This window comes from Triticum urartu, chromosome 4A (genome assembly GCF_056163025.1).
Source record: "Triticum urartu cultivar PI428250 chromosome 4A, HENAU_Tu73, whole genome shotgun sequence".
Classification (NCBI taxonomy): Eukaryota; Viridiplantae; Streptophyta; class Magnoliopsida; order Poales; family Poaceae; genus Triticum; species Triticum urartu.
In genome coordinates, this window is record NC_141876.1 from 168,356,341 (window position 1) to 168,500,519 (window position 144,179).

A 144,179-nucleotide genomic window follows, 5' to 3' on the forward strand; every position below is an offset into this window, starting at 1 on the left:
TTTATTGGCACGTGTTGTCAAAGCAGAGATCGTGTTCCCTTATCACGGGATTCTCATCAATACGGGTGTGGGTAACCCAATCGTGCTCGTTAGTACGACTCCTCGATTTTAGGCAAGTTCCAAACGGCCACGTGGAGGACGCTTGATATTCGCCCTCTTTATAAAGGGGCCAAAGCATGTCCTTTTCTTCTCGCGCTCAATCCCTCCCTTCCCCCACCCCGAGTTCCAACACATGAGGCTCAGGTGAAGCGCTTTGGACCTTCAATCATGTCCGAATCCAACCTTTAGGGCCGGTGGATGGCTTCCTCTGTCACAGAGGAGGACATCAAGAAGCTAAGGGAGGCCAGGTATCTAACCGCCAAAATCTCGCACAGGCTGCCTGCCCGAGGACAGGCCATCCCTACTCCCGAACCCAACGAGAGTGTCGTATTTGTTTCCCACTTCCTCCGAGGGCTAGGCTTTAGCCTTGATCCCTTCGTCAGAGGGCTCATGTTCTATTATGGGCGCGACTTCCACGATCTAGCTCCGGATTCCATTCTTCACATCTCGTTGTTTATCGTCGTATGTGAGGCCTTCCTCCGCATCACCCCACACTTCGGCTTATGGCTCAAGACCTTCAATGTGAAGCCGAAGATGATCGACGGGCGACACGCAGAATGCGGAGGTGCCACAATAAGCAAAGGCGTTGATGCCCCATGGCCAAAGGGTTCCTTCCTGGAGATATCCAACTTATGGCAGCGGGAGTGGTTTTACGTCACAGCTCCCCGAAGTACTAAGTGGGTGGCTGCCCCCTCCTTCTGTTCGGGCCCCCACCACAACTGGCGTCATGGGTCAACAAGGGGCTAGACTGGGGGCCGGTTAATGATGTGCCGACATTGCAAAGTCGCATCCGAGATCTCCTCAAGAGGGATGTCGGTCTCGTCAAAGTAATGCAAGTTATGCTAGTTCGTTGGGTCCTGCCATGCCAACGTAGATCTCTCCGTATGTGGGAGTTCAACCCGGAAGGACCGCGAACTATTCAGCAGTTCTTCAGCGTAACGCTCAAAGATATGTATGGATTGTTCTTCGGATCACGAATAAAGTGTCCGGACACCACCGAGGATGTGGGTCTCAACTGTAATCGTCCAGATACCCAGGTAAGTATTTCCATGACCGAACACACTATCTTTTCATTTGCCATAACATAATTCTGAAAGAATTGCTCCTGGCCAGGACTAGGTAAGAAAGGCAAAGATGATCAGGTGTTCAGCCCCCCTTCCCGAGGGCTCGCCGGATCCTGTACTAGCCAGGATGCTGGAGTACGCACCTTATCAAGTGCACTCAGGGGAAGATAAAGGGAGAGACGAAGAAGCCGAAAGCGAGCCTCATGCATTACTCGTCCAAACCGGGGGAATTAGTACCTCCACGAAGGAGGATAATCGGGGAGAAGAATCTGAAATGCCCTCTCTCCTAGGAAGGAAAAGGACTGCTCTTGAAGACTTGGAAACAAGGGTTTCCAAACGAGATAAGAAACCCTCGCCAGCGGGCCCTGACCTGGAGGGTGTTCCTTCCGCACAGTGCCCGCAAGGGGACCAGCCCTCCACCGAGCTGTAAGTGAACAAAAGTACTTTTGGTAAATGCATTTTTCTTTATCTCCGCGGACAATAACCGAGACGTATGTCTTGCAGTCCGGATCGTAGCTCTTCCCGACAGAGTTCGTCTTCAGGGGATCTTCTTCCGGAGATGATGGAGAGCGAAACGCCTCCCCTTGTCTCCCCGCCTCCTGGGGCGGATGACCCTGACGTGTCATCACGGAGGATTTCTCCTGGTCCGCCAAGACCAGAATGTAACCCTTCGGCCACCCGAACTCCAGAGTATTCAGCTCCCAAGGGGAGTAACAGAAAGAGTCCGGGATTGTCTGGTGCGCAACCGGACGTGCTGACGGGTCTTTTGGAGCGAGCGGCTATCTCGAAGGAGCATCGTACTTTAATGGGTATAGTGGTTGAGAGGATCTCATCCGCCAAAAGTGGGCTGCATGAAGCTTTTACGAGCCTGCTAAGAGGCTTTGAGGTACGCAAAAAAATTGATGGTACCGCACATGCTAGGTGTGCTCTAAACAGATAGTAGCCCCTGAGACTCTGGTTGCGGTCCCGAGGCGGCAAACAGAGGATCATAGTCCCAGGTAATGATTGCGTTGCTTTCATGTGCAGGCAGCGGATGGTCCGGTGGCTGGCCGGACTACTGAGTTGGACGGACTAAGCCGACAACTGGACGCGGCAGATGCCGACATTGCGCTTGTGAACAAGCGGCTTGACGAGGCACAGGGTATGTATTTTCAGGTGGTCAGCAAGTATTAAGAGGAGCATGATGCTAGTATCTATAATAGGTTTTGACTGCAGATGGAGCTGCCGCCGTGGAGACCCTTCGGGCGGAACTTGCCCGATTGAAGGAACAAGCCAGGAGAAGTGATGCGGCTGCCCTAAAGGCGTCCGAAGACTTAAGAGCAAAACAGGCTGCTCATCGCAAGAGCGAAGATGAAATAGCCAAGATGACTGTTGAGCTGAAACATGCCGCCGGCTGATATGAGCTTCTTGAAAAGGAAAGCCAAGTGAGAGCGGCTGACCTGAAGAGAGCCGTGGAGGCAGCCAAGGAAACCCGTTCTAAAATTAGAGCGGCAGAGGAGGAGCTCCGTCAAGCCAGAGATACCATGGCTGGGAAGCCCTTTTTGTTGCGGACGAAGTTCTGAGATCTGAAGTATGCCCCTCTGGATCGATTATGGAGTGCTGTAGACGCGTATGCGGACTTGGCAATGAGTGATGCTGATGCGACTGTGTTTTTCAAAGATCAAGAAGATCACGAAGTAGAGAAGTTGTTCTGGTCGCAGTTCAGTGCTCCGACACGTCCGCTGCTGTTAAATGAGCAAATTGGCGAGCGGGCTGAGCTCCATAGGTTGTCCGGGCTTTCCATGAGGTCTGTCGTGGATCATCTTTGGCCGGAAGGACCAAAGCCGAATAGTTATTTTGGTTTAGTGCAACGATTCCTTGGTGCTGTGCAGCATATCGATGCCGTAAAGAGGTCGGCGTGCATAGAGGGTGCGCAGATGGCGCTTGCCCGTGTTAAGACATACTGGGCAGAGATGGATGCCACCGCTATTGCAACCCAAGGTCCGGCCGTAGGCAAGGTCTTGGCCAAGCACTATTTAGAAGAAGTCCTAAAAGGCGCTCGTTTAATAGAGGCTCAGTGCTCGAAGAGTATCATGTTCGAGTGACATGTATCCCCATTGTAAAAATAGTATTATTTGAATTATACAGGCTATTTTTATTGCCTGGAGGTATTATGATGCCTCATGTGCGGCCGTTTATGTAAGTATATAACCTGAAAGTTTGCAGTCGTCGGCTTCAGCCCCCACGCACATAATGCGGGGGTGTTCGGAAAAGCACGTATTCACACTTGATCCAACGTCTTGGTCCATGAAGGAGGTGATAGCGCGGCGAACAAGGCAATCGGACTATATTGCTTTAACACTTTCACTTAGCCATAGGAGTTTGACAGTGGGGCTACTATATAGCCCCTGGTACTTCCGCGCTTATCCGAATATGGTGCACGTACATACATGACCGGGAAACCGGTCTTTCGTTAATGCGGAGGAATCGCGAAGATTCCACTGAGTCCTTGAGTGGTTGACCAGTCTCGCGCTTTTTGATGACAGTCAGTTTTTGGCTTTCTCTATTGAGGTTCTCATCCAGATGAACCAGGGCATAATCACAGTAGTTCTCCCGGTGCCACCTTAGCCGATAGAGCGGAACGTAAGGTAGAAAAACACGGGAGCTGAGCAAACCTAACATTTGACCAAAGACATGATTCGGAGTTGATGCATATAAGGCCAAACTCGCGACGCCGAACACTCCCTAAGGTATTCGGAATTTACAACATATACCGGGCGGAGCAAAGCCCTTGATAATGAACCCTGAATTTCCAGGTACGTGCATCAGTCTGATGTGGCGAAAATGCCAATAACGTCAGCATCCCTCTCGGTTGTGCTAAGCATCTAGAGGGCGTGAAGCAACAAGAGACAGTGAGGAAGGTTTACACAGGGTCTTAGTCTAAAAAGAAACCTTTGAGCGGGGCCCTGCTGCACGTCTGCGCCTGTATCTCCATTGTGTCGTGTCCTGGAAGGGTGTATCACGATTGTCATCTGCAAGAGAGAAAAAACCCAGGTGAAAGTCTATGTGCAGAAAATTGGTTATTATTAATAGACCATGGAAATTCAATCTAAGTAAGGTCAAACCGAACTATAGTCCTTTTATGCGGGAAGCCCCTAGCGCCACCTATAGGGGTATATCCATCGACCCAATCTCTAGTTTATCTGAACTGTTATAGCGAGGGGTGTGCCGGACTCGTCTAGCCGTGTCCGCGGTCTTGACGACCGGTCATTTATTTTGGTTGGAGGGGTCGTTCAGTGTTCGACTGCGAAAGCCGCCGTACTTTCCTCCGCATGTAAGGAATGCTCTGAGTTTCCGCTAACTATGATGATGCCACATGGACCGGGCATCTTAAGCTTAAGATAAGCGTAATGCGTTATTGCATTAAAACGAGCAAAGGTTGTTCTTCCGAGTAGTGCTTGATAGCCGCTTCGGAATGGAGCGATGTCGAAGGTTAATTCTTCGCTTCGGATGTTGTCGGGAGAACCAAATACAACCTCTAGTACTATAGAGCCCGTGCAGCGGGCCTCTGGGCCTGGTACTACTCCTTTAAAGGTAGTATTGCTTTGGCTGATTCTTGTTGGGTCTATCCCCATTTTGCGGACTGTGTCTTGATATATCAGATTAAGACTACTGCTGCCGTCCATAAGGACTCGGGTGAGATGGTATCCGTCAATTATTGGGTCTAGTACCAAGGCAGCTGATCCTCCGTGTCAGATACTAGTCGGGTGATCCCTGCGATCAAAAGTGATTGGGCAGGCCGGCCAAGGGTTGAACTTGGGGGTAACGGGCTCTACGGTGTATACGTCTCGGAGTGCGCGTGTGCTCCTCCTGTTCGTTACGTGAATCATGTTCACTGTTTTGACTTCTGGTGGGAATTTTTTCTGTCCCCCAGTGTTTTGTTGGTGAGGCTCATCCTCGTCTTCACTTGGTGTCTCCCTCCCCTTGTGTTCGGCGTTTAGCTTGCCGGCCTGCTTAAAGACCCAGCATTCTCTGTTGGTGTGATTTGTAGGTTTATCAGAGGTGCCGTGAATCTGACATAATCTGTCCAGAATCTTGCTTAGGCTGGACGGTCCATCTTTGCTGGCTTTGAATGGCTTTTTCCGTTAACCGGGTCGAGAGCCCCTAAATCCGGCGTTTACCGCCGTGTTGTCTAGGCTGTCTTCGTTGCTTCGATGCTTGCTTTTATTGTGTCGTGGTTTTCCATTGCCATCCCTGACTTCAGATGTGCTTGGGTCATTGGTGCCACTGCGGGCCAGCCAACTATCCTCGCCCGCGCAAAAGCGGGTCATGAGGCTTGTTAGGGCTGCCATTGTCCTTGGTTTTTCTTGGCCGAGGTGTCTGGCAAGCCATTTGTCCCGGACACTATGTTTGAAAGCCGCTAAGGCTTCGGCGTCCGGGCAATCGACAATTTGATTCTTCTTAGTGAGGAATCTGTTCCAAAGCTTTCGGGCTGACTCTTCGGGTTGTTGAATTATGTGACTCAAATCGTCTGCATCCGGAGGTCGGACATAGGTCCCTTGAAAATTAGCCCTGAAAGCATCCTCGTGCTCTTCCCAACTTCTAATTGAGTTTTCGGGGAGGCTTTTCAACCAGTGTCTAGATGGTCCTTTCAACTTTAAGGGCAAGTATTTGATGGTGTGGAGATCATCACCACGAGCCATGTGGATGTGAAGGATAAAGTCCTCAATCCAGATCCCAGGGTCTGTTGTTCCGTCATATGACTCTATGTTCATGGGTTTGAATCCTTCTGGGAATTCATGATCCAATACCTTGTCGGTGAAGCATAGGGGGTGCGCGGCACCCCAGTATTTGGGTGTGTCTGATGGTTGTAGTGTTCGGTTTTGATTCCAAACTATTATTCTGTCAGTATAGTTATTTGGGCGGTGATGATTCTGTGCCGGAACACGCTTCCTAGGTCCGTAAATTGACCTGGTCAAACTGGCTTTTTTGTGTAGGTCGTCACGTAGGTCGTGTGCTGACTTGTGTGTGTCATCGTTAGCCACCCTGTCACGGCCACGGGGTGGCCGGTCCAGTTGATCGGCCATTTTATTTTCCGGCTAAGTGGGCTCTAAGGCCTCATCGTCGAATTCAGGCAACAGCTTTCGCTTTGGATAGCTTTTTATGTGGCGATTACCACCGTACTTTTCTTCCGTGTCAAGCACTTTATTCCATCTGCTGTTGAGCATATTCTGCACGGTCTTAAGCCTTTGCTTCTGCTTCTTCAGGCTCCGCGTGGTTTTAATGAGCCTTTTATGAAGGTTCTCTTGTTCCAAGTGTCTTTCAGGGATGATGTGTGCATCGCCGTCCGGACTATTCATGTCTCCGGGGATAGGTTGATGAGTTTTACCCTCGGGGTCGTCATGACCGGACAGCGGCTCTGTACTATGTTCGCCGTCCGCTGGTTCACCCTGCTCCACCGCTGGGTTCATGTGGTCGTTGTCTCCTTTGGGGGCGACCGGGGTGTTACTCTTTCTTGCACTGTTATCATTGTTTTTGCCGGGGCGGGATTCGGAGCGGCGCTTACGCCGTCGCTTTGGTTGCTTCTCGAGGGAATTGTCCTTCGCTGCTTCCTCCCATTCCTCGTCATCATTTTCTTTGGGTGTATCCACCATGTATATATCATGTGATGAAGTGGCAGTCCGGCGCCCTGCGGGCGGTGGTTCCTGTTCGTCTCCCCCATCGTCGTCCATACCGTCGATGTCTTCGGAGCCGAAATCAAGCATGTCGGTTAAGTCATCGACAGTGGCTATTAAGTGGGTGGTGGGTGGAAACGAATTTCTTCGTCGTCCGGTTCCCACTCGAGCCGGACATAGTTCGGCCAAGGGCCTCCTGACAAGGAGAGAAACCTTAATGAATTTAGCACATCACCCAAGGGCGAGTGCTGAAAGATATCCGCGGAGGAAAACTCCGTGATCGGCGCCCAATTAGATTTGATAGGTACGGACGTAGGCGGTTCGGAGACCGTGGCCGGGGACGAATCCAAAGGTCCGTCAACACAGGTCTTGTAAGAGGTGAAGTCAGTATTCGGCTCTATCGCCGCTGAGTGTGCGGCCTCTGGGGCGGGGTCCATCCACCCGTCCTCGGATGGCGCAATCTGCTCCGGACAAGGGCTGGAGTCGCCACAGGTGTGATCTCCCGAACACTGTCTTGCGGTAGAGCTAAGTCATGCCCGTCGTGACTGTGCGGCACACCTGACGCGGGCTCGAATCCGTCGAAGATCAAGTCTTCGCGGATGTAGGCAGTATAGTTCAAACTTCCAAACCTGACCTGATGGCCAGGAGTGTAGCTTTCGATCTGCTCCAGATGGCCAAGCGAGTTGGCCCGCAGTGCGAAGCCGCCGAATACGAAGATCTGTCTGGGAAGAAAAACCTCACCCTGGATCGCATCATTGCCGATGATCGAAGGAGCCATCAAGCCTTATGGTGACGACATAGTGGAACTCTCAATGAAAGCACCAATGTCGGTGTCAAAACTGGCGGATCTTAGGTAGGGGGTCCCGAACTGTGCGTCTAAGGCGGATGGTACCATGAGGCGGGGGACACAATGTTTACCCAGGTTCGGGCCCTCTCGATGGAGGTAATACCCTACTTCCAACTTGATTGATCTTGATGATATGAGTATTACAAGAGTTGATCTACCACGAGATCGGAGAGGCTAAACCCTAGAAGCTAGCCTATGGTATGATTGTTGTTGTTCTACGGACTAAAACCCTCCGGTTAATACAGATACCGGATGGGGCTAGGGTTACACAGAGTCAGTTACAAGGAAGGAGATCTACATATCCGAATCGCCAAGCTTGCCTTCCACGCAAAGGAGAGTCCCATCTGGACACGGGACGAAGTCTTCAATCTTGTATCTTCATAGTCCAACAGTCCGGCTAAGGGATATAGTCCGGCTGTCCGAGGACCCCCTAATCTAGGACTCCCTCAACCGTCACCAGGCCGTCATGCTGATGAAACTCTCCCTCGACCCTCTGCTGGATAAAGAGTTCGAGGGACGTCATCGAGCTGAACGTGTGGTGAACTTGGAGGTGTCGTATGTTCGGTACTTGATCGGTTGGATCGCGAAGACGTTTGACTACATCAACTGTGTTAACCCAACACTTCCACTTTCGGTCTACGAGGGTACGTGGACACACTCTCCCCTCTCGTTGCTATGCATCTCCTAGATAGATCTTGCGTGATCATAGGAATTTTTTTGAAATTGCATGCTACGTTCCCCAACAGATGTGTGGAGTAATAGTAGTAGATGTAGAATCGTTTCGGTCTACTTGACACGGACGTGATGCCTATATTCCTGATCATTGCCTTAGATATCGTCATAACTTTGCGCTTTTCTATCAATTTATCGGTAGTAATTTGTTCACCCATCGTATTAATTTCTATTTAGAGAGAAGCCTCTAGTGAAACCTATGGCTCCCGGGTCTATTTTCCATCATATAAGTTTCCGATCTACAATTCTAGTTTCCTATTTACTTTCTTCGCAATCTTTTACTTTATGATCTATAAACCAAAAATACCAAAAATATTACTTTACCGTTTATCCATCTATATTAGATCTCACTTTGCAAATAATCGTGAAGGGATTGACAACCCCTTATCGCATTGGGTGCTAGTTGGTGTTTGTCTGTGCAGGTATTCGGTGGCTTGTCGCATTGTCTCCTACTGGATTGATACCTTGGTTCTCAAAACTGAAGGAAATACTTACTCTATTTTGCTGCATCACCCTTTCCTCTTCAAGGGAAAAACCAACGCAAGCTCAAGACGTAGCAGAGGGGACAGACCAGCCCACAAGGGGGCTGGTGCGCCCCCTCCCTTGTTTGGCCAGCCGTAGGGAAGGAAAAGGGGGAGGGCTAGCCCCTCCTTCCTTTCCCTCTCATGGGAGAAAGGAAAGGGAGGGCGCGGCTTGGGAGGGACCCCAAGTAGGATCCTTCCTACTTGGGCGCCTCCTTTGGCTGCTCCTCCCTCCCTCCCACCTATATATATGTGGGAGAGGGCGCCTAGCACACAAGAGACAATTTCCTAGCCGTGTGCAGCGCCCCCTCCACTGTTTACACCCCCGGTCATATTTTCATAGTGCTTAGGTGAAGCCCTATGGAGATCACTTCACCATCACCGTCACCACACCATTGTGTTGTCGAAACTCATCTACTACCTCGTTGTCTTGCTCGATCAAGAAGGCGGAGGATGTCACCGAGCTGAACGTGTGCAGAACGCGGAAGTGCCGTATGCTCGGTACTTGGTCAGCTAGAGCGTGAAGAAGTTCAACTACATCAACCGCCTTGTTAAATGCTCCGCTTACATTATATGAGGGTACATAGACACACTCTCCTCCTCTCGTTGCTATGCATCTCCATGGATAGATCTTGCATGTGCGTAGAATTTTTTATTTTCCATGCAACGTTTCCCAACAATTGCAGCTAAGTTGCGGTGCAGGAAGCCACCTTTCTAACAGATAATCTGATCCTGACTAAAACTGCAGCTCTAAAGAATATCAATGCTCCCCCTGTGCATTGGGATATCACGAAACACCTTGCGACATTCCACTCTAATTGCTACAACTATAGTGTAGGGATCTTTCACATTTCAAGAGACCTCAACTATGTTTGCACATGATTATGCTCATCAAGTGTTGAATATCAGCTCGCATGTCTTTGCATGCCTCAAACTAGCCCATTGGAATCAAGGTTTCCTTACATTAATACACTTCTTCATCTTGATGTACAGGATTTCAAATCCATGTTGTATACTCTATTTGAGCTATCACTTGTACATTTCAGTGCTATACAAACGGTTTTTAACCCCTTTCCGTGATGGCATTTGGAACCGTCGCCTAGTGAGTGACGGCAATAGGGGGTCCTTCCCACACGACCTGGAAACCGTCGGGGATATGCCCTCCTGGCACACACGCTCGGCAAAATGAGGTCGTGTGCGACTGACGAGCGCTCAAATATGGTAATACGTACAGTATAGCTAAAAATACAATTATACAGGCGAAATTGTTTTCAGTCGCAAGTACATCCCACACAGCCAGTCCCCGCTAAACGTTTCCGTTCGTATGTACATCCCACACAGTCGCTCCAAGGAAAACGTTTCCGTTCACAGGTACATCACACACAATTTTCCCTATTAAATCGTTTGTGATAGCGTTGCCATTGCACACGATATTAACAATTTTATCGTTTGCGTTATTGAATGCATCACACACGGTGCGTAGAAGAAACTGTGTGGCAAAGGCTGTCCATCACACACAGTTTTTATGTGGTAAATGTTTACGCAAGGTGGCCTAACGCAAACAGTTTTCAAGAGAAGGTCGTGTGTGATTGTTCATTGATCCAACACAGTTTAATCCCAGAAACTGTGTGTTGCCTAAGGTCATCGCCCACAGTATTTTCTGAATATCCATTTGCAATAGCAAAACCCAATTAGCAGGCTAATTCTCCATATATGCTTTTAGGTCAAAAGGGTTGAACAGTGGGCCAGAACCTCTAACAGCAAGACCTACATGCGCAAGACCAGATTGTTAAAAACCTAAATATTAGAATGCTTCCTGCAATTGCACAATGATGTGCTATTAGACAACGAACTTTGCACGTGCTAACCTCGATTGTAAACCTCAGTGCTTCCCATTGTTTCCCTACAACACATATAAGGTAGTTAGTCATCAGATTAAGTAAGGGTTCGCATGGTATTAGTAAAATATATTGATGAAAAATAAGCACATTGCAGATTCATCAAATTAATTCAAGCCACATGGAAAACCCATTTATCCAAACCAAGCATGATTAAGAACTAGGAAATATAGCACTTGTATATGTTTCTCATGTATTAACTGCAGCCAAATTCAATTTATTCCTCACATGCACAATAATACAAAATTCTACCAATGACAATTGGACATCGCATTGCAGAATTGAACCAAGCAGTTAACTAAACACCACAACAAATGAACCAAATATTAACTGAGCATCACATTGCACAATATAGCATACTGCTAATAGAAGATCAGACATTTAACCAAACCAAGGATGCTTAACAACCTGGAAATATAGCGATTGTATTTGTTTCTCATGTATTTACTACATCCAAATTCAAGTTATTCCTCACATGGTATACAATAACAGAATGCACCCACAACTATTGAACATCACATTGCATAATTGAACCAAACAGTTAACTAAACACCACAGCACAACAAATGAACCAAACGTTAACTGAGCACCACATTGCACAATGTATAACCAAACCAAGCATGCTTTACAACTTGGAGATATAATAATTGTATTCGTTTCTCATGTATTTTGTAAAGATAACTTTGATTTGTTTCTCACATGGAAGACAATACAAAATTGCAGCCTGAAGAATTGAACATCACATTTGCAGAATTGAACCAAACAGTTAACTAAAGATGACAACTAATTAACTCAAAAGTTAATAAGTGAGCACCATACTGCACAACATATAGAACATATACACTAGAGCAACAGATTGCATGGTAAAAGTACATAGCACAATTCACTAGAATTTGTGAAGGAAAGGCAAGAGCGGCACATGCAATGGGTAAACCGAGCATGCTTAACCGGCATAGCTAGCAAATGGCAAGGTGCTCCTCCTAGATCTGGGAGTCAGCACGAATGGCAGCCAACGCGACCTTATCCGCGCGTGCGGCCGCAATTTGCTTCTCCGCTGCCAAATGCTCCTTGAGATCATGGCTATACTACGCGCAACATGGCTTAGGGCAATGCTTATTTGGTGGAGGGGTCGGTGATTTGGGTGGAAGGTGTCGTGCTGGCAGTCGGGGTATGTGGGATGTGGAAGGAGGAGGATGGGGGTCAGATGTGGATTACCTTCCTGGATAGATGAGGCCGAGCAGCGTGAAGGAGGGTCGCCGGCGAGGAGGTGGCGCTGCAAGCAAGGAGTGAAGGTTTCAACTTGGAAAGGAAGGCGGAAACTGGGGAAATGTGGCTTTTGGTAAGGGGGAGGGGCGGGGAGGTAGATATTTCCATGAAAGACGAAAATTTGGAATCGCTTCAACGAAAAAATAGGCGCACAAAGTGTCATCAGACACGGTCCCTTACTCAGAACTGTGTACGATATGTGAACATCACAAACGATTCATATAGCTTAACCCGTGTGTGATGAGTTTGAACGTCAAAAATTTTGGTTCGAATTTCCCTGGTTACAGTGGTCATCCACGTCATTGCATAATTTGGGAACACAAAGGAGACTACAGCATGCCCACACTTCTTAATCGAGCAAGTTCAGCAATTAAACAGAGCTAGCAGACCTAAATATTACTCTAAAAAATTAAAGACCGACACTCTTAATTAAACAAAACAAAGAGTACTACTATGGCTGGTGCTCGTCGATCTCCGCCACCGCCTCCATGTCCAGCTCACGCTCGACGGTCTCCTGGGCAAGGGGCTCCATGGAATCCACCGCACCATACTCAGCAAGCATCTCGCAATCTGCGTCCGCCATATCTTTAGAAAAGGCCGCCACGAGATGGGTGTGGGCATCCGCGACAAGGCTTGGACGGGCTCCGTTGTCGCAAGGTATGCGGTGGAGGAACGGACGGCTGCTTGAACACTCTGGACGATTGCCAACTCTTCGGCCGTGGGTTGTCGATCGTTGTCGGAGAAGCTTCATTCGATTTTTGCAGTGACTTCCATGAGCTGGATGTGGGCGGCCTCGACATGGTCATGGGCGGCCTCCATCAGGGCTAAGGCCACCGTTGCGGAACGAACAGTTGATGAGCTACTCTTGCCAGTTGCTATCCCCGAAGCAGATGTTGCTGCTGCCACCTGAGAAGCAACAGCGGCCTTTTGGGCTGCCTTGGTCGCGCTCATGCACCTTGTTAGCACGCGCATGGTGGCTGTGGCCGCGCTCTCACCGGAGTGGGCCGCCAAAGTTGCCCTCACGACATGGGTCCACGTGCCCATCTTTCACCGGCGACGATTGAACTGTGAAATGATATTTGGGGAGTGAGCTAGTGTGCTTGAGACGCCGGCTGTGGACTGTAGCCGATGCACCTTCTCGCGTAAGCCATAGGTGTACAATACACCGATGGTGCTCCAACATATTTTGTGTTGCATCTCACACAGTTGGTGATAATAAGCTGTGTGGGATCTACTTGATTTTTCATCTTGATTTGAATTACATAATGGGGTCACGGCGGCAATGGACGGTGTTTGAATTGTTAAACCTTTTATCTGCAGTGAACATGCAACTATATGTGTGTCGTAAAAGAATTGGAATTATTCGGGGTTCGTTTGAACATTTTACACATTAAATTCTAGTAAATCCAAAGCTCATCTCAAATTCATGAAACTTGGCATGCTGTCATGGAGCGGCATCAACATGCCGTGGTAATTTTTTGTCCCATTTGGGGCAGGTTCTGGGATATGCTTCTCACAAACTTGAGCTTCTCACAACAAGCCTGATGGTTTCGGTAGAGAACGTTTCACCTTTCTAGACAGAACGATATCCATCGCCTCTTCTTGATTCAATTTTTTCCTAGTGTCAACATAGAACAATAGGAGTGTTGTGTCAATTTTTGGGATTTTTCGGGGTTCGTTTGGACATTTTTATGCATTAATTGAGTTTTCAATGCATTTATGTGCATAATTCAAATTTGAACTACATGCACATGCTCTAATGCATATAAATTGGTTGAAAATTCAATTATGTGTCCTTGGTTGCATACTTAGGTCCATGCAAGAAATGGGAATGAATGTCAAACACCCTGCCACCGTCACTCGGCCGCAAACATTGAGATACCTGGTTTTTTAATTCTAGTAAATCCAAAACTCGTCTGGAATTCATGAAACTTGGCATGCTATCATGGAGCGTCATCAACATGCCATGGTAAATTTCTTGTCCCATTTGGGGCAGGTTTGGGTATATGCTTCTCACAAACCAGAGCTTCTCACAACAAGCATGATGGTTTCGGTAGGGAATGTCCCATCTTTGGGGACGAAATGATATCCGTTGCCTCTTATTGCTTTCAACAATTTCCTCGTGCCAACGTAGAACAACATTTGTGTTGTGTCAATTTTTGTGTTTTTTCGGGGTTCGTTTGGACATTTTTATGCATTAACTGAGTTTTCAATGCATTCATGTGCATAATTCAAATTTGAACTACATGCACATGCTCTAATGCATATAAATTGGTTGAAAATTCAAAATTGTGTTCTTGGTTGCATGCTTAGGTCCCACGCAAGAAATTGGAGTGAATGTCAAACACCCTGCCACCGTCACTCGGCCGCAAACATTGAGATACCTTGTTTTTAAATTCTAGTAAATCCAAAGCTAATCTAAAATTCATGAAACTTGGCATGCTGTCATGGAGCGGCATCAACATGTCGTGGTAAATTTTTTGTTACATTTGGGGCAGGTTTGGGGATATGCTTTTCACAAACCAGAGCTTCTGACAACAAGCCTGATGGTTTCGGTAGGGAACGTTTCACCTTTCTGGATGAAACAATACCGATTGCCTCTTCTCGATTTCAATTTTTTTCCTAGTGTCTACATAGAACAACATGAGTGTTGTGTCAATTTTTGGGATTTTTCGGGGTTCATTTGGACATTTTTATGCATTAATTGAGTTTTCAATGCATTTATGTGCATAATTCAAAATTCAATTACATGCACATGCTCTAATGCATATAAATTAGTTGAAAATTCAATTATGTGTCCTTGGTTGCATGCTTAGGTCCCATGCAAGAAATGGGAATGAATGTCAAACACCATGCCACTGTCACTCGACCGCAAACATTGAGATACCTTGTTTTTAAATTCTAGTAAATCCAAAACTCGTCTGAAATTCATGAAACTTCACATGCTATCATGTACCGGCATCAACATGCCGTGGTAATTTTTTTATCCCATTTGGGACAGGTTTGGGTATATGCTTTTCACAAACCAGAGCTTCTCACAACAAGCGTGATGGTTTCGGTGGGGAACGTTTCACCTTTCTGGACGAAATGATATCCATTGCCTGTTCTCGATTCCAATTTTTTTCCTAGTGTCAACATAGAAGGAGTGTTGTGTCAATTTTTGGGATTTTTCGGGGTTCGTTTGGACATTTTTATGCATTAATTGAGTTTTCAATGCATTTATGTGCATAATTCAAATTTGAATTACATGCACATGCTCTAATGCATATAAATTGGTTTAAAATTCAAATCTGTGTCCTTGGTTGCATGCTTAGGTCGCATGCAAGAAATGGGAACGAATGTCAAACACCCTGCCACCGTCACTCGGCCGCGAACATTGAGATACCTTGTTTTTAAATTCAGTAAATCCAAAACTCGTCTGAAATTCATGAAACTTGGCATGCTATCATGGAGCGGCATCAACATGTCGTGGTAAATTTTTTGTCCCATTTGGGGCAGGTTTGGGTATATGCTTCTCACAAACCAGAGCTTCTCACAACAAGCATGATGGGTTCGGTAGGGAACGTCCCACCTTTGGGGTCGAAACAATATCCATTGCCTCTTATTTCTTTCAAAAAAATTCTTGTGTCAACATAGAACAACAGGAGTGTTGTGTCAATTGATTTTTCGGGGTTCGTTTGGACATTTTTATGCATTAACTGAGTTTTCAATGCATTTATGTGCATAATTCAAATTTGAAATACATGCACATGCTCTAGTGCATATAAATTGGTTGAAAAATCAAATCTTTGTCATTGGGTGCATGCTTAAGTCCAATGCAAGAAATGGGAATGAATTTCAAACACCAGGGCACCGTTGATTGCCGGCAAAATGTTGAGATACTTTGTTTTTAAATTCTACTAGATCCAAAACTCGTCTGAAATTCATGAAACTTGGCATGCTATCATGGAATGGCACCGGACATGTTGTGGTTTTTTTCGTGTCCATTTTGAGAGAATGCGCACTCGAATAACAACCAACAAATATATTTTGAAAAAATAGCTACCACTTTAGTATCTCAAATGTTTGTATAATTCAAACCGTGTGCGTTATGTTAACCATTCACATGACGCCACGTATCTCGGCTTTAATGGCTATAGGAGGTGCCGTGCGGACAACTGCTTGACCTTGACTGAACGGGAGGCGTGCGAGCACAGTCCGATGCGCAGGCTGACCGAGAGTCATGCAAGCTGTCCTCCAATGCGCAGGCTTACCGAGAAGCGTGCGAGATGTACACTGTGCAGGCTCATTGGGAAGCGAGCCCTTTGACTTCCATAGCCGCCCGCCTTCCTCTCCATTAATAGCGCCCGAGCCGCTGCTTAATACGGGTGGCCTTACTATTCGCCTCCCATTCTCCTCCCTCCCGCAGACCTCCACCAATGCCATGGCGCAGAAGGATCATCTGCCACTAGTCTTTAAGTTTGGTGAAGTCAACTCTGAGCCGGAGGAGATAGAAAATAAGGAGGAATGGGGCCTCATGGACATGGCCCAGAATGAGCTGGCCGCGGCGGTTGCTGCCCCCTCTCCCGTCCCAGCTCCCATCCTCGTGCCCGCACCAGCTACCATCCCCGTAGCATTGACGGGCTGGTCGCCGAGCACTATCAGAGAGCTGGAAGCCGCGGGTGTCAGTGAGGTCTCCATGGAGCCGCGCGAGCTCGTGTACATGCCAGCGCCAGCGCCCGTGCCCGTGCCTGTGCGCGCCCCGCCACCCACTGCGGTGCCAATCCCCATGCTTTTGGCTGCACCCGCCGCGCCCGTGCCTGTGCGCGCGCCCCTCGGCGGCTTGGGACGCCATAGTCAACCGCTACCTCTCAGCGCCGCCAGTTGCCGTCCTCCCGCGCCCCGCCCGTCGATCGCGCGATGACAAGATGTTTGATTTACAAGTGAAGAACATTATGTGCTGCATTGAAGACTTTAACAACGGCGTCCTGGAGGATGACAACGACAACGACGGTGCGACACGCCGCCTCCGCCGCTACCAGAAATAGTTTTTTCTTGGGTTTAATAATGTATCTCGATCATATGAATATAAATTTGCAGTATGGCTGAATGAAAGATATGGTTTGAGCGAACTTGTGTTTTTCTCTCTTAATGTACAGACTTATCAAACGATTTTATTTTGAAAAAAAATGTCAATGGTTTTTAAATATAAAACACTCATCGCAAATGTTTTAGTTAGAACACCCATATGCAAACCGACAGCTTCCCTAGGAAGCCAAGGGAAAATGTGCCGAGCAAGATTTGTGCAGCACTTCATCACAAACGTTTTAGATAGAACACCCATATGCCAAGTGAGAGCAGGATTTGTACATCTCTTCAACGCAAACGACTCTTTTGGATGACCCGTGTGCAACAACTTACAAACAATTTGGGTATGTTGCCATTTGTCAAACTGGAAAGATTGACATTTGTTGACCTAGTAACATTGCCATTTGTCAACCTTGTAACACTGCGATTTTTCAAAATATGAAGCTAAAAATCACTAGCAGTATCTAATTTTTGCAACTAAGATTCGGTAATTAAGCGTAGATTTCATTCATAGATTAAGCAATCGTTCTTAATTTATACAAACAGTTCAACTCGACAGCTGAACTGACCAAAGTTTTCCCCAATTGTTGCCAACCACATACTAAAATAGCTAGTTCAACTATATATAGTACCTAATTTTAAGTCCGTTGTACAGTTCCACCACATCTATAGTTAGATGAACTGAACAAAATAGCCCCTAAATACTACTACTACGGAGGGGCTTTGTACTACTTCCGGCTGCCTCTCCTTTGCCGAGCGCGCTCAGTAAGAGGTAGAGGAGGAGGAGCCTACCGACGAGCTGGACAACTGCAATACGGTGCCTGCCGCTGCTGCAGCTTCAACGACGCTCACCTCGAATGCCCTTTGCCGCTCCAGACGACCCCTCTCGAAGCGGTGGTTCTCCTTGTAGATCTCCTGATTCCTCGCCTCTGAGGCGGTGTGTGTCGCGGTCACGGTGGCAGTAAGGCTCTTTGCGTTCTCGACGAGGCGCTCCTCCTCCTCCCGCAGGAACTTGGTGTAGCACGCAAGGTTGCTGACGCACATGCGGGCATCAACCTCCGCCTCCCGCCTTCAGGCGGCGGTGACGGAGTGGGTGATGACCCCGGTGGTCGACGGTGGGCTTGCGGCCGATGATGGGGTGGAGGCCACGACCACCACCTCCCGCCTTCGGGCCGCGGTGGCAGAGCGGATGATGGCCACGGTGGCCGGCAGTGGCCGCCACCTCCCGCCTTCGGACCGTAGCGGCAGAGCGGGCTATGGCCCTGGCTTTCGATGGTATGGTGTGGCGGCAACGGCGGCCGGCAACAGCTACCGACGGGCAGCGGCGGCGGAGCGTCTGGTGGGTGTTCCGCACACACCCAACAGGGACGCCACACGCACTACACTACGCCGAGGAATGCGCCGCCGCCGTGGTGTAGCCTCCCAGCTGGAGCTGTCCTCTTATGACAACAGAGTGGCTGAGCGACAACGATGGACCGGTGCCATTGGCAATTGTGGGAGAAGTAGACAAGATAAGCTACAGGGAGGGAGGGGAAAATGTGATGCAGGACTCGCAGGCCGTGAGGGTTTATATAGCAAGCCAGTAAGCATTGGGATATTGGGGGATTTCCCCGAGTCGGGTAGGAAGCTTTCATGGGAACCTACGAAGTTGCGTGGGAACGGGCTCATCGACGATTCATTGGCGCCACTGTTTGGCCAAAATAACGCTCCCGCGCGCTGCGCAAGCTTCCGCTGTAAGCCGTCTGCGGTGGCGGGGTGACAAGACGTGCGAGAGGAGGACGAAAGGCCATGTACACATACGGTTAATAAAAAACGTTTGCGATTTAATTACCTACTATACCCCCGTCCTGGTTTATAACTAGAATTTAACTAATAAAATACGAATGCATGTCGCCAAAGATTATATAGTTGGATTCGTATTTGAACATAGTTTCCAATTATATAATTTTCATAACATGCATTAACATTTTGTTGGTTAAATTTAAGGGCAAAGTATGGCACAGAATATAAAGGGGATTATAGACCAGGACGGAGGTAGTAGCACAGGGCCGCTCTCTATGCAGTGACGCACCTGTCGGCCGACTTGTAGGTGACGATTTCCTACGTGTTCAACGGCTCTATGCATGTGCTTGCTTGTGGTTGAGGCGGCCGCGACGCACTCTACTCGCGTCTCGCCGCGCGCGTGAAGGAAATATGCCCTAGAGGCAATAATAAAGTTGTTATTTATATTTCCTTATATAATGATAAATGTTTATTATTCATGCAAGAATTGTATTAACCGGAAACTTAGTACATGTGTGTGAATACATAGACAAACAGAGTGTCCCTGGTATGCCTCTACTTGACTAGCTCGTTAATCAAAGATGGTTAAGTTTCCTAGCCATGGACATGTGTTGTCATTTGATGAATGGGATCACATCATTAGAGAATGATGTCATGGACTAGACCCATCCGTTAGCTTAGCACTATGATCGTTTAGCTTATTTCTATTGCTTTCTTCATGACTTATACATGTTCCTATGACTATGAGATTATGCGACTCCTGAATACCAGAGGAACACTTAGTGTGCTATCAAACGTCACAACATAACTGGGTGATTATAAAGATGCTCTACAGGTGTCTCCGATGGTGTTTGTTGAGTTGGCATAGATCGAGATTAGGGTTGTCACTCCGAATGCCGGAGAGGTATCTCTGGGCCCTCTCGGTAATGCACATCACTATAAGACTTGCAAGCAATGTGACTAATAAGTTAGTTGCGGGATGTTGCATTACGGAATGAGTAAAGAGACTTGCCTGTAACGAGATTGAACTAGGTATGATGATACCGACAATCGAATCTCGGGCAAGTAACATACCGATGACAAAGGGAACAATGTATGTTGTTATGCGGTTTGATCGATAAAGATCTTCGTAGAATATGTAGGAACCAATATGAGCATCCAGGTCCCGCTGTTGGTTACTGACCGGAGATGAGTCTCGGTCATGTCTACATAGTTCTTGAACCCGTAGGGTCCACACGCTTAACGTTCGATGACGATCGGTATTATGAGTTTATGTGATTTGATGTACCGAAGGTTGTTTGGAGTCCCGAATGTGATCATGGACGTGACGAGGAGTCTTCAAATGGTTGAGGCATAAATATTGATATATTGGATGACTATATTCGGACACCGGAATAGTTTCGAGGGTCATCGGATATATATCGGAGTGCCAGAAGGGTTATCAGAACCACCGGAGAAGTAATGGCCTTATTGGGCCTAGGGGAGAGAGAGGGGGGCAGCCAAGGGCTGGTCGCGCCCACCCCATGGGCCTAGTCCGAATTGGAATAGGGGGAGGGGCGGATCCCCCTCCTTCCTTCTCTTACCCCTCTCCTTCCTTCTTCTCCTAGTACTACAAGGAAAGGGGGATCCAACTCCTACTTGGAGTAGGATTGCCCCCCTTGGGCGCGCCCTATGAGGGCCGGCCGGCCTCCCCCTTGCTCCTTTATATACGGGGGCATGGGGGCACCCTAGAACACACAAGTTGACAATTGTTTTAACTATGTGCGGTGCGCCCCTCCACAGAAACACACCTTGGTCATATTGTCGTAGTGCTTCGGCGAAGCCTTGCGTCGGTAACGTCATCATCACTGTCAACACGCCGTCATGCTGACGAAACTCTCCCTCGGTCTCAGCTAGATCTAGAGTTCGAGGGACGTCACCGAGCTGAACGTGTGCAGATCGCGGAGGTGTCGTGCGTTCGGTACTTGATCGGTTGGATCACGAAGACGTTCGACTACATCAACCGCGTTGCTCAACGCTTCCGCTTTCGGTCTACAAGGGTACGTGGACACACTCTCCCCTCTCATTGCTATGCATCCCTAGATAGATCTTGCGTGATTGTAGGAATTTTTTTGAAATACTGCATTCCCCAACAGTGGCATCCAAGCCAGTTCTATGCGTAGATGTTATATGCACGAGTAGAACACAAAGGAGTTGTGGGCGTGGGTATATACATATTGCTTGTTGTCACTAGTTGTTTCTTGATTCGGCGGTATTGTTGGATGAAGCGGCCCAGACCGACATTACATGACCGCGTTCATGAGACTGGTTCTACCAACGTGCTTTGCACACAGGTGGCTGGCGGGTGTCAGTTTCTCCAACTTTAGTTGAATCGGATTCAATGAACGGGGTTCTTTCTGAAGATCAAAAAGCAATCACTATACTGCATTGTGGTTTTTGATGTGTAGGTAAGAACGGTTCTTGCTAAGCCCATATCAGTCACGTAAAACTTGCAACAACAAAGTAGAGGACGTCTAACTTGATTTTGCAGGGCATGTTGTGATGTGATATGGTCAAGACGTGATTATATAAATTGTTGTATGAGATGATCATGTTTTGTAACACGGTTATTGGCAACTGGCAGGAGCCATATGGTTGTCGCTTTATTGTATGAAATGCAATCGCCATGTAATTGCTTTACTTTATCACTAAGCGACAGTGATAGTCATGGAAGCAATAGTTGGCGAGACGACAATGATGCTACGATGAAGATCAAGGTGTCAAGCCAGTGACGATAGTGATCATGACGGTGCTTCGGGGATGGAGATCAAAGGCACAAGATGATGATGGCCATATCATATCACTTACATTGATTGCATGTGATGTTTATCCTTTATGCATCTTATTTTCCTTAGTACGGCGGTAGCATTATAAGATGATCTCTCATTAAATTTCAAGGTATAAGTGTTCTCCCTGAGTATGCACCGTTGCTATAGTTCATCATGCCGACACACCATGTGATGATCGGGTGTGATAAGCTCTACGTTCACATTCAACGGGTGCAAGCCAGTTTTGGATAAGCAGAATACTCGGGTTAAACTTGACAAGCCTAGCATATGCAGTTATGGCCTCGGAACACTGATACCGAAAGGTCGGGCGTGAATCCTATAGTAGATATGATCAACATAGTGATGTTCACCATTGAAAACTACCCCATCTCATGTGATGATTGTACATGGTTTAGTTGATATGGATCATGTGATCACTTAGATGATTAGAGGGATGTCTATCTAAGTGGGAGTTCTTAAGTAATATGATTAATTGAACTTAAATTTATCACGAACTTAGTCCTGATAGTATTTGCATATCTATGTTGTATATCAATTGCTCGCGTATAGCTTCCCCATTTTATTTATGATATGTTCCTAGAGAAAACTATGTTGAAAGATGTTAGTAGCAATGATGCGGACTAGCTCTGTGATCTGAGGATTATCCTCATTGCTGCACAGAAGATTATGTCCTCGATGCACCGCTAGGTGATGGACCTTTTGCAGGAGCAGATGCAGACGTTATGAATGTTTGGCAAGCTCGGTATGATGACTACTTGATAGTTTAGTATGACATGCTTTACGGCTTAGAACCAGGACTTCAAAAATGATTTGAAGGCCATGGAGCATATAAGATGTTCTAAGAGGTGAAATTGGTATTTCAGATTCATGCCCGAGTCGAGAGGTATGAGACCTCTGACAAGTACTTTGCCTACAAGATGGTGGAGAATAGCTCAACCAGTGAGCATGTGCTCAGAATGTCTGAGTACTACAATCGCTTGAATCAAGTGGGAGTTAATCTTCCAAATAAGATAGTGATTGACAGAGTTCTCTAGTCACTATCGCCAAGTTACTGGAACTTCGTGATGAACCATAATATGCAAGGGATGACGAAAATGATTCCCGAGCTCTTCGTGATGCTAAAATCAACGAAGGTAGAAATCAAGAAAAGCATGAAATGTCGATGGTTGACAAGACCACTAGTTTCAAGTAAAAGGGCAAGGGAAAGAAAGGGAACTTCAAGAAGAATGGAAATCAAGTTGTCACTCCCATGAAGAAGCCCAAATCTAGACCCAGGCCTGAAACTGAGTGCTTCTACTTCAAAGGAAATGGTCACTAGAAGCGGAACTGCCCCAAATACTTAGCGGATAAGAAAGATGGCAAAGTGAATAAAAGTATATATGATATACATGTTATTCATGTGTACTTTACTGGTATTCATAGTAGCCCTTGGGTATTTGATACAATTGCTATGATTAGTAACTCGAAATAGGAGTTACAAAATGAACAAAGACTAGTTGAGGGCGAGGTGAGGATGTGTGTTGGAAATGATTCCAAAGGTTGATAAGATCACCATCGCACGCTCCCTTTACCTTCGGGATTAGTGTTGAACCTAAAATATATGTTATTTGGTGTTTGCGTTGAGCATAATATGATTGGATCATGTTTATTGCAATACGGTTATTCATTTAAGTCAAAGAACAATTGATATTCTATTTACATGAATAAAACCTTCTGTGGTCATACACCCAAGGTGAATGGTTTATTGAATCTCGATCGTAGTGATACACATATTCATGATAGTGCAAAATACTAGTGGCACTGTCGTTTAGGTCATATTAGTGTAAAGCGCATGAAGAAACTCCATGCTGATGGGCTTTTGGAATCACTTGATTATGAATCACTTGATGCTTGCGAACCATGCCTCATGGGCAAGATGACTAAGACTCCGTTCTCTGGAACAATGGAGCGAGCAACAGACTTATTAGAAATAATACATATTGATGTATGTGATCCAATGAGTGTTGAGGCTCGCGGCGGGTATCGTTATTTTCTGACCTTCACAGCTGATTTGAGCAGATATGAGTATATCTACTTAATGAAACACAAGTCTGAAACATTTAAAAAGTTCAAAGAATTTCATAGTGAAGTGGAGGATCGTCGTAATAAGAAAATAAAGTTTCTATGATCTGATCGCGGAGACGAAATATTTGTGTTACGAGTTTGGCCTTCAGTTGAAACAATGTCGAATAGTTTCGCAACTCACGCCACCTGGAACACCACAGTGTTATGGTGTGTCTGAACATCGTAACCGTACTTTATTAGATATGGTGCAATCTATGATGTCTCTTACCGATTTACCACTATTGTTTTGGGGTTATGCATTAGAGACAGTTGCATTCACATTAAATAGGGCACCGTCTAAAAATCCATTGAGATGACACCGTATGAACTGTGGTTTAGCAAGAAGCCTAAGCTATCGTTTCTTAAAGTTTGGGGTTGTGATGCTTATGTGAAAAAGTTTCAGCCTAATAAGCTCAAACCCAAATCGGAGAAGTATGTCTTCATAGGATACCCAAAAGAAACTGTTGGGTACACCTTCTATCGCAGATCCAAAGGCAAGATCTTTGTTCCTAAGAGTGGATCCTTTCTAGAGAAGGAGTTCCTCTCGAAAGAAGTGAGTGGGAGGAAAGTAGAACTTGATGAGGTAATTGTACCTTCTCCTGAATTGGAAAGTAGTTCATCACAGAAATTAGTTGCAGTGATGCCTACACCAATTAGTGAGGAAGTTAATGATGATGATCATGAAACTTCAGATCAAGTTACTACCGAACCTTGTAGGTCTACCAGAGTACGTTCTGCACCAGAGTGGTACGGTAATCTTGTTCTGGAAGTCATGTTACTAGACCATGACGAACCTACGAACTATGAGGAAGAGACGATGAGCCCAGATTCCACGAAATGGCTTAAGGCCATGAAATCTGAGATGGGATCCATGTATGAGAACAAAGTATGGACTTTGATTGACTTGCCCAATGATCGATGAGCCATTCAGAATAAATTGATCTTCAAGAGGAAGACGGATGCTGATAGTAGTGTTACTATCTACAAAGCTCGAATTGTCGCAAAAAAGGTTTTCGACAAGTTCAAGGTGTTGACTACGATGAGATTTTCTCACTCGTATTGATGCTTAAAAGTCTGTGTGAATCATATTAGTAGTTGCCGCATTTTATGAAATCTGGCAAATGGATATCAAAACTACATTCTTTAATGGATTTATTAAAGAAGAGTTGTATATGATGCAACCAAAAGATTTTGTCAATCCTAAAGGTGCTAACAAAGTGTGCAAGCTCCGACGATCCATCTATGGACTGGTGCAAGCATCTCGGAGTTGGAATATATGCTTTGATGAGTTGATCAAAGCATATAGTTTTATACAGACTTTTGGAGAAGCCTGTATTTACCAGAAAGTGAGTGGGAGCTCTGTAGCATTTCTGATATTATATGTGGACGACATATTGTTGATCAGAAATGATACTGAATTTCTGGATAGCATAAAAGGATACTTGAATAAGAATTTTTCAATGAAAGACCTCGGAGAAGCTACTTACATATTGGGCATCAAGATCTATAGAGATAGATCAAGACACTTGATAAGATTTTTCAATGAGTAGATACCTTGAAAATATTTTGAAGTAGTTCAAAATGGAACAGACAAACAAGGAGTTCTTGCCTGTATTGCAAGGTGTGAAGTTGAGTAAAGACTCAAAACCCGACCATGGTAGAAAATAGAAAGAGAATGAAAAGTCATTCCCTATGCCTCAGTCATAGGTTCTATGAAGTATGCTATACTGTGTACCAGACCTATTGTATACCTTAGCATGATTTTGGCAAGGGAGTGCAATAGTGATCTAGCAGTAGATCACTTGACAGCAAATTATCCTTAGAGGACTAAGGAAATATTTCTCGGTTATGGAGGTGATAAAAGAGTTCGTCATAAAGAGTTACGTCGATGCAAACTTTTGACACCGATCTAGATGACTCTAAGTCTCGATCTAGATACATATAGAAAGTGGGAACAATTAGCTAGAGTAGCTCCGTGCAGAGTATTGTAGACATAGAAATTTGCAAAATACATACGGATCTGAATGTTGCAGACCCGTAGACTATACTTCTCTCACAAGCAAAACATGATCACTCTTTGGGTGTTAATCACAAAGCGATGTGAACTAGATTATTGACTCTAGTAAATCCTTTAGGTATTAGCCACATGAAGATGTGAACTAATCACATAAAGATGTGAACTATTGGTGCGAAATCACATGACGATGTGAACCAGATTATTGACTCTAGTGCAGGTGGGACACTGAAGGAAACATGCCCTAGAGGCAATAGTAAAGTTGTTATTTATATTTCCTTATATCATGAAAAATGTTTATTATTCATGCTAGAATTGTATTAACCGGAAACTTAGTACATGTGTGTGAATACGTAGACAAACAGAGTGTCCCTAGTATGCCTCTACTTGACTAGATAGTTAATCAAAGATGGTTAAGTTTCCTAGCCATGGACATGTGTTGTCATTTGATGAACTGGATCACATCATTAGAGAATGATGTGATGGACTAGACCCATCCGTTAGCTTAGCACTATGACCATTTAATTTATTGTTATTGCTTTCTTCATGACTTATACATGTTCCTATGACTATGAGATTATGCAACTCCCGAATACTGGAGGAACACTTAGTATGCTATCAAACGTCACAACGTAACTAGGTGATTATAAAGATTCTCTATAGGTGTCTCCGATGGTGTTTGTTGAGTTGGCATAGATCGAGATTAGGATTTGTCACTCCGATTGTCGGAGAGGTATCTCTGGGCCCTCTCAGTAATGCACATCACAATAAGCCTTGCTAGCAATGTGACTAATAAGTTAGCTGCGGGATGTTGCATTACGGAACGAGTAAAGAGACTTGCTGGTAACAAGATTGAACTAGGTATGATGATACCGATCATCAAATCTCGGGCAAGTAACATACCAATGACAAAGGGAACAATGTATGTTGTTATGCGATTTGACCGATAAAGATCTTTGTAGACTATGTAGGAACCAATATGAGCATCCAGGTTCCGCTGTTGGTTATTGACCCAAGATGAGTCTCGGTCATGTCTACATAGTTCTCAAACCTGTAGGGTCCGCACGCTTAACGTTCGATGACGATCGGTATTATGAGTTAATGTGATTTGATGTACCGAAGGTTTTTTGGAGTCCCGGATGTGATCACGGACATGATGAGGAGTCTTGGAATGGTGGAGACATAAAGATTGATATATTGGATGACTATATTCAGACACTAGAATAGTTTCGAGGGTCACCGGATATATATATTGGAGTGCCGGAAGGGTTATCGGAACCACCGGAGAAGTAATGGGCCTTATTGGGCCTAGGGGAGAGAGAGAGAGGGACAGCCAAGGGATGACCGCACGCCCCCCATGCGCCTAGTCCGAATTAGACTAGTGGGAGGGCGGCACCCCCTCCTGATATGTCCATTTTGCATCATGCTTTTATATCGATATTTATTGCATTATGGGCTGTTATTACACATTATGTCACAATACTTATGCCTATTCTCTCTTATTTTACAAGGTTTACATGAAGAGGGAGAATGCCGACAGCTGGAATTCTGGGCTGGAAAAGGAGCAAATATTACAGACCTATTCTGCACAACTCCAAAAGTCCTGAAACTCCACGGAAGTCAGTTTCAGAATATATAAAAAATATTGGGAGAAGAAAGCGCCGGAGGGGGGCCACCCACCATACACGAGGGTGGAGGGCGCGCCCTACCCCCTGGGCACGCCCCCTGCCTCGTGGGCCCCATGGTAAGCCTCCGGTGCCCATATTTGGCTATATGAAGTCTTTTGCCCTGAAAAAAATCATAAGCAAGCTCACGGGACAAAACTCCACCGCCACGAGGCGGAACCTTGGCGGAACTAATCTAGGGCTTCGGCGGAGCTGTTCTGCCAGGGAAACATCCCTCTGGGAGGGGAAATCATCACCATCGTCATCACCATCGATCTTCTCATCGGGAGGGGGCCCATCTCCATCAACATCTTCACCAGCACCATCTCATCTCAAACCCTAGTTCATCTCTTGTATCCAATCTTTGTCTCAAAACCTCAAATTGGTACCTGTGGGTTGCTAGTAGTGTGGATTACTCCTTGTAGTTGATGCTAGTTGGTTTACTTGGTGGAAGATCATATGTTCAGATCCTTTATGCATATTAATACCCCTCTAATTATGAACATGAATATGATTTGTGAGTAGTTACGTTTGTTCCTGAGGACATGGGAGAAGTCTTGCTATAAGTAGTCATGTGAATTTGGTATTCGTTCAATATTTTGATGAGATGTCTGTTGTCTCTCCTCTAGTGGTGTCATGTGAACGTCGACTACATTACAATTCACCATTGTTTGGGCCTAGGGGAAGGCATTGGGAAGTAATAACTAGATGATGTGTTGCTAGAGTGACAGAAGCTTAAACCCTAGTTTATGCGTTGCTTCGTAAGGGGCTGATTTGGATCCATATGTTTCATGCTATGGTTAGGTTTACCTTAATACTTCTTTTGTAGTTGCGGATGCTTGCCAGAGGGGTTAATCATAAGTGGGATGCTTGTCCAAGGGAGGGCAGTACACAAGCACCGGTCCACCCACATATCAAATTATCAAAGTACCGAACGCGAATCATATGAGCGTGATGAAAACTAGCTTGACAATAATTCCCATGTGTCCTTGGGAGCGTTTTCTTTTATATAAGAGTTTGTCCAGGCTTGTCCTTTGCTACAAAAAGTATTGGGCCATCTTGTTGCACCTTATTTACTTTTATTACTTGTTACCCATTACAAATTACTTTATCACAAATCTATATGTTACCGATAATTTCAGTGCTTGCAGAGAATACCTTACTAAAAACTGCTTATCATTTCCTTCTACTCCTCGTTGGGTTCGACACTCTTACTTATCGAAAGGACTACGATAGATCCCCTATACTTGTGGGTCATCAAGACTCTTTTATGGCGCCGTTGCCGGGGAGTGAAGCGCCTTTGGTAGGTGGAATTTGGTAAGGAAAAATGTATATAGTGTGCTGAAATTTACCATCACTTGTTACCATGGAAAATAATCCTTTGAGGGGCTTGTTCAGGGTATCTTCACCCCGACCAGTAGAGCAAAGAGTTGCTCCTCAACCTACTGAACCTACTGAAAATGTTTACTTTGAAATACCTTCGGGTATGATAGAGAAACTGCTAGCTAATCCTTTTACAGGAGACGAAACATTGCATCCCGATTTGCACTTAATCTATGTGGATGAAGTTTGTGGATTATTTAAGCTTGCAGGTATGCCTGAGGATGTTATCAAGAAGAAGGTCCTCCCTTTATATTTGAAGGGAAATGCATTGACATGGTTTAGGCTATGTGATGATATAGGATCATGGAACTACAACCGATTGAAATTGGAATTTCATCAGAAGTTTTATCCTATGCATCTGGTTCATCGTGATCGTAATTATATATATAATTTTTGGCTTCGCGAAGGATAAATCATCGCTCAAGCTTGGGGAGGCTTAAGTCAATGTTATATTCATTGCCCAATCATGAGCTCTCAAGAGAAATTATTATTCAAAATTTTTATGCTCGGCTTTCTCTCAATAATCGCTCCATCCTCGATACTTCTTGTACTGGTTCTTTTATGATGAAGACTATTGAATTCAAATGGGATTTATTGGAAAGAATTAAACGCAACTCTGAAGATTAGGAACTCGATGAAGGTAAGGAGTAAGGTATAACACCTAAGTTTGATTGTGTTAAATCTTTTATGAATACCGATGCTTTTCGTGAATTTAGCACTAAATATGGACTTGACACTAAGATAGTAGCTTCTTTCTGTGAATCATTTGCTACTCATGTTGATCTCCCTAAGGAGAAGTGGATTAAATATCATCCTCCATTGAAGTAAAAGTAGTTGAACCTATTAAAGTTGAAGAAAAGATTATCACTTATAATGTTGATCCTAGTGTTCCTACCGTTTATATTGAGAAACCACCTTTCCCTATTAGAATAAAGGATCATGCTAAAGCTTCACCTGTGGTTCGTAAGAGTAATACTAGAACACCTACACCCTCTGAGCAAATTAGAGTTCAACCTAGTGTTGCTATGGTTAAAGATCTGTTGGCCGATAATATTGATGGGCATAATATTTACTTTTGTGATGAAGCTGCTAGAATTGCTAGACCCGATACTAAAAATAAACATAGACCTATTGTAGGCATGCCTGTTATTTCTATTAAAATAGGAGATCATTTCTATCACGGCTTGTGTGATATGGGTGCTAGTGCTAGTGTAATACCTCATTCTTTATATGAATAAATTATGCATGATATTGCACCTACTAAGTTAGAAGGTATTGATGTTACAATTAAGCTTGCCAATAGAGATACTATTTCACTGGTTGGGATTGTTAGAGATGTTGAAGTCTTGTGTGGGAAAGTTAAATATCCTGCTGATTTTCTTGTTCTTGGTTCTCCACAAGATGACTTTTGTCCCATTCTATTTGGTAGACCCTTCTTGAATATGGTTAATGCTAAGATAGACTGCAAAAAGGATATTGTTTATGTTGGTTTAGGGGATATGTCTCATGATTTTAATTTTGCAAAATTTTGTAGACAACCCCATGATAAAGAATTGCCTGGTAAAGATGAAATTATTGGTCTTGCTTCTATTGCCGTGCCTCCTAATGATCCTTTAGAACAATATTTGCTAGACCATGAAAATGATATGTTTATGAATGAAAGAAGGGAAATAGATGAAGTATTCTTTAAACATGGACCTATTTTGAAACACAACTTGCCTATCGAAATTCTAGGGGATCCTCCTCCACCCAAGGGTGATCCCATGTTTGAGCTTAAACCATTACCAGATACTCTTAAATATGCTTATCTTGATGAAAAGAAGATATATCATGTTATTATTAGTGCTAACCTTTCAGAGTAGGAAGAACAGAAATTATTGAAAACTCTAAAGAAGCACTGTGCTGCTATTGCATATACTCTTGATGATCTTAAGGGCATTAGTCCCACTCTATGCCAGCACAAAATAAAATTGGAGAAAGATGCTAAACCGGTTGTTGATCACCAACAATGGTTAAATCCTAAGATGAAAGAAGTGGTAAGAAAAGAAATACTAAAGCTTCGGGAGGCAGGTATAATTTATCCCGTTGCTGATAGTCAGTGGGTAAGTCATGTCCATTGTGTCCCTAAGAAGAGAGGTATTACTGTTGTTCCTAATGATAAAGATGAATTGATCCCATATAGAATTGTTACAGGTTATAGAATGGTAATTGATTTCCGCAAACTAAATAAAGCTACTAAAAAGGATCATTACCCTTTACCTTTTATTGATCAAATGCTAGAAAGATTATCCAAACATACACATTTTTGCTTTCTATATGGTTATTCCGGTTTCTCTCAAATACCTGTGTCAAAATAGGATCAAGAAAAGACCACTTTTACTTGCCCTTTTGGTACCTTTGCTTATAGACGTATGCCATTTGGTTTATGTAATGCACCTCCTACCTTTCAAAGATGTATGACCACTATACTCTCTGACTTTTGTGAAAATATTGTTGAGGTTTTCATGGATGATTTTTACATATATGGAACTTCTTTTGATGATTGCTTAAGCAACCTTGATCGAGTTTTGCAGAGATGTGAAGAAACTAATCTTGTCTTGAATTGGGAGAAGTGCCACTTTATGGTTAATGAAGGCATTGTCTTGGGGCATAAAATTTCTAAAAGGGGTATTGAAGTTGATAAAGCTAAAGTTGATGCTATTGAAAAGATGTCGTGTCCTAAGGACATTAAAGGTATAATAAGTTTCCTTGGTCATGCCAGTTTTCATAGGAGGTTCATTAAAGACTTCTCAAAAATTTCTAGTCCTCTAACTAATCTCTTACAAAAAGATGTTCCTTTTGTCTTTGATGATGATTGTGTAGAAGCATTTGAAATACTTAAGAAAGCTTTGATTTCTGCACCTATTGTTCAGCCTCCTGATTGGAATTTACCCTTTGAAATTATGTGTGATGCTAGTGATTATGTTGTAGGTGCTGTTTTAGGACAAAGAGTTGATAAGAAATTAAATGTTATCCAATATGCTAGTAAAACTCAAGATAGTGCCCAGAGAAATTATGCTACTACTAAAAAGGAATTTTTAGCAGTTGTATTTGCTTGTGATAAGTTCAGACCTTATATTGTTGATTCTAAAGTAAATGTTCACACTGATCATGCTGCTATTAAATATCTTATGGAAAATATGCTAAACCTAGACTTATTAGATGGGTTCTCCTACGACAAGAATTTGATTTGCATATTATTGATAGAAAGGGAGCTAAGAACCCTGTTGTAGACAACTTGTCTAGGTTAGAGAATGTTCTTGATGACCCACTTGTTAGGGAACGTAGTAATTTCAAAAAAATTCCTACGCACACGCAAGATCATGTGATGCATAGCAACGAGCGGGGGGGAGTGTGATCTACATACCTAGTAGATCGACAACGGAAGCATTTGGTTGATGTAGTCGTACGTCTTCATGATCCGACCGATCAAGCACCGAAACTACGGCACCTCCGAGTTCTAGCACATGTTCAGATCGATGCCGATCCCCGGACTCCGATCCAGCAAAGTGTCGGGGAAGAGTTCCGTCAGCACGACGGCGTGGTGACGATCTTGATGTACTACTGCTGCAGGGCTTCGCCTAAGCACCGCTACAATATTATCGAGGACTATGGAGGCTGGGGGCGCCGCACACGGCTAAGGAAAAGATCACGTGGATCAACTTGTGTGTCTCTAGGGTGCCTCTGCCTCAGTATATAAAGGACCAAAGGGGGGGAGGCTGGCCGGCCAAGGAGGGCGCGCCAGGAGAGTCCTACTCCCTCTGGGAGTAGGATTCCCCCCCCTCCAATCCTAGTTGGAATAGGATTCGCGGAGGGGGGAAAAGAGAGAGAGGGGCCGGCCCCCTTTTCCTGTCCTATTCGGACCAAGGGAGGGGAGGGGCGCGCGGCCCATGAGGGGCTGCCTCTTCTCTTTTCCACTAAGGCCCATCATGGCCCATATAGCTCCCGGGGGGTTCCGGTAACCTCCCGGTACTCCGATAAAATCCCGATTTCACTCGGAACACTTCCGATATCCAAACATAGGCTTCCAATATATCAATCTTTATGTCTCGACCATTTCGATACTCCTCGTCATGTCCGTGATCACATCCGGGACTCCGAACAACCTTCGGTACATCAAAATGCATAAACTCGTAATATAACTGTCATCGTAACCTTAAGAGTGCGGACCCTACGGGTTCGAGAACAATGTAGACATGACCGAGACACGTCTCCGGTCAATAACCAATAGCGGGACCTGGATGCCCATATTGGCTCCTACATATTCTACGAAGATCTTTATCGGTCAGACCGCATAACAACATACGTCGTTCCCTTTGTCATCGGTATGTTACTTGCCCGAGATTCGATCGTCGGTATTCCAATACCTAGTTCAATCTCGTTGCCGGTAAGTCTCTTTGCTCGTTCTGTAATACATCATCCCGCAACTAACTCATTTAGTTGCAATGCTTGCAAGGCTTAAGTGATGTGCATTACCGAGAGGGCCCAGAGATACCTCTCCGACAATCGGAGTGACAAAACCTAATCTCAAAATACGCCAACCCAACATGTACCTTTGGAGACACCTGTAGTACTCCTTTATAATCACCCAGTTACGTTGTGACGTTTGGTAGTACCCAAAGTGTTCCTCCAGTAAGTTGCATAATCTCATAGTTATAGGAACATGTATAAGTCATGAAGAAAGCAATAGCAACATACTAAACGATCGGGTGCTAAGCTAATAGAATGGGTCATGTCAATCAGATCATTCTCTTAATGATGTGATCCCGTTAATCAAATAACAACTCATTGTTCATGGTTAGGAAACATAACCATCTTTGATTAACGAGCTAGTCAAGTAGAGGCATACTAGTGACACTTTGTTTGTCTATGTATTCACACGTGTATTATGTTTCCGGTTTAATAAAATTCTAGCATGAATAATAAACATTTATCATGATTATAAGGAAATAAATAATAACTTTATTATTGCCTCTAGGGCATATTTCCTTCAGTCTCCCACTTGCACTAGAGTCAATAATCTAGATTACACAGTAATGATTCTAACACCCATGTAGCCTTGGTGCTGATCATGTTTTGCTCGTGGAAGAGGCTTAGTCAACGGGTCTGCAATATTCAGATCCATATGTATCTTGCAAATCTCTATGTCTCCCACCTGGACTAGATCCCAGATGGAATTGAAGCGTCTCTTGATGTGCTTGGTTCTCTTGTGAAATCTGGATTCCTTTGCCAAGGCAATTGCACCAGTATTGTTACAAAAGATTTTCATTGGACCCGATGCACTAGGTATGACACCTAGATCGGATATGAACTCCTTCATCCACACTCCTTCATTTGCTGCTTCTGAAGCAGCTATGTACTCCGCTTCACATGTAGATCCCGCTACAATGCTTTGTTTAGAACTGCACCAACTTACAGCCCCACCGTTTAATGTAAACACGTATCCGGTTTGCGATTTAGAATCGTCCGGATCATTGTCAAAGCTTGCATCAACGTAACCTTTTACGATGAGCTCTTTGTCACCTCCATATACGAGAAGCATATCCTTAGTCCTTTTCAGGTATTTCAGGATGTTCTTGACCGTTGTTCAGTGATCCACTCCTGGATTACTTTGGTACCTCCCTGCTAGACTTATAGTAAGGCACACATCAGGTTTGGTACACAGCATTGCATACATGATAGATCCTATGGCTGATGCATAGGGAACATCTTTCATATTCTCTCTATCTTCTGCAGTGGTCGGTCATTGAGTCTTACTCAACTTCACACCTTGTAACACAGGCAAGAACCCTTTCTTTGCTTGATCTATTTTGAACTTCTTCAAAACTTTGTCAAGGTATGTGGTTTGTGAAAGTCCAATTAAGTGTCTTGATCTATCTCTATAGATCTTAATGCCTAATATGTAAGCAGCTTCACCGAGGTATTTCATTGAAAAACTTTTATTCAAGTATCCTTTTATGCTATCCAGAAATTCTACATCATTTCCAATTAGTAATATGTCATCCACATATAATATCAGAAATGCTACAGAGCTCCCACTCACTTTCTTGTAAATACAGGCTTCTCCAAAAGTCTGTATAAAACCAAATGCTTTGATCACACTATCAAAACATTTATTCCAACTCCGAGAGGCTTGCACCAGTCCATAAATGGATCGCTGGAGCTTGCACACTTTATTAGCTCCCTTTGGATCGACAAAACCTTCTGGTTGCATCATATACAACTCTTCTTCCAGAAATCCATTCAGGAATGCAGTTTTGACATCCATCTGCCAAATTTCATAATCATAAAATGCGGCAATTGCTAACATGATTCGGACAGACTTAAGCATCGCTACGGGTGAGAAGGTCTCATCGTAGTCAATCCCTTGAACTTGCCGAAAACCTTTTGCGACAAGTCGAGCTTTGTAGACAGTAATATTACCGTCAGCGTTAGTCTTCCTCTTGAAGATCCATTTATTCTCAATTGCTTGTCGATCATCGGGCAAGTCAACCAAAGTCCATACTTTGTTCTCATACATGGATCCCATCTCAGATTTCATGGCTTCAAGCCACTTTACGGAATCTGGGCTCACCATCGCTTCTTCATAGTTCGTAGGTTCATCATGATCTAGTAGCATGACTTCCAGAACAGGATTACCGTACCACTCTGGCACGGATCTTACTCTGGGATCTACGAGGTTCAGTAGTATCTTGTTCTGAAGTTTCATGATCATTATCATTAGCTTTCTCACTAACTGGTGTAGGTGTCACAGAAACAGTTTTCTGTGATGCACTACTTTCCAATAAGGGAGCAGGTACAGTTACCTCGTCAAGTTCTACTTTCCTCCGACTCACTTCTTTCGAGAGAAACTCCTTCTCTAGAAAGTTTCCAAATTTAGCAACAAAAGTCTTTCCTTCGGATCTGTGATAGAAGGTGTATCCAATAGTTTCCTTTGGATATCCTATGAAGACACATTTCTCCGATTTGGGTTCGAGCTTATCAGGTTGAAGCTTTTTCACATAAGCATCGCAGCCCCAAACTTTTAGAAACGACAACTTTGGTTTCTTGCCAAACCACAGTTCATAAGGCGTCGTCTCAACGGATTTTGATGGTGCCCTATTTAACGTGAATGCGGCCGTCTCTAGAGCGTACCCCCAAAACGATAGCGGTAAATCAATAAGAGACATCATAGATCGCACCATATCTAGTAAAGTACGATTACGACGTTCGGACACACCATTACGCTGTGGTGTTCCGGGTGGCGTGAGTTGCGAAACTATTCCACAATTTTTCAAATGTACACCAAACTCGTAACTCAAATATTCTCCTCCACGATCAGATGTAGAAACTTTATTTTCTTGTTACGATGATTTTCAACTTCACTCTGAAATTCTTTGAACTTTTCAAATGTTTCGGACTTATGTTTCATTAAGTAGATATACCCATATCTGCTCAAATCATCTGTGAAGGTGAGAAAATAACGATATCCGCCACGAGCCTCAATATTCATCGGACCACATACATCTGTATGTATGATTTCCAACAAATCTGTTGCTCTCTCCATAGTACCGGAGAATGGTGTTTTGGTCATCTTGCCCATGAGGCACGGTTCGCAAGTACCAAGTGATTCATAATCAAGTGGTTCCAAAAGTCCATCAGTATGGAGTTTCTTCATGCGCTTTACACCGATATGACCTAAACGGCAGTGCCACAAATAAGTTGCACTATCATTATCAACTCTGCATCTTTTGGCTTCAACATTATGAATATGTGTGTTACTACTATCGAGATTCAACAATAATAGACCACTCTTCAAGGGTGCATGACCATAAAAGATATTACTCATATAAATAGAACAACCACTATTCTCTGATTTAAATGAATAACCGTCTCGCATCAAACAAGATACAGGTATAATGTTCATGCTTAACGCTGGCACCAAATAACAATTATTTAGGTCTAATATTAATCCCGAAGGTAGATGTAGAGGTAGCGTGCCGACTGCGATCACATCAACTTTGGAACCGTTTCCCACGCGCATCGTCACCTCATCCTTAACCAATCTTCGCTTGATTCGTAGTCCCTGTTTCGAGTTGCAAATATTAGCAACAGAACTAGTATCAAATACCCAGGTGCTATTGCGAGCATTAGTAAGGTACACACCAATAACATGTATATCACATATACCTTTGTTCACCTTGCCATCCTTCTTATCCGCCAAATACTTGGGGCAGTTCCGCTTCCAGTGACCAGTCTGCTTGCAATAGAAGCACTCAGTTTCAGGCTTAGGTCCAGGTTTGGGTTTCTTCTCTTGAGTAGCAACTTGCTTGCCGTTCTTTTTGAAGTTCCCCTTCTTCTTTCCTTTGCCCTTTTTCTTGAAACTAGTGGTTTTGTTGACCATCAACACTTGATGCTCCTTCTTGATTTCTACCTCCGCAGCTTTTAGCATCGCGAAGAGCTCGGGAATAGTCTTATTCATCCCTTGCATATTATAGTTCATCACGAAGCTCTTGTAGCTTGGTGGCAGTGATTGGAGAATTCTGTCAATGACGCAATCATCTGGAAGATTAACTCCCAATTGAATCAAGTGATTATTATACCCAGACATTTTGAGTATATGCTCACTAACAGAACTGTTCTCCTCCATCTTGCAGCTATAGAACTTATTGGAGACTTCATATCTCTCGATCCGGGCATTTGCTTGAAATATTAACTTCAACTCCTGGAACATCTCATATGCTCCATGACGTTCAAAACGTCGTTGAAGTCCCGATTCTAAGCCGTAAAGCATGGCACACTGAACTATCGAGTAGTCATCAGCTTTGCTCTACCAGATGTTCATAACATCCAGCGTTACTCCTGCAGCAGGCTTGGCACCCAGCGGTGCTTCCAGGACGTAATTCTTCTGTGCAGCAATGAGGATAATCCTCAAGTTACGGACCCAGTCCGTGTAATTGCTTCCATCATCTTTCAACTTTGCTTTCTCAAGGAACGCATTAAAATTCAACGGAACAACAGCACGATCCATCTATCTACAAACAAGCATAAATGAGCAAGATACTTATCAGGTACTAAGTTTCATGATAAATTTAAGTTCAATTAATTTACTTAAAGAACTCCCACTTAGATAGACATCCCTCTAATCCTCTAAGTGATTACGTGATCCAAATCAACTAAACCATGTCCGATCATCACGTGAGATGGAGTAGTTTCATTGGTGAACATCATTATGTTGATCATATCTACTATATGATTCACGCTCGACCTTTCGGTCTCCGTGTTCCGAGGCCATATCTGTATATGCTTGGCTCGTCAAGTATAACCTGAGTATTCCACGTGTGCAACTGTTTTGCACCCGTTGTATTTGAACGTAGAACCTATCACACCCGATCATCACTTGGTGTCTCAGCACGAAGAACTTTCGCAACGGTGCATACTCAGGGAGAACACTTCTTGATAATTAGTGAGAGATCATCTTATAATGCTACCGTCAATCAAAGCAAGATATGATGCATAAAAGATAAACATCACATGCAATCAATATAAGTGATATGATATGGCCATCATCATCTTGTGCTTGTGATCTCCATCTCCGAAGCACCGTCGTGATCACCATCGTCACCGGCGTGCCACCTTGATCTCCATCGTAGCATCGTTGTCGCCTCGCCAAGCTTGTGCTTCCACAACTATCGCTACCGTTTAGTGATAAAGTAAAGCATTACATCGCGATTGCATTGCATACAATAAAGCGACAACCATATGGCTCCTGCCGGTTGCCGATAACTCGGTTACAAAACATGATCATCTCATACAATAAAATTCAGCATCATGTCTTGACCATATCACATCACAACATGCCCTGCAAAAACAAGTTAGACGTCCTCTACTTTGTTGTTGCAAGTTTTACGTGGCTGCTACGGGCTTAAGCAAGAACCAATCTTACCTACGCATCAAAACCACAACGATAGTTTGTCAAGTTGGTGCTGTTTTAACCTTCGCAAGGACCGGGCGTAGCCACACTCAGTTCAACTAAAGTTGGAGAAATTGTCACCCACAAGCCACCTCTGTGCAAAGCACGTCGGGAGAACCGGTCTCGCGTAAGCGTACGCGTAATGTCGGTCTGGGCTGCTTCATCCAACAATACCGCCGAACCAAAGTATGACATGCTGGTAAGCAGTATGACTTATATCGCCCACAACTCACTTGTGTTCTACTCGTGCAAATAACATCAACATATAAAACCTAGGCTCGGATGCCACTGTTGGGGAACGTAGTAATTTCGAAAAAATTCCTACGCACACGCAAGATCATGTGATGCATAGCAACGAGCGGGGGGGAGTGTGATCTACATACCTAGTAGATCGACAACGGAAGCGTTTGGTTGATGTAGTCGTACGTCTTCATGATCCGACCGATCAAGCACCGAAACTACGACACCTCCGAGTTCTAGCACACGTTCAGCTCGATGACAATCCCCGGATTCCGATCCAGCAAAGTGTCGGGGAAGAGTTCCGTCAGCACGACGGCGTGGTGACGATGTTGATGTACTACTGCTGCAGGGCTTCGCCTAAGCACCGCTACAATATTATCGAGGACTATGGTGGCTGGGGGCGCCGCACACGGCTAAGGAAAAGATCACGTGGATCAACTTGTGTGTCTCTAGGGTGCCTCTGCCTCAGTATATAAAGGACCAAAGGGGGGAGGCTGGCTGGCCAAGGAGGGCGCGCCAGGAGAGTCCTACTCCCTCTGGGAGTAGGATTCCCCCCCCCCAGTCCTAGTTGGAATAGGATTCGCGGAGGGGGGAAAAGAGAGAGAGGGGCCGGCCCCCTCTCCTTGTCCTATTCGGACCAAGGGAGGGAAGGGGCGTGTGGCCCATGAGGGGCTGACTCTTCTCTTTTCCACAAAGGCCCATCATGGCCCATATAGCTCCCGGGGGGTTCCGGTAACCTCCCAGTACTCCGGTAAAATCCCGATTTCACTCGGAACACTTCCGATATCCAAACATAGGCTTCCAATATATCAATCTTTATGTCTCGACCATTTCGAGACTCCTCGTCATGTCCGTGATCACATCTGGGACTCCGAACAACCTTCGGTACATCAAAATGCATAAACTCATAATATAACTGTCATCGTAACCTTAAGCGTGCGGACCCTACGGGTTCGAGAACAATGTAGACATGACCGAGACACGTCTCCGGTCAATAACCAATAGAGGGACCTGGATGCCCATATTGGCTCCTACATATTCTACGAAGATCTTTATCGGTCAGACCGCATAACAACATACGTCGTTCCCTTTGTCATCGGTATGTTACTTGCCCGAGATTCGATCGTCGGTATTCCAATACCTAGTTCAATCTCGTTGCCGGTAAGTCTCTTTACTCGTTCTATAATACATCATCCCGCAACTAACTCATTTAGTTGCAATGCTTGCCAGGCTTAAGTGATGTGCATTACCGAGAGGGCCCAGAGATACCTCTCCGACAATCGGAGTGACAAAACCTAATCTCAAAATACGCCAACCCAACATGTACCTTTGGAGACATCTGTAGTACTCCTTTATAATCACCCAGTTACGTTGTGACGTTTGGTAGTACCCAAAGTTTTCCTCCGGTAAACGGGAGTTGCATAATCTCATAGTTATAGGAACATGTATAAGTCATGAAGAAAGCAATAGCAACATACTAAACGATCGGGTGCTAAGCTAATGGAATGGGTCATGTCAATCAGATCATTCTCTTAATGATGTGATCCCATTAATCAAATAACAACTCATTGTTCATGGTTAGGAAACATAACCGTCTTTGATTAACGAGCTAGTCAAGTAGAGGCATACTAGTGACACTTTGTTTGTCTATGTATTCACACGTGTATTATGTTTCCGGTTTAATACAATTCTAGCATGAATAATAAACATTTATCATGATTATAAGGAAATAAATAGTAAGTTTATTATTGCCTCTAGGGCATATTTCCTTCACCACTACCTATTGATGATAGCTTTCCTGATGAACAATTAGCTATCATAAATGCTTCTTGTACTGCTCCATGGTATGTTGATTATATTAATTACATTGTTGCTAAATTTATACCACCTAGTTTCACATACCAGAAAAAGAAAAGTTTGTCTATGATTTAAGCCATTACTTCTGGGATGACCCACACCTTTATAAAAAAGGAGTAGATGGTGTTATTAGAAGTTGTGTACCTGAGCATGAACAGGAAGAAATCCTACGCAAGTGTCACTCCGAGGCTTATGGAGGACACCACGCTGGAGATAGAACTGCACATAAGGTATTGCAATCTGGTTTTTATTGGCCTACTCTCTTCAAGGATGCCCGTAAGTTTGTCTTGTCTTGTGATGAATGTCAAAGAATTGGTAATATTAGTAGACGTCAAGAAATGTCTATGACTTATTCACTTCTTATTGAACCATTTGATGTTTGGGGCTTTGATTATATGGGACTGTGTCCTTCCTCTAATGGGTATACACATATTTTAGTTGTAGTTGATTACGTTACTAAGTGGGTAGAAGCTATTCCAACCAGTAGTGCTGATCATAACACCTCTATTGAGATGCTTAAAGAAGTTATTTTTCCGAGGTTTGGAGTCCCTACATATTTAATGACTGATGGTGGTTCACATTTTATTCATGGTGCTTTTCGTAAAATGCTTGCTAAGTATGATATTAATCATAGAATTGCATCTCCATATCATCCATACTCTAGTGGTCAAGTAGAACTGAGTAATAGAGAGCTTAAATTAATTTTACAAAAGACTGTTAATAGATCTAGAAAGAATATGTCCAAGAAACTTGATGATGCATTATGGGCCTATCGAACTGCATATAAAAATCCAAAGGGTATGTCTCCGTATAAGATGGTTTATGGAAAAGCATGTCATTTACCTCTCGAACTAGAACATAAGGCATATTGGGCCACTAAATAGCTCAATTATGATTTCAAACTTACCGGTGAGAAGAGACTATTTGACATTAGATCACTTGATGAATGCAGAACCCATGCCTATGAGAATGCCAAACTGTTTAAAGAAAAAGTTAAAAGATGGCATGACAAAAGGATACAAAAACGCGAGTTTAATGTAGGTGATTATGTATTGTTATACAACTCTCGTTTAAGATTTTTTGCGGGAAAAGTCCTTGCTAAATGGGAAGGTCCTTACGTTATCAAGGAGGTCTACCGTTCCAGTGCCAAAAAATCAACAACTTTGAAGGCACAAATCCAAGGGTGGTGAACGGTCAAAGAATCAAACATTATATCTCAGGTAATCCTATAAATGTTGAAACTAATGTTATTGAAACTGTTACCCCGAAGGAGTATATAAGGGACACCTTCCAGAACATTTCAGCCTCCGAAAAGGAAGAGGTATGTGGTACGGTAAGTAAACCGACTCCAAAATAGTTCTAATAGCATTTTCCCCGTTTTGGAATATTTAAGAAAATAGGAAAATAAGAAGCAGTCTAGAAAGAACACTAGGCATCCACGAGGGTGGAGGGCGCACCCCCTGCCTCGTGGGCACCTTGTGTGCCCTCCAGACTCCATTTTCTTGTACGATACTTCTTTTGGTCAGTAAAAATTCATTATATAATCTACCGAAGGTTTTGACCACCTACCACGTGATTATCCTCTATTTTTGTTTCGAGTTGTTTTCTGCCAGAGTTGTCAAGGCTAGGCATCATGTCGTACCCTTCCTCCAACAATGAGGGCGACGATGCTTGGCTAATGAAGATAGAGCAGAAGAGAGAAGAACCCGGGGAGATCAACAAGGATGATGGGATCAAGAAGGCAACGGAGGATCAAGCTCCGGCAGCAGGAGAAGAAGACCTCCTTCAATTTCATCACAATCTTCTTACCCCTACTGAAATTGAAGCTTTCAAGATGATTTAAATAGCTTGGGTGCAGAACAAGTATCTAACTCGTGAAAAAATTCTGTTGCAAGATTATATCATCGCACTCAAGGGCATTATTCGTAAGTTGGAGCATCTCCTGCGCTCGATGCTGGAAGACAAGCCTACATCATCAATAACCTCTTCTTCACCACAAAAGGAGCACTATGTATTGTAAGTGCATCTAGTGCCCCTTAGTGATTTTGGTGTAATGAAGACTTATAAGTTAAGGGACTAATGTGTTTGTGAGTGTACAGAGGTATATAAATCTATGAGGCGTTTGATATTGACAGAGAAAGTTGACCCCTAAAAGTGAAGTTCTTCGACTGAAGACTTTGGATTTCTGAAGACTTTCTGAAGACTTTCAAAGTGAAGAAATTGGTGTGATCCTGAAGACGTGGTATTCATTCAAGGAACATGAAGCGTGAAGACTTTTGTTTTCGTAGTTTCATTTTCTCTTTCTTGAGTCATAGGAAACACCGTACTGTTAAAGGGGGTCGAGGAAATACTAAGGAAAAATTTCCAAGTGATTCTCAACTCAAATCCTACATCTACCAATCCCTTCGAGTGAAGCCAATGGAAATCTCATACAGTTCAGTCAAATTTCTTCAGTGACAGAGACGAAGTTCTTCTGGTCTCTGAGGAATTTGTTCTAACTGAGGAGTTAGGAATTCGCCAGTGCGGATTGCCTACACTGTGAGGAACATGATAGCCCTGAGGAATTTGATACTCAAAATTCTGACCGTTGCGGTGCTATGCACCAGCTGTCCCAAAATATCTACCCACCTAACGGTCATATCATTGAAGGGCATTTATGTCTTATCATGTCAGGCTGCTCCCTAGGCTATAAATAGCCGCCCCCTACAACCACTAGATTGTTGCCTACTCTGAGAGAAACTGACACTTGTCATTTGAGAGCATCCCATCCTCCGAGGACTTTGAGTGAAAATCATCAAGTGAGGAAAACCCAAACCCAAACACCTACAAACCCAAAGTGATTGAGCATCACTGAAGAGATTGATCCTGCATGGATCCGACTCTTGTTACCTTTGAAGACTGTGCATCTTCCAGACGGTTAGGCATCATGGTCTAGAGCATCCAAGGGGAAATTGTGGATCGCCGAGAGACTGAGTCTGTGAAGGTTTGGAAGTCACCCAAAGACTTACCACGAGTGATTGGGCGAGTTCTGTGTGACCTTAGCTCAAGGGGAATACGGTGAGGACTGAGTTTCCTGAGCTGCGTGTTCAGGACTGGATGTCCGGGACTGTGTTTCCTCATGTTTAAATACTTAGCTGCCCTAACCAGACGTACAACTGAAACAGCAGTTGGAACTGGTCTACCAAATCATTGTCTTCACCAATCTACGTTGTTCCAATTCCTCAACCCTTCTATTTCCTCATATCTCTGTTGTGTGCTTGTTCATATCTGTTTGAAGACTTTGGCTGAAGACTTTCTCTATTTCCTCAGCTCAATTTTGTCAACCTGTTTGTCTTCATTTTGTTTATCCTGTGTTTACGCTTTCTGTACTCTGTGCTTGTTTTCATTTCATCATGAAGACCATGATCTTGTTCTGTTATGTTTACTTCTGAGTACTTATTCCGCTGCAAGTAGTTCTTCACTCAGGAATTTCCTCACCCGCAAATTCCTCAGTGAAGAATTCATAAAAATCGCCTATTCACCCCCCTCTAGTCGATGTAACGCACTTTCAAGTGGTATCAGAGCAAGGTACTCTCTTTTTCTATGTGATTTTGGTTTAACCGCCTGGAGTTTTAGTTATGTTGACCGCAGATATGATCAAGGTTTCCGCTGGGTGTCCTACCTTCGATGGGACGGACTACCCTTACTGGAAGAATAAGATGTGCATGCATCTTGAGGCAATTGACAATGATCTCTGGTACGTTGTGGAAAATGGCGTCCCCTCTGTCACTCCTACCATCAACGCTGCTGATGTGAAGAGATTCAAGCAACTCGACTCTCAAGCGAAGAACATCATATGTGGCCATCTGAGCAAAGGGTAGTATGGCAGAGTGAGTGCTTTGGAGGCAGCTAAGCTTATCTAGGACAGGTTGTCCAAGGTCAATGAGGGAGTCTCAACACAACGTGACTCTCGAGTTGACGTTCTTCTCAATCTCTTCAACCGCTTCAAAAGACTCGACAATGAAAATGTTTAGCAAACCTTCGATCGCCTCACTGACATCTCAAATGAGCATCAAGCACTTGGTGCCACTGATATCATAGACCATGAGGTGGTGAAGAAATTGCTGAGATCGCTTGATTCCTCATTTGATACCTTGGCATTGATGATACAAGAACGTGGAGACTATAAGTCACTTGATCCCGCTGATATCCTCGAGAGATTAAACACTCATGAGTTCTAGATTGCTGGGAAGAGAGATCTCTATGGACCAAGTCATGGTAGATCATGGGCTCTGAAGGCCAAGGCAATGTCTGAATCTGAAGGTGAAGATTCTAGCAGCAGCCTTGGTGACCCTGAAGAACTGAGCCAAGAGCTAGAATGCTCGTGAGGAAGTTTTAGAAGTTCTCAAGACGTGGTCGCTTTGGTAAATCCTCAAGAAGTGGTGATTTGAGATCAGATTCCTCATCCCATTATTACAAGAAGAGACTCTGTCACAAATGCAAGAAACACGGACACTACATTGAAGATTGTCCTCAGTGGGAAAAGGAATCAAAGAAGAAGAAGTACAAGGATTACAGTTCTGATGATTCAAAGAATAAGAAGAAATCTTCAAAGTCCTCGTCATCAAAGTCTTCAAGGTCCTCATCTTACAAGAAGAGCAGCTCCAAGAAGGCTCAGGCATTCATTGGCAAGGAAATGGACTCTGAGGCTGAATATAAGGAAAATGAGGAAGAGGAGGAATCTGAGGAGTCAGACTCTGGTGTGGCGAGCCTAGCCCTCGCTACCATGTTCGTCAGCAAGTCCATCTTCAACTCTGAAGAAAAGGACCTCCCCAAAACTACTGATGACGGCGATGAGGACTACGCTCCCACCTATTGCTTGATGGCAAAAGGATCAAAGCTACTCAAATATCCCTCCTCTAAATCTAGTGAGGATGAATCTGTTGAAAACCTCAAACCCAGCTATTCTAAACTTGCTAAGATTGCTGTGAAACTACAAAAGGCTTTTGAAAAGGTTCAAAACATGCTAGATAAAAGCGATGATATGTTGGGCGAGGAAATGGATCGCACTAAAATTTTGACTGAAAATCTTCAGAGACTTCAGTACAAGTTTGACAATCTTCAAGGTCATCATAACACTCTCCTATCTGATCATGAGAAGCTTTCTTATGAATTTCTTCAAAGAAAGCAAGATCTTGAGCAGTTAAGAGTGAGTTATGAAGATCTTCAGAAGGAGCGTGATTCATTACTTGCTCAATAGATCAGCGCTACTCAGGATGAATTTGTTCCTCCATGTTTGAAGTGCATTGAACATGAAACTGCTAATTCTTCACCTGAATGCTCAAATACTTCCATTGCTGGAAATTCTTCAACTGCCTCTGCTATCACTAATTCCTCATCTGAGGACATTTCTAGTATCACTGATGATGCATGGCTGAAGGAATTGTATATAACAGGCATGTACAAAAGCCTCAAAGGGCATCAGGCTCTTTGTGACGTGCTTAAAAAGAAGATCCTCAACAGGAACCCTAGGAAAGAGGGTATTGCCTTTGAGAGGAAACTCAATGCTGATGGGACCTACTGGAAACCTAAGCAATATCCCAAAACCTCATGGGTTGCTGCAAAGGGACCTTCAGTGGATCCATCTACTTTATCTGGCTTTACATGTGAATCTTCATATTCTTCTAATGAGTCATTTGACTCCAATTATAAACTGTTCAAAAATCAGAATGGTGAAGAAAATCTGGGTTCCCAAAAGGTGCCTTGAAAATCTTCAGGTGAATGTCATCATGACACCACCTGTGAAGAATAGGAACCCTAGATCAAATTCTTCATATGGATCCAAGTCCTCATACGGACCAAACTCCTCACGTGGATCAAATTCCCCAAAAGGATCAAAGTCCTCATATGAGCATCATTGTGCTAACCCGTCTGTTTCACAGGGAAGATCTAAGGATTATGGATATGTGCTTTATTCTTCAAATCATTATGTTCATAAGTCCTCGAAGAATTTCTCTACTTACTCTTATGCTTACCCTAAGCCCTCTTATGTGAAACAAAATGGATTGGCATCTATGCCACCTTTCTCTTATGGAGCTCGCAGAATGATGAACTCTTTGCCACCCCTTCAGATGTGGGTGGTGAAGAAAAAGAACTAACCTCTTATACAGGGTCAGGTCTCCAGACAAACTTAATCGTCTGAAAAATTTGCTGGAGACCTGAATTTGCTTGAAAGGACGCAAGCTAATCATGAAGAAATGAATTTTCATTTCTCACGTCCTCCTACTACTTTATCTGTTCTATTGCTTGATGAAATTGATACCATATTCTTCACTAATGAAGTATATGAGTTCGTAAGTTGCACTAATTCATCTGCAGGATGATCAACCCAAAGCCACTGAGTGGGTCCTCAATAGTGGATGTACAAATCACATGACTGGTGACAGGAGCTTATTGATGGACTCTGCTTTATCTCCATCACATCTGAAGCATATCACCTACGGTGACAAAGGCAAATGCAAGGTATTGGGTCTAGGTAAGGTTGCAATCTCAAAGGGTCGACACATGGACAAAGTCATGCTTGTCGAGTCCTTAGGGTTCAACCTCATGTCTATCTCAATGCTTTGTGATCTTGATATGGTTGTTGTATTTGGCAAGTATTGTTGTGTTTTGATCATGGAAGCTGACAATTCCAAAGTCTTCGAAGGCTTTAGGAGAGGAGATTTGTATATTATTGATTTCTCTACAGGACCACAACCTGCTACATGTCTACTTGCAAAAGCTTCAGAAGGCTGGTTATGGCATCGACGACTTGGTCATGCTGGCATGAGGAATCTGCACACGCCTGACACGTCTCCAACGTATCTATAATTTTTGATTGCTCCATGCTATATTATCTACTGTTTTGGACATTATTGGGATTTATTATACACTTTTATATTATTTTTGGGACTGACCTATTAACCGGAGGCCCAGCCCAGAATTGCTGTTTTTTTGCCTATTTTAGGGTTTTGAAGAAAAGGAATATCAAACGGAGTCCAAACGGAATGAAACCTTCGGGAACGTGATTTTTGGAACGAACAAGATCCAGGAGCCTTGGACCCTACGTCAAGCAACCAACAGGGAGGCCATGAGGTAGGGGGCGCACCTACCCCCCCCCCCCCCAGTGCTCCCTCCACCCTCGTGGGCCCCCTGTTGCTCCACCGACGTACTTCTTACTCCTATATATACCTACGTACCCCCAAACGATCAGATATGGAGCCAAAACCCTAATTCCACCGCCGTAACTTTCTGTATCCATGAAATCCCATCTTGGGGCCTGTTTCGGAGCTCCGCCGGAGGGGGCATCGATCACGGATGGCTTCTAAATCAACACCATAGCCCTTCCGATGAAGTGTGAGTAGTTTACCTCAGACCTACGAGTCCATAGTTATTAGCTAGATGGCTTCTTCTCTCTTTTTGGATCTCAATACAAAGTTCTCCCCCTCTCTTGTGCAGATCTATTCGATGTAATCTTCTTTTGTGGTGTGTTTGTTGAGACCGATGAATTGTGGGTTTATGATCAAGTTTATCTATGAACAATATTTGAATCTTCTCTGAATTCTTTTATGTATGATTGGTTATCTTTGCAAGTCTCTTCGAATTATCAGTTGGTTTGGCCTACTAGATTGATCTTTCTTGCAATGCGAGAAGTGCTTAGCTTTGGGTTCAATCTTGCGGTGTCCTTTCCCAGTGACAGTAGGGGCAGCAAGGCATGTATTGTATTGTTGCCATCGAGGATAACAAGATGGGGTTTTATCATATTGCATGAATTTATTCCTCTACATCATGTCATCTTGCTTAAGGTGTTACTATGTTCTTATGAACTTAATACTCTAGATGCATGCTGGATAGCGGTCGATGTGTGGAGTAATAGTAGTAGATGCAGGCAGGAGTCGATCTACTTGTCTTGGACGTGATGCCTATATACATGATCATACCTAGATATTCTCATAACTATGCTCAATTCTGTCAATTTCTCAACAGTAATTTGTTCACCCACCGTAAAATACTTATGCTCTTGAGAGAAGCCACTAGTGAAACCTATGGCCCCCGGGTCTATCTTCATCATATTAATCTTCCAACACTTAGTTATTTTCATTGCCTTTTATTTGTAACATCCCAAATTTTCAATTTGGAATGTTATACATTAGATCATCATGCATATCATATTTTATTTTGCTTTTGGTTTTGATCCTAGAAAATCCTAAGCAACTCAAGGACCCACGGAGAGAGTTGGGGATTTCGTTATTTACATATTTGAGTTTTCTCAAATTATGTAAACAGGATCATTTGATTTTATTTATTTTATCATCAATTATTTCTATTACAAAAATATGAGAGAGGGAATAAAATGACTTTCCCAAAAATACAGAAATATTAAGGATTTAATAAAAAATCAAATAAGTTTTATTTCGGAGTTTTTCGGTATTTTTTTATTTGAATTTAGGAAAAATGCGTGTTTTTCAAAATTGTTGTTTGGGCCCATATAAATGTTCACTTTATCGGGCTTGATTTTAGAAACCCGGCAAAATTTATTTCGTGATTTTTGGAGTCCGTTTAGTATTTCTTTTTATTTTTCTTCCGATTGGAATTATTTAAAAAAACGCGGAACCGACTTTGGGCCGTACTCGGCCAGGACTCCGCCGGCCGAGGCATTATAAGCCGCCGCCCCGGGGCCCGAAAGCCCAGCCGCCCAACCGCCAGCTAACCCTAACTCTAGGCCAGCCCCGCCGCCGCCGCCTCCAGCCGCCGCCTGCCGCCGCCGCCGCCCCGCCACCGACTCGCTGGAGCAGCGCGCCGCCCGAGGTTCGCCGCCGCCTTGTTTTCCGTGCCGTTAAAAAAAATCTGTTCGTCGTTTTTCTTTTTCGTCGAATTTTTCGCGGTTATTTTCTGATCGTGATTTCTGATCCGATTTTCGTTTTAGTATAACTTTTCGCTCGTTTATCGGAATCAGGCAATTCAAGCGCCTGGAGTTTCGTCTCGAAACCCTCTTTCTGAATAATCAACTTAAACATGTTTTTGCTACTGTAAAATTTGCCCTAGATCCAGATTACTAGAACGAAGTTGTTTTCTTTCGCCGTTTGATTTCTTTTGCTTCGTTCGATTTGATTCTTTTTGCAAACCAGGGTTCTTAAGTTGAACTTTCTGGTTAGATCTTCTATTTGAGTTTTACCTGTGCATTAGATGAGTACTTATTGTATGCTTGTTGTTTGTCTGCGATAGAATACCCGGAGTGCGCCGCCTGTTACTTCGAATCTCTAGGTTTTGCGGATCATCAGCAAGGCAAGTAACACTTTGATCATACCTTTTCTACAACCCAGTTTTATTGCATTAGATCAATCCTCACATGTTGCATGATTAGGATCTAATTAAATTGTGGGATGGGAAGTAGATGAGGTAGTACCTATTACCTGTTTATTAGCAAACCTTTGGGAGTTACTTCTACGTTTGCTTATTCTGCCATGCTATGCTAGTAGACGTGGATTGGGTGAGTGATATCCATGACAGATGTGAGATTGTTAATTAATGGTTTATCTAAGGTGGCAACCTAATACACATCTAGGTGGATTGAGGCACCTGGGGTTTCCAGGACTTGCCTGTTTTTCTTTTGGACCGCCACCCAGGCTCAAAGGGATCATGAGACTATTCATACTAGAAACTTCCGTGTGCAGCCACAAGCCATTATGGGCTCTGGCATAGTTGACTAAGTTGTGCAAACTCTTACAGTGGTAGACTAGCAGATGTAGGGGATGTAGGTGGTACGGTCTACCCGATCGTAAGGTGCTAGCGCTTCTGAAAGACTATGTCTCGGTCATCCGTCTTCTCAAACACCATGTAGTGCGAGAAACCAAACGGAGGCAATCGAGTCTTGTGGGGAAAAGTGCACAAACCTCTGCAGAGTGTAACAAACTAATCATGGTTAGCCGTGTCCCCGGTTATGGACATCTTGAGTATCTAGTACCTGGATTTTCATGTGAATCTCAACATGTTACTCTAAATTAATTTTGTTGGGTTTTAATGATGTTATTCTAATTGGGATTGAGAATGCTGTCAACCATTCTCAATGTTTAACAACCACCATGATAGTAATTAAATTTATTCCTTTGAAGTAGGGAAAAAATGGCTTTATGCAAAAACTATAACCATAGAGCTTTCCACCAGCCAAATATGCATATAGTATAGCTGTTGCATTCCATTACTCTCTATGTGTTACCTTGCCAGCATATTCCATGTGCTGACCCATTTTCGGGCTGCAACGTTAATGTTGCAGACTTTTCAGACGACGATTAAGGAGTTTTTAGGTCGTGGTTCTATACTCAGTGATGCCGTTGGAGTTGATGGACTCACTTATCTTCCAAGCCTTCCGCTATTATCGTTATTAGATGGCCTTAAGCCATATTTATTGTAATAAGTTCTCTTTTGAGACACCCGATGTAATAAGTGTGTGATTGCTACTCTGCTATAAATCCTTCGAGTACTGTGTGGTGTCAGCATTACTGATCTAGGGATGACACCGGAGCACAGAGATCAGACTGTTTGAGGTCTGGTCACTACAGAGATGGTATCAGAGCACACGCTGACTGTAGGACACGACCACTAAGCTAAAGACCTAGATCACTACTCACTCTCTTCTCTTCTGACCTCTCATCTTTTCTACTCTTTAGGATGGCGGATGCAAGGAACAAGTTCACCCAACCGGATGGAGATACACCCTTTGGACGCCACTTGAAGGAAGTCACTAGATACCTGAACATAGGAGTACCAAGCTTCACGGGAACCTACAACGCCACTTTACCTGAAGAAGAGCGCTGGATGATTCAAGTTCAAGTTCCAGGAAGGACGTTCATGCCAGTCACTGAGCCCATAGAGTTTTCTTTTGATGCACCAACTTGGAGTCTAGGAAAGAACATGGCAGCACACATCGCCATGGGACGCATTGGAGAAGTCTACCGCAAGGATCTTAAGGATACTATCTACCAGATTTGTGGGCGCCGAGATTAACACTGGGAGATGATCAGCACCAGGAAGGATAGATCAATTGCATCTTTTATTCAGGAGTTAAACCAGCACATTCGACGACAGGAGAATCAGATGTGCGCCGACATGATAGATCTGAAGAAGGCTAAGACTAGAATCAAGGAACTAGAGGAAGAACTCAAGGCTACACGCGAAGATTATGAAGAAGAAATTGAAGTATTGGTGGAGAAGAATGACGATCTGATAAAGAAGATAGGAATATTTATGGGAGGCCGACACCAGTAGATGAAGACGAAGAACCCAAGGAGATTAGCCCAGAAGACTACATCATCATTGACGGCACTGACTCGGAACAAGATAGTAGCGATGATGACTATGTGGATGAAGCAGGAGCAGATATCATGGAGTCTACAACCGTAGAATATTTCTAGTAGACTTCCTCATCAGTAGTAGTAGTCCACCATGTAAATATAGTAGTCCGAGCACTTTTGCGATAGCTAGATCGATTTGTCCTTGTTTGATTGATTGAAGTGAATTGTGTGCTTTTGCCTCATGTGCATATGGGTAGTGTTTTCCCTTTAGACCCCCTCTATTCTTATATCTCATCTTTTCTAAACCCTCAGATGCCTCCGAGACGTGACCCCGGATTTGCCTTTCCTCCGGAGCTCACCCAGTTGATCCAGCAGCAGAACACCTTGATGCAATTGCTAGTTCAGAATCAGAATCAGGGGAACAATAACAACAACCCACCACCACCACCACCTGTTGACCACTTAGCCCGTTTTCTCAGGCTAAATCCGCCGGTGTTTTCCAGTAGCACCGAGCCGATAGTAGCAGATGATTGGCTCCGCAAGATAGCTAGGGAGTTGACCACAGCAGGATGCGCAGATGCGGAGAAGGTGAAGTTTGCCGCACATCAGTTAGAAGGACCCGCAGCATCCTGGTGGGAGAATTTCACAGCCACTTTCCCAGTCGACACTATCACATGGGACCAGTTTCAGCAGGCTTTTCGTACTGCCCATGTTTCAGCAGGAGCAATGGCCATGAAGAAGCGTGAGTTTCGTAACTTGCGCCAAGGAGGACGGACAGTTGGCCAGTATGTGGAGAAGTTTGGTAAGCTAGCACGATATGCCCCAGATGACGTTGCTACAGATGCAGCTAAGCAGGAGAAATTCCTGGAAGGACTGAATGATGAGTTGAGTATGCAGTTGATGGTAGCCACCTTCAACAACTACCAGGAGTTGGTAGATCGTGCTCTTATGATTGAAGGGAAGCAGCGGCAAATTGAGAACCGCAAGAGGAAGTATGGACAAGGAAAGTATAATTCAGGAGCTCAGCAGAAGGCACGTTTTACCCCTAGACCGGGAGGACATTTTCAGCATACCCATGGAGTAGGTAGCTCGCACAATCACAATGGCACCAAGAATGGTAATGGGAATGGAGGAAGCAATGGCCATAACCGCAGCACCCCATCAACCCCAGCCAAGAAGGACTCGAGCCACGTCACTTGCTATAAGTGTTCGAAGCCAGGCCATTATGCAAATGAATGTCCTGAAGGCCAAAACGGCAATGGAAGCTCGGGAAAGAAGCCAAACCCTTTCAACAGGGGACAGGTGAACCACGTTAATGTGGAGGAGGTTGAAGCTCAGCCCGATGCAGTAATAGGTAAGTTTTTGGTTAAGTCATTTACTGCACTCGTTCTTTTTGATACTGGTGCATCGCATTCATACATATCAAGGGGATTTGTGGATAAGTATAACCTACCAACCCAAGCCCTTAGGTCACCCATGTTAGTAACCTCGCCAGGAGCAGAGTATGTGGCTAGCCTATGGTGTGATCGGTTACCATTAAGGATTGGTAACTATGTTTTTCCCTCAGACCTAATAGTATTGGAATCTCAAGGATTGGATGTGATATTAGGCATGGATTGGTTATCAAAGTATGAAGGGAATATTGAGTGTGCTAGTAAGTCAATTTTGCTTACCACACCAGAAGGGAGAAGGATCAAGTATGTATCCCGGCATGTACTAAAGAGGACACAAGTAAATTCCTTATCAGGAGTTGTGTAGGAGGAAGTACCAATGGTAAAGGATTTTCCTGATGTATTTCCCGAAGAGTTGCCAGGCATGCCACCGGATAGAGACATTGAGTTTTTGATTGAGCTTTTGCCAGGCACTGGGCCAATATCGAAGAGACCATATAGGATGCCAGCAAAAGATTTGGTGGAAATTAAGAAGCAGATTAAGGAGTTACTGGATAAAGGTTACATTCGCCCAAGTTCTTCGCCTTGGGGATCGCCAGTACTTCTAGTGGAGAAGAAGGATGGATCGTTAAGGATGGTTGTTGACTATCGAGGATTGAATGAAGTAACAATCAAGAACAAGTACCCGCTACCAATGATCAATGATCTGTTTGATCGGTTGCAAGGAGCTAAAGTGTTTTCCAAGATCGATTTGCGATCAGGATACCACCAGTTGAAGATTCGAGAGCAGGACATACCTAAGACAGCTTTTACCACCAGGTATGGGCGGTATGAGTATACCGTTATGTCATTTGGTCTGACTAATGCGCCTGCCTATTTTATGAACATGATGAGCAAAGTGTTTATGGAGTTTTTGGATAAGTTCATCATAGTGTTCATTGATGATATCCTAGTTTATTCGAAGAATGAAGAGGAGCATAAGGAGCATTTGCGTCTGGGACTTGGAAAGCTCAGAGAACATCAGTTATATGCCAAGTTCAGCAAATGTGAGTTTTGGTTGAAGGAAGTAGGATTCCTCGGACACGTTATATCTGGAGAAGGTATAACAGTGGATCCTGCTAAAGTTGAAACCGTGACCAAGTGGGAAGCACCAACAACAGTTGGAGAGATCCGGAGTTTTCTTGGACTCGCAGGATACTACCGGAGATTTATTGAGAATTTCTCCAAGATTGCAAAGCCTATGACGGAGTTGCTGAAGAAGGATACTAAGTTCAAATGGATTGAGGAGTGTGAGGCTAGTTTCCAGGAGTTGAAGAAACGCTTGGTTACCTCACCAGTGTTGATTTTGTCAGATCAAACCAAGGACTATGAGGTGTATTGCGACGCTTCACGTCGAGGACTTGGAGCAGTGCTTATGTAGGAAGGAACAGTTGTTTCGTATGCTTCATGACAACTGAAGCCCCATGAATTGAATTATGCTACGCATGATTTGGAGTTAGCAGCCATAGTGCATGCATTGAAGACATGGAGACATTTCCTGATTGGAAATCATTGTGAGGTGTACACGGATCATAAGAGTTTGAAGTACATTTTCACGCAGAAGGAGTTGAACCTCAGACAAAGGAGATGGTTGGAGCTCATCAAGGATTATGATATGAAATTGCATTATCATCCCGAAAAAGCTAATGTAGTAGCTGATGCATTAAGCCGCAAGAGCCATGTCAATACGTTAATGACGGGAGAAATACCCAAGGAGTTAGCAGAAAATCTTCGTGAGCTATGTTTGGAGATAGTTCCGAGAGGCTATGTAGCAGCATTGGAAATTCAGTCAACTTTGATGGACAGAATCAGAGAAGCTCAGAAAACTGACAAAGAGATTGCCGCTATAAAGGAGAAACTGAGCAAGGGAAAAGCTAAAGGATTTCGTGAGGATGAGCACGACACCCTATGGTTTGAAGATCGTGTTGATGTACCCAATAACCCGGAAATCAGGAAGTTGATTTTGCAAGAGGCACATGATTCACCGTATTCGATTCACCCAGGAAATACCAAGATGTATTTGGATTTGAAGGATATTTTCTGGTGGACCGGAAGGAAAAAGGATATTGCGGAGTATGTAGCAGTTTGTGACGTACGTCAGAGAGTAAAGGCAGAGCATCAGAAGCCAGCAGGATTGTTGCAACCATTGCCGATACCCGAATGGAAGTGGGATAAGCTAGGCATGGATTTTATCACGGGATTACCAAGGACTCGCTCAGGCTATGACTCGATTTGGGTTGTAGTCGATCGATTGACGAAGGTAGAACATTTCATCCCAGTAAAGACCACTTACACCAGTGCTAAGTTGGCAAAGATATACATGACCAGGATCGTATGTTTGCATGGAGTTCCGAGGAGCATCGTATCAGATAGAGGAACCCAGTTTACCTCAATGTTCTGGAAGCAGTTGCATGAGACTTTGGGTACTAGGTTAGAATTTAGTATAGCTTTTCATCCGCAGACAGATGGACAGACTGAGAGAGTCAATCAGATTTTGGAGGATATGCTGAGAGCTTGTGCGCTAGATTATGGATCTAGTTGGGACGATAATTTGCCATATGCAGAGTTCTCTTACAATAATAGCTATCAGACCAGTTTGAAGATGGCACCTTTCGAAGCTTTGTACGGAAGGAGGTGCAGGACACCGTTGTCATGGGACGAAGTTGGAGACCGCCAGTTGTTTGGACCAGATCTGATTAAGGAGTCTGAACAGAAGGTGAAGTTGATTCGCGATAGGCTCAAGGTAGCCCAGTCCAGGCAGAAGACCTACGCAGATTCTAAACGCAAGGAGACAGTTTACGAAGTCGGAGATAGAGCTTATCTTCGAGTATCCCCACTTCGAGGGATTAAGCGCTTTGGAGTTAAGGGGAAGCTAGCACCACGATTTGTCATGGACAAAGTCATGCTTGTCGAGTCCTTAGGGTTCAACCTCATGTCTATCTCAATACTTTGTGATCTTGATATGGTTGTTGTATTTGGCAAGTATCGTTGTGTTGTGATCATGGAAGCTGACAATTCCAAAGTCTTCGAAGGCTTTAGGAGAGGAGATTTGTATATTATTGATTTCTCTACAGGACCACAACCTGCTACATGTCTACTTGCAAAAGCTTCAGAAGGCTGGTTATGGCATCGACGACTTGGTCATGCTGGCATGAGGAATCTGCACACGCCTGACACGTCTCCAACGTATCTATAATTTTTGATTGCTCCAGGCTATATTATCTACTGTTTTGGACATTATTGGGCTTTATTATACACTTTTATATTATTTTGGGACTGACCTATTAACCGGAGGCCCAGCCCAGAATTGCTGTTTTTTTTGCCTATTTTAGGGTTTTGAAGAAAAGGAATATCAAACGGAGTCCAAACGGAATGAAACCTTCGGGAACGTGATTTTTGGAACGAACAAGATCCAGGAGCCTTGGACCCTACGTCAAGCAACCAACAGGGAGGCCATGAGGTAGGGGGCACACCTACCCCCCCCCCCCCCCAGCGCGCCCTCCACCCTCGTGGGCCCCCTGTTGCTCCACCGACGTACTTCTTACTCCTATATATACCTACGTACCCCCAAACGATCAGATATGGAGCCAAAACCCTAATTCCACCGCCGTAACTTTCTGTATCCATGAAATCCCATCTTGGGGCCTGTTTCGGAGCTCCGCCGGAGGGGGCATCGATCACGGATGGCTTCTAAATCAACACCATAGCCCTTCCGATGAAGTGTGAGTAGTTTACCTCAGACCTACGAGTCCATAGTTATTAGCTAGATGGCTTCTTCTCTCTTTTTGGATCTCAATACAAAGTTCTCCCCCTCTCTTGTGCAGATCTATTCGATGTAATCTTCTTTTATGGTGTGTTTGTTGAGACCGATGAATTGTGGGTTTATGATCAAGTTTATCTATGAACAATATTTGAATCTTCTTTGAATTCTTTTATGTATGATTGGTTATCTTTGCAAGTCTCTTCGAATTATCAGTTTGGTTTGGCCTACTAGATTGATCTTTCTTGCAATGGGAGAAGTGCTTAGCTTTGGGTTCAATCTTGCGGTGTCCTTTCCCAGTGATAGTAGGGGTAGCAAGGCATGTATTGTATTGTTGCCATCGAGGATAACAAGATGGGGTTTTATCATATTGCATGAATTTATTCCTCTACATCATGTCATCTTGCTTAAGGTGTTACTATGTTCTTATGAACTTAATACTCTAGATGCATGCTGGATAGCGGTCGATGTGTGGAGTAATAGTAGTAGATGCAGGCAGGAGTCGATCTACTTGTCTTGGACGTGATGCCTATATACATGATCATACCTAGATATTCTCATAACTATGCTCAATTCTGTCAATTTCTCAACAGTAATTTGTTCACCCACCGTAAAATACTTATGCTCTTGAGAGAAGCCACTAGTGAAACCTATGGCCCCCGGGTCTATCTTCATCATATTAATCTTCCAACACTTAGTTATTTTCATTGCCTTTTATTTGTAACATCCCAAATTTTCAATTTGGAATGTTATACATTAGATCATCATGCATATCATATTTTATTTTGCTTTTGGTTTTGATCCTAGAAAATCCTAAGCAACTCAAGGACCCACGGAGAGAGTTGGGGATTTCGTTATTTACATATTTGAGTTTTCTCAAATTATGTAAACAGGATCATTTGATTTTATTTATTTTATCATCAATTATTTCTATTACAAAAATATGAGAGAGGGAATAAAATGACTTTCCCAAAAATATAGAAATATTGAGGATTTAATAAAAAAATCAAATAAGTTTTATTTCGGAGTTTTTCGGTATTTTTATTTGAATTTAGGAAAAATGCGTGTTTTTCAAAATTGTAGTTTGGGCCCAGATAAATGTTCACTTTATCGTGGCTTGATTTTAGAAACCCGGCAAAATTTATTTCGTGATTTTTGGAGTCCGTTTAGTATTTCTTTTTATTTTTCTTCCGAGCGGAATTATTTAAAAAAACGCGGAACCGACTTTGGGCCGTACTCGTCCAGGACACCGCCGGCCGAGGCTTTATAAGCCGCCGCCCCGGGGGCCGAAAGCCCAGCCGGCCAGCCGCCAGCTAACCCTAACCCTAGGCCAGCCCCGCCGCCACCGCCTCCAGCCGCCGCCGCCGCTCGCCGCCGCCGCCGCCCCGCCGCCGACTCGCCGGAGCAGCGCGCCGCCCGAGGTTCGCCGCCGCCTTGTTTTCCGTGCCGTGAAAAAAAAATTGTTCGTCGTTTTTCTTTTTTGTCGGATTTTTCGCGGTTATTTTTCTGATCGCGATTTCTGATCTGATTTTCGTTTTAGTATAACTTTTTGCTCGTTTATCGGAATCAGGCGATTCAAGCGCCTGGAGTTTCGTCTCGAAACCCTCTTTCCGAATAATCAACTTAAACATGTTTTTGCTACTGTAAAATTTTCCCTAGATCCAGATTACTAGAACGAAGTTGTTTTCTTTCGCCGTTTGATTTCTTTTGCTTCGTTCGATTTGATTCTTTTTGCAAACCAGGGTTCTTAAGTTGAACTTTCTGGTTAGATCTTCTATTTGAGTTTTACCTGTGCATTAGATGAGTACTTATTGTATGCTTGTTGTTTGTCTGCGATAGAATACCCGGAGTGCGCCGCCTGTTACTTCGAATCTCTAGGTTTCGCGGATCATCAGCAAGGCAAGTAACACTTTGATCATACCTTTTCTACAACCCAGTTTTATTGCATTAGATCAATCCTCACACGTTGCATGATTAGGATCTAATTAAATTGTGGGATGGGAAGTAGATGAGGTAGTACCTATTACCTGTTTATTATCAAACCTTTGGGAGTTACTTCTACGTTTGCTTATTCTGCCATGCTATGCTAGTAGACGTGGATTGGGTGAGTGATATCCATGAAAGATGTGAGATTGTTAATTAATGGTTTATCTAAGGTGGCAACCTAATACACATCTGGGTGGATTGAGGCACCTGGGGTTTCCAGGACTTGCCTGTTTTTCTTTTGGACCGCCACCCAGGCTCAAAGGGATCATGAGATTATTCATACTAGAAACTTCCGTGTGCAGCCACAAGCCATTATGGGCTCTGGCATAGTTGACTAAGTTGTGCGAACTCTTACGGTGGTAGACTAGCAGATGTAGGGGATGTAGGTGGTACGGTCTACCCGATCGTAAGGTGCTAGCGCTTTTGAAAGACTATGTCTCGGTCATCCGTCTTCTCAAACACCATGTAGTGCGAGAAACCAAACGGAGGCGATCGAGTCTTGTGGGGAAAAGTGCGCAAACCTCTGCAGAGTGTAACAAACTAATCATGGTTAGCCGTGTCCCCGGTTATGGACATCTTGAGTATCTTGTACCTGGATTTTCATGTGAATCTCAACATGTTACTCTAAATTAATTTTGTTGGGTTTTAATGATGTTATTCTAATTGGGATTGAGAATGCTGTCAACCATTCTCAATGTTTAACAACCACCATGATAGTAATTAAATTTATTCCTTTGAAGTAGGGAAAAATTGGCTTTATGCAAAAACTGTAACCATAGAGCTTTCCACCAGCCAAATATGCATATAGTATAGCTGTTGCATTCCATTACTCTCTATGTGTTACCTTGCCAGCATATTCCACGTGCTGACCTGTTTTCGGGCTGCAACGTTAATGTTGCAGACTTTTCAGACGACGATTAAGGAGTTTTTAGGTCGTGGTTCTATACTCAGTGATGCCGTTGGAGTTTATGGACTCACTTATCTTCCAAGCCTTCCGCTGTTATCGTTATTAGATGGCCATAAGCCATATTTATTGTAATAAGTTCTCTTTTGAGACACCCGATGTAATAAGTGTGTGATTGCTACTCTGCCATAAATCTTTCGAGTACTGTGTGGTGTCAGCATTACTGATCCAGGGATGACACCGGAGCACAGAGATCAGACTATTTGAGGTCTGGTCACTACATTATTTTACTTTGCATCTTTATCATAAAAATACCAAAAATATTATCTTATCATATCTATCAGATCTCACTCTCGTAAGTGACCGTGTAGGGATTGACAACCCCTTATCGCGTTGGTTGCGAGGATTTATTTGTTTTGGGCAGGTGCGAGGGACTCGCGCGTAGCCTCCTACTGGATTGATACCTTGGTTCTCAAAAACTGAGGGAAATACTTACGCTACTTTGCTGCATCACCCTTTCCTGTTCAAGGGAAAACCAACGCAGTGCTCAAGAGGTAGCAACGCTCGCGAAGAAGAAGCATGTCATTGGCATTGAGGGTGTCAAATTCCTCAAGGACCATTTGTATGGAGCTTGTGAAGCTGGAAAGATGACCAAGGCCAAGCATCCCGCGAAGACTATCATGACTACTACTCGACCATTTGAATTGCTTCACATGTATCTCTTTGGCCCTACTCACTATGCCACATTTACTAATGCTGCATCTTTATATGGCTTTGTCATTGTTGATGATTATTCTCGATATACGTGGGTGCATATCATCACTTACAAAACTGAAGTGCAGGAGGTCTTCAAAATATTTTTCCTCAAGGGCTTCAACCAACTTTGGTGTGAAGATCAAGCACATCAGAAGTGATAATGGAACTGAGTTCAAGAACACTGGTCTTGATGACTATCTTGATGAACTTGGTATTACTCATGAGTTATCTGCTCCTTATACTCCTCAGCAAAATGGCGTCGTGGAGCGCAAGAACAGGACTCTTGTTGAGATGGCCCACACTATGCTTGATGAGTACAAGACGCCTCCTCGCTTTTGGCCTGAGGAAATTGATACTGCATGCCACATCATCAACAGGGTATATCTTCACAATTCTTCAAGAAGACTACATATGAACTCCTCACTGACAAGAAACCCAATGTGAGTTATTTCAAAGTCTTCGGTGCTAAATGTTGGATTAGAGATCCTCATCACAATTCTAAATTTGCACCGAAAGCACATGAAGGTTTTATGCTCAGTTATGGTAAGGACTTGCACACCTACAGAGTCTTCAACACCTATCACCACAAGGTTGTTGAAATTGTAGATGTGCAGTTCGATGAGACTAATGGCTCGCAAAGACAACACCTACCTCATGTGACAGATTAAATACCTCCTAAGGAATCTATTAAGTTCAAGGCTACTGAGGATATCATTCCTAGCGAAGAATCTGCTGAAGAAGTCATTCCAGAACATGAAGAACGTCATGCCGATGCACCTGAGGAAAATGGTGCTGAAGAAAATACTGATCAAATTCCTCAACGACAACCCGCTCATCCTCGCGTTGCAAATGAAGTGCAAATTGAGAAAATCATCAGCGACATCAACATTCCAGGTCCTCTCGCACGCTCAAGAGCTTCACATTTATCTAACTTTCGTGGGCACTTTGCTTTCGTCTCTATCACAGAGCCCACTAAGGTAGATGAAGCATTTCTGGAGCCTGAGTGGATTCAAGCTATGCAAGAGGGATTACATCAATTCGAGCTCAACAACGTCTGGGAACTGGTCAAATGTCCAGATCCTCGCAAGCACAATATCATCGGCACAAAGTGGATCTACCACAACAAGCAAGATGAAAATGGCCTTGTGGTGAGGAATAAGGCACGGCTTGTAGCTCAAGGCTACACACATGTTGAAGGAATTGATTTTGATGAAACTTCTGCACATGTTGCTAGACTTGAAGCTATTCGCATATTACTTGCTTATGCTAACCATCATGATATCATCTTATATCAAATGGATGTGAAAAGTGCATTCCTCAATGGTAAGCTTGAGGAAGAAGTATATGTTGCTCAGCCCCCAGGTTTTGAAGATCCAAAGCATCCTGACAAAGTCTTCAGACTCAATAAGGCCCTCTATGGCCTCAAGCAAGACCCACGAGCATGGTATGATACTTTGAAGGAATTCCTCTTGAAGAAAGGCTTCAAACCCGGTTCACTTGACCCAACTCTTTTCACTAAATCTTATGATGGTGAATTGTTTGTGTGCCAAATTTATGTTGATGATATCATTTTTGGCTGTACTGACCAACGTTACAGTGATGAATTTTCCTATATGATGAGTGAAGAATATCAAATGTCTATGATGGGAGAATTGAAATTCTTCTTAGGTCTTCAGATTCGTTAATAGCGCAATGGCATATTCATATCTCAGGAGAAATACCTCAAGGATGTACTGAGGAAATTCGGCTTGCAAGATTGCAAAGGAGTCAAAATCCCTATGCCCACAAATTGCCATCTATGCACTGATGAAAATGGTATTGACTTCGATCAAAAGGTATACCGCTCCATGATTGGTTCTTTATTGTACTTATGTGCATCTAGGCCAGATATTATGCTTAGTGTTTGCATGTGAGCCCAATTTCAAGCTACACCGAAGGAATCACACCATAAGGCTGTGAAGCATATTCATTGATATCTAGCTCACACACCAACACTTGGATTATGGTACCCCAAGGGCTCGGCTTTTGATCCCATTGGATATTCAGACTCTAACTATGCTGGTGATCGTGTGGACCGCAAGTCAACATCTGGCACATGCCATTTCCTGGGACGATCCTTGGTCTGTTGGTCCTCGAAGAAACAGAACTTCGTATCACTGTCTGCTACCTCTTGAGCACTGCGTTGGCGAAGAGGAAGGGATGATGCAGCAAAGTAGCGTAAGTATTTCCCTCAATTTTTGAGAACCAAGGTATCAATCCAGTAGGAGGCTACGTGCCAGTCCCTCATACCTGCACAAAACAAATAAATCCTCGCAACCAACGCGATAAGGGGTTGTCAATCCCTACACGGCCACTTACAAGAGTGAGATCTGATAGATATGATAAGATAATATTTTTTGGTATTTTTATGATAAAGATGCAAAGTAAAATAAAAGCAAAGGAAATAACTAAGTATTGGGAGATTAATATGATGAAGATAGACCCGGGGGCCATACGTTTCACTAGTGGCTTCTCTCGAGAGCATAAGTATTCTACGGTGGGTGAACAAATTACTGTTGAGCAATTGACAGAATTGAGTATAGTTATGAGAATATCTAGGTATGATCATGTATATAGGCATCACGTCCGAGACAAGTAGACCGACTCCTGCCTGCATCTACTACTATTACTCCACTCATCGACCGCTATCCAACATGCATCTAGAGTATTAAGTTAATGAAAACAGAGTAACGCCTTGAGCAAGATGACATGATGTAGAGGGATAAACTCATGCAATATGATGAAAACCCCATCTTGTTATTGATACGTCTCCAACGTATCAATAATTTTTGATTGCTCCATGCTATATTATCTACTGTTTTGGGCAATATTGGGCTTTATTATCCACTTTTATATTACTTTTGGGACTAACCTATTAACAGGAGGCCTAGCCCAGATTTGCTGTTTTATGCCTATTTCAGTGTTTCAAAGAAAAGGAATATCAGACGGAGTCGAAACGGAACGAAATCAACTGGAGAAGTTATTTTTGGAAGGAAACACACCTGATGGGCTTGGACCCCACGTCAGGGGAGACACGAGGTGCTCACGAGGGTGGGGGCGCCCCCCATAGGGCGTGCCCCCCTATCTCGTGGGACCCTCGTGGCTCCTCCGACGTCCTCCCTGCACCCATATATACCCACGTGACCTAAAACTTCCAGAACGCACAATAGATCGGGAGTTCCACTGCCAGAAGCCTCCGTAGCCACCGAAAACCAATCTAGACCCGTTCCGGCACCCTGCCGGAGGGGGCAATCCTTCTCCGGTGGCCATCTTCATCATCCGGTGCTCTCCATGACAAGGAGGGAGTAGTTCTCCCTCGGGGCTGAGGGTATGTACCAGTAGCTATGTGTTTGATCTCTCTCTCTCGTGTTCTTGATTTGGCACGATCTTGATGTATCGCGAGCTTTGCTATTATAGTTGGATCCTATGTTTCTCCTCCCCCTCTTCTGTCTTGTAATGAATTGAGTTTCCCCTTTGAAGTAATCTTATCAGATTGAGTCTTTAAAGATTTGAGAACACTTGATGTATGTCTTGCCGTGGATATCTGTGGTGACAATGGGATACCACGTGCCACTTGATGTATGTTTTGGTGACCAACTTGCGGGTTCCGCCCATGAACCTATGCATAGGGGTTGGCACACGTTTTCATCGTGATTCTCCGGTAGAAACTTTGGGGCACTCTTTGAGGTCCTTTGTGTTGGTTGAATAGATGAATCTGAGATTGTGTGATGCATATCGTACAATCATACCCACGGATACTTGACGTGACATTGGAGTATCTAGGTGACATTAGGGTTTCGGTTGATTTGTATCTTAAGGTGTTATTCTAGTACGAACTCTAGGGCTGTTTGTGACACTTATAGGAATAGCCCAATGGATTGATTGGAAAGAATAACTTTGAGGTGGTTTCTTTGGAGTGACTTTGGAGTGACTCTTTGTTGCATGTTGAGGGATAGTTATGTGATCCAATTATGTTAGTATTGTTGAGGGAACTTGCACTAGCGAAAGTATGAACCCTAGGCCTTATTTCCACACATTGCAATACCATTTACGCTCACTTTTATCACTTGCTACCTTGCTGTTTATATTATTTCAGATTACAAATACCTTTATCTAGGATCCATATATCACTTGTTTCACCATCTCTTCGCCGAACTAGTGCACCTATACAATTTACCATTGTATTGGGTGTGTTGGGGACACAAGAGACTCTTTGTTATTTGGTTGCAGGGTTGCTTGAGAGAGACCATCTTCATCCTACGCCTCCTACTGATTGATAAACCTTAGGTCATCCACTTGAGGGAAATTTGCTACTGTCCTACAAACCTCTGCACTTGGAGGCCCAACAACGTCTACAAGAAGAAGGTTGTGTAGTAGACATGAAGCTCTTTTCTGGCGCCGTTGCCGGGGAGGTTAGCGCTTGAAGGTATATCTTTAGATCTTGCAATTGAATCTTTTTTTTCTTGTTTTAGCACTAGTTTAGTTTATAAAAGAAAACTACAAAAAATGGAATTGAGTTTGCCTCATACGCTTCACCTTTTTAATATCTTTCGTGAGTATGATGGAAAGGATAATTGTGCTCAAGTGCTAGAAGAAGAAATCTATAAAATGGTTGGCACTAAATCTTTTAATGATGAGCATGATTGCAATGTTGTTAGGACGAATTCTTTGAATATCCATGATGCTAATGATGATTGCACTAGTTATGATGAAAATGCCTCCTATAAACATGACAATTTTTGTGGAGTAGACTGGGTTTGCAAGTACACACCAAATAGGGAAGATAGATATTGCAAGAGGCATAAGTACTTAGAAACTAAATTGTTGCAAGAAGACCTAGATGAATGTGCTGAAAATTTAAGATATCTTACCCATACTTGCGAACTTTGCAATGAACATGGTCACATAAATATCAAATGCAAATTGTTTCATGACCGTATCGTGTCGAAAAATTGTGATGACTTGATTTCCCTTGCACATCATAATGAAATTAGTTTGCTCTTGGGTTATGAAGAAATGAAACGTATAACTAAGGGTATTCCAAAATTTAATCTCGATAAACTTCTTGGTTTTGATCTAGAGAAGATTTATATGTATTGTGCAGTGAATTGCATTGACAATCCTTATATTGCAAATTACATAAAGAAAAGAAAACAAATAGGAGATGAAGAGAATACTAATGAAAGGGAGGAGACTTCCCAATATCCTCCTATTATTTATTATGATGAATCAGGTAACGAGGAGGAGCCTCCTATTCAACCAATCTCATTAATAAGGAGCTCCAAAAATAGGATCGAACCCACATATGATGTGGTGAAGAAGAAGAAAAGAAAAAGGAAGAGAGGTAAAAAGATGTCTCTCCCAAATAATGCTGCCCCTATTACTATTGTGCCTCATGAAAATATAATTGTGGAAGATAATGATACTTCTTATGATCTTGAAAATCTTTTTGGTACTTGGTTGGAAGAATATAATAATTGCTATACTATCAGCTCTATCTATACTATTAATGATGAGAGTGATTATGCTTATGATATGAAAAGGCCCAAGCTTGGGGAAGCTATGTTTGATGAGGATGACATATTTGAGAATATATTTGCTGCAATTAATGTTTGTCCCAAGCTTGGGGAATCTATGATTAATGAAGATGATATTTTTAGTCTCCCAAGTTTTGATATGCAAGTTTATAATGATGATAGCATGCCTCTTACTTATGATGATTATTGTGATGATACTTATGCTATAAAAAGTAGTGATTATATTTATAAAACTTGCCATGGTTATGATTACCCCTTCTCTGAACATTACACTTTTAATGTGGAAACAATTTATAGTATTCAAGTTTCCTATGATACTCCCACTATTCCAAATAAGAAGAATTTTGCTTATGTGGAGAGTAGTAAATTTTATATGCTTGTAGATCATGAAAGGAATGCTTTAGGTGCTGGTTATATTGTTGAATTCATTCATGATGCTACTGAAAATTATTATGAGGGAGGAACATATGCTTGTAGGAATTGCAATAATACCAAGTTTCCTCTCTATGTGCTTAAAGTTTTGAAGTTATGCTTGTTTTACCTTCCTATGCAAGTTGATTCTTGTTCTCATAAGTTGTTTGCTCACAAAATCCCTATGCATAGGAAGTGGGTTAGACTTAAATGTGCTAGTCATATTCTTCATGATGCTCTCTCTATATTGCAATTCTTATCCTTTATGTGAGCATCATTGATATCATCATGCCTAGCTAGGGGCGTTAAACGATAGCGCTTGTTGGGAGGCAACCCAATTTTATTTTTGTCCCTTGCTTTTTGTTCCTGTTTAGTAATAAATAATTCATCTAGCCTCTGCTTAGATGTGGTTTTATGCTTTTAATTAGTGTTTGTGCCAAGTAGAACCTTTGGGAAGACTTGGGGAAAGTCTTGTTGATCATGCTGTAAAAAACAGAAACTTTAGCGCTCACGGGAATTGCTGCCATTTTTATTTGGAGAGTGATATTTAGTTAATTATTTTTGAAGATGATTAATAGATAAATTCCTCAGGTCCAGCAATTTATTTTAGAATTTTATGAGTTCCAGAAGTATACGTTTGATCCAGATTACTACAGACTGTTCTGTTTTTGACAGATTCTGTTTTTCGTGTGTTGTTTGCTTATTTTGATGAATCTATGGCTAGTAAAATAGTTTATAAACCATAGAGAATTTGGAATACAGTAGTTTTAAAACCATTATAAATAAATAATTATTTCATTTCATTACCTTGAAGTGGTGATTTACTTTCTTATACTAATGGAGCTTACGAGTTTTCTACTTTAAGTTTTGTGTTGTGAAGTTTTCAAGTTTTGGGTAAGGATTCGATGGACTATGGAACAAGGAGTGGTAAGAGCCTAATCTTGGGGATGCCCAAGGCACCCCAAGGTAATATTCAAGGACAACCAAGAGCCTAAGCTTGGGGATGCCCCGGAAGGCATCCCGTCTTTCGTCTTCGTTCATCGGTAACTTTACTTGGAGCTATATTTTTATTCGCCACATGATATGTGTTTTGCTTGGAGCGTCAATTTATTTTGTTTTCATTTGCTTGATGTTATTTAGAAAAATGTTTTGCATCTTTTATTTTCAATAAAAGTGGCATTGATAGCTTTACTATGCCTATGTTACAAGTATACATGTTGCTGTTTGAAAACAGAAAGTTTACCGCTGTTGCAATAATTCCCTAGAAAATTCAGAATGTGATAAAATGTTGAAACATTTTGCATATTAAGCTCTGATAAATTTACTACAGTGGGAATTTTCTTTCGTAATTTTTGGAGCTAGGGAAGTATGTATGTTGCAGCATTCTTTACAGACTATCCTGTTTAGGCAGATTGCTGTTATGTTTGCATTGTTTGCATATGTTTGCTTCTTTAATGATTCTATTTGAGGATAGGACTATTAAATATGCAGAGGCATTTAGTATGAAATGTAGAATAATAATTTTAGTGATTTGCTACACTAGAGTATGATAAGGTTTTGGCAATGGTTTATACTAACTTATCTCACGAGTCCTTGTTGAGTTTTGTGTGGATGAAGCTTTTGAGATTTAGGGAGACCGTGATATGAGAGGAATTAAGGAGACACAAAAGCTCAAGCTTGGGGATGCCCAAGGCACCCCAAGATAATATTTCAAGAAGTCTCAAGCGTCTAAGCTTGGGTATGCCCCGGTTGGCATCCCACCAATCTTCATCAACAACTATCGGTTAGTAACGGTTGATCCTAAGTTTTTGTTTCTTCACATGATGTTTGCCATTCTTAGAATGTCATTTTGTTTTGCTTTGCTTTCCATTTGAATAGAATACCAAGATCTGAAATTATTAAATGTTAAAGATTCTTCACATAGTTGCATAATTATTCAACTACTCATTGATCTTCACTTATATCTTTCAGAGTAGTTTGTCATTTACTCTAGTGCTTCACTTATATCTTTTAGAGCATGGTCGTAGTTTTATTTTGAAGAAATAGATGAACTCTCTTGCTTCACTTAGATTATTTTGAGAGTCTTAAATAGCATGGTAATTTGCTTAAAATCCTAATATGCTAGGTATTCAAGAATAATAAAATTCTCTTATGAGTGTGTTGAATACTATGAGAAGTTTGATACTTGATAATTGTTTTGAGATATGGAGATGGTGATATTAGAGTCATGCTAGTTGAGTGGTTATGAATTTGAGAAATGCTTGTGTTGAAGTTTGTGATTCCCGTAGCATGCACGTATGGTGAACCATTATGTGATGAAGTCGGAGCATGATTTATTTATTGATTGCCTTCCTTGTGAGTGGAGGTCGGGGACGAGCGATGGTCTTTTCCTACCAATCTATCCCCCTAGGAGCATGCGCGTAATGTTGGGGAACGTAGTAATTTCAAAAAAAATCCTACGCACACGCAAGATCATGGTGATGCATAGCAACGAGAGGGGAGAGTGCTGTCCACGTACCCTCATAGACCAAAAGCGGAAGCGTTAGCACAACGCGGTTGATGTAGTCATACGTCTTCACGATCCGACCAATCCAAGTACCGAACGCATGGCACCTCCGAGTTCAGCACACGTTCAGCTCGATGACATCCCGCGAACTCCGATCTAGCAGAGCTTCACCGGAGAGTTCCGTCAGCACGACGGCATGGTGACGGTGATGATGTTGCTACCGATGCAGGGCTTCGCCTAAGCACCGCTACAATATGACCGAGGTGGAATATGGTGGAAGGGGGCACCGAACACGGCTGGGAGAGATCAACTGATCAACTTGTGTCTAGAGGTGCCCCCCTGCCCCTGTATATAAAGGAGCAAGGGGGGAGGCCGGCCGGCCCTCTATGGGCGCGCCAAGAGGAGGAGTCCTCCTCCTAGTAGGAGTAGGACTCCCCTTTCCTACTCCAACTAGGAGGAGGAAAGGACAGAGGAGAAGGAGAAGGAAGGAGAAGGAGGAAAAGGAGGAAAGGGGGGCCGGCCCCCTAGTCCAATTCGGTTTGGGCTAGGGGGGCCGCGCACCCTGTCTCCTCTCTTCCACCACTTGGCCCATGAGGCCCATTACTTCTTCCTCGTATTCCCATAACTCCCCGGTACCCCCGAAAATACCCGAATCACTCGAACCTTTTCGATGTCTGAATATAGTCGTCCAATATATCGATCTTTATGTCTCGACCATTTCGAGACTCCTCGTCATGTCCCCGATGTCATCCGGGACTCCGAACTACCTTCGGTACATCAAATCACGTAAACTCATAATACAATCGTCACCGAAACTTTAAGCGTGCGGACCCTACGGGTTCGAGAACTATGTAGACATGACCGAGACATGTCTTCAGTCAATAACCAATACCGGAACCTGGATGCTCATATTGGCTCCCACATATTCTACGAAGATCTTTATCGGTCAGACTGCATAACAACATACGTTGTTCCCTTTGTCATCGGTATGTTACTTGCCCAAGATTCGATCATCGGTATCTCAATACCTAGTTCAATATCGTTACTGGAAAGTCTCTTTACTCGTTCCATAATACATCATCCTGCAACTAACTTATTAGTTGCAATGCTTGCAAGGCTTAAGTGATGTGCATTACCGAGAGGGCCCAGAGATACCTCTCCGACAATCGGAGTGACAAATCCTAATCTCGAAATACGCCAACCCAACAAGTACCATCGGAGACACCTGTAGAGCACCTTTATAATCACCCAGTTACGTTGTGACGTTTGGTAGCACACAAAGTGTTCCTCCGATAAACGGGAGTTGCATAATCTCATAGTCATAGGAACATGTATAAGTTATGAAGAAAGCAATAGCAACAAACTAAACGATCAAGTGCTAAGCTAACGGAATGGGTCAAGTCAATCACATCATTCTCCTAATGATGTGATCCGATTAATCAAATGACAACTCATGTCTATGGTTAGGAAACATAACCATCTTGATCAATGAGCTAGTCAAGTAGAGGCATACTAGTGACACTCTGTTTGTCTATGTATTCACACATGTATTATGTTTCCGGTTAATACAATTCTAGCATGAATAATAAACATTTATCATGATATAAGGAAATAAATAATAACTTTATCATTGCCTATAGGGCATATTTCCTTCACGTAATACTTTGCTTTGATAACTTCTAGATTTTTGCAATAAGTATGTGAGTTCTTTATGACTAATGTTAAGTCCATGGATTATACGCACTCTCACCCTTCCACCATTGCTAGCCTCTTTAGTACCGCGCAACTTTCTCTGGTACCATAAACCCACCATATACCTTCCTCAAAACAGCCACCATACCTACCTATTATGGCATTTCCATAGCCATTCCGAGATATATTGCCATGCAACTTTCCACCGTTCCGATTATTATGACACACTCCATCATTGTCATATTGCTTAGCATGATCATGTAGTTGACATTGTATTTGTGGCAAAGCCACCGTTCATAATTCTTTCATACTTGTCACTCTTGATTCATTGCATATCCCGATACACCACCGGAGGCATTCATATAGATTCATATCTTGTTCTAAGTATCGAGTTGTAATTCTTGAGTTGTAAGTAAATAAAAGTGTGATGATCATCATTCAATAGAGCATTGTCCCAAATAAAAAAAGGCCAAATAAAAAAAGGAGAAAGGACAAAAAAAGGCCCAAAAAAGGGGAAAATAAATAAAAAGGGGCAATGCTACTATCCTTTTACCACACTTGTGCTTCAAAGTAGCACCATGATATAGCGAGTCTCATATATTGTGCTTCAAAGTAGCACCATGTTCTTCATATAGAGAGTCTCATATTTTGTCATTTTCATATACTAGTGGGAATCTTTCATTATAGAACTTGGCTTGTATATTCCAATGATGGGCTTCCTCAAAATTCCCTAGGTCTTCGTGAGCAAGCGAGTGGGTTGCACACCCATTAGTTTCTTTTGTTGAGCTTTCATATATTTATAGCTCTAGTGTATCCGTTGCATGGCAATCCCTACTCACTCACATTGATATCTATTGATGGGCATCTCCATAGCCCGTTGATACGCCTAGTCGATGTGAGACTATCTTCTCCCTTTTTGTCTTCTCCACAACCACCATTGTATTCCACCTATAGTGCTATATCCATGGCTCACGCTCATGTATTGCGTGAAGATTGAAAAAGTTTGAGAACATCAAAAGTATGAAACAGTTGCTTGGCTTGTCATCGGGGTTGTGCATGATTTAAATATTTTGTGTGGTGAAGATGGAGCATAGCCAGACTATATGATTTTGTAGGGATAGCTTTCTTTGGCCATGTTATTTTGAGAAGACATGATTGCTTAGTTAGTATGCTTGAAGTATTATTATTTCTATGTCAATATTAAACTTTTGTCTTGAATCTTTCGAATCTGAATATTCATATCACAAGTAAGAAGAGTTACATTGAAATTATGCCAACTAGCGTTCCACATCAAAAATTATCTTTTTTTTATCATTTACCTACTCGAGGACGAGCAGGAAGTAAGCTTGGGGATGCTTGATACGTCTCCAACGTATCTATAATTTTTTATTGCTCCATGCTATATTATCTACTATTTTGGGAAATATTGGGCTTTATTATCCACTTGTATATTACTTTTGGGACTAACCTATTAACCGGAGGCCCAGCCCAGATTTGCTGTTTTATGCCTATTTCAGTGTTTCAAAGAAGAGGAATATCAGACGGAGTCAAAACGGAACGAAATCAACTGGAGAAGTTATTTTTGGAAGGAAACACACCTGATGGACTTGGGCCCCACGTCAGGGGAGACATGAGGTGCTCACGAGGGTGGGGGGCGCGCCCCCCTGTCTCGTGGGACCCCCGTGGCTCCTCCGACGTCCTCCCTGCACCCATATATACCCACCTGACCTAAAACTTCCAGAACACACAATAGATCGGGAGTTCCGCCTCCAGAAGCCTCTGTAGCCACTGAAAACCAATCTAGACCCGTTCCGGCACCCTGCCGGAGGGGGCAATCCTTCTCCGGTGGCCATCTTCATCATCCCGGTACTCTCCATGACGAGGAGGGAGTAGTTCTCCCTCGGGGCTGAGGGTATGTACTAGTAGCTATGTGTTTGATCTCTCTCTCTCTCGTGTTCTTTATTTGGCACGATCTTGGTGTATCGCGAGCTTTGCTATTATAGTTGGATCCTATGTTTCTCCTCCCCCTCTTCTCTCTTGTAATGAATTGAGTTTCCCCTTTGAAGTAATATTATAGGATTGAGTCTTTAAAGATTTGAGAACACTTGATGTATGTCTTGCCGTGGATATCTGTGGTGATAATGGGATACCACGTGCCACTTGATGTATGTTTTGGTGACCAACTTGCGGGTTCCGCCCATGAACCTATGCATAGGGGTTGGCACACGTTTTCGTCGTGATTCTCCGGTAGAAACTTTGGGCACTCTTTGAGGTCCTTTGTGTTGGTTGAATAGATGAATCTGAGATTGTGTGATGCATATCGTATAATCATACCCACGGGTACTTAAGGTGACATTGGAGTATCTAGGTGACATTAGGGTTTTGGTTGATTTGTATCTTAAGGTGTTATTCTAGTACGAACTCTAGGGTTGTTTGTGACACTTATAGGAATAGCCCAACGGATTGATTGGAAAGAATAACTTTGAGGTGGTTTCGTACCCTACCATAATCTCTTCGTTTGTTCTCCGCTATTAGTGACTTTGGAGTGACTCTTTGTTGCATGTTGAGGGATAGTTATGTGATCCAATTATGTTACTATTGTTGAGGGAACTTGCACTAGCGAAAGTATGAACCCTAGGCCTTATTTCCACACATTGCAATACCGTTTACGCTCACTTTTATCACTTGCTACCTTGCTGTTTTTATTATTTCAGATTACAAATACCTTTATCTACTATCCATATACCACTTGTTTCACTATCTCTTCGTCGAACTAGTGCACCTATACAATTTACCATTGTATTGGGTGTGTTGGGGACACAAGAGACTCTATGTTATTTGGTTGCAGGGTTGCTTGAGAGAGACCATCTTCATCCTACGCCTCCTACGGATTGATAAACCATAGGTCATCCACTTGAGAGAAATTTGCTACTGTCCTACAAACCTCTGCACTTGGAGGGCCAACAACGTCTACAAGAAGAAGGTTGTGTAGTAGACATCGGTTATCCTCGATGGCAACAATACAATACGTGCCTTGCTGCACCTACTGTCACTGGGAAAGGACACCGCAAGATTGATCCCAAAGCTAAGCACTTCTCCCATTGCAAGAAATATCAATCTAGTAGGCCAAACCAAATTGATAATTCGAAGAGACTTGCAAAGATAACCAATCATTCAGAAAAGAATTCAGAGAAGATTCAAATATTGTTCATAGATAGACTTGATCATAAACCCACAATTCATCGGTCTCAACAAACACACCGCAAAAAGAAGATTACATCGAATAGTTCTCCACAAGAGAGGGGGAGAACTTTGTATTGAGATCCAAAAAGAGAGAAGAAGCCATCTAGCTACTAACTATGGACCCGTAGGTCTGAGGTGAACTACTCACACTTCATCGGAGGGGCTATGGTGTTGATGTAGAAGCCCTCCGTGATCGATGCCCCCTCCGGCGAAGCTCTGGAACAGGCCCCATGATGGGATTTCGTGGATACAAAAAGTTACGGCGGTGGAATTAGGGTTTTGGCTCCGTATCTGGTCGTTTGGGGGTAAGTAGGTATATATAGGAGGAAGGAGTACATCGGTGGAGCAACAGGGAGCCCACGAGGGTGGAGGGCGCGCCTGGGGGGTAGGCGCGCCCCCCTACCTCGTGGCCTCCTCTTTTGTGTCTTGACCTAGGGTCCAAGTCTCCTGGGTCTTGTTCGTTGAGAAAATCATGTTCCCGAAGGTTTCATTCCATTTGTTCTCCGTTTGATATTCCTTTTCTTCGAAACCCTAAAATAGGCAAAAAAACAGCAATTCTGGGCTGGGCCTCCGGTTAACAGGTTAGTCCCAAAAATAATATAAAAGTGGATAATGAAGCCCAATAATGTCCGAAACAGTAGATAATATAGCATGGAGCAATCAAAAATTATAGATACGTTGGAGACGTATCAAGCATCCCCAAGCTTAATTCCTGCTCGTCCTTGAGTAGGTAAATGACAAAAACAGAATTTTTGATGCGGAGTGCTACTTGGCATAATTTTAATGTAATTCTTCTTAATTGTGGTATGAATATTCAGATACGAAATATTCAAGACAAAAGTTCATATTGACATAAAAATAATAATACTTCAAGCATACTAACAAAGCAATTATGTCTTTTCAAAATAACATGGCCAAAGAAAGTTCATCCCTACAAAATCATATAGTTTAGTCATGCTCCATTTTCGTCGCACAAGAATGCTCTCATCATGCACAACCCCGATGACAAGCCAAGCAATTGTTTCATACTTTAGTAATCTCAAACCTATAAACTTTCATGCAATATATGAGCGCGAGCCATGGACATACACTATGGGTGGAATAGAATATAATGAGGGGGGTTATGTGGAGAAGACAAAAAGGAGAAAGTCTCACATCAACGAGGCTAATCAATGGGCTATGGAGATGCCCACCGATTGATGTTAATGCAAGGAGTAGGGATTGCCGTGCAACGGATGCACTAGAGCTATAAATGTACGAAAGCTCAATAAAAGAAACTAAGTGGGTGTGTATCCAAGTTTCTTGCTCACGAAGACCTAGGGAACTTGAGGAGGCCCATTGTTGGAATATACAAGCCAAGTTCTATAATGAAAATTCCCACTAGTATATGAAAGTGACAAAACAAGAGACTCTCTATCATGAAGATTACGGTGCTACTTTGAAGCATAAGTGTGGCAAAGCATAGTAACATTGTCCCTTCTCTATTTTTCTCTCATTTTTTGGGGGGCCTTCTCTTTTTATGGCCTTTCTCTTTCTCTTTTTTTGGGCCTTCTCTTTTTTATGGCCTTTCTCTCTCTCTCTCTCTCTCTCTCTCTTATAATTCCTCACTTGGGACAATGCTCTAGAAAATGATGATCATCACACTTCTATTTATTTACAACTCAATGATTACAACTCGATACTAGAACAAAAGATGACTCTATATGAATGCCTCCGGCAGTGTACCGGGATATGTAATGGACCAAGAGTGACATGTACGAAAGAATTATGAACGGTGGCTTTGCCAAAAATACTATGTCAACTACATGATCATGCTAAGCAATATGACAATAATGAATGTGTCATGATAAACAGAATGGTGGAAAGTTGCATGGCAATATATCTCGGAATGGCCATGGAAATGCCATAATAGGTAGGTATGGTGGCTATTTTGAGGAAGATATAAGGAGGTTTATGTGTGAAAGAGCGTATCATATCATGGGGTTTGGATGCACCGGTGAAGTTTGTGCCAACTCTCAATGTGAGAAAGGGCAATGCACGGTACCGAAGAGACTAGCAAGGATGGAAGGGTGAGAGTGCGTATGAGCGAGTCCTGGATTAGGGGGTATCTGGACAGCCAAACTATATCCTTTGGCCGGACTGTTGGACTATGAAGATACAAGATTGAAGACTTCGTCCCGTGTCCGGATGGGACTCTCCTTGGCGTGGAAGGAAAGCTTGGCAATACGGATATTTAGATCTCCTTCCTTGTCACCGACTCTGTGTAACCCTAGCCCCCTCCGGTGTCTATATAAACCGGAGGGTTTTAGTCCGTAGGACAACATACAATCATACCATAGGCTAGCTTCTAGGGTTTAGCCTCTCTGATCTTGTGGTAGATCAACTCATGTACTACTCATATTATCAAGAATAATCAAGCAGGACGTAGGGTTTTACCTCCATCAAGAGGGCCCGAACCTGGGTAAAACATCATGTCCCCTGCCTCATGTTACCATCCGCCTTAGACGCACAGTTCGGGACCCCCTACCTGAGATCCACCAGTTTTGACACCGACATTGGTGCTTTCATTGAGAGTTCCGTTGTGTTGTCACTGTTAGGCTTGATGGCTCCTTCGATCATCGATAGTGATGCAGTCCAGGGTGAGACCTTTCTCCCCGGACAGATCTTTGTATTCGGCGGCTTTGCACTGCGGGCCAACTCGCTTGGCCATCTGGAGCAGATCGAGAGTTATGCCCCTGGACACCAGGTCAGGTTTGGAAGGTTAAACTACACGGCCGACATCCGCGGAGACTTGATCTTCGACGGATTCGAGCCCCTGCCGAGTGCGCCGCACGGTCACGACAAGCATGATTTAGCCCTACAATCGGACAGTGTTCAGGAGACCGCACCGGCAACCGCTCCGACCCTCAATTCGGAGCCAATCGCGCCATCCATGGACGGGTGGATAGACCCCACCACGGAGGTCGTACTCTCAGCAGCGATCGAGCCGAGTATCGACCTTGCCCTTCACGGGAGCCGTGATGCGGAACTACCGGATTCTTCCCTGGCCACGGACTCCGAACCGCCTGCGCCCGTGCCTATCGAATCCGACCGGGCGCCGATCATGGAGTTCACCTCCGCGGATATCTTTCAGCACTCGCCCTTCGGCGACATACTGAAATCATTAAGGTCTCCTTGTCAGGAGAGTCCTGGCCGAACTATGTTCGGCAGGATTGGGATGCAGATGACGAAGAAATTCGCCGCCCACCCACCACCCACTTAGTAGCCACTGTCGACAATTTGACCGACATGCTCGACTTTGACTTCGAAGACATCGACGGTATGGACGACGATGCGGGAGACGAAGAGGAACCACTGCCCACAGGGCACTAGACAGCCACCTCATCATATCATATATACATGGTGGACACACCCAAAGAAGGCAATGGCGATGAGACAGCAAAGGATGACCCCTCCAAGAAGCAACCCAAGCGCCGACGTCAGCGGCGCCACTCTAAGTCTCGCCAAAGCAAAAGTGGTGACACCGGCACAGGAGATAATAGCACTCCGGACAGTGCTGAAGACGACAACAATCCCCTCCAGCAAGATTTAGAGCAGGAGGATGGAGAAGCCAGCCCTCCCGAGAGAGCGGCAAATGGAGAGGCGGGGGATGATAATTACATGCCTCCCTCTGAAGACAAGGCAAGCCTCGACGACGATGAATTTGTCGTGCCAGAGGATCCTGCTGAGCAAGAGCGCTTCAAGCGCCGGCTTATAGCCACGACAATTAGCCTTAAGAAAAAGCAGCAGCAGCAGCTTCAAGCTGATCAAGATTTGCTAGCTGACAGATGGACCGAAGTCCTTGCGGCCGAGGAATATGAACTCGAACACCCCTCCAAGAGTTACCGCGTAGGTTGCTACCCCGACTGGAGGAGGAAGCATTACAACCTACATCTCCAACATATGACGCGGCTGACCGGCCACCTCGTGGCCGCGACAGAGAGGCATTTCAGCCAAAAACTCAGCCCGCACCCCGACGCCGCTCAAATAAAAATGACAAGGCACGGGGAAACACGCTAGACCTGCGAGACGTATTGGAGGACAAAGGAAAACACGCAAGATCGATCTATGGATCACGAGGGCGCGCCACTACGCGAGACGATAACCGTCACGCCGGATACAGTAAAAGTAAATCCGGCCGGGCCGAACACAGCGGACAAGACACATTTGAGCTGCGTCGTGACATAGCCCACTACAGAGGCGCCGCACACCCCATATGCTTCACAGACGAAGTAATGGATCACCAAATCCCAAAGGGTTTCAAACCTGTAAATATTGAATCATATGACGGCACAATAGATCCAGTGGTATGGATCGAGGACTTCCGCCTGCACATCCACATGGCCCGCGGTGACGATCTACACGCCATCAAATACCTCCCCCTCAAGCTCAAAGGACCAGCTCGGCATTGGCTCAACAGCCTGCTAGCAGAATCCATCAGCTGTTGGGAAGATCTGGAAGCCGCATTCCTTGACAACTTCTAGGGCACTTATGTGCAACCACCAGATGCCGATGACTTGAGCCACATAATTCAGCAGCCAGAGAAACCGGCCAGGCAATTCTGGACACGGTTCCTGACAAAGAAAAATCAAATCGTCGACTGTCCGGATGCAGAGGCCCTAGCAGCTTTTAAGCACAACATCCGCGACGAGTGGCTCGCCCGGCACCTTGGCCAGGAGAAGTCGAAATCTATGGCAGCCCTCATGACACTCATGACCCGCTTTTGCGCGGGAGAAGACAGCTGGCTGGCTCGCAGCAATAATATATCAAAGAACCATGGTACTTCGGATACCAAGGATGGCAATGGTAGGTCACGTCGCAACAAACACAAGCGCCGCATCAACAATGAAATACCGAGGATACGACAGTCAATGCCGGATTCAGAGGCTCTAAACCCGGTCAGCGGAAAAAGGCATTCAAAAGAAGCACTCCGGGGCCGTCCAGTTTGGACCGAATACTCGATCGCTCATGCCAAATACATGGCACCCCAACAAGCCAGCCAACCACACCAATAGGGAATGTTGGGTGTTCAAGCAGGCCGGCAAGTTAAATGCCGAAAACAAAGATAAGGGGTCACATAGCGATGACGAGGAGGAGCCCCGGCAGCCGAACACCGGAGGACAGAAGAGGTTCCCCCCACAAGTGCGGACGGTGAACATGATATACGCAACCCACATCCCCAAGAGGGAGCGGAAGAGTGCGTTAAGGGATGTATATGTGTTGGAGCCAGTCACCCCAAAGTTCAACCCATGGTCCTCCTGTCCGATCACCTTCGATCGCAGGGACCATCCCACTAGTATCCGTCATGGCGGATTCGCCGCACTGATCCTAGACCCAATCATCAATAGATTTCACCTCACTCGAGTCCTTATGGACGGCGGCAGCAGCCTGAACCTGCTTTATCAGGACACAGTGCGCAAAATGGGTATAGACCCCTCAAGGATCAAACCCACAAAAACGACCTTCAAAGGCGTCATACCAGGTGTAGAAGCCCATTGCACAGGCTCAGTCACACTGGAAGTGGTCTTCGGATCCCCGGATAACTTCCGGAGCGAGGAGTTAATCTTCAATATAGTCTCGTTCCGCAGTGGCTATCACGTGCTGCTCGGGCGAACCACATTTGCAAGATTCAACGCGGTACCACACTATGAATATCTCAAGCTCAAGATGCCAGGACCTCGGGGGGTCATCAAAGTCAATGGAAACACAGAGCGCTCTCTCCGCACGGAGGAGCACACTGCGGCCCTCGCAGCAGAAGCGCAAAGCAGCCTCTTAAGGCAATCCACCAGTTCGGCGATTAAAGATCCGGACACCTTCAAGCGCGCCCGGAGTAATCGGCAACAAGACCGCCTGGCACGTTCCGAGCTCGCATAGCAATGCGGCCCCCACCCCAGTCCCAGCCAAACGGCGAAATCTGTGCCATGCATACATAATTACGCATTGAAAATACCATGGGCATAGATGGGGGGGCACTACTACGGTACGTCCCAAAACGCGGCTCAACCACACTAGGGGCTTCCCGCCTTATTATTTTTCTCTCTTTCAGGACTTCAATCTCTGGAAACCCTGTCCGGCAGTACGATTGCCGGACACGATGCAACAACCAAGGAGGCAGAAAGCCACGCCGCACCATGGAACTCCCAGGTGGTCTCCGATAACGAGTGAAATACTTGCTTTAAATACCATTCCTCAGCTTGCCCTTGGAGGGGACATGTCAAATAGTCCTACTTTTTTCTTATCACACTACTTGTATCATTCTGCTTCGACGCACCTTTTTGAATAAACAATGCATGGCACTAGACTATTAACGAATTCTCTATTCTTCTTATATGTGTGTGTGTGTGTGTGTGTGTGTGTGTGTTCATTCATGAAATTCAGCACCGGTACACTCTGGTACGGCCAATACGCCAGGGGCTTAAGCGTACCCCATAATACGGCGTGAGAAGTCCGAACACTTTTGACAGTGCAGCACCCCGAACTTATAGCATTATATGCATCAGCTCCGAATCATGTCTTGGGTCAATAGTTGGTTTGCCCGGCTCCCATGGTTTGGTACCTTACGTTCCGCTATATCGGCTAAGGTAGCACTGGGAGAACTACTGCGATTGTGGCCCGGTTCATCTGGGTTAAGCACCTCAGTAGAGAAAGCTAAAACTGACTGTCATGATAAGGCGAGAGTTGGTCGCTGTTCGAGAGGTCCCGAGTCCCTAAAGACTTATGCCGCTTAGAGCGAGGAGTCGGCTTTTCTGGCTTAAGACATGTATAGCGCCTCGAATTCGGCCTTCCGAATACTAGGGGCTTCGCCAAAATTTAAAATTGTAGACTTCTATGGCTAAGTGAGAGTGATAAAGCATTATAGTCCGATTTCCTTGTTCGTTGTGCTCAGCACCTCCCTCGAAGGACCCAACAATGGGAAAAAGAGTGCTCAGGTTTATCCCGAACACCCCAGCACTGACCCAACAATGGGGGCAGAAGCCAACGACTGGCCATCTCTCAGATTTGATAAACAGCCGCACGGAAGGTAATATTTTAAATTCAAACAAGCGTTGCATAGCACATATGAACAAGTTTTCATAGTACAGGATCACACGAGCAAGTTCATTCAAAAAGTACATCCTTCGCACACTCGTCCGCCACAAGACGGCCACCATTCAGAACACCCTCATAATAAATTTTGGGGTGGCGATGCTCCTTGCCCTGCGGCGACCCCTCCTTCACCAGCTTCTCGGCGTCCATCTTGGCCAAGTGCACCTTCGCACGGGCAAAAGCCCGACGTGCACCCTTGATGCAGACGGGCCGCTTTATGACTTCCAGCCATGGGCAGGTGTCGGTGTCAAAACCGGCAGATCTCGGGTAGGGGGTCCCGAACTGTGCGTCTAAGGCGGATGGTAACAGGAGGCAGGAGACACGATATTTTACCCAGGTTCAGGCCCTCTTGATGGAGGTAAAACCCTACGTCCTGCTTGATTGATATTGATGATATGAGTATTGCAAGAGTTGATCTACCACGAGAACGTAGAGGCTAAACCCTAGAAGCTAGCCTATGGTATGATTGTTCTTGTATATATCTATCGACTAGCCTGGCCTCGGTTTATATAATGCACCAGAGGCCTAGGATAACAAGAGTCCTAGCCAAATACGCCGGTGGGGAGGAGTCCTTGTCTTGATTGCCAAGTCTTGTGGAATCTTCCTTGTATGCGGTAGCTGTCCGAACTGGCCCATGAGTATACGGCCATGGGGGTCCTCGGCCCAATCTAACAGACTGGGAGATGACGTGGTGTGTACCCCCTAGTCCAGGACACCGTCAGTAGCCCCTTGAACCAGTCTTCAAGTTAGGGACGCTCCTTGATTCTTCCGAATCGTTCTTCATCTTCGGTCGTCGGTCTTGAAAATTGGTTCAACAAATCTTCTCATCTTCGATCTTGAGGATCGCCGAAATGCATTCGACGAGTTTACACGTCGGGTATCCGAGGAGCCCCTTTAAGTTTCTGGCCTTTATCAATGCCTTGTTATTTTTAGGCCACACCTCGGGTTTGAAATTGTTCCCGGGCGGCAGCGTCCTCTTGCGTCCGAGCTCCAACGCCGGACTGCATTCGAGGTATGTTTTGCAGCCGAGCACCAACGCCGGACCGCTTCCCAGCTCTAACGCCGGAATGTATCCGAGCTGCAACGCCGGACTGTATCCGAGCTCCAACACCGGACTATGTATCCGAGCTCCAACGCCGGACTGTGTATCCGAGCTCCAATGCTGGAAATGCCCTCTATGGAGCCAGCCACTAGCACCCGAGCTTTATGCCGGACTTCTTCCAAGGTGGTGCACCACCCCGAATGTGGGCCGATTTTTGTCAATATTTTTGATTGGTGCAATTTATTCTCTGCCGAGATATATAGCCAATAGCCCTCAAGGTGGGTATCGGTCTAAAACCCGAGATGCACATGAAGGATGACATAAGACTGCTGATCCCAGTAGCTGCTGAGAGTCAGATTGATTTGCAAAATTGGTCTGAGGATCAACTCCTAGCTCGGCAGAATACCTCGGGACACAAAAAGCGGCGTGCTCAGTCCTCGAGACTCAGGTTGGGTGCGCCGACCAACCCGAGGATCAAAATCTCCTTGGAAACTGTATTACACTTAAAATTTTCTACATTGGACAGGCAATGCAGTAGCCCCCGAGACACTGGTCGGGTGGCAACACCAGATCAGGGGATCGATGTGCCCCTTTAATATTTGTAAATAATAAGCCCGAAGCCCAATAGCCCCCGAGCCTTAATGCGGGCACGGGTGGCCGAATTAGGATTGATATCCATAGTAAAATCACAAATTATGTGTAATGACTCTATGTATCCAAGTACTTTATGTCATTAATGCTCGGATCCGCATTGTACAAAACTTTGTTGACCGACCATCGGCTTCCACCTCCTCGGCCAATAGCTGAGGAGTGTTTGTCCTACTTTATAAAGCCTTTATGAGGGCAAAGATTTACAACAAACAAGGCAATCTGGCCATACGGTTTTATAAAAAAACGTACGCAGAGAGATATGTTATATTACTGTTTAACAGAAGAAATGTCTTCCAAAGAAAATAGTCCCGCTATCGGTTCCTTTCTTTGGGTTGTCATGCTAAGCATGATCATGAAACCTCAGCTCCAATGTAAGAGCAAAATATCAAGGATTTAGTTTGGGAGGCCAGTTAATAGCCCCCAGTAGTGTTCGGCGACAGTCGAGGTCAAGCCGTAAACACTTCGGCCATTGTTATGAATGGCCCGTCGTTTAACACCGTCATCGGATCACTGGCCCGTTTACGCTTATTATGACAGTCATTTTTCAGCTTTCTCCACTGAGGTGCTTAACCATGTGAGCTAGAAGCACAATCGCGGTGGTTCTCCCTTTGCACACCTAGCCGAACAAAGTGAAACATAGGAGGCAAGCGCAGGAGTCGGGCAACCCAACTATTGACCGAAGACACAATTCGAAACCGATGCATATATAGCAATATCCAAGAATGTTTTTGTCGAATCTCTAAAGGTGTCCGGCGTTGCACTGCGAGACTTGTGCTGAAAACACACAAATAGTTTAAAAGTGCCACAAGCTTGGAAAACCAAAAAAGTCAGTAAAAACTTGATGTCCGGAAAAGATCAAGTGTTCGGTGCCAATCCGAAAATTGGCCTTAGAAAAAAAAGTGCTTCTGTCGTGCTTTAACATGACACATCCTATCTCAAGACTTCAAGCGGGTCAGCCTACAGCTTCAACCTCCTATCCCGAAGGCGGAGTACTTCTCATTAGGCCAACTTAGCAAACTAAACTCTAGCGGCTTTGAGAGAGAAATTAGGCTCCCCGGCTAGTGACCACACACTCGTGTCGAAAAAAGGAGTGATAAATAATAATAATAATAATAATAATAATAATAATAATAATAATAAAACTTTGCAACGACTAAGAAGAAGAACACTTATTATAAAACGGCTCAAATAAATTCAAGAGCCCTCAAGTGACTTGGGTAAAAGAATGATTGCATGTACCGAAGTACTTATATCATATCTATGTTCAACCGAACTTTAAACGCATCTTAACCGACCGTCGGCTTCTCCCTCTTCGGTCAAAGACCGAAAAGTGTTATGTACTCCATCTGTCGAGAATATCGACGGTGTTTCCAATAACCAGGCAATCAGGCCATAAGGCTGTAACAGACAAAGCACGCTCAGGGAACTTATGCTATATTACTGCAAAGTGTACCCCCACCGATACCTTTCTTCGGTGCTCATTGTTATTATGAGACTTGTGCAATAGATTTTTTCTACTCATGAGTTCCGTTGTGTGCCGACCATAATTGAAAACAATAAGAGCGCTAGCTTTCAGCTTCACCCAGTCTGAGGTCCGGCTCAGGTGACCCAATCGTGACAATCGCAGAGGTGCTCCCTTTACTCCCTAGACGAACAATCGGGAACATAGGGGTAAACACAGGAGCGAGGCAACCCAGCATGCAAATCGCTTAAGTCAATATGGTGCATATTGTGGCGTAATACACGAACAAGGAACGAAGCAGTACAAGTATAATCATATGCAAGAAGAAAAGCTTCATGAAGGAAGCCCCCAAATGAATTGGGTATTTGAATTTATGCGTTACAAACAAAGCTTGGACAAGGAAATTTTTTACAAGCAACTTTTTTCCAAAAAAGTATAATGCTTGGCCGAACCGAACACAAGTTAGAAATTAAAGCTTTGAGCATGAAAGCGACTTAGCTGGTTAATGTGTTCGGTATTGATGACGCAGTCCGAGCTTGATGCAGGACAAGGTTCCATCCCCCAAGCCGGTCCCGAGGTGGCGGAGCGGAGAGCTCGACATGCCAAAGTGGTGACATAGCACGGTCAATGCAGACCGACGGAGTGACGCCGAAGTCTCCGGATCATTTTCCTGTGCACAAAAAATAGTGCAAACCGGAGATAATAGTAATAATGATAATTAAAAAACGTTGCATAATAAATAATTTATGCAAAGTGAGTAATAAAAGAAATATGGCCTGGCGCCGAAGTCAATGTCAGTGCAGGGCGTCGGCGTGATGCGGTGAAGGCGTGACAAAGCCTGAATTCACAGGTCGGTCCGAGCTCCGGATGCGGCGTTCGCCGGACTATGTATGCAAACTGACCGAACCACCATGCGACTGTCGTTAATGCGGCCACCATTTGATAGACATATGTACATATGATGGACAAACCAGAGTAATAATTCCTTGGGAAAAATGAACCAAACAAGCAAAAAATACTGGGATTAATAGCACCTGGTTTATTTGTTGTAGCAATCCGAAGGAAGGTGATTCCCAAAATTGGGACTCGATCCGCACACTCATTGCCTGATGGGCGATAAAACAACGGCACGACAATGCTGGCAAAGGTTGGCTCGCCGAGGCAAAGCCCTCGGTCCAGCTAACGTGACGGAGCTAGTCGGCTAGTGACGTCGAAGTGTCCGGAGTAGGTTGATGAAGAGATGGTGAAGCCCCCAGTCCAGCCGAGACGTCGAAGTAGGTCGGCGTGATGGACACCATCTTGAAGAAGCAATAGTGCGGCCCTGCCGATGCAGGTCGTGATGTGGTCGATGCCGGCTTGATGAAGGGACCATGCGGTGATGCCGGTATGCCCACTCCGTGTAATTCGTGGGGCGGTGATGTTGGTGATGATTTATCCTTCGCGATGCCGGACTCTTGTTCGGCTTGCCGAGATGATGATCCGAAAAAGTTGAGCTCAGCTCAACAAAGTGACGACGTGTCTAGCGCAGGTCGGCAGTCGTGGAGCAATATTGCCGGACTGATTTGACACTAGCATGATGTTGAAGATCATGTTCAAAAGATTTTAAAGTTAGTGGGATGTGTTCGGGAACAAAACACAATACCCCGTACAAAACTTCCTTCAAAAGGGATGTCCGAAATCCCGTTCACAAAAAAGACGAACTCGGGTCGGATTCGTTTTCGCGCAGAAAATAGATCCGAAAAATGATGCACTAATCGGAAGGTTCCCGGAGTTTGGACGGTCGGACCGAGCTGAAATTTTGAGAGGTGGTAGATAAAGGAATTCCGCAGCCGATCAATGGTTGGATCTTCGAAAGGACGTCCGAGCTAGAAGCTGGACACCACGCCCTAAACTCATCTAGATTCCCGTCTAGATTTGACTGGGCTTCGGTATATCGTGGATTGCTAGAGATTCCTCAATCGGAACTCGACGAAATTTTCCAGGGTTGTTGTAGACTCAATTCCGCACAATTCCACAAGCCGCCTCACTAGGTCGAAGTAGCTGTTGGGAAGGGAGTCGCCAGGCCACATCCGGACTATAAGACCCCTCATGGCCTGTTCGGCCGCCTTGTGCAGCTCGACCAGTTGCTTCAGCTGGTCGCTCATAGGCATCGGGTGTTCGGTCCCAGTATACTAAGACCAGAACAACTTCTCCGTCGAGCTTCCCTCCTCAGCCTGGTAATATTTCGCGGCATCCAACACGCTATGGGGCAAATCTACGAGTGCTCCTGGAGAGCTCCGGACTCGGGTAAGTAACAAGTAATTTACTTTCACATGCTTGCTTTGCATATTGAATGCCTTACGCGCCGCTATCTTACTCATCGCCTCAATCTCCTGGAGGGCCTTTTGAGCTTCAGCCTCGGCATGCTTTGTGCTCTCGAGGGCCGCGGCAAGCTCGGACTCCCGCATCTTCGAGTCAAGCTCCAAAGCATCGTGCTTCTTCACGAGAGCCTGGAGCTCTTGCTGCACCTCGCCCACCCGTGCCTCTTATTTTTCCCGCTCAGTGCGCTCCTTGCTTCAGGGTCGCCACTTCGGTCGTGGACCCTGGCACATTCATGATGATCCTGTCATTTCACAACCACATTTTCTTTTTTATATAGACAAGGTATTACTTACCTTTGTTCTCCTTGAGCTGCCTCTTGGCAAGGCCGAGCTCTTTCTCGGACCGCTCGAGGTCCTGCTTCAGTGCGGCGACCTCCGCAGTTAGTGCGGCAGAGGTCAGCAGCGAAGCCTGCATACGCATACAGACATACTTATATTAGACTCCTGCAGATATTATTTGATCCTCTATTCGTCTTTTCTCTATGAACACCAAACAGAGCATCAGGGGCTACTGTCTATGCGGTAATATTTTCCTATATTTTAAATACTTACCTCAAAGCATGTTAGAAGGCTGGCACAGGCTCCAGTCAGTCCGCTCTTGGCGGACTGAAACTTCTTGATCACCGCACTCATAATAGTGTGGTGCTCTTCATCGATGGAAGCGCCGCGAAGCGCTCCCAGCAGGTTGTCTGGTGCCTCTGGATGGACAGAGGTCACCCGCGCGGGCGGCTTGCCCCTCTTGGAAGGGGGCCGCCTGCCGGAGTCCGAAACCACTGGAGGTTCCGGCGCGGTGTTCGGCTGGGGGCCGAACTTGGATTCCTTGGGAGTCTTGCTTCCTTCGCGCCTGGAATCCAGAAGGTCGCCTTGAGGCGCCTCCGGGACTGTCTCCACCCGGCTCGGTGCCCCTTGAGACAGTACCTCGACATCGTCCGTAGGGCGAGGAGAGGAGGCGGTTGGAAGTGTATCACTATCCATATCCGACGAGTCCAAGGAACCGTCCGATGAGGATACGTCGATACGGTCTCGGGGCAGACTGCATGATCATATTCGAGGTTAGGAGAAGCAGTGCAATAAAACTATGCTATGAGTTACTCTGGTATCCGAATACTTACGACTTCGCCAGGGGCTTGGCCCTGAGTAACCATTCGTCTTCGCCGTCGGTGGCGGTGGTGGAATAGTCCGGAAGGAGAGTCCTTCCCTTCTTGGACCCTTCGGCCTCCCCGGTTGGGGCGGCCTTCCTTTTCTTGTCTCCCCCGGCTGGAGGGGGAGAGTCTTCATCTTCCTCCTCCTTGTTTTCACGGAGGAGTGCGTCTCGGAGTTATCGGACGATGAGTCCGATACCACCTGGCGTCGGGAACTCTTTCGGGTTCCCTTGGCCTTCTTCTTGGTCTTCTCCGGCACCTCATAAGGAGCCGGAGTCCGCATCACCGTCAGGAGAGCGTCCGCAGGGTCTTCGGGCAGAGGGGTCGGACAGTTAATCTGCTCCGATGTCTCCACCCAGTCCTGTCAAAGGCATGGGAGCTCAGACCCCGCACATGGTTAAGCTATGGGAAATAAATACCCTACCAGATGTACAGAACTTACCGGATTTGCAGGGCGCTTCGCGCTTAGCCTGCGGTCCTCGGTAAGAGAAGGAGGGACCTCGGCGCCCTTGAACAGCACCTTTCAGACGTCCTTAGGCATCGTGTCGAAGAGCTCGCGTAGTGTCTGGTGCTGGGTCGGGTCGAACCCCCATAAGTTGAAATCCCGTTGTTGACACGGGAGGATCCGGTGGAAGAGCATGACCTGGACTATGTTGACAAGCTTAAGTTTCTTGCTTATCATGTTCCGGATACACTTCTGGAGTCCGTCCAGCTCCACCGATGAACCCCAGGAAAGGCCCTTCTCCTTCCAGGAAGTGAGCCGCGTGGGGATTCCGGATCGAAACTCGGGGGGCCGCCACCCAGTTGGTGTCGCGCGGCTCGGGGATGTAGAACCACCCCGATTGCCACCCCTTTATGGTCTCCACGAAGGAGCCCTCGAGCCACGTAACATTGGGCATTTTGCCCACCATGGCTCCACCACATTCCGCTTGTTGGCTGCCTACTACCTTTGGCTTGATATTGAAGGTCTTCAGCCACAGGCCGAAGTGGGGCCGGATGCGGAGGAAAGCCTCGCACACGACGATGAACGCCGAGATGTTGAGGATGAAATTCGGGGCCAGATCATGAAAGTCCAGCCCATGATAGAACATGAGGCCGCGGACGAATGGATGGAGGGGAAACCCCAGTCCGCAGACGAAGTGGGGGGAGGAATACCACCCTTTTGTGAGGTTCCGAGGTAGGGACGATCTGCCCCGCGGCTGGCAGCCAGTGTGTGATATCCGCGGCTAAGTATCCAGCTCCACGTAGCTTTTTGATGTGTCCCTCCGTGACGGAGGGGGCCATCCACTTGCCTCCCACTCCGGACATGTTTGGAGAGAGTTGAGGAGAAGGATGTGGACTTGGGAGCTGGAGCTCAAGTGCGCGAGAATGGATGAGCAAGGAGGAAGAAGGCGTGGGTAGAAAAAGGTGAAACCTTATCCCTTTATAAGGGCGGACGAAACTATGCGCCCCACCAGCCTGGTAAAACTCGCTTATCCCCCAAGCGCCATAATTGATGGCGCGGTTGGGTTACCCACGTCTGTATTGACGGGAATCCCGTAATAAGGGGACACGATCTCTGCTTCGACAAGACGTGCCAAGGAAACCGCCTCGCGAAACATGTTGAGATAGGTTATGAAAAACGATTCGAATAAATACCTGGTTGTGGTGTGATGTCACACTACGGGGTACGTCAGCAGATTAGATTTGTGGAAATATTATTCTCTCTACGGTGGTATGCGGAACTTGTTTTGCATAGCTGGACACAATCCTCGTGTTCAAAATCTTCTATGAAGTATTCGGAGGAGGAACCCGCCTTGCAATGCCGAAGACAATCTGCGCGCCGGACTCATCGTCATTGAAGCCTGGTTCAGAGGCTACTGAGGGAGTCCTGGATTAGGGGGTATCCGGATAGCCGGACTATATCCTTTGGCCGGACTGTTGGACTATGAAGATACAAGATTGAAGACTTCGTACCATGTCTGGATGGGACTCTCCTTGGCATGGAAGGCAAGCTTGGCAATACGGATGTTTAGATCTCCTTCCTTGTAACCGACTCTGTGTAACCCTAGCCCCCTCCGGTGACTATATAAACCGGAGGGTTTTAGTCCGTAGGACAACATACAATCAGACCATAGGCTAGCTTCTAGGGTTTAGCCTATCTGATCTTGTGGTAGATCAACTCTTGTACTACTCATATTATCAAGAATAATCAAGCAGGACGTAGGGTTTTACCTCCATCAAGAGGGCCCGAACCTGGGTAAAACATCGTGTCCCATGCCTCTTGTTACCATCTGCCTTAGACGCACAGTTCGGAACCCCCTACCCGAGATCCGCCGGTTTTGACACCGACAGCGTATAATCCATGGACTCAACATTAGTCATAAAGAACTCACATACTTATTGCAAAATTCTACAAGTCATCAAAAACCTCGGCACTACACGCATGCTCCTAGGGGTATAGATTGGTAGGAAAAGACTATCGCTCGTCCCCGGCCGCCACTCATAAGGAGGACAATCAAATAACACCTCATGTTTCAAATTTGTTACATAACGTTTACCATACGTGCATGCTACGGGACTTGCAAACTTCAACACAAGCATTTCTCAAGTTCACAACTACTCAACTAGCACGACTTTGATATTATTACCTCCATATCTCAAAACAATCATCAAGCATCAAACTTCTCTTAGTATTCAAAACACTCATAAGAAAATTTTACTAATCTTGAATACCTAGCATATTAGGATTTTAAGCAAATTACCATGCTATTTAAGACTCTCAAAGTAATCTAAGTGAAGCATGAGAGATCAATAGTTTCTATAAAACAAATCCACCACCGTGCTCTAAAAGATATAAGTGAAGTACTAGAGCAAAACTATATAACTCAAATGATATAAGTGAAGTACATAGAGTATTCTAACAAATTCCAAATCATGTATGGATCTCTCAAAAGGTGTGTACAGCAAGGATGATTGTGGTAAACTAAAAAGTAAAGACTCAAATCATACAAGACGCTCCAAGCAAAACACATATCATGTGGCGAATAAAAATATAGCTCCAAGTAAAGTTACCGATAGAAGTAGACGAAAGAGGAGATGCCTTCCGGGGCATCCCCAAGCTTTGGCTTTTAGGTGTCCTTAGATTATATTGGGGGTTCCATGGGCATACCCAAGCTTAGGCTCTTTCCACTCCTTGTTCCATAATCCATCAAATCTTTACCCAAAACTTGAAAACTTGACAACACAAAACTCAAAGTAGAAAATCTCGTGAGCTCCGTTAGCGAAAGAAAACAAAAGACCACTTCAAGGTACTGTAATGAACTCATTATTTATTTATATTGGTGTTAAACCTACTGTATTCCAACTTCTCTATGTTTTATAAACTATTTTACTAGCCATAGATTCATCAAAATAAGCAAACAACACACGAAAAACAGAATCTGTCAAAAACAGAACAGTCTGTAGTAATCTGTAGCTAGCGCAAGATCTAGAAACCCAAAAATTCTAAAATAAATTTCTGGACGTGAGGAATTTATCTATTAATCATCTTCAAAATTAATTAACTAAATAGCACTTTCCAAATAAAAATGGCAGCAGTTCTCGTGAGTGCTAAAATTTCTATTTTTACAGCAAGTGTAACAAGACATTCCCCAAGTCTTCCCAACGGTTCTACTTGGAACAAACACTAATTAAACACAAAAAAACACAACCAAAACAGAGTCTAGATAAATTATTTATTACTAAACAGGAGCAAAAAGCAAGGAATAAAAAATAAAATTGGGTTGCCTCCCAACAAGCGCTATCGTTTAACGCCCCTAGCTAGGCATAACAAGCAAGGATAGATCTAGGTGTTGCCATCTTTGGTTTTCAAGTTTTTAGCGGAATCAAGCTCTAATCAGGGAGGTTCTTTATGTTTCCCTTCATATTCTGAAATTTTTAGTCTAACGAATCTAACCGCTTATTATAAAGGGTAATCAACATATTCATGCGGTGAATATTTCCACCAATGTTCTTAAGAGGTTCAAGAGACTTCTGTAAAATTTTAGTAACTTCACAAATTTTTTCAAAAACTTGCGTCTCTTCCTGAGTAGGTTGAGGTCCCTTTTGTTGAGGTAGTGTTCCCACTATACCTTCCATAATTTCAAGCGCAATATGGGGATCGATTTCAATAAAATTGCCTTTGGCAACACAATCCAAGAGTTGTCTATGAGTCATATTTAATCCAACATAAAAATTGCGAAGAAAAATTCTCAGGTTTATTTCAGAGGTACAATTACGATAAGACTCCATTATTCTCAACCAGGCATCTTTTAAGTTTTCTCCTAGTCTTTGTTTGAAGTGAAAGATTTCGAACTCAGGGGACAACGGAGAAGATAAGGGACTAGCCATAATGACAAGAAAACGAACTAACGCACAAGCAAACAAAAAGCAAGCGGGCAAAACGAGGCAAATAGAGAAAGAGAGGGAGGATAGAGAGAGAGAGCGAATAAAACGGCAAGGGTGAAGTGGGGGAGAGGAAAACGAGAGGCAAATGGCAAATAATGTAATGCAGGAGATAAGGGTATGTGATGGGTACTTGGTATATTGACTTTTGCGTAGACCTCCCCGGCAACGGCGCCAGAAATCCTTCTTGCTACCTCTTGAGCACTGCGTTGGTTTTCCCCGAAGAGGAAGGGATGATGTAGCAAAGTAGCGTAAGTATTTCCCTCAGTTTTTGAGAACTAAGGTATCAATCCAGTAGGAGGCTACGCGCGAGTCCCTTGTACCTGCACAAAACAAATAAATCCTCGCGACCAACACGGTAAGTGGTTGTCAATCCCTACACGGCCACTTACGAGAGTGAGATTTGATAGATATGATAAGATAATATTTTTGGTATTTTTATGATAAAGATGCAAGGTAAAATAAAAGCAAAGTAAAAGCAAAAGGAAATAACTAAGTATTGGTAGATTAATATGCTGAAGATAGACCCGGGGGCCATAGGTTTCAGTAGTGGCTTCTCTCAAGAGCATAAGTATTCTACGGTGGGTGAACAAATTACTGTTGAGCAATTGACAGAATTGAGCATAGTTATGAGAATATCTAGGTATGATCATGTATATAGGCATCACGTCCGAGACAAGTAGACCGACTCCTGCCTGCATCTACTACTATTACTCCACTCATCGATCGCTATCCAGCATGCATCTAGAGTATTAAGTTAATGAAAACGGAGTAACGCCTTAAGCAAGATGACATGATGTAGAGGGATAAACTCATGCAATATGATGAAAACCCCATCTTGTTATCCTCGATGGCAACAATACAATACGTGCCTTGCTGCCCCTACTGTCACTGGGAAAGGACACCGCAAGATTGAACCCAAAGCTAAGCACTTCTCCCATTGGAAGAAAGATCAATCTAGTAGGCCAAACCAAACTGATAATTCAAAGAGACTTGCAAAGATGACCAATCATACATAAAAGAATTCAGAGAAGATTCAAATATTTTTCATAGATAGACTTGATCATAAACCCACAATTCATCAGTCTCAACAAACACACCGCAAAAAGAAGATTACATCGAATAGATCTCCACAAGAGAGGGGGAGATAATTGTATTGAGATCTAAAAAGAGAGAAGAAGCCATCTAGCTACTAACTATGGATTTGTAGGTCTGAGGTGAACTACTCACACTTCATCGGAGGGGCTATGGTGTTGATGTAGAAGCCCTTTGTGATAGATGCCCCCTCCGCACTACTAGGAAAAGTGCTATAGATGGAAATGACACTAATGGCGCACCAGACATGTGGTGCGCCATTACTATATACTAATGGCGCACCATCTGTTGGTACGTCATTAGTGTGGAAGACACTAATGGCGCACCAGGCACACGGTGCGCCACTAGTAACAAAATGTTTTTTTTCATTTTTTCAAACATACTAATGGCGCATCCGGGCAGAGTGCGCCATTAGTAGTTAGAACTACTAATGGCGCACCAGCCATAGAGTGCGCCACTACTGTATTTTTTTACTTTTTTGCAAAACTACTAATGGCGCACCGTTGCATAGTGCGCCATTAATAGTTTAAACTAGTAATGGCGCACTGTGCCACGGTGTGCCATTAGTATAAAAATCATTATTTTTACTTTTTTGCAAAACTACTAATGGCGCATGTCTGTGTGGTGCGCCATTAGTATGTTGGGTTACTAATGGTGCATGTCTCTGTGGTGCGCCATTAGTAACCTGGGACCAGCTAGATATTTTTGGACAGCCACACCTACACACTCACTTTCCCCACTTCATTCCCCCCACCTCCTTCTCTAAGCTTGTCGGCTGCCTCCTCCTCCTCCTCACCTCATTTGCACCATAGATTCATCAAAATTAAGTGTTGAAATTACCTTTTTTGATAGGTAAGTAAGGGGAAAGCTATCTTCATGTTGTAGATCTACTTTTTTTTCTCCCTAGCTCGCTCCAACAACGTGCACATGCACTTTTTGTGGCCTAGCTAGATCTATGTATGTTTGTGGTGTTGCATATATGTTTGTGTTTGCAGGTACCGGTATTTGAAATGCGATAGTTGCCAATATTTTGCCGGAATGTTGATTCATTTCCGTTTCGGCGAGAATTTTGGCACTATGCATTCTTTTTGGTCCTATTTTTAGGGAAAGTCATGCCAAAAAATTTCTTGGTTCTAAAATATCGTTTTGCTCTACCCCGCAGGCGACCATGGTCTGCACGATGACCGAAGGCATCGTGAATAGGTTTTTGAGCTCCGCGAATGCCGAGATGCTTCAAAAGAACGAGACAGAGATAAGATGTACGTGTCGAAGATGCAAGCTGGAGAGCCTTATTGCGGACCCGGATTCCGGGCAGGTGCAGGACCACCTGCTCTTGCGTGGTTTCATGGATGGCTTTCGGTGGCAAGGTGATGAAGATGACTATGAAGTCGTCCATGGGGGCTGGGCAAGAAATGAGGAAGGGCAGCAAGACAACCACCGCGGCTCGGGTGGGCGAGAAGACGAAGAATCTCCAGGACATGATCACGACAGTGATGCTGTACACAGTCATCATGTAGAAGATGCCGGACATGATGATGAGGAAGATGCCGGAGCAGACGAAGGGCATGATCATGAAGATCTAGATGCCGGAGGAGCAGACGACGATGGACCATCGATGGGCTGGGTGCAGGACCCTCATATTCAAGAGCTGCTTCTCAAGCAGACGGATAACGCAAGAGCTGCCGCCCGAGAGAAAGCCAAGCTGGATCAACTGGAGATAGACACGGTTACTCCATTGTATGAAGGATGCAGACCCGAGGATACCTGGCTGAAAGTAACGCTCATGGCTTTGGAGATGAAGGTAAACACAAAATGACCGACGCATGCTTCGACGAGAACATGTCATTCTGGCACGAACGTCTTCCCAAGGGGAACAAGTGCCTGACCAGTTTCGAGGAGGCGAAGAAAGTCGTGTGTCCTCTGGATTTACCGCACGTGAAATACCATGTGTGCATGAACAATTGCATCATTTATCAGGGCAAGCACGCGGAGTCTACCATATGTCCGGTGTGCGGCGTCACTCGATACAAGAAGAGGAAGAAAGCTCCTCGAAAAGTGGTGTGGTACTTTCCGATCACTCCTCACCTGCAGCGGTATTTCGCGGACCCTAAGGTAGCAAAGCTCCTGCGTTGGCACACGGATAGGGAGGAGAAGAAGCGAGAAGATGACGCAAATGATCCGGAGATAAATAAAAAAGACAAGATGCTGAGTCACCCTAAGGATGGGAGCCAGTGGCAAGCGTTGAACTTCGAACACCCAGAATTTGGGAAGGATCCAAGGAACATCGTGCTGGGCGTGAGCACCGATGGAGTCAATCCGTTTGGCAGCCAGAGAAGCACACATAGCACCTGGCCTATGTTTGTGTGGATGTACAACCTTCCCCCCTGGTTGTGCATGAAGAGGAAGTACATTCACATGAGTATGCTAATTGAAGGGCCGAAACAACCTTGGAACGACATCAATCTGTATCTGGGGCTGCTGAAAGAGGAGCTAGACACGCTGTGGAAAACGCCAGCCAATACGTGGGACACCGCAGAGAAAGAATATTTCCCTATGAGAGCCGCACTACTCACGACGGTGCACGACTATCTCGGTTACGGATATCTCGCGGGGCAGGTGGTCCACGGATTTTCTGGATGCGTCAGGTGCATGGATGACACAACGTATCGCCAGCTAGCTAGAGATCCCGGGTCTTCGAAAACCGTGTTCATGGGACATCGAAGGTGGCTTCGCGATGATGACCCATGGAGGAAACACAAGGATCTGTTCGATGGTGAAACCGAACTCCAAAGATGCACGCGTACGAGGAGCGGCGAGGAAATAGACGGGCTGTTGAAAAATTGGAAAGATTGCCCACTGCTGGGAAAGAAGCAAAAGGCACCAGAGCCGGGAAAGAAGCGAAAGGCGCCAGAGCCGCTGCTGAAGGTATGGAAAACGAGGTCTGTTTTCTGGGACTTGCCATACTGGAAGATCCACCGTGTGCCTCACAGCCTTGATGCCATGCATATCACGAAGAACGTGTGCGAGAGTCTGCTTGGTACCCTGCTCAACATGCCAGAGAGGACCAAAGATAGGCTGAAAGCAAGGGTAGACTTGAAATCAATGGGCATCAGGCAGGAGCTTCACGCTAATGATGATGATGATGAGGCGAAGCAGGACACAGAAAGTCGTCGCAAAGGCAAAAAGGCCAAGAAGACCGGAAATGACTACCCTCCCGCGTGCTTCACTCTAAGTCAAGAGGAGATCGAGCAGTTTTTCACCAGCCTCGTAGGAGTAAAACTTCCTTACGGTTACGCGGGGAAGATAAGCAGATACCTAGACCTAGCGAAGCAGAAGTTCAACGGGATGAAGTCTCACGACTGTCACGTGCTGATGACACAAATACTTCCAGTTGCAATCCGTGGGATCATGGACGCGCACGTCTGTGAAACGCTATTTGGCCTATGCAACTTTTTCAACGTCATCTCTCGGAAGTCGGTTGGCGTGAGGCAACTCAGAAGGCTACAAGAAGAGATCGTGGTGATACTATGCGAGATTGAGATGTACTTCCCGCCCGCATTCTTCGATGTTATGGTGCATCTGCTGGTCCATATCGTGGAGGATATCATCCAACTCGGGCCGACGTTCCTGCACAGCATGATGCCGTTCGAAAGGATGAATGGTGTCATCAAAGGATACGTTTGCAACATGTCACGTCCAGAGGGAAGTATAGCCAGGGGCTTTCTGACCGAAGAGTGCATCTCCTACTGCACGAATTATCTAGGAACGAGAACCCCGTTGGTCTGCCCGTCAACAGGCACCTCGGCAGGCTCGCTGGATGGGGTCACCGTGAGGGTCGCCGCGAAATGTATGTAGACTTCGAGGGTCGACTCGCCGACTTTGAAAGAGCAAACCTAGTTGCGCTACAACACATAGACGTGGTCGATCCTTGGGTGGTAGAGCACAAAACCTTTATTGAGAAGACATACAATGACCGAGGCCAACAGAGGACGGACGGAGATATAATGAAAGAGCACAACTCATGTTTCACGCGTTGGTTCAAGCAGAAGCTTCTGTCGTACCCTTTACATGAGTATTCTTCCGCGGAAGAACAACTCATATTCGCCTTGTCACAGGGCGCTGAGCACAACCTGATGACCTATGAGGCATACGATATCAATGGCTACACATTCTACACCAAGGACAAGGACATGAAGAGCGATGGTTATCAGAACTCCGGGGTAATGATGGAATCCTACACCGGTAACGACAAGGACAAATACTACGGAAGGATCGAGGAGATCTGGGAGCTGAGCTATGCTGGAGAGAAGGTCCCAATGTTCCGTGTCAGATGGGCCAAGAGCGTCCTAAAAGAAGACTGGTATTTCACCACCATGGTTATACCCGAAGCCAAATCCAAGACCGCGGGCGCAAACGTCACCGCGAAAAATGAGCCATGTGTACTGGCTTCCCAAGTGGACCAATGCTTCTTCATTACCGACCCGTCAAAGCCCAATCGTGTTGTCGTGAGGAGAGGCAAAAGGAAGATCATCGGAATGGATGGAGTAGCCAATGAGCAAGACTTCGACAAGTACGGCGACCCGAAGATCGAACATGACGACGACGATGAAGTAGCAGCATACACCACAAGAAGAAGCAGGACCACCCTACCTAAAGGACGTCCGTTCCACAGAAGAACTCCATTTGCGAAAAAGAAGGGCAAGAAGATTATGAACAGATAGCTAGCTAAGATCGACTGTATTTAAATCGTAGTCTTCATTTCTCGGTTGTATTTCATGGGCACTTTTTGATATCATGAATATTTTTAAATTTCATGGGCACTTTTTGAATTCATGAATATTTTTAAATTTCATGGGCACTTTTTGAATTCATGAATATTTTTTCAAATTTGATGATATTTTTTCATATTCAATATGATAAAATATTGAATATTCATGAGGACACTCGATCTCGATCCCCCTCCATCTCGATCTCGATCCCACCCGCGCCTCCTCTCCCCTCTTCATTTTTTAAAAAATAATAATAATAAAGTGTAGACTACAATTTTTGTTAAACAACAATTATTACTGTTTTTATAAAAAAATATTACTGTTTCATATTCATATTCATTTTCTAAAAAATTATTACATGCAACAAAAAAAATTACTTATGGCGCACCTCTGGCTGGTGCGCCATTGCTATATATAAAAAAAGATTACTAATGGCGCACCTCTGCGTGGGGCGCCATTGCTATGTAAAAAAAAGATTACTAATGGCGCACCTCTGCCTGGTGCGCCATTGCTATGTAAAAAAAGATTACTAATGGCGCACCGACCGCAGGTGCGCCATTAGTAAGATTCCCTCCTAGCTAATTCCCTCCCTCTCGACAGATCCCCTTCGTCCCTCTACCTCGCCCCCTAGCTAATTCCCCCCGCTGCCCCGACCCACGCCGCCGCCGCCCCCGCGCCTCCGTCTCCGTCGCCGCCCCCGCGCCTCCTCATCGTGGTCAGGTAACCCTCCTCCCTCTGCCTCTCTTCTCCTCTCTTCCTCCTCTGCCTCTCTTCTCCTCTCTTCCTCCTCTCCTCTCAGGTAACCCGAACTTAATTTTGTGATGGTGCATTAGGAGGATCAGGACGCAAAGAAGAGCAGCAAGCATTAGATGCTTGCACTCCTGCTCTTATTTGCTTTTGAAGCAAAGTTTTTTTTCCTGGCTGGAATAACATAGTAAAAAAGAAGTGTCTGAACAAGCTGTTGCTTTTTGCTGTGAATGTGCAGGTGTTCCTGGGCTGAGGGAGAGGATAGAGGCACGAGGAGGAGAAGAGCACCTGGACCAGAGGTGAGAATGAATGAGCTGGTGTTTAAACCATGGCTAACTTAATTTGTGTTTGGGGTTGGAGCTGGGAAAGAGAGACAGAGGGATAGGAGGGGGAGGGGAAAGAGAAATGTTTATTTTAGGGTTTAATTAGACTCAAGATTCTGGTGTTTAACCCTGTTGTGTTGCTTCTAGAAATAATATAAAAGCTGTGAAAAAGAAATCTGTGTAGTTGGCACTTTACATAAGGTTGTATATCATTGTAGTGTCCTAATGTCTAAGACTGTTGCATTGGAGGTTCATCTTGCAAACATATCAGAACTTGCAAACATTTTATTACTTGTTGCATTGGAGGTTCATCTTGTCTTGAGGCAAACAAATCAGCATTGGAGGCTCATCTTTGAGGCTCATCTTTATTACATACCAGAACTTGCAAACAAATCTGTGAAAGACTTGTAAAGTTGCTGGGTTTTGTCTCCGACCATTGTGTCATGATGAATTTGCAGGTACCCCGAGAGGCCCTTGAGTTTGCCGGAATGTCGATTAACTTCCGTTCTGGCAAATTCGGGTACTCCATATGTCCTATTTTCAGCAAAGGTCATGCTGAAATTTTCCGTGAATTTTAGCATTACTTTGCTAAAAATGGGACATATGGGGTACTTGCGACTAATGCATGGGCCGGGGTATGTTAGTACTTAGTTAAGTAGGATCAACTGCCCCGCCATTCTTGCTGCATTAAACCATAGGTGGCAATAGAGCCAAGTGATTAGGCCCTAAACCCTAGATGATAAACCCAACATAGGTGGCAATAGAGCCAAGCGATTAGTGCCAAGTGATTAGGCCCAACCTAGGGTGCCTCGGCATCGATAAACCCTAAATGATGAAAACTTAACTTGGCTTCTATAGAGTGCCTCGGTGTCGATGAGAACCTAAATGATGTACGCTTAGGCTTTTAGGGTGCCTCGGCGTCGACAAAACCTAAATGATGAAAGCTTAGGCTTTTAGGGTGCCTCGACGTCGACAAACCCTAAATGATAAAACCTTGGATTTTAGGGTGCCTCGGTGTCGATAAGAACCTAAATGATGAAAGCTTAGGCTTTTAGGGTGCCTCAGTGTCGACAAACCCTAAATGATAAAAGCTTAGCTTTTAGGATGCCTCGGTGTCGACAAACCCTAAATGATGTAGTTTTGAATTATGAACGTAGGATATGTCGTCATCATCATCAGACGATGAAAGGGATGACGAAAGTCTCTTGGCGGAGTGCGACTGGTGCCACGACGATTGAGGTCTGTGCAACATGCCTCACCTGGACGATGATTGGCGCTTCAGCATTAAGCTCGAGGAGACCTTCGAAGTTGAAACTGTACACAACGATGACAAGTGTTATTTTCATAATTAAGCATGACTTCAACTATTTCAATGTGTAATTTTCATCTTTTAAAATTCGAGTATAGCTTATCCCATGCCATGCAAGACGCTATGTCTTGGAGAGGATGGATTTTGAAGACCATGAAATTTCTGAAACAAAGAAAATTCACCTAAGGACTCATCACAACGTGGACTTTGAAGTAAATCTATATAATTCTGAGAGCGTAACCCATTTTGGTTGCAAAAATTGGGAAGCATTTTGCAAGATGTATGGTTTTGATGAGGGTATGCTTATCACCATGGATCTTGGTAATCCTGACATCAACCAAGACAATATGGACATTTGGGTCCTTGTTGATACGCCTCCAGTTCTACCGCTATGTGAGTTTCTCAAACATAGTTATTAGCTAATTTATATTGTTTATTTCAAAATAGTTGACAGCTTATTTCCATTGACAGCTTATTTTTATTGTTCAAAGAATGTCTGGGAGATGGTAGACAAAACCCACTACACCGATGGCTCCGAATTGACAACTTACAAGGAGAAAAATCATCTTGTCGGATTTTGTACTGACATTGAGAATTACATTATCCACAATCAAACTCCTCAACATTATGGTAAATACGTTCCGCTAGTGCATGTGTTCAACTACGGTAACTACCATGGAGATACCCTGGTAAGATTTTTACTATTACGACATCCGTGCATCTTTTGCATACTTCTAAAACTAGTACATCATTGCTAAATATGAAGTTATTACTATGTTTTTCAACAGATAATCCCAGAGAATTGTGTGCCTCATATGATGTATTAGAAAGGTAGTGTTAATGTTTTGAACATATAGCCAGGTCATCCTACGAATCTCAACTGTCCATACGAGATTTCTAAAAGAAGTGGAGACATGAAAATCAAAGGATGGAAAAAATGTATGGACAGTCGTAAGGAGCTTCTTGGAAGCAAAAGGAAGCGAAGAGCAAGAATTGGAGACAGGATGTTCTCCATTCTCCATAATGGAGAGTCAGGGTCTATATTGTTTTATGCTATTTTAGCTTAAATAGGGTATTTAGGTCCTGCCTAATACTGATGATCATGTGCTAAGAACAATTAAGTAGGGTTGGTTCGATGACTATCAAGATGATGATCGTATGACTTGGTATGAATAATGAGTAGAAGTTGTATGATGATGATTAGTAGGACTTGTTAGGATTAGTATTACTTTCGACAAACTCGATACTCGCGGTCTCGAGACTTGTAATGTTTTATCTTTGTTCGGTCTTTTGAATTCGGAGACTAATATGATGAATTGTATTCGGAGACTAATCTTCTATTGTATTTGATGAATCTGTTGTTGCTGTGTGCTACTGTCTATATTCTGTCAAATAATATATTTTGTAACCTCTGCAAAAATCAGAAAAGTAAAAAAACCTAATATTCATACTAATGGCGCATCACTAAAGAGTGCGCCATTAGTATGCCAAGTATACTAATGGCGCATCCATCCGCAGTGCGCCATTAGTGTGCCAAAGCACATGGTTAAATATGGCCCTGGGAGGCATACTAATGGCGCATGGTGTTATATACTAATGGCACACTGGGTGGTGCGCCATTAGTATACCAGATACTAATGGCGCACCAGTGGTGCGCCATTAGTATACCAGATACTAATGGCGCACCAGTGGTGCGCCATTAGTAAAAAATACTAGTGGCGTGATACTAATAGCGCACCAGTGATGCACCATTAGTAGGCAAAACTGGTGCGCCATTAGTAGGCCTTTTCCTAGTAGTGCCGGTGGAGCTCTGAAACAGGCCCCAAGATGGGATCTCGTGGATACAGAAAGTTACGGTGGTGGAATTAGGGTTTTGGCTCCGTATCTGATCGTTTGGGGGTATGTAGGTATATATAGGAGGAAGGAGTACGTCGGTGGAGCAACAGGGGGCCCACGAGGGTGGAGGGCGCGCCTGGGAGGGTAGGCGCGCCCCTACCTCGTGGCCTCCTCTTTTGTGTCTTGACGTAGGGTCCAAGTCTCCTGGGTCTTGTTCGTTGAGAAAATCACGTTCCCGAAGGTTTCATTCCGTTTGGACTCCGTTTGATATTCCTTTTCTTCGAAACCCTAAAATAGGCAAAAAAAACAGCAATTCTGGGCTGGGCCTCCGGTTAATAGGTTAGTCCCAAAAATAATATAGAAGTGGATAATAAAGCCCAATAATGTCCAAAATAGTAGATAATATAGCATGGAGCAATCAAAAATTATAGATGCGTTGGAGACATATCACTGTCTACTGCTGAAGCTGAGTACATTGCTGCTGGTTCTTGCTGTGCTCAACTGCTATGGATGAAGCAAACTCTCAAGGACTACGGCGTCAACGTGAAGAATGTGCCACTCTACTGTGACAATGAGAGTGCCATCAAGATTGCTCATAACCCAGTTCATCACTCGAAGACAAAGCACATTCAGATTCGTCATCATTTTCTTCATGATCATGTGTTGAAGGGCGACATCTCTATTGAGCATGTGAAGACTGAAGAACTTCTAGCCGATATCTTCACTAATCCCTTGGATGCGAAGAGATTTAGCAAGTTGCGGTGTGAGCTAAATATCCTAGAATCTTCTAATGTTCTTTGAAAAGGACACTCATCGTAAGACTTATGCAAAATTGATGACTTAGATGTGCAACACATGAAGAAATGTTTTCCTTCAATCAATGAAGAATAACACTCTAAGTATGAAGAAATTAACGAAGAATTGGATTCTCAGAACCCTACGACTATTGTACGCGGTGTCTGAAATCATCATTCTTATACGGTGGGTCACGCCACCACTAAAAGTTGAAAATCTTCAATTTGAGTTTTTTCCTCAGTTGTTCTTCATCTTGCATTGTCTTCACTTTTTCCGTCGTTTTTTTGCTATATATATATATATGAGTTTATGTCCTCTACAGCATTCACTTATTGCTATTTCTTCAAGTTGCTTGTTCTGCTAAGTGAATGTGATCGGACCCTTTCCCCCTCTATGCTTAACTCAATCTAGTCTATTCACAAATTATTCATGTGCGTTCTATTTGAAACTCGTTCAAAATCTTCACTGTGTCCTTGTCAGCTAAAGAAATTGCGAATAGAACTTTAAACTTATCTTATCTGAATTTTTGGCCTTTGCTGATCAAACTGTTACACCTTCCACGATAATACTTATCCTTTTCACCCACGTTCGCACACGATCGTCACCTCTCAGTACGTGGGTGACACGTGTCACGCGAATGAGAAGGGTCAGGAGCACGTTCGTCCTATTTCCTCGGGCGAGCAGTTTTTTCACTTTGGCTATAAATACCCCTCTCCCTTCCTCACTTCATTTTCACTCCGCTCAAACTCACTACCTCGCTCGAGCTCTCAAACCCTAGCTCCGCTGCTACTTCCATCATCGCCGGTGAGGAAGAGCTTCACTGCCTCGACCTCGTCACCGTCGTACTCACGCCAGACGCGGATTTCTTCATCCTGCCGCCGCCGTAGTTGTCTTCCTCGGCCAAGTTAGGGCGTGGAAGATCTGAATCGACGAGCTTCAAATCTACACTTCCCAGTTCGTCGTGTTCTTCGTCCAGGGTAATTAAAAGTTACTTTTACTACCCTTGTTGATTCGAATGTTTTCTTCAAATCCTCAAAAGGTGTTTATTCTTCAAATCCTCACACACTGGACACGTCACATATCATATGTTCTTGATATCTTTCTCTAAGCAACATTTTTCTTCAAGATTCCTCAATTGTGTGGATTTTCAAATCTGTACAACTCTGGAACCTAAGTCAAAGAACGCTTAGTGAAATTCCTCAAGATTCATCCGGTCAAATTCCTCAAACTTGTTCTTATTGCAAAACCTTCTGAGTACACATATGACCTCTCCAAATTCCTCGCAACTATACTCTGTTCACAGGTACACATGTCCGCTGCTGAATCTCTAGGTTCTCATCAACTTAACTCATTTGCAGCGTTCCTTGAAGAAAAGTTGCACACCTCTTCAGAGAATTCCATTGCTCAAATTCCTCGGTTGAAGAAAATGGCTGACGGTAAGAAGCCATAGAAGGGAGGAAAGACGCCTGAGGTCAAATTTGCGTTTGAAATCCCTGAGGATATCTACAAGGATTATTGCACTCCTGATGAGGCCAAACATGGCAAGGAGGACAAAAATCAGCGCAAGGTGCACATACAAAGGATAGAGAGGAGATGGGCACGGGAATGGAGGGAGTACAGATATGTTACTCCCAAGTATATGAAGAAATTCGCTCTTAACCCTCCATGCCCAAGACCTCCATTGGCACCTGGCCAAGAAGATGACCCCACCAGCCTCAAGCGTGGTGAGGATTATCCTGATGAATGGGCCAAGCACCAGGCCAAGCTAGCCAAAGTAGCTAAGGAAGCAGTGAGGAAATTTAATGAAGACTCTGTTGCTGCTGCTGCCACTGCTGAGGTCTCTACTAGCAAGCCGAAGAAGTCCATGCCTAAGAAGCCCGCACATAAGCCCAGTGCTCCTTCTTCTTCAATGCCCTCACGGCCAAGCTCCTCAGAAATGCCCTCACGGCCAACTTCTGCTAAGCCCTCATGGCCAATTCCTCAAGCCGCACCAGCTCCTCCGTCAAAATCCTCATCACATGTGCATCTTGCCTCGTGCCAAAGGACAACATGCATCTCTACTACCTTAGGAGCTTCTGCTAGTTCTTCAGCTGCACCAAATTCATCAACTGGCCCCTCTCTGCTGAAGACAAAGGCCACTGCTGGACGAGGCTCTTGACCAAGTCCTCACAAGAAGAAGGTCGCCTTTCAAGTACCGTCTGAAGATGACGAAGCTGATGATGAAGAACTCACTGAAATCATCAGAGATAGGCAACACAGGCCCGCTAGAGCCAAAGGCAGCAATGTGCCATTGATGCTGGATCCGAAGTTGATCCTAGACTTCATCTACTTGTGGCACAAGGACCCCAACACACCTCTGCCTGAGCTGAACCTCACTCCTGGTCAAAGTCATATGCTGACTCACTTCATTGATGAAGAAAAATGGAAATTTGAATAGGGAAGGAGGGTGAAGAAAGGGAAATACAAGAAAGAGCACTTTCTGAAGCAAAATGTTCTGAAGCTTTCACCTGAAGAACTTGTTGCTCTTCAATCTGAGATCAAGAAACTGAGTGATGAATTTGATCGCTACTATGCTGACTGGCTTGGAGCCAAAGTCTGATTTGTAAAGATAACTAAACAGTTCACTTCCAATGTTGCAGCCCCAACGCAACAAGAAAATCCTCAGGCTGAAGCATATGCTCATCCTACTAAAGAAAATGCCAGCACCGCTGATGATACTCAGGCTGCTGAAGAAAATGCTAGTACCAGGGTTGATGACTGCATTCCAGCCGGTGAAGAAATTGCCAGGGCAACCACTAGTGTTCCGCCTGAAGAAAATGAAGAAGTCAGGGCAACTGCATCAGTTGTGCCTGAAGATCTTGAACCAAATTCCTCTACTCCTCCTAAGCCTACACCAACTCCGATCCTTCCATCTGCATCAGATGTGAAGAAGACCAAGGCTGGAGAGTGTGCAGCTGTGAAGAAAAGGAAGGCATCAACTGCATCAGATTCTTCAGCTCCAAAGAAGATGAAGCCACTGACCAGCTCGTTTGAAAATCCAATTGATGTTGTTCCTGTCTCATCCATGCCATCAAAGGACCTTATACCTTTTGAAGAAGAATAAGTGATACCAAGCGGATCCGATGAAGACATTCCTTCTGCTGCTTCTTCAGAGCAGTTGGATGAAGAAATTGAAGCAGATGTAATCCCTTCAACCCCAATAGTCTCATCGCCCATGCCTCGGTTTACTGCTGAAGAGGCCGGCGTTGAAGAAATGAATGAAGAAGAGGATGTGGACATTGGGTGCATAACTCCAGTGTTGAACGACAACTTTTCGGAAAGTCAGCACCCCAATTCTCCTCTGTTCACACCCCTACAACAAATTCCTCAGTCCCCTGTCACTACTGAAGTGCAAATGGGATCTAAAGAACCTCGTGCCACTCCATCTGTACAAGAAGAGATTCCAGCCACTAGTGTTGAAGAAAATGTTAATGAAGAATTGAAGACCCGGGCTGCTACTGAAGAAGAACCTGACATTCCTCGGCCTGTGGATCCTGAGATTGCGATTCCTGAGGTGGTGAAGCAATTGACCGATACCCCTCAGCCCAAGCCAAAGGATCCCTTCTCGAAGAAGCAGAAATTCAAGGCTGATGACTTCTTCGGCGAGCATGTATTCTTCACGGACTACAATCCTTATGACTTTGCTCGTCTTAGGAGGAAGTGCTTCTGGACTGCCAGCCAGGCCAATTTCTATTCTTCACTGCTCTTCAACAAGGATAAAGTCTTCTACCACGAGCATATTCCTCATGTGGACATGGAACCACTGCCTTGCTTCTCTCCTGTCCTCAGTGTGCTTCATGACGCAGGCCTCCTCAACTTTTGCTCTGACATTGTTGATTGGAATGAAGAGCTTATTCTTCAGTTCTACACAACACTGCACATCACAGGTGATGCTGATGATATCAACACTTGGGTATTGGACTGGATGACCGATAACACTCATTATAAGGCACCAGCCTCTGGATTACTTCACGCACTGCCCATCAGTCCACCCCTTGAAGGAGCTCGTTGCCTTTACCAGGAGCCTGAACTCACTGCCCATTACATGCAAGTGCTAATGAAGCCCCTGAAGCCCGGTCAAGCCCCAAGGACCAAATTCCTCGTGAAGGAATTGCTATATGTGCCCAGAACAGTCTATCGCATTCTGACGAGGACAATAAGTCCTATCAAAGGCCACGACTCGTCTGATGAGGAAATTGTTGGCATCATGAAGAATCTGCTATTCAACATCATACATGGCATTCCTGTCAATTATCATCATTTCTTCATGAGAACTCTAGCCAATGTTGCACTCTCTCCGTTTGAATTGAAGCCTTATGCTCCTTGGATTATGAGATTCCTCAGAACAAGGTCTTCACTAAACTACAAGGTTGATTTTTAGAATCACCTCCGCTACCTGCCCCCAATTGAAGTCCCCAAGCAGACATATTCCTCTGCTGATGAAAAGGGCAAGGCACCTGCTGTCATTAATGAAGGCATCCGTCCATTGGATGGTCAGTTTCGCAAAGCTGCATCTTATTCCACCAATGATGACTCTGCCACTCATGATTCTGCTGCAAATGCATCCAAGCCAAATCCTCAAGCCTCAGCTCCTAGGGTGATGACTGACCGTGAGCTTCTTCTTAGTCTTCACCAGAAGGTGGATTGAAACCATAAATGGGTTAAGCGTCAGTTTGGTTCTCTTCTTCACAACATGACTGCTACACATAATGCAGTGAAGAAAAACCATTACTACCTCCATGAAGTTTTCGGTCGCACCTGGGCTATCTTATCACATCTGTATGATGAAAAAGATCTGAAGCAAATGGGTCTCAAGGAGGACTTTGACTGGTCTGCACCTCCTGCGAAGAAATTCAAGAAGGTCAAAGTTCCTTCCTTGGTGGACAGCTCATATTCTTCATCACGCGAAACCGACGAGTATGAAGACTTGGACGACACTGCGGCAGGCCCTCCAACAACAAACGACCCCAACAACGCTGGCAAAGGGGAAGAAATTTGAGTTAGTCTTCAAGCGGGTCTACTTATATGGGCGTTTTTTTCTAAGTTACAACTCTCATTCTTTTGAAGACTTTGCTGGATCGAGTTCTAAACTTAAACTCTATGGTGGTCTGATACTTTTGCTGAGTTTTTCTGCATGCTTATTCCTCATTAATGTTAATGCACACATGCTGAATTACATCAGTCACCATATTTCATCATGCATTTCAAATTCTTCATATTATATGTTAAATGCGTGTATGAATTACAAGATATAGGGGGAGATCTCCATGATTCTACTCTTCAAGTGTGCATTTCTTCAAAATAAAATTCCTCACTATGCACATCTTCAGGGGGAGTTCTTCTATATCTTGCAATCAAATTCCTCAATATGAGTATTTACACTTCATATGTTTATCCTCGTTGAAAACATAACCTATATTGTCTTCAGTCACCAAAAAGGGGGAGATTGTAAGTGCATCTAGTGCCCCTTAGTGATTTTGGTGTATTGAAGACTTATAGGTTAAGGGACTGATGTGTTTGTGAGTGTACACAGGTCTATAAGTCTATGAGGAGTTTGATATTTACAGAGAAAGTCGACCCCTAAAAATGAAGTTCTTTGACTGGAGACTCTGGATTTCTGAAGACTTTGAAAGTGAAGAAATCGGTGTGATCCTAAAGACGTGGTATTCATTCAAGGAACATGAAGCGTGAAGACTTTTGTTTTCGTAGTTTCATTTTCTCCTTCTTGATTCATAGGAAACATCGTACTGTTAAAGGGGGTCGAGGAAATACTAAGGAAAAATTTCCAAGTGATGCTCAACTCAAATCATGCATCTACCAATCCCTTCGAGTGAATCCATTGGAAATCTCATACAGTTCAGTCAAATTTCTTCAGTGACATAGACGAAGTTGTTCTGGTCTCTGAGGAATTTGTTCTAACTGAGGAGTTAGGAATTCGCCAGTGCGGATTGCCTACACGGTGAGGAATATGATAGCCCTGAGGAATTTGATACTCAAAATTCCGACCGTTGATGTGCTATGCGCCAGCTGTCCCAAAATATCTACCCACCTAACGGTCATATCATTGAAAGGCATTTATGTCTTATCATGTCAGACTGCTCCCTAGGCTATAAATAGCCGCCCCCTACAACCACTAGATGCTTGGTTGCTCCGAGAGAAAATGACACATGTCATTTGAGAGCATCCCATCCTGCAAGGACTTTGAGTGAAAATCATCAAGTGAGGAAAACCCAAACCCAAACACCTACAAACCCAAAGTGATTGAGCATCACTTAAGAGATTGATCCTGCGTGGATCCAACGCTTGTTACCTTTGAAGACTGTGCATCTTCCAGACGGTTAGGCGTCATGGTCTAGAGCATCCAAGAGGAAATTGTGGATCACCGAGTGACCGAGTCTGTGAAGGTTTGGAAGTCACCTGAAGACTTACCATGAGTGATTGGGTGAGGTCTGTGTGACCTTAGATCAAGGGGAATACAGTGAGGACTGATTGTCCTGAGCTGCGTGTTCAGGACTGGTTGTCTGGGACTGTGTGTCCTCAGGTTTAAATACCTAGCCGCCCTAACCAGACGTACAACGGTCACAACAGTTGGAACTGGTCTACCAAATCATTGTCTTCACCAAGCTACCTGGTTCCAATTCCTCAACCCTTCTATTTCCTCATCTCTCTATTGTGTGCTTGTTCATATCTATTTGAAGACTTTGGCTGAAGACTTTCTCTATTTCCTCAGCTCAATTTCTTCAGCCTGTTTGTCTTCATTCTGTTTATCATGTGTTTACGCTTTCTGTACTTTGTGCTTGTTTTCATTTCAGCTAAATTTCATCATTTCATTTATATTGTTCTGTTATTTTTACTTCTGAGTACTTATTCCGCTACAAGTAGTTCTTCACTCAGGAATTTCCTCACCCGCAAATTCCTCAGTGAAGAATTCATAAAAACCGCCTATTCACCCCCCCCCCTCTAGTCGATATAACACACTTTCAAGTATGGGTATGGGCACTCCCCTTGGAAACTGCCAAGCTTGGGGAGTGCCCTGGTATCGTATCACCATCACACTTTTATCTTTACCGTTTTTCTTATTTCGATCCTTTTGGTTATATCTTGATCTAGTAGAATAAAGTTTTAGTATGATCTAGTTTTGAGTTTTGCTTTATGATCCTTCTATGTAATCGAATCCGTGAGCTATATTTATAATAAAGATTAGTTTTGAGTCAAGGGCTTGGTTTTCTTTTTATGATCTTGAGGGAATAAAAATAAAAGAGAAGAGAAAGAATAAAAAGAAATAAAGAGATCATATGGATCTTATGGAGAGTAATGACTTCACATATAAAGAGTATGATGAATAAAAGTTGTTGAGAGTTGACAAACATAGTTTTGGTCATCATTGCAATTAATAGGAAGTAATAAAGAAATAGAGGTTTTCACATACAAATATACTATCTTGGACATCTTTTATGATTGTGAGCACTCATTAAAATATGACATGCTAAAAAGTTGATGTTGGACAAGGAAGACAACGTAATGGGTTATGTTTTCTTACATCCGAAATAAATTATATTATCATGGATCATCCAATATGTTGAGCTTTCCTTTCCCCCTCATGCTAGCCAAATTCTTTGCACCAAGTAGAGATACTACTTGTGCTTCCAAATATCCTTAAACCCAGTTTTGCCATGAGAGTCCACCATATCTACCTATGGATTGAGTAAGATCCTTCAAGTAAGTTGTCATTGTTGCAAGCAATAAAAATTGCTCTCTAAATATGTACGATTTATTAGTGTGGAGAAAATAAGCTTTATACGATCTTGTGATGTGGAAGAAATAAAAGCGACGGACTGCATAATAAAGGTCCATATCACAAGTGGCAATATAAAGTGACGTTCTTTTGCATTAAGATTTCATGCATCCAACCATGAAAACACATGACAACCTCTGCTTCCCTCTGTGAAGGGCATATCTTTTATTCTTGTCTTATACTTCATACAAGAGTCATGGTGATCTTCACCTTTCCTTTTTACATTTTATCCTTTGGCAAGCACGATGTGTTGGAAAGATCCTGATATATATAGCTAATTGGATGTGAGTTTTCATGAACTATTATTGTTGACATTACCCTTGAGGTAAAAGATTGGGAGGCAAAACTATAAGCCCCTATATTTCTCAGTGTCTGATTAAAACTTCATACCCATAAATATTGTGTGAGTGTTAGCAATTGTGAAAGACTAAATGATAGTTGAGTATGTGGACTTGCTGAAAAGCTCTTATATTGAATCTTTCCAATGTTATGATAAATTGCAATTGCTCCAATGACTAAAATTATAGTTTGTTAGTTTTCAATGAAGTTTCTGATTCATACTTGAAATTGTGAATGAATTGTTACTTTAGCATAAGAAATCACATGACAATATATATATATATGTTGCTATTCTAAGAATGATCATGATGCCCTCATGTCCGTATTTTATTTTATCGACACCTCTATCTCTAAACATGTGGACATATTTTTGCCGGCAGCTGGGATTCTGGGCTGGAAAAGGAGCAAATATTAGAGACCTATTCTGCACAACTCCAAAAGTCCTGAAACTCCATGGAAGTCCGTTTCAGAATATATGAAAAATATTGGGCGAAGAAAGCACCGAAGGGGGCACCCACCGTCCACGAGGGTGGGGGCGCGCCCTACCCCTTAGGCGCGCCCCCTACCTTGTGGGCACCTGGCAGGCCTCCAGTGCCCATCTTTGGCTATATGAAGTCTTTTTCCCTGGAAAAATCATAAGCAAGCTCACGGGATGAAACTCCGCCGCCACGAGTCGGAACCTTGGCGGAACCAATCTAGGGCTCCGGCGGAGCTGTTCTGCCGGGGAAACATCCCTCCAGGAGGGGGAAATCATCACCATCGATCCTCTGGGAGGGGGTCAATCTCCATCAAAATATTCACCAGCACCATCTCATCTCAAACCCTAGTCATCTCTTGTATCCAATCTTTGTCTCAAAACCTCAGATTGGTACCTGTGGGTTGCTAGTAGTGTTGATTACTCCTTGTAGTTGATACTAGTTGGTTTACTTGGTGGAAGATCATATGTTCAGATCCTTTGTGCATATTAATACCCCTCTGATTATGAACATGAATATGATTTGTGAGTGGTTACGTTTGTTCCTGAGGACATGGGAGAAGTCTTGCTATAAGTAGTCATGTGAATTTGGTATTCATTCGTTCGATATTTTGATGAGATGTATGTTGTCTCTCCTCTAGTGGTGTCATGTGAATGTCGACTACATGACACTTCACCATTGTCTGGGCCTAGGGGGAGGCATTGGGAAATAATAAGTAGATGATGGGTTTCTAGAGTGATAGAAGCTTAAACCCTAGTTTATGCGTTGCTTCGTAAGGGGCTGATTTGGATCCATATGTTTCATGCTACGGTTAGGTTTACCTTAATACTTCTTTTGTAGTTGCGGATGCTTGCAAGAGGGGTTAATCATAAGTGGGATGCTTGTCCAAGGGAGGGCAGTACCCAAGCACCGGTCCACCCACATATCAAATTATCAAAGTATCGAACGTGAATCATATGAGCGTGATGAAAACTAGCTTGATGATAATTCCCATGTGTCCTCGGGAGCGTTTTCCTTTATATAAGAGTTTGTATAGGCTTGTCCTTTGCTACAAAAAGGATTGGGCCATCTTTCTGCACCTTATTTACTTTTATTACTTGTTACCCGTTACAAATTACCTTATCACAAAACTATCTGTTACCGATAATTTCAGTGCTTGCAAAGAATACCTTACTAAAAACTGCTTATCATTTCCTTCTGCTCCTCGTTGGGTTCGACACTCTTACTTATCGAAAGGACTACGATAGATCCCCTATACTTGTGGGTCATCACCTCCTTCCTTCTCTTTCCGCTCTCCTTCCTTCTTCTCCTAGTAGTACTAGTAAAGGGGGGATCCAACTCATACTTGGAGTAGGATTGCCCCCCTTGGGCACGCCCTATGAGGGTCGGCCGGCCTCCCCCTTGCTCCTTTATATACGAGGGCATGGCGAACCCTAGAACACACAAGTTGACAGTTGTTTTAGCCGTGTGAGGTGCCCCCCCCCTCCAGAGAAACACACCTCGGTCATATTGTCGTAGTGCTTAGGTGAAGCCCTGTGTCGGAAACTTCATCATCACCGTCAACACACCGTCGTGCTGATGAAACTCTCCCTCGGCTTTAGCTAGATCTAGAGTTTGAGGGACGTCACCGAGCTGAACGTGTGCAGACGGCGGAGGTGCCAGGCGTTCGGTACTCGATCGGTTGGATGGCGAAGACGTTCGACTACATCAACCACGTTGCTCAACGCTTCCGCTTTCGGTCTACGAGGGTACGTGGACACGCTCTCCCCTCTCGTTGTTATGCATCCCTAGATAGATCTTGCGTGATCGTAGGATTTTTTTTGAAATACTGTGTTCCCCAACAGCGCGCTCTGCTCTCACATCCCTCTGGGTGCTCTGCCCTCGTCCCTCCACGCGCGCTGCCAGTGTTTGGGGTCGGCGCATGATCACGCACGTTCGTGTGCATGCGGTTGTGCCGGGTGTGGGTGTCAAAACCGGCGAATCTCAGGCAGGGGGTCCCGAACTGTGCGTCTGAGGTCGGTGGTAACAGGAGATAGGGAACACAATGTTTACCCAGGTTCGGGCCCTCTCGATGGAGGTAAAACCCTACGTCCTGCTAGATTATTATTGATGAGTATGGGGGTTACAAGAGTTGATCTACCACTAGATCGTAATGGCTAAAACCCTAGAAGTCTAGCCTATCTGATTATGATTATTCCTATGAAATAAACCCTCCAGTTTATATAGACACCAGAGGGGACTAGGGTTGTACAAAGTCGGTTACATAGAAAGGAAATAGTATATCCGACCGCCTAGCTTGCCATCCACGCAAAGGAGAGTCCTATCCAGACACGGGAGAACGTCTTTTATCTTGTAACTTCATGGCCCAATAGTCTGGCCCATGTCCAGCAGGTCGGACACCCGAGGACCCCTTAGTCAAGGACTCCCTCAGTAGCCCCGAACTTGGCTTCAATGACGAGGTGTCCGATGCGCAGATTATCTTCGGCATTGCAAGGCGGGTTCCTCCTCCGAATACTCCAACATAGTCTTCGGATGCAACGAACGTGTCCGGATCTGCAAAACAAGTACCACACACCACCGCAGAGAATATAATATTTCACGAGTCCCATCTGCTGACAGCTTTTTGTAACGTGACACCATGTCCCTGCCCAGTTATTATTTCAAACCGTTTTTTGGCCTGCCGCTCCATGTTCTGCGACGCGGTTTTATTGGCACGTCTTGTCGAAGCAGAGATCGTGTGCCCTTATTGCGGGATCCTCATCAACACGGACGTGGGTAATCCTACCGTCCGGTTGGCATGATTCCTTAAGAATAGGCAGGTTTCAAGGTCGAAGAGGAGGCGTTCAATAGTTATTACCTTCATAAAGGGACTAAGGCACGTCTGGCTTCTTTACGCCAACCCTCTCCTCATCCTTTCCATCCTTGAGCTCCAGCGCCCAAGGTTTGAATTGTTTCAAGCTTCCCAGTCACGGCCGGCCCCAGTCCTCAAGTTCGGTGGGTGCCTTCCTCCATCACAGAGGAGGACATCGTGAAGCTCCGGGTAGCTAGATATTTGACCGCGGAAATCCCCCACAGGCTTCCTGCTCAATGGCAGGTTATTCCTACTCCCAGATCCAGCGAGAGGGTCATATTCATCTCCCACTTCCTCCGAGGGCTAGGGTTCGCCATCCACCCCTTTGTTCGAGGGCTTATGTTCTATTACAGGCTAGATTTTCACGATCTAACTCCGGACTCCTTCCTTCACATCTCGGCATTCATTATCACATGCGAAGCTTTCCTCCGTATTCCCCCACACTTCGGCTTATGGCTTAAGACCTTTAATATGAAGCCGAATGTAGTCGATGGGGGACGAGCAGAGTGCGGTGGTGCTATAGTGGGCAAACTTATCAACGCTCCCTGGCTAAAAGGATCCTTCACAGAATCTTCCGACTTATGACAGTGGGAGTGGTTTTACATCACTAAACCCCGTGGCACCAAGTGGGCAATTATACTTGTGTTCCGATCTGGCCGTCCAATTCAGCTCACATCATGGGTCAATAAGGGGTTGGACTGGGATAAACCGATGAAGTGCAGACTTTACATAGCCGCATCCGAAGTCTCCTTGAGAAGAACACCGAACTCATCGACGTGATTCAAGTAATGCTAGTCCGCCGGGTCCTCCCGTGCCTAAGACAGCCCCTCCGTATGTGGGAGTTTAATCCAGAAGGACCACGAACCCTTCAACACTTCTTCGGTGTGACGCATAGAGGAATGTGGAAGTTATTTTTCAGGAACCGAAAACAGTGGTCGGATACTACAGAGGACGTCGGTCTTGACTGCAATCATCCGGATACCTCGGTAAGCACTTAACTCTCGAATGCAGCTTAGATACGCGCCTCATAATAAGATGCTGAGAAAACCATTTTCTTCCAGGGTTGGATAAAGAAGGTGGAGCGAATCAGGTGTTCGGCTCCTCTTCCCGAAGACTCAGCTAGTCCCGTACTAACAAGGATGCTGGTCTCGGCGCCATACCAGGCGCCAGTGGAAGAGGAGAATGAGGAGAGCGGGGGAGCCAAAGGTGGCTTCCATCCTGGAGGCAAACCACACACTGTGTCCGGGGTGACTAGGGCTCCCTCTTCCGAAGACAAAAGAGAAGGAGAAGCTGACATCCCTTCTTCCTATGGTAAGAAAAGGGCTGCCTCCGAGAGTTGGGAGGTAAGGGCTCCTAAGCGGGGCAAAACGCCCCTATCGGGTGGTTCGGGCTCGGAAGGTGTCGTTGTCGCACAATCCCTTTGTAAGGACAAGCCTCCAGCCGAATCGTAAGTGAACAAAGATATTTCAAACATACCCCATTCCTTTTTTCTTTGAAAAGGTGACATCTAGAATATGCATTTTGTAGTCCGGCACACAGTCTTCCTCAACAATCCTCCTCCTCGGGGGACCTTCTACTAGAGATGATGGAAAGAGAAACGCCTCCACAAGCTTCCTCGCCCAACAGGGCGAACGATGTTGAGGTGTCGTCCCGGAGGGTCTCTCCCGATCGGGGGATAATGGAGCCAGCGCCCCAAGGTGAAACTTCGGCCGACCAGGATCCGAAGTGTGCGGTCCCTACAAGGGTTAACAATAAAGGCTCTGGACTATCCGGTTTACAGCCGGAGATGACTCTAGGGTCGAGTAGACATACCCTTTCAAAGGGAGTCCATACTGCCACAGCTGCTTCCAGGAATCCGGATGCGCTGGATACACTGATGGACATGTTACGGTATTCGTCAATCTCAGAGGATCATCGTACCTTGATGGGTACGGTGATTGAGAGGATCTTGTCTGTGAAAAGCGGATTGAATGAAGCCTTCATGGGCCTTCTAAGAGGCTTTGAGGTATGTAATGTTATATTTTCAATTGTGCTCTATACGCAAAATGCACCTGTGTATAGATAGTAGCCCCTGAGACTCTGGTTGGTGCCCAAAGGTAGGCAATCAGAGGATCAAAAAAGATATCCTCAGGTAATAATCTAATGACTGGAAACACATGTTGTTACCTCCATGATGACCGCCCATGCTACAGAGATTGCAGGTCTGCAGCATAAGCTTGATGTGACGAATAACGACATCACGCTTATTAACGGGCGACTCGACGAGGCGCAAGGTATGTGTTAGAGTATTTATAGTAACATGAGCATGAAGCTAGAATTATGTTCTGAGACATGCATATCTACAGATGGTGCTGCCGTGGTTGAGACCCTTCGGGCTCAACTTGCCCGAGCCAAGGAGCAAGCCCGGATGAGTAATATGGCTGCCAAGAAGGCAGCTGATGAGTTAGAGGCCGGACGGGCTGCTCAGCGCCAATGTGAGGAGAGAATGGCCATTAAGGCGCATGAGCTGAAGGAAGCCACTGTCCGGTGTGAATTCCTCAAGAAAGATAACAAGGCCAAAGCAGCCGATCTTGACAAGGAATTACAAGAGGCAAGAGAAGCACGATCTGAGTCTAGAGCGGCTCGGGAAGAGATCCGGCAAGTTGGGGAGATAGCGGCTGGTAAGGCTTTCTTATTATAGACTAAGTTCGGCGATCTGAAGTATGCCCCGCTTAATCAAATGTGGAGCTCCCCAGATGCCTTTTTGGACTTGCTGAAGAGTGCCTCTGATGCGGCGCAGTTTTACGAAGCGCGGGAAGGGCATGCAACGGAGAAGCTTTTTTGGTCACAATTCAGCACGCCGACGCGCCCACTATTGCTGAACGAACAGATGGCCCAGTGGGCCGAGCTCCACAAGATATCCGGTTCTGTCATGAAGGACGTCGTAGTTCGGCTGTGGCCTACTGAGCCAGTTCCGAAGAGTTATTTCGGTTTGGTATGACGACTAGGTGATGCGGTGCCGCATATCAACATTGTTAAGCGATCCACGTGCATTGAAGGTGCACGGATGGCCCTTGCCCGTGTGAAGACGTACTGGGGAAGATGAAGGCCACCGATGTTGCAGTGAAAAGTCCACCCGAGGGCAAGGAGCATCACACACTAGAGTATTATTTTGAGGATGTCTTAGAGGGTGCCCGCTTGATAGAGGGTCAGTGCTCGAAAGAGATGATGTTCGAGTGAAATGTATTGAAATTGTAAAAACAATATTATTATATTTTAAGATTATGCCTAGAAGTTGTGGCTCCTCCTGTGCGGTTGTTTTTGTATAATCTGAAAGTTTTCCAGTCGTCGGCTTCAGCCCCCTCGCATAGAATACGGAAGTGTTCGGAAAAGCACCTGATCACTCTTGATCCAATGTCTTGGTCCGTGAAGGAGGTGTCAATGCGGCGAACTAGGCAATCGGACTATAGGGCTTTAGCACTTTCACTCAGCCATAGGAGATTGACAGTGGGTCTACGATATAGCCCCTGGTATGTACGCGGTTATCTGAATACGGTGCGTTACATGAGTGACCAGAAGAACGGTCCTTCGTGCAATACGGAAGGAATCATGAAAGATTCTAATAAGTCATCGAGTGGTTGACCAGCTCTCACAGCATCATGACAGTCAGTTTTCGGCTTTCTCTACTAAGGTGCTCATCCGGATAAACCGGGACACAATCGCTATAGTTCTCCCTTTACTACCCTAGCCGATATAGCGGAACGTAAGGTAGTAAGCACAGGAGCCAGGCAACCCAACTATTGACCAAAGACATGATTCGGAACTGATGCATGTAAGGCCAAACTCGCGACGCCGAAGTGTGCTATAAAGTTGATCGGACTTGACGGCAATTCATTTGTTCACATATCGAGCCCCTGGCAACCCGTGCCGAGGTGCGAGTGTGAAACAACCGGAGAAATTCAGCTTTTTTAGAAAAAAAGTGAATACTGGATATGGTTTATGTTTACTGGGATCTGATCGATATGTCAATTGCCATTTTACAAATAATAATGCCACGGCCCAGGCTATTTGACATGTCGGTGGTCGAAGGCTGAGGGAGAAGGCACTTTACAGGCTCAAAATAGAGAGTGCGGTCTACAAAATTATTTGGACCTCCTGTCGCACGTCTGCACCGCCTTGCCTCGGTTAAAGGATTCCTTTAACAGGAACGACCTTGGGGTAAGTGTATGAAGCCGAACTCCGAAAGAGTCTATGAGATGACCAATGTTTTGCGTCACCTGTGATAAGATAAAAAATAAATAGTTAGAAATGAAAAGGAGGAAATGGGAGTGCTTGTAAGCTTGCCCGTATTGTGCCTCCACCAGTGGCCAAGGTATTTTAAGTGCATAATTATGCATGTGCGGTATAAACTTCGCGTGATTGTGAGGCGAACGACGGTGGCTGAACTGCTAATCCTGCTCTGATCCAGATTGGTTCCATCTAATGGAAACCGGCGGCTTAATGGCCGATGAGTGACGAGGCCGCTTTGTGCTTCGGCTATAATGGCCATAGTACAATCCCTTGTATGGAAGGAGTGTCCCGTATTTCTGTTTATTGTTATGATGCCGTGCGGACTGGGCATTTTAAGTGTTGCGAGGGCGTAGAGTAGGACTGCATTAAATCTAGCAAAAGCGGTATGCCCCAAAAGTGCGTGGTAGTCACTGTGGAACGGGGCAATATCAAAGGTCAAGCCCTCACTTCGGAAGTTGTTTGGCGAACCAAAAACGACTTCTAGTGTGACGGAGCCCGTGCAGTGATCTTTTATGCTGGGTATTGCTCCCTTGAGGATTGTTGTGGTGGGTTTGATTCTAGAAGGATCAATGCCCATTTTGTGGACAGTGTCTTGGTACAGTAGATTAAGGCTACTGCCGCCGTCCATAAGGACTTTCGTGAGATGGGACCCATCAATAATTGGATCAATGATCAGAGCTGCCGATCCTTCGGGACGGGTATGACTAACTTTTGGGGGAACCCGCTCTATGGCGTATGTGTTCTGTAGTGTGCCCGTGTGCTCCCCTGTAGGGGTGTGCGTCGCATATACCATATTTATGGTTTTCACTTCAAGGGGGAATTGCTTTTGAATCCCGGTATTCGGCTGGCGAGTCTCTTCGTCATCGCTGTCACTGGGTGGTCTCTTCCCCTTGTGTTTGGCTTTTAGCTTGTCGGCTTGTTTGAAGTCCCAGCATCTTCTGTTAGTACGAGTAGCTGGTTTATCTGGGGTGCCATGAATCTGGCAGGGCCGATCCAATATCTTATCGAGGTTGGATGGTCCGTCTCTATTTGTCTTGGATGCCTTTTTCCGTTGACCGGGCTTGGAGCCGCTGAATCCGGCATTAACTGTTGTGTCTTCCGTTATTTCATCATTATTACGACGCTTGTGTTTATTGCGTCGTGGCTTTCCGTTGCCGCCTCGGACTTCGGAAGTGCCCGGGTCGCTGGCGCCGTTGCTCCTACCAGCGAGCCAGCTGTCTTCTCCTGTGCAAACGCGGGTCATTAGAGCGGTAAGGGCTGTCATGGATTTTGGTTTTTGTTGAACGAGGTGGCGAGCGAGCCATTCATCCCAGACGCTATGTTTGAAGGCCGTGAGGGCTTCGGCGTCCGGACAATCGATAATTTGGTTCTTTTTATTTAGGAACCTAGTACAGAGCTTTCTGGCTGACTCCGGGCTGCTAGATGATGTGACTTAAGTCATCGGCATCTGGTGGCCGGACATATGTACCTTGGAAGTTATCGCGAACGGCGTCTTCCAGGTGTTCCCAGCTGCCAACGGAGTTCTCTGGGAGGCTATTTAACTAGTGCCGAGTTGGTCCCTTTAGTTTTCGTGGTAGATATTTAATGGCGTGGAGATCATCGCCACGGGCCATGTGGATATGGAGAAGAAAGTCCTCAATCCGTACCGCGGGATCTATTGTTCCATCGTATGATTCGATGTTTACGGGTTTAAACCCTTCTGGGAATTCGTGCTCCATTACTTCGTCGGTGAAGCAAAGTAGGTGAGTGGTGCCTCTATATCGGGCCACGTCGCGACGTAGCTCGGATGGAGTCCGTCTGCGGTTCTCGGGCCGGGCGTGAAAATGACTATTGCGTCCGGCTAGCACTATAAAAAAGACACATCCGTGACATTTTGGGCCGAACGAAAAAATTCTGTCATACTTATGATACTTCTATGACGTTAATTGGGACAAAACCCGGTATCATCATAGATGTGGTGGGATCCTACTTCTATGAAAAAAAATCATGACAGAAAATGGGCTTTTCGTCCTGGGCGGGCCGGAGACGCAGTTGCATGACATTCTTTGGGCGGTCCATGACGGAAAAAACCATGGTAGAAGCGAGGGCGAGGAAAATATCGGGGTGTCCCCGGTTACGGTGGGTGGTCGGGGCCGAGCGATGCACGGAGGTTTGCGTGTTTCTCTCGTACACGCACGCGCGTTGGTGCGAGGCGTTGGGTTCTAACTGAACCCGAGCGAGGCGTTCGCCTACTGAACCCGAGCGATTGCACTGTAGGCTACACGTTACTGAACCCGAGAGATCGATCGATGGCTGTTAACTGAACCCGATCGAGCGATTCCTTCACTACTGCTGCTAACTGAAGCTGATCGATGCTGCCTCTGGATGAACAGTGAGCGTTGCCGGGGGGTTTGGATGAACAGTTCCCGGTGGGGGTGGATGAACAGGACCCCGTGGTGTTGCCTCTAGATGAACAGGACCCCGATCGATCGAGCCGGTTGGAGCTGGATGAACAGGACCCCGTGGAGGGCTGGATGAACAGTAGATGGTGGAGGGCTGGATGAACAGTAGCCCATGGAGGGGTGGTTGAACAGGAGCCCGTTGAGAGGGCTGGTTGAACAGTAGCTGGTGGAGTAGCACGCGGTGGAGGCTGGATGAACAGGAGCCCGTGGATGAACAGGAGCAGGTGGAGGCTGGAGGAGGTTGACGGTGGATGAACAGTAGCCCGTGGAGGCTGGAGGGGGTCGATGGTGGAGATGAACAGTATCCCGTGGAGTCCCGTATTGCGGTATGCCACACCCCTCTCGATGAACAGGACCCCCATTTCGACCGTAGCGCTCCAACATAAGTCTGTTTCCTCCGTTTTGCAGTACGCCACACCCCTCCCGATCAACAGGACCCCGTTTCGACCGTAGGAGGTCCGTTTCCTCCGTTTTGTGGTACGCCAGACCCCTCCCGATGAACAGGATCCCGTTTCGAACGTGGCCGGTCGAACACAAGGATGTTTCCTCCGCTCTGCGGTACGCCAGGACTCGTTCCCATCGGCTGTTCAGTCCAAGCCGGTTGGCTCCCACGCGTTCCGTTGCCTCCCGATGAACACGACGCATTCCGTTGCCTCCCCATGAACACAATGAGGACACTTTTTTTGTGGGCGACGACGAAGCTGTTTCTCCGTTCTGACCCAGCCATGTACACGAGCCCTGGCCATACGTATGCGCGAGTAGGCGTTCGAGACCCTGCCCGTATGTACGTACGTGGCCGTATTTTCTTTCTTGCACATTGTCCGTTGTATGTACGTGTACATGCTACGTGCGCGCCTCTACTATGACACATGTGTGCCTCTACATCGACCAGTATGTGCGTACACGTTCGGGACCAGAATGACAACGCTATGTACGCTTCGACCAGGTGGGTCCCGACTGTCATGCACTTCCTTGCGTGCGAAGATGTAGCTGGTGGGTCCTAGCAGTCAGGGGGGCGAATCGTTTTTTTCGGACGCACTTCCTTGCGTGCGAAGATGTCGCTGGTAGGCCCCAGCAGTCAGGGGGGAAACATTTTTTTGCGAAATACGGTTGCTCGTCCGGTGGGTCCCTGCTGTCAGGTGGAGGAATCATTATTTTCCGCGTAATAAGGAGGCAATTCCTTGCTGTGGGCATGGACCCAGCTGTCAGCCTCTCCACGTATAGTCCATGTCCGATGGAAGCCATTCCTTGACCATGTTGACCACGCCGCACCGGGAGCACCAGGGCGGTGGACGACGGCGAGGCCTAGGAAGGGGACGACGCGGAGCCGGGGAAGACGCGATAGTGGATGCCCACGCGTAGAGGAGTATGAGGGTTCACTGGTTCGCTGCAGTGTGAGGCTGCCATCGCCGCAGAATAACAGGGGGTGTGGATGAGTAGAGGGATGGCCTTGCCAGCGGTGGGAGTAGTAGGGGGCGGTGAGGCCTCCGTGGCATCACAGCCGGCCACGGGAGGCAGGAGCACGAGGCACGACCGGCGCTGGTTTGGGCGGCTGGAGCAAGAAGACCAGAGGTTGAAGAAGCACGATGGCCGTTGGATGGACATTGTACGGTCACTAGAGCTAGAATCGTTCATATTGACTAATTTGACAAAGCCCTCCGTCCTCGTCAACTTATTTGGCCCACAAGTCAGCCTCCCACTATTGTGGGTCCCAGCTAGCAGGGGGTATTCATTTTTCTGTGCGTAATAAGGAGGCACTTCCTTGCGTGTGAAGATATAGCTGGTGGGTCCGACCTGTCAGCGGTGGGAACGTTTTTCTCCTGAAATACAGAGGCCCTTTCGGTGGGTCCTAGCTGTCAGGTGGAGGAATCATTATTTTGCGCGTAATAAGGAGGCATTTCCTTCCGTGCGGCCGTGGACCCAGCTGTCAGCCTCTCCATGCATAGTCTACTTCTGATGGTGTCGTTTGTTGACCACGTTGACCACTCCGTGCCGAGCACATCCAAGGTGGTGGAGGACGGCGAGGCCCCGGACAACAACGAGCTGGAGATGGGAAGACGCGGGAGTAGAGTGGCAGACGGAGAGGTGTACGAGGGATAACTGGTTCTGGTGTGGTGTGGTTCGACAGAGGTGGAGAAGAACAGGAGGTGTGGAGGGGTGGAGGGATGGCCTGGCCAACGGTGGAGTAGCGCTTCACAGCGAAGCGTGCTAAGCAGAGCTGCTAGTAGCAGGAGGTGGGAGCAGGTGGTCCCGGCGGCATTGGGGGAAGAAGACGAGAGATTGAAGATGGATGCCAGTCGTTGGATGTAAATCCAACAGCTAACAATTTCAGAATCATTTGTTGACTAAGTTGACAACGACTTGCATTGGCTTCGACCTATTGGCCCACATTTCAGCCTCCAAAAATGTGGCACATATTCAACCCATTTTCTCAGAATTTACAGTCTTTTTTTGTGGGGTAGAATTTACAGTCAATTTGATCTTTTTTTTTGAATTACAGTCCATTAGCTAGGCTGGGTGAACAAATAATGTAGCGTCCATGCGACCCATTTATGTTTTTCCTAAAAAATTACAGGCCATTTGCACTTTCTCGAAATACATGATTTCGCTGGGTTGATTCTAATTATAATGTTGGGGTTGGCGCAGCAATGTTATCAAAAAATAAACATGGGCTGAGCATTTTGTTATATATATATATATATATATATATATGTATATTTAAATAATAAGTGATTTATTATTACATTGGTCCTTAAATCTTACCAAGCTTTTGTACACAATCACCAGGATTTTCGTTGCCAAAAAAATCCAGGATTTTATTGTTAAGAAATTATTTTTTAAGTTAATAAGATGTGGGATATTGTTTTCTTACATATGTAAGTATCTATTAAATATATGATGACAATAACAATAATTTATAATAACATATAAAATAATTTATATATATATAATATAGTTAGAAGGGAAACATAAGTTGGACCAGGCGTTCCTATTCTTATATAGAAAAACAGAACAGACATCTCCGTTTTCTTCAAAAAAAAATACATAAATTGGGTTGCCGATGTTTCAGGAAAAATAAAACCTCGGATGGGAGGTCCATAGGCCAGTCGATACATGACAGCCCTTAAGAAAATACAAGCAGGCCTATGGACCTCCCATCCAAGGTCGTGGGCTGCGCATGTTAAAAAAGAAAGCCTAGACGGGGCAGCCCAAAATCCAGCTGATACTTGCTGCCCCACTGATAATAAATGATACCTGCCAGCTCCCCGGCTTAGTTGTGAATTTATCTCCTATAGTAACTACGTTGAAGCACCTAAAAATGTAACTATGTTGACAAACCCGTGGGCCCAACGTCAGTATAGCATTTGTCCGCCTCTCCACGTACAGTCCTCTCCAGATTCCTCTCGTTTGTTCAGCATGTTCACAACGCAGACAGCGGCGTCGCGGCGAGCGCACAAAGGCGCAGGAGGAGATCCAACCACCTGAGGAAGTTCCTTATTAGTAATGAAACAACTGAACTGGCCTAGTGGCCGAGTGACACTACCCGACAGCTGTTCCGCCCGGGTTCGATTCCACCTGTGCAGAGAAAATATCTCCAAAATTTTTGCCTCTACCTTTATTGACATGTGGGTCCCAATTATCATCTATGCACACCACGTCCAACACTTTCCAAAACTTCGTCCCTCGTTTTCTCTGTTTTTCGCACACTCGACATTGTGTGGGCATTTCGAAAATAGCATATCTTTTTGACTGTGCATCATATGAAGATGTGCTATGCATGAATGTTGATCAGCATGATGTTAACTGGCTGGTAGTTCCTGTTTTGACCATGAATAAAACTTCCAACATGATGTTAACACTATTTGAAAAGGCCGTGTTAATATAAATGCTCTCCCTCTGAAAGTTGCAGTTTCTTATCTAAAACTGAACTTGGAGTTTCTTATCTGAAACTAAAACTTGCAGTTTCTTCTCTGAGAATCACATTGTGTGCACTTTTATACTCCTATGAAACTACATTTTTAAGTGCTAAAAATAGATCTCTAGAATTCATAAAATACTTCATATGCTCAATACTGCAAATCTGAAATGCGGAAGACATTCATATCTGAAAGTACTCTCAAAATACACAACACAAAACACAATTCACAACCTGCAAATACTAACAACCCTAAGCTCCTCCTGAAAATTCACAACCTACCCGACCATTGGGCTGGGGGGCAGTCCCTCCTATTCCTCGGCGGCAGACAGCCGCCCCGTGAGACGATGTGAACGGTGAGGGAGAGGATGGCGGGGAAGCGTCGTCGGGCCAACTGTTTTTCTCCTCTTGCAGTTGGCTTCGGTCGACGAAGACTCCACCGGCTCGCTCTGGCACGACAGCCTCACAAATGGCACCATGTAGATGCTCGATCCTTCAATCTCTGGTGGATGTTCCATCTGGGATCGATACTCCCACCACCTCTCCCTCACGATCAGATTCGGTGAATCTGTTTGCTCCATGGCCCAGAGGAGCAGCTCTATGTACTCCCGCGTGACTCCCTCCGGGAGTATCGCCGCCTTTTCACTCTGTTGCAGATATTTGGCCATGGATGTCGCTGTCGCCGCTAGTTGGTCCTTGTTGTCAAACCAAGACTGCATCTCCAACATCCTAGCTAGCTTCACAGGGTCGCCGTCTGTGATCCTCAAGTATCGGTTGTACTCCTCCATTGATCTACTTCTCCACAGCATCTTCACTCGTCGGCGATGGTTTTTGAATGGAAGAGGAGAGCAGCAGTGCTAGTTTTAGATTAGAACGGGAGAGGAGTGACGCTGGTTTTGGATTGGAACAGGAGAGGAGGGGCGGTGGTTTAAGAGGAGAAGAGCGGAAGAGCAACGCTGGTCTTGGAAGTATTTTTTTGTTTTGCGTATTTTGGGTGAAAGTTTGACCACGTATTGTATTTGACAAGCAAAATGTGAATGCATGTCACCAAAAATTGTATCATTTGGTTCGTATCTGAATGTACTTTCAAATTATATTATTTTTGCAACGTATAACATATGTTTTATTTGCAAATATCATGGTCAATTATGACCCAGAGTAAAAGGGAGAGTAGTTAATGTGGGGTCGCTTTCTTAATTGAAGGGTAAATTGATTTTGATTTTGATCCAGTCACAGCGCACCGGCCCTCTCGTCCAATCCTAAATCGCTGTCGCACGCTCCTCTCCCTCTTCTCCATTGCAAAACCACCTCCTCTCCTCTCCATCATCTCCATTCAAAAACCACCGTCTCGCCTCTCCCTCTTCTCCATTGCAAAACCACCTCCTCTCCTCTCCATCATCTCCATTCCAAAACCACCGTGTCGCCTCTCCCTCTTCTCCATTGCAAAACCACCTCCTCTCTCCATAATTTCCATTCCAAAACCACTGTCTCGCCTCTCCCTCTTCTATGTTGCAAGCCCACCGTCTCTCCTCCCATCTTCCAAAGCTAGCATCGGACCACTCAGAAGGACATTTATGGAGAGGATGCAGCAGCGAATCAGGCAGATCGCCGGCGGTGACCACGCAAAGTTAGCCAGGTTGAAGGAGATCCTTACTTGGTTTCACAATGAGTGGGAGATTTCAAGGACGGTGAGGGCCATGTGGCAATGTATGCGAAAGAGAGAGACGGCGGCGATGAGGGCGGCGATGTACATGTACTCCTCAGCGGCAGTCACGCCGCTGTCCTTCGAGTTCATCGAGTATCTCCTCTGGGTGATGGAGCAGACAGATTCGCCAGAGGCGAAAGTCAGGCGGAGGTGGTGGGCGTACAGGTCGAAGGTCGAGCACCCAGAGGATAACGAATCGATCGAGTACGGTGTGCCATTCGTGAGTGTGCAGAGCCAGCCGGAGCCACAGGAGTATCCGTTCTCCCACCGCAAGAGGAGGCCGAATGGTGCGACGTCGCTTCCCCGCCATTCTCCACGGTTCCCTCGATGCTTGCCTCATTTCAACGGCAATGGTAGGGTTTAAGGTAACCTTCGCACTAACCTAATCTTCCACCTGCTCATGCTTACAATCAGTGTGACAGCTAATGAAAATCATGCTTACAATCAGTCTCCGAGTACTACGCCAATCACCCTTAAATAGCTCTGGACCTTTGGGTCAAAGTTGTGACACTGTGGAAAAATAAAGAAAAATAGATTGGTGCTTCTTTCAGAAAAGAGTACTCCCTAGAAAACTGCCAATATAAGCTACTAGTATTTGGTTAGAGGATTTGCTGCCAAGAAAGATCCGTCCACAGAGAGCGCCACACATCCCACTTGTGGTGGTGGATGCCAATGCGTGCATGGAGCATGGTTTGTGTCGGTAATTTTTACTTGGCACACCTCGGCTCTGCATATATGCCGGTTCCATCCGTACATTTGTGTAGTTCCACCAAAATGCAGCTGAATAACCCTGTTTGCACAGATAATGAAAAAGCGTGATTACATTATAGTGGCACTAGTTTATGAAACACGCAAAATAAATAGAAGATAATATTGTGATAGTATCATAGTATGCCATGCTGCGAGGGAGAGATGGGCCCTCCGACGCCTCATACGGTACGCCACGCCTTATACTGGAAATCGTCCCAAGTCTCCCCGATACACCTTCTGCCAGTGATGAACATCAGTGTACAGCGGTAGTACAAGGAGGGGCCTTGAGACATTCAAATCTCTATTTTTGTGCAGATCAACTAAAATTAAGCACCCCGGTTTGCCGAAACGCTTAAACATTAACAATGGGACTAGTTGATGAAACATACATTAACAAAGAGAAGCACTTTCTTTATCTACATTGGAAATGAAATGATAGAGAGGACACTCGCTCTATTTTAACTGTATTATTACTTCATTTTATCAATGACAGAAGGGTCGAGCAAGTGGCAAACGAGGTGTACCATGCGTCGCAAGGATGAAGGCCGGGGGTGCTTAGACTGGGATGCTGAAGCTGGCTCTTTCAGTCCCTATCTTCCCCCTGATGTTTCTGTGGTAGCATTTGGGTTGTAATCCAAACTTGGTCGAGCTAGTGCTGTGTCCCCCTACCTGCCTAGCTTATGTGGCGAACCTGTCTCCTACTAGTACCCAGTCCGTTCTAGTAGTAGTTGCATAACTGCCCGTTTACACTGAGATGTTGTCGGATAATGGTTCTCTATGGTTGGGTTTCTTTAATGAAATCGGAGGAAACCCCCTCTTTCGATATATAAAAAACAGTGGCACTAGCGATGCCAAAACATTGCCTCAAATTAATAGTGCCAATAGATTAAGGTGCAAAATAATAACATTACTGCTTTATCATGGCAGTGCCAAAACAATAGCACAAGAGCAGGATCAACATGCAGGATCTTTGGCAAACGGTTGGACCAAAAAGGAATATACCTCGTGATGGGAACCATATCTGCAGTCAACGCCATCGTAGAAGGGATGACACCAGTCACCAACATGGATGATTCAATTCATGGGACCTTTTGGTGCAGTTCACCTAAAATGAAGCAATGTCCCATGAGCTAGCAGCTTCTTCTTCTTTTTTTAAGAAAAGGACTCCAGCCCCGGTTCCATTTCCATCAGAAAACGAAACCGACAGAGCTTCTTCTTCATTAGTTGCAATAAAATTGAGCAACATCAAGGTTGGTCGTGAAGCTCCTGGAATGTTCAACTATAATTTGGATATCATTTGTGCATTTCAACTAAGATCAAGTGTGAAATGTATATCTCTGTTTGCGCAAAAAAGGTGGAAAGGAGGTGACTAACAAGTGATGAAACATGCATCAAATGAAAAAAGCATGTTCCTTATCTGAATGGCAATCGTACAAGGACAGTAGCAATTTCTAGCATCATTGCTAGATATTAGTGTGGGCATTAGGATTAACTATGACATGAAAAAAAGTGCCATTGATTCATATCACTGGAGGCATTACATTGAAACAACATTGGTTTAATGTGTCCTTACTTTTAAAGTGTGACTGCTACATTTTACCAGTGGCATTACATAAGAGCGGCTCGGGGCAACAAACATCAGAAGAGGATATCTGGGTTGGTCCCATTTTTGTTCGGTATATAGCTACCTTATACTGTGTGAGGCTAGCAAATCTAGTGTTGGACTTACTCTCTTGACTTGTCCCCCAGTACCCACTTTCTTTCCTTTTTCAACCAATAGATCAGGTTTATATTGAGTTTGTACTGCGTTCCCTTTATTTCCCTATTAGACCTAGAGACCAGTTGGATAGCCAGACTCTGCTGCTTTTCGCCCCCATTATTTCCTCTTTCGATCAAGTCCTAGATTCATGTAACAAATCTCCCCCACCCCACCCCCTTTCTTCCTTGTTTGAACCAAGTAGTACTAGATTCAAGTGCATGAACTAGTTTTACCTCTTAACAGTAAAAAAATTAGGTGGTTTTCGAACAGTCGATCGATCCTATCTACGAGGGGGGCTGAGAAATAGTAAAAGATACAAATGCAGCGACGTCGGGAGCTCGGGAAGTAGAGCAAGGCCGGTTTCGAAGGAAGTTATACCTGAGGGTCGCCGGGATGTTGATACGTCCATTTTGCATCATGCTTTTATATCGATATTTATTGCATTATGGGCTGTTATTACACATTATGTCACAATACTTACGCCTATTCTCTCTTATTTTACAAGGTTTACATAAAGAGGGAGAATGCCGGCAGCTGGGATTCTGAGTTGGAAAAGGAGCAAATATTAGAGACCTATTCTGCACAGCTCCAAAAGTCCTGAAACTCACGAAAGTTATTTTTAGAATATATAAAAAATACTGAGCGCAAGAAGTACCAGAGGGGGGCCACTCACCAGCCACGAGGCTGGGGGGCGCGCCCCCTGTCTCGTGGGCCCCCTGATGGCCCTCCAATGCCCAACTTCTTCTATATGGAGCCATTTGTTGAGGAAAAAATCATAAGCAAGCTTTCGGGACGAGACTCCACCGCCACGAGGCGGAACCTTGGCGGAACCAATCTAGGGCTCCGGTGGAGCTGTTCTGCCGGGGACACTTCCCTCCGGGCGGGGGAAATCATCGCCATCGTCATCACCAACGATCCTCTCATCGGGAGGGGGTCAATATCCATCAACGTCTTCACCAGCACCATCTCCTCTCAAACCCTAGTTCATCTCTTGTATCCAATTCTTGGCTCTAAGTCTGGGATTGGTACTTGTGGGTTGCTAGTAGTGTTGATTACTCCTTGTAGTTGATGCTAGTTGGTTTACTTGGTGGAAGATCATATGTTCAGATCCTATATGCACATTAATACCCCTCTGATTATTAACATGAATGTGCTTTGTGAGTAGTTACATTTGTTCCTAAGGACATGGGAGAAGTCTTGCTATTGGTAGTCATGTGAATTTGGTATTCGTTCGATATTTTGATGAGATGTATGTTGTCTCTCCTCTAGTGGTGTAATTTGAACATCGACTACATGACACTTCACCATTATTTGTGTCTAGATGAAGTCATTGGGAAGTAATAAGTAGATGATGGGTTGCTAGAGTGACAGAAGCTTAAACCCTAGTTTATGCGTTGCTTCATAAGGGGTTGATTTGGATCCATATGTTTCATGCCATGGTTAGGTTTACCTTAATACTTTTGTTGTAGTTGCAGATGCTTGCAATAGAGGTTAATCATAAGTGGGATGTTTGTCCAAGTAAGGGCAGCACCCAAGCACCGGTCCACCCACATATCAAATTGTCAAAGTACCAAACGCGAATCATATGAACGTGATGAAAACTAGCTTGACGATAATTCCCATATGTCCTTGGGAGCGCCTTCCTTCATATAAGAGTTTGTCCAAGCTTGTCCTTTGCTACAAAAAGGATTGGGCCATGTTGTTGCACCTTATTTACTTTTATTACTTGTTACTCGTTACAAATTACCTTATCACAAAACTATCTGTTACCGATAATTTCAGTGCTTGCAGAGAATACCTTGCTGAAAACCACTTATCATTTCCTTCTGCTCCTCATTGGGTTCGACACTCTTACTTATCGAAAAGGCTACGATAGATCCCCTACACTTGTGGGTCATCAAGACTCTTTCTGGCGCCATTGCCGGGGAGTGAAGCTCCTTTGGTAGGTGGAATTTGGTAAGGAAAAATTTATATACTGTGTTGAAATTTACCGTCACTTGTTACTATGGAAAGTAATCCTCTGAGGGGCTTGTTCAGGATAGCTTCACCTCGACCAGTAGAGAAAAGAGTTTCTCCTCAACCTACTGAACCTACTGAAAATGAAAATGTCTACTTTGAAATTCCTTCGGGTATGATAGAAAAACTGCTAGCTAATCCTTTGCAGGAGATGGAGCATTACATCCTGATGAGCACCTAATATATGTGGATGAAGTTTGTGGATTATTTAAGCTTGCAGGTATGCCCGATGATGTTATCAAGAAGAAGGTCTTTCCTTTATCTTTGAAGGGAGATGTGTCGGTGTACTAGAGTAGGGGTACCCTAGTATCCTGAACTTGTGCACGGGCAGTCGCAGCATCCCGCGGCAAGGCTTGCCGGGTGACCGCCAAGGTCCTCCGTGGTTCCTTTGGAACCATCCAAGAACAAAGTATCCAAGTCAAGGAGACAAGACCCCGGCAAGAGGAGCTTGCCGGGAAGGCCAACAAAAGCATCTCAAGACCCCGGCAAGAGGAGCTTGCCAGGAAGGCCACCCAAGGCACTTCAAGGAACTTGCCGCGACGCGCCTCGTGTCCCGGCAAGGCCCGGTGAGTGACAAGCTCCCGGGCGCGACAAGACAACGACAGCGGCAAGGCGCTTGCCACGGCAAGCCACCTCTCTGGGCCCGCGCTCCAGCACATCCACTAACGTGTTGCTCTAGGACCCTTCCAGGCGTACGTGGCGGGAGGCTGTGCAGCTTGCGGTGCGCGGTGGCAAGCGGCGCTGACAAGATCGCCATCGTGGCGAGCGGTGGCGTCCCTGACGGTCCCTTTTACACTGTTTAGGCGACGCAGACGGGCATTTAAGGCCCTTGTCCCCTGCCGTCAGGGTTAGGTATGATACACTGTAGCAGGTAGCTGTGCCTACCACAGCACCTTTCCATTTTTGCCCTTTACCTCCGTTGCCACCTGTCGGTGACCCCTTGAGCATATAAAAGGAGGCCCATGCGCAACGTAGAGGGGGGTTAGCCAGTTCGAAAGACACTCACGCTCGGTCTCGTTAGCTGCTGAAGTGTACTGTAGCACTCCGCGCTCCCGAGTAAGAAATCAATACAAACCACAAAGCAGGAGTAGGGTTTTACGCATCCGTGCGGCCCGAACCTGGGAAAATCGCTCGCGTGTATCGCCTCGATTTGCTCTTTGCACGATCTCCGCCCCCGCCGAACCGAAAGGGACTCGGTCCGCCGGTCCCATAGGTGCCCGTGGATCAGTACCCCGGCATCTTTGGCGCGCCAGGTAGGGGGCGTCGAAGTTGTGTGAACCAGATCCGGCGTTGTCGCGAGCTAGATCTTCATCATCTTCATCAACATGCCGCCGAAGAAGAAGGTTTCGGAGGCGGCTGCTCCGTCCGCGCCGAACCCACCATCGCCGGAGCAAACGGCTGATGGGGCAGGCGTCGGCGGAAGAACGCGCGTCGACGAGGGAGCTCACGGTGCTGCCAGGTCCAAGGACAGGGCTGCGCTGCCCATCGGCGGCGTAGCCGGCTCCCACAACGACCGAGCGCACTCCAAGACCTCGGCGTCCGTACGTGCACCGCGCCCATCTCAGGAGGCGCGGGACCGGCAGCGTCATGGTACTCACGGTACCATGCGTTTGCTAGACCAAGATCGAGCTGGTGGATCTCGGAGCGCTCAAGACCACCATGCACGTCAACATGCTGGCACGAGCGAGGCACGGCCGCCTGGACGGGATACTGCTCCTTCTAACATAGTTAGAAGTCCGAGCATATCCCGCTCCTCGCACCGTTCGCCACCACCACCCGCCACTGCAGCAGAAGCTTTGGCGCGAGCTCATCTGCTCCTAGACTACCCTCCAACGGCGGACAAGATCAACGACTGGAGGGCCACCATCCAGAGTCTCATCGGCTTCGCCAACGGCGACACTCCACGGCAGCCGAGCACGTCGCAGCCGCAGCGAGTCAGCCAGGCACGAGCCGGTGGCGACAAGACCGGTGGGGGTGCAACCTCTGTGCACTCTCCACCCCGAAGGCCAAGATCGCCGACTCGCCGGATCCACCTCGACAGCGACTCCACCGCGTCATCAGATCCACGAGCTCGTCGCGATCAGCGCCAAGTTCTTCACGAATGACAGCAAGAAGACGCTCGTACTCGCATCGAGCGCCAAAGAGAAGCGCGATGTCAATCAGACCAGCGCGCTGGGCCCTCTGTTGACATGCATGCGCCAGGGGAACCAGGCGACTTGCCGTACGCGGTAGGTTGCCCTGCGTTCACTCGTGAGCTGCGGCAAGTCCAGTGGCCTGGCATGAAGAATTTCAAGCCAGATGTACCAGAGAAGTACGACGGCAAGTCGCATCCGTCGGAGTTCCTCAGCATCTACACCATCGCGGTGCAGGCTGCTGGGGGGCGAGACGACAAGATCCTTGCCAACTACTTCCCGCTGGTGCTCAAGCCCAACGTCAGTTCCTGGCTCATGCACTTGCCGGACAACTCCATATCCTCCTGGGCAGACCTATGCCATCAGTTTGTTGGCGCCTTTACAGGCGGCCACAAACCTCATGGCCAAGAGAGTGACCTTCATCTGCTCGCCCAGAAGGAAGGAGAGCCTCTGCGCAAGTACATTCAGAGATTCAGCCGTGTACAGCACAACATCCCAGACGTCCACCCTGCCGCGGTTATCAGCGCATTCCATCAGAACATGCGTAACCGCAGGATGCGGGAGGAGATGGCGATGTGCAAGATCAGAGACGTCAGCGAGCTGTATGCCCTGGCCGACAAGTGTGCACGTGCTGAGGAAGGGAGGAAACTCCCCGGAGAGAATGTAGGAGCAGGAGGATCTGACAGTGAGGATGCTGCCCCGGCAAAGAAAAATCGGCGGCGGAACAGGAAGAAGAAAGGCAAAGATGTGCTGGTCGTTGAGCAGTCCGGCAACGAAGGTGGCGCCAAGAAAGCCAAAGTTGGTAGCTCCGGCAAGGAGGTTGCCGCGTGCACCAACTATCAGGCTGTGGCGGTCGCCGACAAGCAGGACGGCACCGACAAGCAGTACTGCAAGATTCACCGCACCAAGGGCCATGACCTCCAGAGCTGCAAAAAGGTCAAGCAGCTTGTCCAGCAGCAAAAGGCTGAGTACGAGCGACGAGACAAGGAGAGGGCCCAAGGAGGCGCTAGAGAATCCGGCAAGAAGCGCGCCGGCCGGGGAGGACGCCGCGGCAAGGCCAAGCAGCGGCAAGGAGACAGACCTCCCCGCGGCCGCGACAAGGATGAAGATGACGACGACGATGACGAAGACATGGATGATGTTGAGACCAGCGAGCAGGAGTTCCAGAAAGCCACAGAGGTCTTGTGCATTGACGGCGGTGCTTCTCTGCATACTTCACACCGCCAACTCAAGCAGTGGGTGCGGGAAGTCAATGCAGCGGAGCCACCTATCGAGTCACGCAAGCTTCTGAAATGGTCCAGCACGCCTATCATCTTTGACATGGAGGACCACCCTGATCGCACAACTGCGGTCGGGTGCTTGCCGATGTTGGTTTCACCAACTATCCGCAACCTCAAGGTCACTAAGATGTTAGTTGATGGCGGGGCCGGCTTGAACCTGATCTCCTCCGCTGTACTCCAGAAACTCCAGATCCCTGACAGCGAGCTTGAAGAGACCGGCACATTCCAAGGAATCAATCCGGGAAGGAGCAAGCCGAAGGGGAAGGTCACGCTGCCAGTAACATTTGGCAGCGAGCTGAACTTCAGGACTGAGAGGGCCACATTTGACGTTGCCGATATTCCATTGCCTTACAATGGGATACTTGGCCGTCCAGCACTCGCCAAGTTCATGGCAGCCTTTCATTACGCATATAACATGCTGAAGATGCCAGGCCCGATAAGCGTCATCTCTGTCCCCGGCGACAAGAAGGATGCTCTTATATGTGCCGACAAGATCTACCGGGAAGCAGCAACCGCAGCAGATCGCAAGTCACTTGCCGCTGAAGCTCCCGGGGGGAAGAAGAAGACCAAGTCCGGCAAGAGTTCTGATGCCCACTCCGGCAAGCGCACCTCTTCGGAGTGCTGCGCTGCCGTCGAGGACGCACCATCGAGCTCCACCAGCAAGTGCAAGAAGACAATGGCAGCTCCGCCAGAGACGAAGAAGGTGTTCGCCAAGGAGGACGGCACTGGTGGTACCTTCACCATCAGTGCCACTCTCGACCCTAAATAGGAAAGCGCGCTCATTGCTTTCCTGCGGGCGAATGTCGACGTGTTTGCATGGCAACCGTCTGACATCCCCGGTGTTCCCAGGAAAGTAATTGAGCACCATCTTGTCGTTTGTCCTCATGCGCGGCCCGTCAAGCAGAAGGTCAGGAAGCAGGCAGTGGAGCGCCAAGAATTCATTGCAGAAGAGATCAAGAAGCTGGAAGCAGCAGGCCTTGTCAGAGGAGTGCTCCATCCCACGTGGTTGGCCAATCATGTAGTCGTGCGCAAGGCAAACGGGAAATGGAGACTTTGTATCGATTTTACCGATGTTAACAAAGCTTGTCCCAAAGACCCATTTCCTTTGCCGCGCATTGACCAGATTGTTGACTCCACAGCCGGATGTGATTTGCTTTCATTTCTTAACGCATACTCAGGATATCATCAGATCTTCATGGCAGAAGAAGATGAGGAGAAGACCGCATTTATTACTCCATGTGGCACGTACTGTTTCATACGGATGCCTTTCGGATTAAAAAATGTTGGCTCAACATTTGCAAGAGTAGTTCATGTCGCCCTTGAACCACAAATACACAGAAATGTGGAAGCATACATGGATGACATAGTAGTCAAAAGCAAGGACAAAGCAACTCTGATCCAAGACTTAGGTGAGACCTTTGCAAATCTGCGCAAGATCAGCCTCAAACTCAACCCAGAGAAGTGTGTGTTTGGAGTCCCCTCCGGCAAGCTTCTCGGGTTCTTCGTGTCTCAGCGGGGAATTGAAGCCAATCCTGACAAAATCAAGGCCATTGAGCAGATTGAAGCACCAAAGCGCGTCAAGGATGTGCAAAGACTTGTCGGTTGCGTGGCTGCTCTCAGCAGGTTTATCTCTAGGTCTGCTGAGCGCGCCCTGCCGTTTTTCAAATTATTGAAAAAGGCAAGTCCAATGAAATGGACTCCGGAAGCGGAGGCTGCGCTGCAAGACTTGAAGAGATACCTGTCCTCCCCCCAATACTTGTCGCACCTAAGCCACAAGAGAAGTTGCTGATGTATATAGCGGCAACCAATCAAGTGGTTAGTGCTGCGTTAGTAGCAGAGAGGGAGGCAGATGACGAGCCAGCAACCACGGCGAGCACATCCAGCGATAAGCAGGAGGCTTCCCCGGCAAGCTCTGGTCCCGACAAAGATGGATCTGCGCAGATGCGACAGGAGATACAGAAGAAGATGGTGCAGCGCCCAGTTTACTTTGTCAGTTCCCTTCTGCAGGGGGCTAGGTCAAGGTACTCTGGCGTGCAGAAATTGCTTTTCGGCCTTCTCATGGCCTCGAGAAAGCTGCGCCATTACTTCCAAGCACATGAGATCACAGTTGTCACTCGCTTTCCGCTGAAGAGGATACTGCAGAATCCAGAAGCGACAGGCAGGATTGTTGAGTGGGCACTGGAACTGTCAAGCTTTGGCCTCAAGTTTGAAAGTACTTCAGCTATCCAGAGCAGAGCATTGGCAGAATTTATAGCAGAATGGACGCCAACACCAGATGAAGAAATTCCAGAAACGAGCATCCCCGTCGATGAAGCAAGCAAAGAGTGGCTGATGTACTTTGATGGTGCCTTTTCGCTGCAAGGCACCGGCGCTGGCGTGCTGCTTGTCGCACCCGCCGGAGAGCACCTCAAGTACGTAGTCCAGATGCACTTTCCCAAGGAGCAAGCAACAAACAATACTGCAGAGTATGAAGGCTTGCTTGCCGGTCTCAGGATCGCGACAGACCTTGGGATCAGAAAGCTCATTGTCAGGGGTGACTCACAGCTTGTCGTCCGCCAAGTAAACAAGAGCTATCAGAGTCCGTTGATGGAAGCTTACGTTGACGAAGTGAGAAAGCTAGATGAGCACTTTGAAGGCCTACAGATGGAGCACGTTCCAAGAGCTCAGAACGCCATTGCCGATGGCCTGTCGAAGTGCGCCGCACTTAAGTTACCTGTGGAACCAGGGATTTTTGTGCTCAAGCTGACTCAACCGTCCGTAACACCATCAACTGGACAGAGCAAGAAGAGGAAGTTGATTTTCGTGACTATTTGCCGGCAGAGCTTCCCGACGCCGCCGCCAAGAAGATCCCCAAGGTCAACGCCAAGAACGCTGAGGAGCAGTCTGCTCCGGCAAGCCCTAGGGTTTGTTTCGTTGAAGCAGAAGCTCCCGACAAGTTTTGCTCCGGCAAGCTTGCCGGGGAACGTCAAGCTCCGGCAGACCCGCAGGTTCTCGCCGTAGAAGCGGATGTTCCCGCAGCAGCAGATTTGCCTTTAGTCCTTGTTGTCGAGCCACAAGCTCCAGCATGGGCACAGCAGATTGTCCATTTTCTTCAGACAGGAGAACTTCCCGAAGAGCAAGAAGAAGCGGAAAAAGTAGCCCGGCAGTCAAGTATGTACCAGTTTGTCGACAAGACACTGTACAGAAGAAGACTCAACGGAGTGAAATTGAAGTGTATTCACCGAGAAGACGGACAAAAGCAGTTGGCAGAGATACATGGAGGCATATGTGGACACCACATTGGCGCAAGAGCACTTGTCGGAAAAGCATTCCGGCAAGGTTTCTTTTGGCCGACAGCCCTCCAGGATGCAACTGCACAAGTAACCAAGTGTGAAGCGTGCCAGTTCCATTCCAAGCAGATACACCAGCCAGCTCAAGCTCTCCAGACGATCCCTTTATCCTGGCCATTTTTGCTCTGGGGGCTCGACATCCTCGGCCCCTTTCCCCGAGCTGTCGGGGGCTTTGAGTACTTGTACGTTGCAATCGACAAGTTCACAAAGTGGCCGGAAGTGGAACTAGTGAGGAAGGTTACAGCACAGTCAGCAGTCAAGTTCTTCAGGTCGATTGTTTGCCGCTTCGGGATCCCTAACAGGATAATCACCGACAACGGTACACAATTTACGAGCCGCACCTTCATGTAGTACGTCCAAGATCTTGGCGCCAAGGTCTGCTTCGCTTCTGTTGCTCACCCGAGAAGCAACGGTCAAGCGGAGAGGGCAAATGCTGAAGTGCTGCGCGGCCTCAAGACCCGAACTTTCGACAGGCTGCACAAGTGCGGAAGAAACTGGATCGAGGAGCTGTCGGTGGTTCTTTGGTCGATCAGGACGACGCCAAATCGAGCCACTGGCCAGACACCTTTCGCTCTAGTCTATGGAGCAGAGGCAGTTCTCCCCACGGAACTCCTATACGGGTCACCTCGAGTGCTCGCTTATGATGAGCTCGAGCAAGAGCAGCTGCGACAAGATGACGCGCTACTCCTTGAGGAAGACCGTCTTCAGGCTGCTGTGCGAGCTGCTCGCTACCAGCAAGCTTTGCGCCGCTACCATAGCCGCAAAGTTAACGCCAGAAGTCTCGAGGAAGGCGACCTTGTTCTTCGGCGTGTTCAGTCCGCCAAGAATTCCAACAAGTTGACGCCGAAGTGGGAAGGCCCTTACCGGGTGAAACGAGTCACTAGGCCTGGCGCTGTCCGCCTTGAGACCGAAGATGGCATTCCGGTGAGCAACTCCTGGAACATTGAGCATCTTCGTATGTTTTACCCATAAGGCGCGGTTGCCGGAACCTGTTCCAGCAACCACCTTTTGTACAAGTCTTGCCGCTGTTGCATGTAATCCTTTGTACAAAGCCGGGCGCAGACCCCGTGCATAAGTAAAGCTCATGTGCTCCGCACATTTTGTCAATTTCATGCTTTCTATTTTATGCATGTGTTATCTGACACTTTGTGCAGCACCTAAACCCCGGTAAGCAATAACGAGCCATAAGGCTCCAAATCTTTATTTTCTCTTCTTTCATTTCTCTCAAGGAAAGAAAGATTCCCTCGCCCACAAGTTTGCCGGGGAGGAAAGGAGAAGACGATGGTATGGACCAGGCGTCGTTCAAGAAACTTTCACCTTGCCGGGAAGCAAACAACAGAAAAGCTAAGTTGCCAAAGTTTGAGCAATCAGATTTTTTAAAATTTTAGGTTATCTCCCTTGAACGACCGCACTTTGTATGGAAAACCTGTGCGCGAAGGAACCAACTCGTAGCTAGTTGCGCCCTTACTTTGTTTCGAGTCCGCTCAACAACTTAAGTGAGCTGCAACTAGTTGCGACAAGGTTTCTTGTCGGTAGCGGCACCGCCAGCAGGCTGCTGACGTTCCGCACTCAGCGCTCGCGGCTAAGGTGCCCACACCGGCAAGTTCCCTAAAAGCGTACGGTAAAAACATACAAAGGGAGGAATCAAGTAAAGGGAATAACATTGCACTCAATACCCAGAATAGAGTCATATTACAAACATAGCTTGTCGCAGCTCTAATAAATTGTTTTCATAACATGATAAACAGCGACAAGGAAAGAAGAAATGGGCGGCCTAATCTACGCGATCGCCCTTGATCCTCTTGATCCCGCTCACCTTGTCCACAATGGGTGTGACAAGGGCTTTGAGCGCCTCCAGATCGGCATTTGGTGGCAAGGTCTTGAGGACGTTGGTGAGGTTGAGGCCCGGATTGCGGAAGGCCACCTTCACCAACACTTTCTGAAGGGCTCCTGCGTAGATCTTGCGCGACTCATCGGCCAGCTGCTTCGGGATCTTCTCCCGGAGCCGCTGGAGGGCCGTCGCCACGCCCTTGAAGAACAGGACGAGCTTGGCGCTGGGTTGGAGGTTCTCGTCGGAGGGATACCCGAGATCCTCCATCCCCAGCAGCGCCAGCTCCTTGTCGATGTCTGTGGCGGCATTCACAAGACACTCCGTCCACTGCGTCACAGTCTCCCTGAAAGCGTTCTGGGCGGCGGCAGCACTCTCCAGCAGCGCCTTGTCGGCCTTGATTTCCTCCTTCAAGGCCGCCTCCCGCTTCTTGGCGCTGTCCAGAGTCTTGGTCAAAGTGGTTAGCTTCAACTCAAGATCCACGTTGGAGACCTTGGCGGCGCTGAGCTCCTTGCCCTTCTCAGAGAGACCGGCCTCCAGCCGCGCCACCTTCGCCTTCAACTCCTCCTTGGCGGCCTCGGCGGCGGCAGCGTCCTCTGCTTGTTTGAGTGCTCCGCCGAGTTTTTCCTCGCGCGCGGCAAGCTCCTCCTCGTGGGCGTCGAGATTGACCTTCCGCTGCGCCAGCTCGCCCTCCTCCGCGGCTAGCTTCACAGCGGCAAGTCGCTGCCGCTCTTCGACTTCGGCCTTCTCGAGGAGGAAGGCCTTCTGCGCTTCAGCGAGCTGCTCCCGCTCCTCCGCCAGGGATCGGAGGGCTTCCCGGTGGAAACCCCCGAGCTCTTCCGCGCGCTTTTCAATGTCTGCTCCCGCCTTCGCGACAAGTGCCTCGCGGGACTCCAGCTTGGCTTGCCGCGCGCGGTAGAGCGACAGCAACTTCCGCAGCAGCCGCTCCTCTTCAGACTCATTACTGCTGCTGCTTGGCGCGTCAACCACCGTCAACCCAGCGGAGGCGAGCACCTCCCCGCCGAAGATCTCCCCCTCAACCGGCGCCCTGGAGCTTGACGCCCAGGGGAGGTTGATGAAGACGTCATCGCCGGCCTTCAAGTAGATGCCCGGCTGGGGCTCCTCGGTGCTTGGCGCTGCAGCTTCGGCAGACGGGTCGGCGGTCGGTGTAGCGCCTGGCGCTCCTGCGGCCTCTGGGCCGTCAGTACGATCGCCAGACCCCTCGCCAGTTGCTGCGGCGGCAGCCTTGGCGGCCTCGGCGCCGGCGGGATCACCAGCGCCGGCTGCGTCTTCGGCGGCGACCTCGATCTCCATCTGCTCCGCAGCAGATGGGTCTGACAGCCGGCAAGGGGAGAAGAGTCAAGCAAAGTCCAGCAAAAACCCAGAAAGATCAAAAGAATAAGAACCCAAGGGAAGTTCTGAAGCAAGAGGAGTACCTGTGCCAGTTTCTGCAGTCGGGTTCTCCGGCGTCGAAGGGCCGCTAGCGCTGTCCCTTGCTGGAGAACCCTCCCTTGCCGGAGACTTCTCCCTTACCAGAAAGCCCTCCCTTGTCGGAGAATTCTCCCTTGTCGGGGGATTCTCCCTTGGCTCCCGGTGGGGCTGCTCGGCTCCTACACAAATCAACAAGCAGATATCAGCAAAGACAAGTACCCATGCGCGCCTCATAGTGGAAAGTAAATCATACACTTACGCTGGGGGCTGCTCTGGAGAAAAGTCGCCGGGTCCGGCAAGGTTGTCTTGGGCGCGCCACCTGCTGTCGCAGTGGGCTCGTCCTCTATGATGATCACCGGGACCTTAGCTCTCTTTGCCGCTCTCTGGGCCAGAGTCCTAAAGAGGAACAAGTTCAGAAAGAAAAGCAAATGAGGTATAAGAAAAACAGCAAGAATTGAAGAACTACAAGTACAGCAAGAGAAGCTTACTCTTCTTCTTCTTCCTCGTCGGAGCTGAACACGGAGAAGTCGAAGTCCGGTGCGCGCCCGGCGCGAGGAGGTGGAGGAGAAGCTTCCCTTGGCCGCTTGGCGGGAGCAGTGGCAGTGGTCTGAGACGACCCCGCTCCGGCTGTCGGCGCGGCGTGAGCAGCGGCAGGAACTGAAGCGGTAGTCCGGCTAGACTCCGCTCCAGTTGCCGTCGCAGCATGGGGCGCTCCCGCGGCAACGGTGTTTGCCGCGGTGGAGCGTGTCACGCGGCGTGGCGACTGTTGACCCGCTTGCCGCTCCGCCACGTCACCGGCCTTGCGGAGACGCCTTCTTGGTGGGGATGGAGGCTCTGCTTGCGGCGAGCTGCCCGAAGATGAGGAGGAAGAGGAGTTGATTTCCAACGAGCCGCTCGTGTCCTTGGCGGGCTCGCTCGGCTCGGCATCACGCCCGGCAAGCTCCTTCTTGTCGGCGGGCTCCCCTCGCTCGGCACGGCTTGCCGCTTCCGCTGCATCTGCCTCCTCCACGGTGAATCCAAACTCGCCCGCGGCTGCGGCTGCCGCTGCCTCTTCCAGCCTAGTGGCAATGAGCGCCATCTCTGCATCGGTGGTGTCGCGGGTGAGGCTGTCCTTCTCGTCGGAGCGGATTGGCACTTCCACCAAGTCATCGAAGAACTGCTGCACGACGTCGTCTGCAGGCTCCTGCCAAGTTGGCACAATTCCATGTGAGTCGCACTCCGGCATCATTGCACGGATGCGGTCGAGTGAGGAATTGTTGCACAACGGAACAACACCCCCCGGCAACCTAAAGACTTCGGGATGTTGGGGGTCATACTTGAAGAGCTCCTGGAGCATCGCGTTGAGCTCCAGGACTGTGAAATTGAAATTGAGGCCCGGCCGCAGCCTCATGATGTCTGCCGCATTCTTGAACTCCCAAGTGGGCCTCCCCCGTTCCTGCAGGGGGGCGATGCGGCAGCGAAGAAAGTCTGCGCCAACAGTGCCTACAGTAAGCCCGGCAAGCCTCAGGCGCAGGATCCTGGTGACGGCAATCTTCAGCCTGTCGTCTTCCGGGGCCACGTCACTCCAATCGCTGCCGCGTGCTACTGGGGTTTGGCGCCGGGTGGTGAATGGCTGCGGGTTCTCCTCGTCAATCCAGCACCAATCTGCTCTCCACTCCTCCCACTTGCCGCGGAACTCTCCCTCCAGATAGGTTTCTTTCTTGCCGGCCCTTGAGATCCAGGCGATTCCGCCGGATAGAGGCTCTCCTCTCTCTACTCGGGGTATGAAGAAGTGGCGGAAGAGAGCTACGTTGGGAAGGACTCCGACAAATTTTTCGCAGAGATGTGCGAAAACTGCCATGGTCAGGACGGCATTGGGGGTGAAGTCAAGGAGGTGGAATCCGTAGGTATTCATGATGTCGCAGAAAAATTCAGAGAAAGGAGGGCAGAGCCCGCAGTAGAAGAACAGAGCAAAGAAGGGATATCCATTCGGAGCCTTCTTCCAAGCGGCGGCGGGGAGTACCTTCGTGCGCGGATGCGCTCGCGTCTCCGCCGACCAGAAAAGGTAGTAGTTCTCCCTCAGCTCCTTCGCGCCAAGCTTGGGGGGGAAGACGGCCCGCTCCTTCCGCAGCACCGCGAGCCGCTGCGCCTCGGTTGACTTCACGACCTTCCCCTTGTCG